This window comes from Limanda limanda, chromosome 22 (assembly GCF_963576545.1).
Source record: "Limanda limanda chromosome 22, fLimLim1.1, whole genome shotgun sequence".
NCBI classification, from domain to species: Eukaryota; Metazoa; Chordata; class Actinopteri; order Pleuronectiformes; family Pleuronectidae; genus Limanda; species Limanda limanda.
Genome location: NC_083657.1, coordinates 13,728,279 through 13,870,058, shown reverse-complemented (window position 1 = coordinate 13,870,058; position 141,780 = coordinate 13,728,279). Strand labels below are relative to the sequence as shown.

Here is a 141,780-nt window from a genome sequence, read left to right as displayed (position 1 = left end):
AAGACTTGTGATGAATAGCTTAGCCAATAAGCCTTGGCAAAGCAGCCACCAGGCCGTTCGGGCCGGAGCAGAAATCAGGCTGTATATCAGCCTCTGTGCCACATCAGTGAGCCGCTGCCACCGGGTCAGCAGGCAGTAAACGCACATGTACGAGGAGAGACTCTGACTGCGCCCTACGGCTGGGAAAATATGAGAGAGTGATTTTCTTCTCCGTGCTCCGTCAACTTTCCATTGAACTGTCGAGCAGCTGAGATCCAGAGCTGCCTTTTCCAGCTGAGGGAAATAGTCAGCAGTAAAGTTATGCAGCAGTCTGGCTTTCTTTTCTTTTTACTGCTTGTTGGTCTCCACTGCTTTCTACTGCCTTCAATCTAAAACCACCACTGGGTATGTTTACAGTGTGCATTGTTATTCTGGGTACAGGAAGCGTTTCTGAGATATATAGTCATTTAGCAAGCTGGATAGTTAAAAACATCTTCCTAAGTAGCCCAGTCAATTGATATCGATTCCAAGAATTATGAAAACATATTTTATTCTTACTAAATGTAACAAGGTCCAACATGAACACCCAATTTTTTTGCCAATAGACTAGGCTCTAAATGACGTCAAAAGCACAAGATGGCAGCACCTGTAACTGGGATGTTCTGCCTTCATTTCTGTACAACGGGTGGAAACACGTCATCAATCTTTTTAATGGTCTTGTGAAATAATAAGAAAATATGTTGTTGTTTTTTCTCCACAAACATTATCTTTATATTTGCTTATTATGTTGGGATATTAATGTTATAGAGGCTGTTTTTTTTTTAATTGTATTTCACACTGTTACATAAGATGTTAATACTAATTCTAACATTCACACCCAAGAAAGGCAAGTTCTTTCTCAAATTTGAGAGTGACCTGTTTCATATCATGGAACCATTCTGTCTCGTAACTTAAGAATACAATTTTGTGGATTTGCAATCTTTGGCAGAACAAGATGAATTCAGGGATATTTAAGGGGTTAACAAATCCTTCTTGAATAAAAGACTGTAGGGGAAAAAAGTGTTCCCTTTCCATGTTCTCTGACCAGGAATTTGGTGCTGTCATTTAAGCCAGTTACTCGAGTGTTCTCTGCAAATCTTTCCGCCAGACACTGACTATTTTGGCTGTCCACATAAACCACCAAAAATCCACACGTGTCTCCCATTTTTTTTAACCACTAATCACATTAAAAACTACCTAAACAACCCCTACAAAACTTGTGATATTTGTGTATATGTCGATTCTTCTGCATTATCAATCGCTTTACACACATACCCCCCTACACAACAACCAGCAGCCTGAGCAGCAGCAATACACAACACCTACAAGTCTGTTGAAAGGATTACATGTGGCCGAGCCGCGGCTGCACCCGAAGCAGCAGCTCTGCTTCCTGTCATGTGCAACACGGCTCAACCGCGGCTCTACATGTCGGAGGCGCCCGCTCAGCAGCACACAGTGGCTCGGCGACAACACTGATCATATTACAGAGAGAGGGAGGGCGAGAGAGGAAGCGAGTTCAGAGAGAAGGAAAGACAGATGAGAAAAAGTTCTGCTTTTTACAGAAGAGGAGAGAAGCTTGAGAATTACGAACAGGCAGCTGTGAGGCCACATGTCTCACTGATTGAGAAATGCAAAGAAGCTGAAACCCCGAGGACATGGCCTAACACTTGGGCAAAACAGTTGTGATGCATGCAATCAAGGCACTTTGCCATCTTGCGTATGTCATAATCTCCTAATATGCTTTGCGCGCTCTCCTCTCAGCTATCAACCTGACTGAGGAGAACACTCAAACAATCACAGACCAAAGCACGAGTTCCAGTCGGCCTTCGGGGGAACCATGATGACTACTATGATGTTAGTGAAGGTGCATTGCCAGATGTCTGTGACCCATTACGGTTCTGCAGATGTAAGGCTTTTAAGGCTCCAAAACAACCAGGTGGATTTTATCATGTTGGCTACAGAGGCTTACGCTTATACACAATGGATGAGTTCACACACACACACACATACGCACACACACACACACTGACATGCAAGCTACATACAGTATGAAGGAATTGTCCCACGGCTGACCCCAGTAAGTGCTCCAGTCTGTGTGTGTGTGTGTGTATGAGAAGCGCAGACACACAGCTGCTCCTTCAAGGGACGAAGATGCCTAGTAAGTTTTTTTCTTCTATTACTCCTTGTCTATAAGAAATTTCGTATACACAAAAAGAGCTTATTGTTAATGCAAAAAACAAAATCTACAAATAATCCCCAAAATGTTATAACATATGCTATAACGATTTTGTTTTAAATATTATGGTTAATAATCCCAATTTCAAGAATATTAATGGGATTTTTACTTCTGGAACCATACTGTTGAGTGCTGAGCTATATTTATATTGTATACCATACTTGCCTATATACTTATAATAGTCTATAAATGTATATGTATGCATTTATTTCAATATCTTTTTATCCATAAGGCACAAATACATCCTCGTGCAATCATCCTGTGTCACTGCACTTTACCAAGGATGTCTCTCTACAGATAATATTTCTGTCTGTAGTGTAAAGGTGTGTTATGTACATATTCTCTGTATTTTCTTTAAATTTTTATACTTTCACGTGTTCTCTCATCAACCTCATTATATCTGCTGCTGTAACAAGAGAAGTTCCCCAGGTTGGGATCAATAAAGTTTATTTTATCTTATATTTTCGTATCTTATCTTTTAGAGAGCTAATCTACTGATTAGTTTCTTGATTAACTGATTCATGCTTTGGTCGATCAAATTAATCCAGATGTTCGGTTTACAATCATATAAGGTCAAATAAAATCATCTTATTCTACAAGCTTGAAAAGCTGTATTTAATAAGTTTGTATGTTTTGCTGAAAGTAGCATGATGTGATATCATAAAATGAGTTGCCCATTAATTCCCTGTTGGTTGACAAACTGATTATTTACCGTTTTCATTTTGTGTACCTGTGTCATCAGAACTTGTCACCCTAACAACATCTTTCCAATGTGCTGTACAAAGAGGCTTTCTTGTGTAACACCACCAGGGAAACTATGTAATAATCAACATAGTTGTATTACTAAGGTAAATAACCACCAAGGAGGTCATGTTTTCATTTCATTTGTTTGTAAGCAAGATTACTCGAAAACTACTGGAAAGATTATCACTAAATTTGTGGAAGGATGTAGTATGGGTCAGGGGAAAAGAGATAGATTTTTGGTGCGGAACTGGGTCAGATTCAGCTCTTTTTTTATCTCTTAACATTGCGAGATAGGGCATGTTTTTAGTTTTTACTGACTTTCCAAGGACTAATTCTTGATGACAAAATAGGGACTATTAGGCCCTTGCGGTGGTATGACCTCTACTAAGTGCCATGGTTGTTTGTTACATCAGGCCTTTCACAGATTGGATCTTTTTCCTCAATGAGATGAGGGCTTTACGTTTCTCTCCCATGCCCAACATCCAGTTTGAAATCTAAATTGACCATTAACCACAGACATGGCAGCGGACTTGAAAACAAGTATTCAACAAGTCCAGTGACATCAGCTGATGGAAACTCCAATAAGGCCACTGAACACTAAACAGCCGAGGGGATGCCTTACATCATACAAACCCTATCTGTTTGGAAACATGAAGATTCACGGAGAAATCTAAAAACATAGGGTTTAGAAAGATTTAGAAAGAGGAGTGACTTTACAGGGATGAGGAACACACAAACACACATTGAGGGAAGCATGGTCACAGCCTGCCTGAGGGAATCCCATGTGAGAGGAACGCAGGCCGTGCAACCCTCCACAAAACAGCGTTTGTTCTCAGTTACCAAGCCAACCGCTGCCTCCTTTGAAGTGAGCTGCCAAAACCTGCTAAAAAACACAACAACACGCATGGCTACAAACACAAAAAACACAAAACACACACACTCTCACCTCTGTTGCAGTGATCAGAACCGTATCACAAGATTACTACGGTGGGAAACTCTTTGCGTCACAGTCGTCAAGATGCTCATCATAAGACTGCAGACTGAAAACCCCAGGGAACAATAGTTTGTCTCTTATAAAAAAAGGCATCCGGCTGCACTCTCTGAGGGGCCCAGGATGTGTTGCTGTTGTGTGTGTGTGTGTGTGTGTGTGTGTGTGTGTGTGTGTGTGTGTGTGTGTGTGTGTGTGTGTGTGTGTGTGTGTGTGTGTGTGTGTGTGTGTGTGTGTGTGTGTGTGTGTGTGTGTGTGTGTGTGTGTGTGTGTGTGTTTATGGGGGGTGGGGGGCTTGAGTATGCAGTTTTGTCATTGACACATTAATAGTATTTGTGTTTGAGCTGTCAGATGGTTTGAGTTAAACCAGGAAGAAGACAAGGCATCAGGAGCATGCGTGCACTTTGCAATGACATCCAAACAAATGTCATGCCTTTGACTTACTGACAGGAAAATGATTTCACACACACACACACACACACTCAAACATGCTGTATCAGCAGGATCCTAAATGCTACTCATCTCAAGCCACTGCGCCTCATCCCCTTCTCATTATTGCAGTCTGCCTCGAGCCTCTGGCAGCGAGCAGCACTGCTATTCAATCCAAGTGAAGGAAGAACACAACTGTATTTTTTTTTGTTTTGCAACATCAACCCACATCAGTTACGGAGCCTTCCTCTGCTCACTGTGGCCACTCGGCTCCGGTAATAAGGCCACATGACGGGGGGAAGCCACGCTGCAGCTCTCTGTCCAGCTGGCACTCATGCTCCTCATCCGGCAAGCACACAAAAGAAAGACACAAGCATGTGTCCCTGAACGGCAATGTCACACACAATCTTCTCTAATGCTGACAAATTCTGACAAAAACGAGCGCTTCTTTAGCATCACACACGGGACAGCGGCTGTTCCACGCTGCGGCTGTTGCTGCTGCGGGGCTACCGCTGCTGGAGGTGCCGGGAGACAACCAGTCCCAGTGAATGAAAACTGGTGAGGGGGGGCAGGAGGGAAAGAGAAGAGCGGAGTATGCGCGTGCTTCCCCTTGAGAGATAGAGAGAGGAGAGGAGAGGAGAGGAGAGGGGAGGGAGGGAGGGGTGGAGGGGAGTTAGCGGGCTACGCTCGGTTAGCATGGGGGGGGGGGGGGGGGAAGACTCACCACCGGGTCCACGGAGCTCCTCACCGCCTCCGAGACGCTCTGCCGGACCTCCGCGGCCGTCCCGGGTTTGCTCAGCCTCTTCGTGAATTTACGCACCTCCGACATAGCGTCTTTCTCCGGTTAAGAGTCCCCTGTGTGCGTGTGAGAGACCCGGTGTGGATAGGAGCATGCCGCGACACCGGGCGGGCGGAGCGGCGGCTGCTGTGACAGCCAGATGCGGGCTGATGTGGAGCAGCCAGCGGTTCGCGCGTCGCCAGGCGGGGCTGCTGCTGCTGCTGCTGATGAGAGGGGAGCAGAGAGGGTCGAAAGCACAGCGAGATGCTTCACTCCCACCCCCTTCCGTTTCCCCCTCAACCAGGCGGAGTTAACAAAGATCGTCTCCGAATAGAAGGCCACGCTTCTTCTTTTTCCCACAGTATTGTCATGTTCTTATTTGTAGCAACAGCTGTAGTCTTTTTGATCTCTGTTTTCTTTTTCACCTTTAAATGAGCTGAACATTTTAATGGGGGGATCTTTTGTAGGTATGCAGGAGTTGTTGGCGACCGAATAAAATTCACGCCTATATTGAAGAAATATTTTTTATCAAAAATCTGGTTTTCTTTGACTTTAAACTGATAGCATTGATTATCCGAGTCTCTGTCCTGATGGATTCTGAATCTAGTTTCTCAGATTTGAATCTGAGGACGATGAAACACTGGCAAATAAAACTGTTTCACGAGAGAAGACACTGATTGATCACAACGTGGTCTGATGCCTTCTCACATGCCACAAACACTCATCAATACCTTATCAATTCCTTTAGATCAGTTGCTGAACTGTCTTTTATTGTACATTTGACAAATAAAACTTAAGTTTCAACTAAATAGTGAACTGAATGTGAGCAATTGTGCTTCTTTTGGTGTCAGCGAATAACCTTGTTTCTGAGTACCATAGCTTTTACGAGACAATTGTATTGCTGGTTTGAAGCTAAATACAGCATGATTCAAGTCAGAAACAAACTGTTGTATTAGTGAGTATTATTTATATGATTACAGAAGAGGAAAGTGAAACAAGGAGACCTAGGTTAATGCTCTATGTACTGTAAATCTGCAGATGTCAGTGAAAATGTATAGTATACTGCAGACTAGTGGAAGAAATTGCAAACTGCAGCTTAATAACTGTGGCGAACAGTCAAACATTTGAAGTAGCTGGTGTTTGTACCGGCAAATAATTTTATATTTCCATAACCTTGATATTGCAGGCCTACATATGCAGCATATACTACGTAGACAAAGCTGCTATAAAGGCAGATATAGAATATATATATAAGCTCATATAGAAAACCAAAGTTACAAAGTGGCCACGTGCAAGAAGTTTAGAGTTGTAATAGGTTCTGACGAAGTTTGAACTCTAAACAGGTTTGGGTGGAAACAAAACAAGGTGGAATACTGAGTACCATGCTGATGCAGTGATATTGGAGTATTTTAGGAAACTTAATTTATTAACACAAAGTAAACAACAGTTAACAGAGAGATCGTTTCTATGACAGTCATTTTTTTATCAACAAGTTAAAACATTATGTCATCTCTAATGGCAAAGGTTCTTGTAGGTTTCTTCTGGGAGATTGGATGACATCCTCAGCGTTGACTTTATTTGAACAACATGCTACACAGTTGATGTGTCAAGTGTTCAAAAGCCAGCATGTCACTGTGAGGGTTGTAACACTGTGAAAAGGGAAAGCTCTGGCTGTTGTCCCAGCATCAGACGCTTCATTTCACTTCTCATTGTACTGGGCGAACTCCTTCAGAGCCCAGTTTTTCGCTTCGATCTCCTGCAGTAATCTGCAATACTCCTCAGCCAGGGCCTCAAACTCTTTGCCCAAGATCTCAAAAGAGGCGAGTTTCATCTGCACAGACTGCTTCTCCACCCGACAGGTCTTCAGCTCGGATTCCAACTTTTCTCTGAAATGGAGAGGGAACAGAATGATTCAGTTTGATTTGTAGACAAACTGCATCCACGTGGTTCTGCAGGCTTGGATAAGGTTAAATTCAAAGAACATGACAAATACAAGTGAGAAAAAGTATGAATTTCTTTAACAAATATTAGTTGCTTTTCGGAAAATAGAACAGACTCAAAAAAACATGAATGCTATCGGGACTATTTGATCAAATTGATCTGTAAAAGATATAGAAAAAAAATGTCTTGCCTTATCTTTCTATGAGCAGATATTGCATCGGCTGTGTAGGTGTCCATCTGGATTTCTACCATCTCGGCCCTTTAAAAAGGAAGAGAAGAGGAAATATGAGAAACAGAAATACATGTTTACACAGTGTATATAACTTCTTTTCAGTACGAGTTGCAGTACTACTGCAGTAATAACTTGGGACTATGTGCTATATTGACTGCTGATGCCAGGTTAAAAAAGATGTTGTTCCTACCAGCAAAATCATATCACTGATGTGTGTTCTTCTCAATAAACAACAAAATAGGCAGGTGAGGCATTGAAATCTGCTTACTTTATCTTCTGTAAGACTAATTCACATTTGCCTTCAAAGTATTCCAACTTCTTTCTGTCCAAGTCTGTCTGGGTCTTCAGCCTGTGGTCCAGGATGAGAGACTGGAGAAGCTGAATACACTTGATCAGCTCCTGGTTATGAGGAAAGAGCAGGATATGACATATTCTGACACGCATGGAAATTATATTTGGCAACCCTCAGATTAAAGGCAGATGAATTTAGATAAGGTTAATTAACTGAACTAAACACATTCTTTGAAGTACTTACAGAGAGGTAGAGTTGAGTCTGTCTCTGCAGGAGAACAGTGTTTTCCCTACACGTCTCCTTCACACTCTTCGCTCTTTTCTGCTCCTTGTCCAGCTGGACTGACAGGTGAGACAACTTGCTGTTCTTCAGACCCTCGCTCTCGTTCTCTAGAAGAGATTAAAAAACATGCATCACTATGACAAAGACATATAAAGGTTCTGACAGTGAATGAGAAGTAAAATTTGTGCCCCTAACCGAAGATAAATCAGAGTTTAGTTAATGTACCCCATTCAGGTTGGTAGTAAGCGAGGAGGTTCAGACACTTTTTCTTGAGATGCTTCTCCAGCTCTTTTGGTAGACTCTGTTTCATTCTTTGTACATTCTGGAAAACACAAATATAAGTTGGGCAAAGGCAAACACACAGGCAATACACCCAAACTGATAAGTGAGATTAAATTGGTTTAAAATTGTTGCCCTAAACAATATGTCTACTGCATCATCTGCAGTGCAAACATAGTTTATATTTAATGAAATAAATTAAAATTGGTAGATAGATGCAATTTTATGATTCACCTTCTCTGGTGGCATGAGCTCCATCACATGTTGCGTATTAAGGCCCAGAATGGAGGGCATGTCCTGGTTGGTGGTGGTGCTGGGATCCAGCTGTCTGACACACTGAGCAACCAGCAGACACTTCTCCATTGTCTCATGGAACTACAAACACAAATTCAAAGCAAGTGATGCATTAGATTATGTGCTATTGTCATCTTATTCAATAAAAACACTGCAGTCTCTTCCCGTCACTTTGGTAAACAGGAACATACAATGTACTGTTTACCAATAATAATATATAGTACCTTCGTTTAGCAGCTTTATTGACCAACAATAAAAATGTTGTCATTAAATCCATGCAACTGCTTGTGCACTTTTGGACTGTACCAATGTGTATGAGAAAAGTACCATGGTCTGGTCCGGGGGGACGGTGGTGTGGTGCTTCCTGACAGAGCAGTCCTGGATCATCTCCTGCAGCCCTCTGTGGAGGCTCTCCGAGCGCAGCCAGTGACGCCTCTGGCTCTGCAGCTTCTGCTCGGCCTGGAATAAAAGAAGAGAATAATTCATATACAAAACAAACTCATTATGAAAAAAAAAAAACTAAGTTTCTTTTATCCGTGTCCACAAGTTATAACTCTGTTCAGAGGAGTCGTGTCCATATTTTTTACGAATATCCTGTGTAAAAGGGCACAAAAATATGTGTCCTTCATTCTGTATGCCAGTCTTACAGAAGCACACATGCCGATCGGCCGAGGTAAGACAACCTGAACCGTGTAAAAGTCCTTCTCAAATGGTTATCAATGTGCTGGTATAAAGTGGGTGGACAGATATATCTGGGTTGATGGCCTGGTAGGTCCTATACACACATAAAACCTAACAACCTCGAGGCTCCGACGAAAGAGGTCCCATCTGAGTGACTGTACGTCTTACTGGTTACCAGTAGATGTCAGTAAGTTATAAACATCTACTGTGTCTTAAAATAGGAATAACTGATCATACTGTGGCAAATCCAGCTCATGGCTGTTTGCTCTAATTTAAGAAAGGGACATCTTTTCCTGGCTGAAAGCTGCAGTCATGAGAATATGACTGTAGAAGTCGTATCTGATAGGGAGTCTCTCTATAACAAGTCTGTACCGATCATTTGGTAAGTAGGAAATCTTAAATCCCTTACAGGAGTCATTTCTACCACGACCTGAAGATTATTAAAGGCATTGATCCGTATAACCCTAAATCGTGATCTTGACTATAGGATAAACCCTGGCCCTTGATCAATCTCAGCGGGTTCTTCCTCAGGTGAGGGTGTATAGTGATGGTGGTGGAAACATCCTATGATCCTGAGTTCCACTACTACAAAGCATCCTTAAATCTTAAGGAAGAGATCTGTCTGGCCGAAAGCTGCAGTCACAAGAATATGACTCATACGGAGTTGTGTGTGTGATGTAGGTTAAACAACGCAGAAGGTTTTAGTGAACACGGTGCTGCTGGTACCTTGTCCAGCTCTGACCTCAGCGACGCGGTGAGTCCAGTCTGGTCCACATGTTGAGCCAGGGTGGCGAGGAGCTTACAGAACAAGGGGTTCCGGATCAGGTCCTCCTCGGCCATGTCACACAGAGGGAAGGAGGCGAGAACTGGAGGGAGGGGAGCAGTCAATACAGTCAAATCCTCATACTGACACCAAGTGGACTAGCAACACAACCTTTAATAGGTGTTACAGCTTCTTCAGCCTTTCCCCCCATTTATAACACGATAATTTGTGAGTATAAGATATATCTAATCAATATGGAAACTTTTTTCATCTCTTAATGTCCCCTTAATTCGAAAATAAATCAGGTTTTAATCCCTGATAAGCCTCTTTTTCCAAAGTTAGTGTCAGAAGCAGTAAACACCTTCCATTTGTTGTCTTACCTTGTTGATGTAAACCGTCACCTTTCCCCAGCGATGACAGGGGAGTGGACTCGGTCATTTTCACCTGAGTTTGTCTCTTTTAACCAAGTTTCTTGTGTATTTTAGGGATTTCTTGTCGGTTTTCCTGGCAGCGCGAGCCCGGAACGAAAACAAAATGTGTACTTCCTGAATCAAGTTGCGCGCCTCTGCAAGGAGCGCCTCCATTGGCTAACAGCCTCCACGTGACCACTAGAATCAGTGTTACGCCAAATTCTGCCCCCGAGAATCGTATGGACCTCGCGGGAGCGCGCACAGCTACAACGGAACGATGCTCCAAGACGTAAACATCTCTATGGCAACGGTTTAAAAAGTATATAATCTGGTTTGCTGCTGCTTATGAATGATTTATACAATTTATACATTTATACAATAGAGTCGAACAACATGAAAAAACTATTCGGTTTATAGATCTCTAGAAATCAAGTTGCGGTGTCAATGCATTATTTCGAAGTTGTGATTTATTGCTGAGATTTGAATTCCCTTTCTTTTCTCAGCCTAGATAAGTGTTGTATGTACACGTCCCAAAATATCAGATGTCTGAAAAGAGACCTGCAAGGGGAATGCATTATTTGGCAAAGCAGATATTGGACCTGTAGAGATTTGAAAAACCGAGATTTGGGCTGCTTAGACTCAACATTGAGAATTTAATACATGTCAGTGTCTTCCTGGCTAAAAAAACAGGGGGAGGCGAATCTCTGCAGGTCCAAATTCTGCTTTGCCAAATATTGTTGCCCCTTCCTTGGTCTCTGTTCAGACACTTTGTGGTCAAACATTGTTACCAACTGATATTTTGGGCTGTATCGACTTTACATTGGGAATTTCGTACATCTACCACTCATCTGTGTGTGTGTGTGTGTGTTTCATGAGTATGTTTTTATTAGGTGTAGTGTTTTTTCCTACACCTTATTTTCTTCATGGAAAAGTGAACTGTGTTGATATGTCCAATCTTTACTAAAACGTACAAACGAATAATTCACAGCTGCAATTCCAAGTAACTGTCAATTAAGTAAACGAAGTAAACATGGTATGAATGAGTACTGGGCTTAATTTAGAACAGACAGAGCCACATTCTATATCCGCGCACCGAGCAAGTGTCTCATGTTGTTATCGAGGGGTTGTAGATATATGTGTGTGCCCATAAATGCTCCACCACTTACAATGAAAAGTTTGAAGGAGGTGTGCGTGCCTGTGTGTGTGTGTGTATAGGGGTTGATTTGACATGTAAAAAACATGAAGTGAGCAGGCCTACCACCTCCCATCCACACTGAATATGGGGTCTTCACAGCTGTGAGTATATTCCTGTACTTGTGTGCCTTTCCACTGTGACCTCTGACCTCTCATGTGAGCTCCTCACACATGTCTCCCCTCAGCAGCCCTCTAGCCCATATCTGGTCTTCTCCTTGCTGCAATCTTGGTGTTTTGTAACCTTGCGCTTTCTCTCTTTGTCCACACACTTTTACACATCTGCACTTATCATTCCACCACCACAATGTGCGACCACTGTGTTGTGGATTTGGAAAGAAATCCCAACTTTTCTGTATGCTCTCCTTGCTTTTCCTTGTTTCCAGCATGTGATGTACAACATGTGTAGTAACTTCCCCATAGTGCTGTTTACACAATGGCTGCTGCTGCTCATTCATCAATGAGTGGGCAAAATGAGTGGCGAGCCAGTCAATTTCAGCAGGCATTGTAACTGACACGGGATGAGACCAATGGATTGGGTTGGGATGCGATTCCCTGCTTTTTATTGGTCCATCGCAGGGACCAGCCCTTATTTACTAAACCAATTAACGAAGGCTACAGGTGATTGTCGAGGTGCTTTGCCAATCGCGGGCCTGGTTTTCCTAGTGGGCGGGTGTTTTGTGCGGAGGGGTGGGGTGTTGGAGGTCATTCAGCCCCTCTCTGCTTCACTCTGTCGGCGTGTGTTCCAGGGGACGGGTAGTTGGAGGAAGGAGTCGCCGGGCGGCAGTGCATCGCAAACGCTCTTTTTCGGGACAGAACCGCCACCGCACGCCGCACCACCGACGGAAGTGGCACCGACCCCCGGTGACGACTCCCGTGACACACTTCAACGCAGCGACTGCGCCACTCACGAGCCACCAGCACGCAAGCCAGGCTACCCGATGCTATCCAGCTAGCATACCAGCGAAAACGGACGGGACCGAGGTGTTGATAGCTAGCCTCCCAGCTAATTATCCGTCAGCTAGCATCCTCCTGCCGTAGCATCATTAGCTCGCTCTTCCCGTCCGCGCACGTCGAGCCTGCGCCGCTTCCCGTGGCGGTGCCGCACAGCTCGCCCCGCGCCGACCCCCGCGTCCCGACGACCCCCGACGCCGGAGCTTCCCACCCGGCTGCCGCTGCTGGAAGAGAGAGCGGTCCGCTTCTGCGCTGCCGCTGACACCATCACACCCATCTCCCCCCAACCCCTTCACCTCTGCCCCGCTCCCTCCACCCGGAACACTGGAAATCCACAAGCGGCCGGAGGGCGGCGAAGGGCCGGCCAAGCTGGGGGTGGTGCCGCTGCCCGACTCGCCGGGAGTCGTGACGCCTGTGGACAAGCTCAGCTGTGGGGAGCTACCGACCAGTATGGACGGACTGGCTGTGGAAGTTCGCGGCTCGAATGGGGCCTTCTACAAGGTAACCTGCTCGCAGTCGCAGTTTTTAAAGCTGTCGCAGATAAAAGTTTGGTTCCATGTGAAGCCGTGAGGTCTGGTTCTCTGGAACCCAGTCCTCGCTGTCCTCCAGCCGGCTAACGTTAGCTCAGGTCCGGTGCTGACAAACGAGGATGGTTCTCCGTTCTAATGGGGATGGCCATTGTGGGGTGGGTAGCTAGCGTCAGCTAGCAGTTAAGCTAAGAACACTTGCCATCACCAAGTATGGCCTGTATTTGGTCGCTTTTAGTTAATATCAACATTATGACAGGCTACACTATAAGAAATACATTCCCGTAGGTTTAAAATAGCATTACCCATAGCATATTGTTTTGAATTATGGGAAGCAAACGTTCAAAAACATGCGAGTGGCTCATTAGGCAGCTGTTGTGCAGTTTCCTACGTATAAACATGAGATAATACATCAAACCTGACATACTTCACATTTGTTTCGCAGCCCATCCCACGTCCTCGCTTTCTGTTTCAATTCTCCCTCATCGTCAAACGAAATTACACTTTCGTATCCTCCAAACAGACACATGATTGGACGTCTTTGTTGCTGCTGTGTTTCAGCCTCTGTGCTTGATTTCATCACATGCTTTGCCACATAGAGTTTGATCTTGGTGAACATTGTAGGTTGTGGTTTAGTTTTTGATTTCATGGGATCTGACCTAAACGTCTGACACAATCTGAGTGACACAATTATGGGTGTAGTGTGGATAGGTAAATAACCCTATTCCTTATCTCCCAGATGTCAAGCCTCAAGTTTTTGACATCTCCTTTTTTTTAGTTTTCTCTCACTTTAACAACATTGTTTTCTCCACGTTGCCCTCTTCTCCATTCTGTCCTCCACTGTTCAGCGGGTCCACCGGCCACATGGTGGGTTAGGGATGAGCCTATATTTACTCTCAAGCTGCTTCACCTGTCGTTCTGTTTTACAGGGTGACATTTCAGCTCTGGCATGAATGGACACTTTCCACTCATCTCTATTACGTCCATTATCTCACGACTTTCATTTTGAGGATGAAATGGACTCTTAACTGTGTCTGAGACGTTTCAAATGTCATATTCTTGTAGGTATGTTGTCCTCGATAGGAGAAACTGGGGCAAAAGCTTTACTGCTTTCCCCCCCTTCATGTTGTGATTGACACACAGGGTGAAAGACTTTTGCATTTTAAAGGCACCTCATTAATTTTGGTGTCACATTGAGTCTGTTTTTATTTTAACTCTGAATCAGGATTTTATTTATTAGCCCGTCAATGCATCACAGCACCTGTTGTGAAAGTGGCACTATGCTCTGGTAAAGGCCTGGACGTTTTGTAGCTTAGCACACACCAGCAAAGTGATAAAAGACCAAATAAGTGAGGTCACGTTACATTGACAAAATCACTCCCTCTTTATTTATGTATTTGTAGGCTGATTTTAGATGAATTCACCTGAACACACAGGCTACCTATGTGGGGAGGATGCAGCTACCCCATCTCATCGGCCTAAAGCTCCCTGGTCACCACATGGACCAGCATGTGACTGCTGGCATGAGGTTGAAATGACGTTGTTACGAAGCTGGCAGTGACCCCCTGCTGCCCCCACTTTTTCTCTAGTCATGTAATGCGTGAGAGAGGGGTTGCCTGCCCTTTGACCTGGTAGTACTTGCAGAATGCAGCTGTCACCTAAAGTGACCCGTCGACACTGCTGGCTAATTTTCAGAAGTTGTCCGGTTCTTGTGCCACTGACTCGAATAGATGTAGATACCATCTAGAGGACCATGGCCCAGCATCAGGCAGTGATGGTGATCGATATTCAGAGTTGTAGTGAGAGTGGGCTTCTTAAAGGGTGTGGAAACCCTAATGTGTCTACATACCCATTACCCCCCCGATCCAGGCTGAAACCATAGCCAGCTCCTCCAGTGCAAAGGCAGCACCTTCCCAGCAGGTGAATGCCTCGTCCCCTTCTCCCGACCCCAAATGCGTGATTGTAATTGGATGATGCCGCCTGACCATTCTGTCCCATATATAGTAGTGTCACACAGAGAGACGCGCCACACCCACCACTCTCCCCCTCTGTCTCGTTATTGCTGAGGGGGGTGATGGTCCAAGTTTTATGGTGTCCCGTGACAGATTTGTTGATGGTCATGATGGCTAAGCAACACATTTTAGGGGAGAGTCTGTTGTAAGAGCCGTCTCTGGGCTGTCGCATGATCTGTCCATGAGTGCCCACCTCCCCCAACCATGTGCCCTCATGTTAAAGACTACTGTCCTCCAACATGCACCCAAAGAGAAAGCTCACACATTTCAAATTTGTTTGTGTATGAATTAATGCAAGTGTGTGTCTGTGTGAGGGAGATTTACAGGCTGCCGGTGCTGTCTGGAGGAGTCAGTGTTCCTTGTCACTTCATCCAACGCAGAATTCACAGCCAGAGAATTGTGTCAGTGATGTCTTGGCTTGCAAGGAGCCTTGGATGATCTTTTTTTTTTCTCAGCAGCAGTCGGTGTTGTCTATCGTGGCTCACAAGCCAGCCGTCTGTGTTGTTTACATGCTGAATCCAGTGCTTGCAGCCCCACACCTCGCACCACTTTCTCTTCATATTGAGATTAAAAAAAATCTTTCTCTCTGCTTTTCTTTCAGGGTTTCATCAAAGATGTCCACGAAGACTCACTCACAATTGTATTTGAAAATAAGTAAGTTTTCCATCTCTCTCAGAGAGTATGTCTGCTTTACGATGAATGGCCCTTACATGGGGAAATGAGGCCTGAACTGCGGTAATTGAGAGTGAGAACGACTAACCCTATCTGGTGATTCACCCAGGCATTCAAAATTGTCCCCTTCAGCACCTGTGCTTGGCATGCAGCTGTCCATACACATCTCTTAACAGTTTTTTTACCTCCTGCTCTGACCCCTCCTGCCCCTGCCATCCCAATAGCATGCTTTCCTATACTCCTGGCCCCACCACCAGTCCCTCTTGTCCCTCTTTATCTCCTTGGCTCACAGTGTAGATTAGGGTGCCCCTAAAAATAGTAGCCCAAGGTATGCAGGGTGGGAGGAGTGGCAATATGGGGGCATGTGTCATCCCCCCCCCCCCCCCACCACCACCACCAGTCTCCATTTACTTTCCCTGAGCACATGGAGGTCTTGGAGTAGTTGGTTGTATAAGATAGTGAATGAATGAAACACATTTCTGGTCTATAATGAAAGTTATACACCTCTTAAATGAAAGTTGTGTTTGAATCCAGATTTCAGAAAGAAAAGAACACTAGAAATGAGCCCGTTTTAATGTTGTCTGGAGTGATAATATCAAGTCATTTGCTGAACTTTATTGCACTCCACATTTATATTTCTTGGTTAACATCATACAATGAACATAGTCCCGCACTGCTCAGACACATCTCCGTCCACTTACTCATTAAAAAGAATGGGGCCTTTTTTATTTTTTATTATTTATTATTTTTGCCTCCAATATGCTATAGAGCAGTGAGCAGTAGATGCACTCATGCCTGCACAATTCTGACATGACAGAAGAGCCAAAGATCTTGAGTATAAAAGCTTTAAACTGTTTCTGAATTTATTGACAAATGTTTGTGCTCCATCCCTGATGTTTTGCAACAGCTGGCAGCCAGAGAGACAGTTGCCCTTCAGTGACGTGCGGTTGCCTCCTCCGACCGACTACAACAAGGACATTGGGGAAGGGGAGGAAGTGGAGGTGAGTCGTCTATCTATATAAAATGCTATTGTGAAAGTTAAATATATTTCTTGACATGTGACCAAAATAAAAAAATTCACTACAAAGGCTGTACACTCAAGTCTCCTATTGTCATTATCAATAATAACAATTCTACCGTACATATCATAAATCTAGAAATTAGTACATAAAGCTTTAAGTACTCAAAAGGCAATTCTTAGTTATACTATGGGAAATATATTTAAGTGTGCAACAATTACTATATATTATATCACCTCAATATTAACAGCTATGTACCACTTCAGATTGTCCAAAACATTTCCTTGTTCTTTCATTCTCTCTCAGCGAGATGGTTGTGCACTATGTATCCTTCCTGCTTTAGTAATCACCAGACAGTGGATTTGTGGGATTTCAGTCATGTGCCATTTGCTTCCTTAATATATAGCTGAGACCATGTTCCTGGCTTCATGTGTTCCACTGCAAACATGATTAATGAGTGCAACAGCTGTGTAGTAGTGTTTATTTGTCTCTAACTCAGCTGTCGTTCCCCGCGTGTGTCTCCTCACAGGTTTACTCCCGGGCCAACGAGCAGGAGCCATGTGGCTGGTGGCTGGCGCGAGTCAGAATGATGAAGGGGGAGGTAAGAGGAATATCATCTTAAAGAAAACATGATGAAAACCCAGTTAAAGATAGAAAACAATGAGAACTTAATTTACAGATGGTTGAAAGCAGAGTTTATAGTGACTGTTGAAACACGCGTCATGCCTTCATAGTGGTACAAAATCGTCTTCCCACATGTTCATGTCCCCATTAATTCAAACACCAAAGTGCCACAGTGGAGAAGCACAAAGAACAACAGAATGCTGTTTACTTGTCCTGTTGTTTAAATACACATCAAACCTCTCTTTTCTTTTTGTTATCGTGCCTAATTTATCCTAATCTTCACAGTGCCTTGGATGCTGTGGCATGCTTAAGTTACTCTTAGTTCCCTGAGTTTTAGTGTATTTCATTGAAATGGATTCATATTGAGAAGATGATACCTTATGCGAGGGATGAAATCCAGCCAGGCTAGCTTCCTCTCAGTCTTAGTATTTAATAATCGGTAATCGGTAAGCGAAGAAATTATCTTTTGCGTTGCCTCAGCGTTCTGTTGTATTCCAAGTAACTTGTATTGAGCTCTGAGTACTGCTGTATACTTTATGTAGCATGAACATAGACCTGTTCTAAGATTCTAGGTAATGACTTTAAGGGTTTATGTCCTGATGTGGTCTGACACTACCTTTTAAATTACCCTTTTTTTTGTGCTTCTTCTTTGCACACTGACTTGTGTCAGAATGGATGTGCACCAGTCTCAACAGGCACACTTTGCTTATTTTTAAGTGTTTTCAGATCATTTCAACAAGTGCTGGTGTTTTTTGTACCCATATTCCCCCAAAGCAGTCCAAGGCCACTGTTAAGAGTCAGTGTCTAATCTGACAGCCAGGAAAACTGCTTCAGAGCAGCCCCAACACTTTCCCGTTCTAGAAACCAGAACTGCTTAGATCAGGGGCTGGGGGAGAGATCATTGACACCAACAAGACAAACTAAACCTTTGTGACAGCAATTTTTAAAATTTGGACATGTTCAAAAAATCAACATCGAAATGTTTCGGAGGCTAGCTTAGGACCACACAGCCAGGAGCCTCACGGTTAATTTATGTCCCCTTTATGTGTCTGAAAAGAGATGCATCTGTTTCAAACGATGTATCCGTCGCTACCCACATACTTCCATGCGTCCTTTAAGTTAGCAGGGTTGGAGAACATAAGTGTCTTTGGCAAGGTGAAATAACACAATAACAATGCCTGGAGTTTCTTAGCACATTGTTAAAATGTCTTCTTCGTCTCCTATTTGGGGGAAAAGCCAACTTGTTTTTAGAAGGTTTGTAATTTGAATCGAATGCGATCCTGGGACAGGAACCATCCCATAGAAGTAGCACTTAAGTCGGCGTTGGTGGTACAGTGAGTCACTCTGGTTGAATAGTGGGTCAGTGGGATATGGAAAGGACATGCTTCACAGTGCTCCTGTGCCACGGGAATCGCTGCTGGTGTAGTGCTGTTATTTGGAGCAGTCTGATAAGAGCCTGCAGGAATGTCTAGCATTGACTGATGGCTCTAATACCATCCTCTGAGCATGTAGTGTGCAGCGTTCATCTCCCGGCCTCACTCTTTCATGCTCCCACTTTGACTTGGTCCACCTTTTTTAATTCCACTGTATCTTACTGCTTTGTTTCATCTCACATTTTCTCCGAAACATAAGAAAAGGGCAAACAATAATACCTCTGTGAAGTCAATTAACAAAGCTATAGATTATATTAATTTTGATGTCAGGCACTTTCTTTCAACCTGAGAGGTGACGGAAATGAATTTTCACCTTGACAGCGAATTCAAAATTTTTGTTTAGATTAAATACAGCAGTTCTGCCTCGTACAAGCACATGCTGGTTATATAAGCTGTCTGACTGTCTTGTGCTCTATATTTCTGCCTGTTTTATTTTACAAAAACAATCTCTTGTGCTGTTTTTCAGTTCTACGTGATCGAATACGCAGCATGTGAGGCCACATACAACGAGATTGTCACAGCGGAGCGCATCAGACCACTCAACCCAAACAGCCCTTCCTCTCGGACCTCCTTTCATAAAGTCCCCGTCCCTGTCCCAGAAGACCTGAGGGACATGTAAGTGTCTTTACATGTCAGGTTATATATACTGTAGATATCTCTATAAATTGGCACAGAAATTAGGATTGCACACATTTATTTTGAATGTCGAAGTCTCAAGTTTTTGCCGGTGAAGAGTTTTGTTGTAATGTCCCGCTGCTGCCAACGGAATAATGAGGCAGACTCTCCTGTGGATTGTTCTTATCGACAGCTGTGCAAATGACAACATTCACAAAGAGTTCAGGAAAGCTATCGGAGCCAACTGCATCTTCTACAGTGCCCAAACACATGAACTCATTGTGCTGGTAAGTACTTTGAATAAACACTCAAGCTGGGTCTCACTTCACAAACAAGATAAAGGTCTTATTTGATAGCCAGAGATGAAGGAAATGTGCTCATCAAGTGAACTGCATGTGAAGCATTTTCTAAAATGTGGCTAGGTTTGTAGATCTTAATCAAGATCATGCCACATACATTCAAACAGCCCTTTATTCAGAACACATTACTGTAACTGGGTAGTTCCTTACATTCCTCTCAAACCATTCTCTCCTTTTTGTGCCATTGATGCCACAATCCTTTTAGATTCTGCTCCATGTTGACATGAGTGCGTCACATAGTTTCTGTGAAATTATGCTGCCAGTCAGTCATTCGACCACATCCCAAAGGATGGATTCAGATATGCTGGTTTTGTTGAAGGCCACTGAAGTTCACAGAACTCAGTCACATTTCTGAAACCAGTATGAGACGACGTTTGCTTTATGCTCACGAGATGACTTTCAGAAATCCTCAAACCAACCTGTTTGGCACCAACAGTGACTACGTTGACATGGACAGCAATATGCCAATATTAAGACATGATGACAGAATTCTTAATATGAATGTAATAACTAAGTTTTTGAAATGTAACCTAATTCCTTTCTCACACTCTCTCCCAGTCCACAAACGAAACCACAGTAAAGCGTGCAACTCTCCTGAGTGACATGCATTTTCGCAGCATCCGCACCAAGCTCATGCTAATGTCCCGCAACGAAGAGGCCACCAAACACTTGGAGGTACATACTCTCTTCACATGCATGCACAAACTCTTGCCGAATGCACTTCAATTTGATGCGAGACCACCAAGTTTTTGCCCCCTCCTTTACAGACGAGTAAGCAGTTAGCGTCCGCATACCAGGAGGAGGTGCGGGTCAGGGAGGACCTGATGGGCCTCGCCATTGGCTCCCACGGTGCCAACATACAGCAGGCGAGGAAGGTGCCTGGTGTCACAGCTATCGAGCTGGAGGAGGAAAGCTGCACATTCAGGATCTACGGAGAGGTACACCGCCTATGAGTTCGGGCACGTTTGTGCTTGTCCCAGTGCATGGAAAGATATGCTTTGGTGTAATATGGTTGAATGAATGAATGTGTTGTGTTGCAGACCCCAGAGGCAGTGAGGCAGGCTAGAGAATTTCTTGAGTTCAAAGAAGACTACTTTCAGGTACCCAGGAACCTTGTAGGTGAGTGAGCGACACAGACGTTCCTGAGGGAGCTCATTTTAGACAGTGACAACTGTGACCACTTCATCCCCATAACATACTCCTGTTTACCACGCATATGAGTCTTTTACCATTCCTTTTTTCTTTTGGTGTTTCCTTTCCTTACTCGCGCAGGCAAAGTCATCGGCAAGAACGGAAAAGTCATCCAGGAGATCGTGGACAAGTCGGGCGTCGTGCGCGTCAGGATCGAGGGGGACAACGACAAAAAGCTTCCCCGGGACGAGGCAAGCAGGCAGGCGGCTGTCAGGGAGGAAACTGCCAGCAGCAAAGAGGTGAATGGACCGTTCGACTGATCTCCAAGTCCGCCAAAATCTCTCCACCCCCCTTTCCCTCTCCCACCCACCTCTCTCCGGAAAGCAGGGTGTCGTGCCCAATGTGCTGTCTGCTGTGACGCTGTACCATCCTGCTGCTTCCTCTTGTTTTGTCACAGTGCTTATGTTTTCATTGCCTCCAGTATACACAGCCCACTGCCACACTGTAATGTTGGGCGTGTGTGGGCACTCTGATGGGACAGATACAGTATGTTCCTGTTGTAATGTGATCTACGTGTGTTTAGTTTCTGAAGCACACCTATCATTCTGGAAAGCTGAGGTCTGAAATTGACCACTTAAAATGTTCCTAGTGGTATATCGCCCAGAGGACGGCAATCATTATTCAAAATCATGTTTAAACTGCCCGAAAAATCTCAGGTCTTCATTTCTCTCCCGCTTTGTGTTTTCTCAGGGCATGGTCCCCTTTGTGTTTGTTGGAACGAAAGAGAACATCAGCAATGCTCAGGCCCTGTTGGAATACCACGTGTCTTATCTCCAGGTAAGTGATTTGCCAGTAGATGGCAGCATGAGCTTTTTCACTGTCACTCTGTATGTTTACAGCATTCTTTCCTCTGAACAATGCAGCCATTTTTGGGCCATTTGATAGTGGAAAAGTTTTTTTAGAAGTCACATTCAAAATAGTCACATTCAGATTGGTCGACTGCCCCCTAGTGGTAGAATGAAAGGCTCAAATGGAAGCCCAGGCCTCCAGTACACAAGTTTTAATATCATTGCTCAGAAAACGACACACAGTCATTCTACTAAATCAAATGTCCGAAACAAAATCTGTGCAGGTGACATTTGGCCGTATCTTTCCTTTCCTCTGAACAATGCAGCCATTTTTTTGGGCATTTGATAGCGGAAAAGTGTTTCTTAGAAGTAACTTTCCTTTATGTGACACTGTGGGGTCAGGGGCTACTGGGAACCGTGGAAAGCTGCTGATGAGAGCACCTCATGTTGCCCTTACCTCATGTGCTTTTATAAATAGCCCCTCTTCTCTGAGATGGGTGAAGGGTACACTGGAGTTTAGATTACCAACTCTCTGGACCCTGAGCTTCCAAAAATAACACCGGACCCCTCCCCACCACGGCTCTGCTACCCAGCCTCACTTCCCTCACACCTCCCTCGAGGTTCAGCTGTCGTTGGTGGAGGCAGCTGTCACGCTGTGAAGTGAGACCCCCCCCCCTTCCTCCTCTAAAGCACCCACCTCTGAAACGGCACGAAAACTGCTGTCAGTGCACTGCTGCCATTAGACCCTCATACCCACCCACCCCTTCACCCATAAAGATGGCTCATGGGGCATGGCTGGAAAGTGAGAAACTCCCAAAACATAGCCCCTTAAAAAAGATGTCTTGAAGTGTCGTTTAACATAACTCTGGCCTGTTTTTTTCAATTGCATTATATGAGGCCATTGGTTGTACACATGGTTTCCATACATTAGACAAAATACACATGAAGATGTATACAGAATCATACGATCTATGATAATACCTTGTGATACCTGTGATTTTTCAATTGCTTATCTTTCTACCAACCCACAGTCCCTCCAACATGACTGAGGCATATTAGTATATTTTGTGGTGATGGACGTGCTATTAAAAAATGTTAGCTGCTAATCAGTTTGTGTCCTTCATTGAATTTTTCCTCCCATCTCCTATTCTAATATTTCTTTCCAGTTCCATTTTTTCTTTGCAATTCATATTATGAATAGCTGCATGTTTGTCAATTTTCAAGCTACATCTGTTTACTAATTCCAGAAATGTGTTTGTCTGTATGTGGAAGACATATCTCAAGAACGGTTCATCTTATTATCTTTGCACTTGGAATTTGTAATGTTAAGGACCCAAGGAAGAGTAGGATAGCAGTTACAGACGTTATTGCTTTTCTTAAACTTGATAACTGTAAAATAGGGTTGGCTGCTATTGTTCAGTGCTTCAACAGAAAAGAGTGTTTCCTCAAAATACTCACATTCAGATTGGACGACTGCCCCCTAGTGGTAGAATGACAGGCTCAAATTGAAGCACAGGCCTCCAGTACACGAGTTTTAATATTGTGGCTCAACATAGAATTCTTCATGGATATGACAGGATTTTCATGTGCCATGTTATAAACTGAACAAATAGAAATATATCAGGATGATTCTCTCTATCACTCCGCGTGTAGATCGTCTCATTTAAATAGTAGGTTGCATGCCTAGTTTCCCTGATGTTCACTGTAAGTAAGCTGAAGAAACTCAGGGATCTTTTCTTGCATTTCAGCAAATGCGGGTGAGGATAAAGTCTATTTAACATGTTTATAGCTAAAAAATATCTGGCATAGCTGTCATTCTTTCCTCATGCATTTTTATAATTTATTAGAAGTGCTAATCTGTACTTCTGTTGTATTGGACAACAGGCTGACATGGAGGTGTAAGAAACTTTTTATAAAACATCTCAATAAACCATGCGCAGAACATGCTTTAAAATACACACTGCTCATTCTATTTCCCTGTCCTTGTCTTGTAGGAGGTAGAGCAGCTGCGCATGGAACGTCTCCAGATCGACGAGCAGCTCCGTCAAATCGGGGTGGGGTACCGCGCTCCTGCCAGTCGAAGCGGCGGCCCAGGCGGAGAACGGGAGAAAGGCTACCTGACGGACGAGAGCAGCAACTCACTCCACACGTCTCGCACCTATGGCGGCCGCGGCAGAGGACGCAGGGCCTCCAACAGCCAGTACTCTGGATACGGTAAGAGATGTAATTGTATAGAAATGTATTGTCGTTGTACATATGATTATCGCCTTTAACATGAACTGCCTCTGCTTGATGCAGGCACCAACTCTGAGCTGTCCAACGCCTCTGAGTCTGAGGAAGTCAACGACCGAGACCAGCGGCCTCGTGGCATTGGCGGAGATGAGAGAGGCGCCCGACGGGGGGGCAGGGGCAGAGGCACCAACTCAGGACGAGGCCGCGGGGGGCCAGGGTCCAAGCCCTCCAACTCCATCAGCTCAGGTAATCAGAGCCAAACCTCGGATTACAAACTGACACTCAAGATTACTGGTTATATGTTGTGTGTCAAAATGTCACTCTGTTAGTGAGTTTTGAGAACTTATCCCAAGTAGTCCTTGCAGCAGTGGAGTGGAAGAATGGGTTCAGAATTAGAGTCACTAAGTAATTTTAACAATAATATGGTCCAAAAGTTTTAGAAATTAGTCAATTGTGTTATGTGTTTATAGAAGTCGGTCTTAAAACCTTTAAAATAGAAATGCACTCTAAAACCTAAGCATTTACAACCACCTAAACCTAAGGGTTTGACATGATTGGCAATGTTTATAAAAACTAAAATATCCCGTTATGCATTTCACATGTACCGTAAGGATCTTTGTAAATTAGGATGCATTTCATCGGTCACATGTCTTGAAAACAATGACGTCAATTGAAAAGTGCACACATCCAATTTGGCTCTAAAGAGGGAAGCACCCAATGTTCTCACCAGGTCTTAACGATAAATACGCACATGTTTCGTCAAGTCTTAATAGGTTAAGCCACCAAACTGTAGAGTTGTCTGTATAATCACCTGTAGAATGATATTACCAGCATGAGTTTTTAACAAGACAATCTTATCTCCATCTTCAGTGCTGAGGGACCCAGACAGTAACCCATACTCCCTGCTGGAAGGTGAAGGAGAGCTAGCTGAGGCAGACCTCATTGAAGGAGACCGCCGCAGACGCTCCCGCCGCCGCCGCAACGACCAGGAGCCCAGCGTAATGGATGCTGCTGCAGAGTCTGACAGCCAGGCCGCCCCCAGCGAGAACGGACTGGGTGAGAACTACAGGGTCTTATTATTTCCCCCTCGGGCTACAACAAATGCCACATAACACTCCCAATATCCACAGTATGAAGTTTCCTGTCTCCCTCCTCACATGTATCTATCCAACAAAAAAGAAAAGAATAAATTATGGGCCCTGACATTATCAGAGAAAGTAATCCATATTTTCCTCATTTGGATTTTAGATGATGAGGCGCGACCACAGCGCCGCAACAGGAGCCGTCGCCGCCGTAACCGTGGCAGCCGTACAGAGGGAGGTTCAGCCAGCCGTGACAGACAGCCTGGTGAGAGTGGTGAGTCACCAACTTGTTTACATTTACCTCTTAGGAATCAGCAGAATATTGTGTATCAATATAAGCTTTGATTCTTTCCATTTAAACTAATACCAAGTAAGCAGCCAGTGATGTTAATTGCTACACTGGTGCAGGTACTCTACCTTAAAGACTGGACATTTTGAATCTCTATCTACAGTGAATGCAAAATGTAACCCCTACCCTCATTCTAGCTGACGCATTTCTATGTTTTTCAGTGACTGTTGCCGACTACATATCTCGTCCTGAGTCCCAGAGCAGACAGAACCTGCCCCAGAAGGAAAACCACACTGGCCCAGAGCCCAAGGTACAGACAAACACACACTAAGGCCACATCCACACTACTCCGTTTTCATTTGAAAAAGCATCCTCGTTGCTATGGATACCCCAGCTGTAGCCATAGTTGTATTGACATATCAGTTTATAAGACGTTTTTTCCCTCTGTTTGTACGTGCAGGAAAACGGCACCAGTGCCAAGAAGGATGAGACACCACCCGCCAAGCGTTCCCCCAGCAATGGCATGACCTCGGCCAGCGAGACACTGACCCTGGTCAACGGGGTCTCGTAAAGAGACGGGCCCCACCCCTGGGCGAACCCAAGTCTAGAGCAAGACTCCATGGCAAACTCTGTCCCTGCTTGCATTAACTTAAACCTTTAAACAGATGAGTGAAAAGTACCTGACAAAATACCTGAATTCATACATGAGAGTGAAAAAGTACAAAAAAACGACAAACGCATCTACTTAAAAACACACGTTAACGGTGTATGCTATCCTATCTATCAGTACGTAGTGCTTATTTAAAAAAAACAACAACTAGCTTGCCAAAAAAGGGCTGGTGGATATGACTTGATTTTTAAAAATACCGAAACACGAGAAACAGGACGAGACTTTTTTCCTTTTTTTTTTGTTCTTGTTTTTGGACAGTTGTCTTTATTTGTGTCTTTTTTTTTTGTTCTGTTAATTTTGTTCATTGTTTATCACTGGTTTGGACTAGGCGGTCGCTCTCTCAACCAAAACAGACACGTCTCTAAACAGTGTTAAAGTACAGACAAGAGAGATGTAAGCTGTAGGGAGTGGCGTACGAGAAGACAGTCCAATAGCTTATGTGACGCGATGTTCGCACACTGAACCTGGGAGTCGAGACAGACGGATTGGAATATTGATAGACATTGTGCCTTGAATTTGAAAAAAAAACAATAAAATAAAAAAAAAAAACACTTGCGTTTTTCCATTTTAGTTTGTTTTTGTTTCCCAAGTGGAAGGAAAAAAAATAGAGGTGTATTTCCAGGTTTTCTTTTCTTTTTGGTACCAATGAGAGAACAAACCTGTGAGGGAGAAAAAAATAAAATAAAAAAGAGGATGAGAGAGAGAGGAAGTGGCCGGCCATCGTGAGGGAGAGAGAAGTCTGGTGCCAAACACGAAATTCAAGGCGCTTGTCCTGCGTGGAAGGGACAGCGCTGGGGAGGGAGGATGCGTGCGTGCAAAGTGGAGATTTGGCAACAACGAACCCAAACTGGGAAGGGGGCGAGGCCACTAACGGAAACGTATCCCTGGTCAAGTCGCATTGGTGAGGCGTGTCTATGTATCAGCGGGCCTGAGAGAGAGCGAGGGGGAGTCAGGTGATGTCACTTCCTCCTCTCACCTGTTTGAGTCTTTTCGAGGGTGGCACCCGCGTGTAGCCTAGTTAACAGGACGGGCTGAGACCAGACGGACGGCAGACTCGAACTCTAGATTTAGACTCCAAGAGAACAATACCGTGCCACTTTTCTCTGGGAGGAGGAGGGGGGGGGGGCGGCGGTGCTTCCAGCCACACTAGTGTCTTGACGAACCTCCGCAGCCAGTGCGGCTCCGGATGCACACGAGGGCGACCACCTTTTCTAGGATGGGGGGTGTTGCTAGGGACGATAGGGGAGACGACTGGAGACTGGGATGGGGGACAGCTTCAAATGACGCGAGAGCCACACGACACACAGGCCCACAATCACAGGTACACAAACACACATATACGCACGAGGCGCACACACTAGGTGCGTCGGCGTGGTCGCCCGCATGGCACAAAGTCGAGGACTGGAAAAGGAAATAAACGAGCGAGGTGTCTGTCTTGTACCTGGCAGTTTGGGTCGGCAAATGGGAGTAAGAGAGGGACTCGAGACCTGGGTGGCTCTCCACTCGTGTTGTTACTGTTGTCTTGGTTACCGCTCTCAAGTTTTTTTGTTGCTATTTCCACATCTTTAGGAAAAAAAAAACCCTGACATGAAATAAAAAAAGTGAAATCATCTTCCTCACTGGAGACGAACTTTGATTTCTCTGTCTTGTGAGTTTGCAGTCTATTTTTCTAACTTGCATGGCCTTTAGTTGAAGTAGTAGGTGGTGCCTGTCCTGTGCATGAGGAAAGGGTGTTATTAATCTGACTTACAAAGCCATTGTTTCATTCACTAGAATTGCTGCTAATGTACACATTGAATGTCCAACTAAAGTAGAAATTCTACCTTGACGAGAGAGAAAGATTAAAAAAAAACACAAAATAAAAAAAAATCCCCCCCCCCCTCTTTACCACACGCTCATCTGCCCAGATCATCCCAGTTTCTATCGGTGGACACACGAGTCGGGAAGGGACCCATTCCTTTTGAATCTCATCAAGTATTAAACTAAAAAGGGCAAACATTGTGCATGACAAGCGAGCGTCCACATGACCAAAGGTTTTGAGAGACACATGAATGGGAGTGTGGCTGAATGGAGATGACCCAGATGCTGCTGTTACACATTTCTGCTCACCTGTACGTTGTGTTTTTAGAGGATGAACGAGCACTTGAGTATTTGTACCTTGGTTTCGGTCGCATGGGTTTGCGTGGAGAAAAAAACCCTTGTATGTTTGCGTTTGCCTTTATACCTCATTGTGTGAGTACTGTATTCCCTTATGTATCTGTATCCCTCACGTCCTGTTGAAAGGCTGCTGTGCGTGCGTGTGTGTGTGCGCGTGTTTTGTGTGTGTCTGTGGATGCTGGTTGTACAGTCGACTCCTCACTCTGTCAGATTTTGTCTCTGGTTTTCTCACTCATGTTCTGATGGCAATAAAGGACTTTTCATTGTTTGGTATACACTTTTTCAAATCGGTTTGTTCTTTTCTTCAAAGATTTGCCCAGATTCTTGTCCGCAGGATCAATATAATTACATCACTAAACATACAAACATTTTACCATTTAGCTTTGTCTTGACCACACAACCTTTGTGTAATGTCACATGTGGTAGGCCGTAGCTAAGTGTTGCTTCTTCATGCTGTGTATTGTTGAACACGCACACACTTAAACGCAGAACCTTGCACAACAACAGTCTGCCTATGAGCTGCTCTGATCTTCTTTCTTGATGCAGCACTAATTTTAGACTCACGTCAGGGGTTCAGCTGGGTGTTTACAGGGTTGCTGTTGGAGCGTTTGTGGAGCCCCTGAAGACGGTGCATCATTTCCTCTTTAGTGACGGTATCATCCTGTAAGAGGCGGACTTGGACCCACCATTGGATTTTGATTAACCAGAAAACAAACCCCTACGACAACTAGACTGGCACACAATTCCACAAAGGCCTCACAGTTCCTTAAAATTCAGTCAAGCTGCTCCAAATTGCACACTCACAGATATGAGTCCTCTAAATATTACTGATTTTGTTTTGCGTACACATACTTATTCACATCGATTTCCTTCCTACAGAACTGTTAATGTAGAAATCCCATAATCCCTAGAGTTGTCTCAGTGATTTCACTTCTACCAGCTTGTGTCTACTTCTGCTGGAGCTTTCCTGCCACAGTCAGATCCACTGGTTCACTGCTGCAAAAATATTAAAGGTAATTTATAGAATAGTTTACAGTAATAAAGTTTAAGCATCACATTAAGGGAAATTACACATATATTCAGTATCAGCCGTGAGACATCGTGCACATATACCGCAGTACACCACCAGAGGTCCGACTCCTCCTCTATTCCAGCCATTCAAGTGTCTAGGGAGAAAATACTTCTAAAGGAGGATTCAATCTCAACACTGTTTTTAAGTTCTTTTTAAGTTTTCTTTTTAAAGTTATTCTAATAATAACTTTATTTCTTATAGCACTTATCTAAACAAGGTTACAAGGCGCTAAAATAAAAGTTATTCAATTAAGTTAAATTTTAATCGCCAAATCATAACGTACTAAGGTCCGGACCTTTTATAGAGAAACTCAAAAGCTGCCTTTATTATTATTATTATTATTATTATTATTATATTAAAACAAATCAATAAGGACTGATGGAAATCTGAAAATAATTTTGAATAGAATAAATGTTAATAAGTAACGCTAGAGCAGACATTTTACGTCACTTGCAGCCTTTGATCTTAAGTGTCATTGTATTACTTAGCTGGTTGCCTTCGAAGTTACTATGAAGTTATTATGTGTGCACTAATGTAATAGAATGCACTTATATTAATATTATTGTTCTTATTGTTGTGGTTTTCTAGATATAAATGTGTTGATAAACTTCACTGTCAGAACAAGCTGAACTATTTTATTTAGTTTTCTACTGCTGACGAACTTTTGACGAAACAGGTTGGTCAAGACACGCCCTCTCTCTTCGCCCAATCACAATCCTTACATTTTCGAACCGACGCGTCCATCCACCAATCAGGTCCCTGGCTGCGCGCATTTCGTCAGCCGGTATTTCCTGTTTGTCGCACTGGGGTTTCGTCTTGGCGGTGTCTCCTCTTCCACGACCAGTGAGTATTCTCCTGTTTTACGGTTCGATTCGCTCATATCAACGCTGTGTTTCTACGCGTCTGCTAGTGAGACACCCGGTGTCCGACCGGAACTTTGTTTAGCTCGGTCACCGGCGAGAACATGGCTGTGTAGCTAACGTTAGCTCGCTAGCATATGACGTTGAACTGATAGGAGCCCGGCGAGCGGCTGCGCTAATGGTCCAGGAAGTACCAACACAGAGAAGTTTCTCGACTCCACGTCGTGTCTGTGTCAGCTGGTTTTGACCGGAATACGAACAAGGCAAACATGGCGTGTAGTGACACTGATGAGTAATGTTTCGTTGTGGTGGCCCTTCAGCCTTCGGTTTCTATTTCCTGATCATGACGTTATCAACTCACCCTCTGCTCTCTGTGGTTTCTCTCTGACACTACACGGTGGCCTGTGTTGAACAATGTTTTTTTATTAATTTCCAATAAGAACCCACATTGACACATATCACACAAGCTGCACAATGAAATGCAGGCGAACTTCACTGCATACACATACATATAAAAAATAAAATAAATAAATAAAGATAAACACGCACACAAACCGACATACCTACGTAAAATAATAACAATAATAAATAAAATAAAAATGTCACACTCGATATCCCTACAGATAGATATAATCTACCGTTGCCTGAGAAAGTCCATTAAGGGTGCCCACACCTCTTCAAATTCCTCTGCTTTACCCCTGATTACATAGGTTAGCTTTTCTAATGTAACATACATTGCCATCTCTCTAATCCAAGATTGTGTAGACGATACTTCAGTCTCTCTCCAAGATAAAGCAACACTCCTGGCCTCTGTTAACGCCCCGCCCCCTTCTGTCTTCACCCCCTGTTGCGAAGGTCCACTGGAGCAGTCATGGTGAAGATCTTCATCGGGAACCTGTCCCAGCACGCCGGGAAGGACGAGGTGGAGGCTCTGTTCGCCCAGTACGGCACAGTGACCGAGTGTGCCAAGTACAAGAACTATGCCTTCGTCCACATGGAGGACCGCAAGTCTGCCACCAAGGCCATCCGTGAGCTGCAGCTCCACAAGCTGAACGGCAGGCCCATCAACGTGGAGCTCAGCCGGGGGAAGAACCAGGGGCCGGTGAAACTCCACGTCGCCAACGTCGAGAAGGGCTTCGACGAGGAGCTCCGCACCCTCTTCGAGGAGTACGGCACCGTCACCGAGTCGGCCATCATCAAGGACTTCGCCTTCGTGCACATGTCCGATTCGGATGAGGCCATGGACGCCATCAAAGGTCTGGATAACGTCGAATTTCAAGGTAAGTGGGTGTGATGTGCTGCTGGTCCGTGTGGTTTGTTTTTTTGCCGTTAAGCTGTGAGGCGTACTCTGTTTCTCTCTCTCTCTCTCTCAGGAAAGCGCATTCATGTTCAGATCTCGAGGAGCAGACCAAGGGGCCCACCTGAGGAGGAGGCCTATCCACCTCCGCCAGGCCGAGGAGACTATTATCCTCCACGCTACCCGGACATGGGGCCCGAGCCGCCCTACAGGGGGCGCATGTCCGCGTACCTTCCTCCGCCTCCGCCGCCCCCTCCCCCGAGACGAGCGCCGTACCCCGACCGCGGCTACGGCGAGCGAGACGACTACGGGGTGGTCGACTACTACGAGAAGTACAGAGCCCGTCCTATGGGAATGGATGACAGGCGTGCCATCCCCCCTCCTCCGCCTCCTCCCTCGGCGCTGGTCCGGGAACGTCTCGGAATGGGGTCGTTCGATCCATACGAGCGGCGCCCGCCCCCGTATGCTCCTCCCTCCTACATGGCCAGAGACCGAAGCCCCATCAGGAGAGCACCCCCGCCCCCTGCTCCATCCGCAGGTAACGGGTTCTCCTATGAGCGGTCCCGGCTCTCTCCGATGCCCAGAGCGCCGATGTATGCAGCTCCCCGTCCCAGGGACTCCTTCATGGAGAGGCCGCCTCCCCCGCCGCCACCACAACAACAACAACACCAACAACAACAACAACACCAACAACAACAACAACCTCGCTATATGGGCTATTAGGCACCAGAGAGTACAACACAAGGTGAGAGGAGAGGGAGGGTGTTTTATTCACATATATGACATACTTTGGGGGAAAATTGTTCAGATGACAGCATGTAGAAATCCGCACATTAAGGTAGAATCACGTCTAAAACCATCACCATCGGACAGAGCTCTTGAGTCGTGCGGATCTGGCGCAGTCACTCAGTAAACAACCATCTAACATTGCTGGTAGAATCGTCAAATATGTTCTGCTTTAGCATCAAACTTCAGTCTTGCGCGATCGCTGAGTAAAGCGCGCTCCTTGACATGTGGTGTGTGCTCTCTTTTCAGGTTTAGAATATGACAAGATCGTCGTTCTCTGCTGATGCACGTGGCGCTATGCATCCCCCTCGTCTACGGCGGATTGCGTTGCGTTCACCTGCGACTAACTGGAAGATACTGTATTGCGGACAGCCCCGTATTTAAAAACATACGATTCCATGTCCACAGTTCACGTGTTCTTCAGAGCTGTTCATGCTTTTTTTTTTTGCTTTTTTTTTCTGTTTTTCTGGTTGTTTCACTGTTCAAATCCTTAAAGTGTTTTTCAGAATAGCAAGGTGCTTAGTCTACTCCAGTGTGACGCAGTACTGCAAACACTGTTGCCTTTCAATTTCTCTAAATGGATAAGGCCGCTGGGAAACTGTGACAATTTCTTAATAAGGGAAGATTATTGTAATCAGACTAACGTAGGTGGTTGATCACAAAATTAGTTAAAAAGAATTTAGCGAAGAAGTGCTTTAATATAATACTTGGTGTGGCAGGCTGTTCAATAATCTAAAACATTTGCGGCACATGTTAGCATGACAAATCAAAAGATTCAGTGTGTTTTTGTTATTTTTTTACACTTTGTGTTCATCTTTTCTGGCGAAAAATAGAATCATAGCACCGTTTTGTATGATTTTATTTACTTTACAAGTTGCTTTTCGTTGGAAGGCTTTTTAATAAACAACTGAAACCAAAAATGCCGTTTTAACTGTCAAATTCTTCCACCTTGGGGCAGGCCGATAGCAGAGCAGATGCATCGAGTGATACCCACGCGCTGTAACTCCGAACACGCTTTCAGTTTCATTCTGCACACCTTTGAGTCATCAGCTTGTCACACGATTCTCTCTGTCCAATCAGTGAAAAAGATGGAAAGTTAGTGCGACATGAATTCCACTGAAACCCTGTGATGATGCGAGTGTTCTCCTCAGCGACTAGTGTTGTAATGCCCAATGAAGGAAAACGTGAAGTTGTTGACGGAGGCACAAAAAGCAGACGTTGATTCTGAATTCCCTTAATACAGCTGATGAAATCTGTCCGCTGCTCAAACCTATGAGCAACTTCAACTTCAACATCATATTTCCTTCATTCTCCTGGCGCTACACAGAAAATGTTTATGCTTCATCCATCGGCTCCTGTTTAAAGTCCCAGCAAGTAGAAGTCGAGACAATGACAATTGTAACACCGGTAGAAGTACAACAACTAACAGAGCTTTGCGCCGGGCCCATGTTTTCTGTCATCTTCCATTTCTCTGAGTCCACACAACACACATCTTTCACCACCGTCTTCCACTCACAACATTCATGACTTCCATGTATCACAAATTGCATGCAGTCTTGGTATCTTAGTATCTGTGCTCTTTGTAGGTTGTTAGTCTCTATGCAGGAGATCCTGGCTCAGGGTAAGTCATCCTCGGAAGATGACCTGCACCCTGACGAAGAGGAAGATATTGTTCAAACGGTACTATTTAAAATGTATTACTCAATGTATTGTGCATTAAATAATGTGAAATTGCACATTTTAAATCTGGAAAATGTGATTGATTTATTAATGATTCCCCCCCAAAGGAAAAATTAGATTTTGATCTTGCCAAAATACTAAAACACAAAGTCCTCATTTAAAAATGTGACATTTGATAATTTGTTATACACTAACAATATATTACTTTTTTGGGGTTTTAGTTGAACAAAGGCTTGAGCTTCAGCTTTAAAACAAAATAAAAGTGCAGTTTCGAATTATTGAAGCTGGTACTTGAATTGGTTATTAAATTATGATAAATGTCTTGTTTTGTCTGTGCGAGCTGATGTGTCTCTGTTTACACGGATTTTCTCTGCTAGGTGGGGCGACTATAATGTGTCCTGAAGTGATTTCACTGAACTTTATGGGTTTTGCAGAGTACGGGAGGAGACGATCCTGTGGTCAAAGGTAAGGCAATAAACTTTTACCTTGAAGTCTGTGTTTTACAAACCTCCATTAAATGATCTCCTGTTTTTTCAGGAAGCCGACTTGGTGCGGTGTGATCCAGTGCTTGTTGACCTGGAGTGAAGAAGAAGAGAACCTAATCCAGAATAAAGGGCTTGGTGACCAGATGGAAACGTTTGGTTGTCAAAATTTAATATAAAAGTAAAACAAGCACCCAAAATAATCACGATTATATTAAATATCAATCACACAAAACAAATGGTCAAAACAACCTTTTTTTTTTCTAATTCTTTTTTTTTTTTTTGCACTTTGTTGCAGTGTCGGCATCCAAAGCTGAAGCCACACAGCAGGCCAAGAAGCTTCATGTGACGGCGGTGCAGACGACGGTGATGGAGTCATCCACAGTGGACAGTCCGGGAGAAGCTGCCTCACATGGACATTTCTTGGCTGTGCGCCACAACTGTCACCTGCCACGGGTGAATGAGCTGGACTTGTTCTGTCCAGTGTCGGGGGTCCACGGCAGGCCTCATCCTGGTCGCACCGTAAAATCTCCACCAGCTCGGTCAGCATCGGAGAACGCGGAGAGAAAACGGCGCTGCTGAGAATGAGGGACCCCCCCCACACACACAGTGCAAAACCTGCACTGTGTTCCTCTCCCCTGACTCATTGACTTACAAGTCAGGCCAAATAATGTAATACCTCTTGAAAAAGTATTTTATATGAACTTTGATAAGCACTGAACTCTGACTCATCTCCTTGACATTCTTCCCGGAGGGGTGGGACTGTGACTGGAAGGAGGACAACGACTATCTCTTTTAGAGCCTTAATCTCATTTACAGATTGATGGAGGGCATCACTGCGCCTACTGAAAATGTCCCGAAAATGGTGAAAACGTAACACAGTTGAATTGACTTGAGCAGGACTCCAGAACAGAGGGCAACATGTAACCACAGCCAACAACTCCTAGTCATACACCAATAAACCACAATGAAATAAAAGAGTTGGGCTCCACGTTTATTATCAGTTTGATTTTGTTTGGGTTTCAGTCTTGTTAACTGTAAATTTGTCATGTTACAAACTCATCAGCTAGAGACACTGACAGAAGTGATCTGTTTATTTCCCTGTGTGCTGGCTTAGCAGCAAAAACAGGTTTTCATCCGTGTGTGTGTGTGCCTGCATTTATATCTGTGTATGAACTATTTTGAGTATAAACCTTGAGTCAGGACATTTTGCAAAGGCTTGGGGGTTAAGAATTGTTTTTGGGGTTGAAATTAGGTATATGTTGGGGTAAGGAGATTTGAATGGTGTGTGTGGGACGGGTTAGGGATATTACTATGGAGGGTAAATCCAGATAAAGTTTTGGATCTTCAGGTCAGAGGTCAAGATCCATAGAAATATCATCTGAAAACCCCAGTTTAGTAGAAATCTCTTCAAATAATAATGCAAGAGAGACAATGTATTGATCAGAAATTTAAATTATTTTACTCATTTTATATTGCAGTACATGAACAAATACTTGAAAACTTCTTCCACTCAGTGAAACTCATTAAAGAAAAGTGCAGTGCTTGAATTTTCTTCGCAAAGTAGAAGAGCAGATTTGCACTGCAACCCGATCTCAGAGTAAGATAGACTTACTTGATGAGGCATATCTTGAAAAACCAGTTCATCAGGGCCGTTCTGGATTTTGGAGCGATGGAAAATCCTCAAATGCCTCATGATTGTGAGACTGGGACTTTCCCTGAAATTTCCAAAACCTCTGGCTGCTTTTAGATATTTTGAGACAACATACCCACAAAAAGTATTTTACTGAAAAACAAATGTACTCTGCTCAAGTTAAATATGTAGGAAAAAAGGTCACAGCTTATATTTATAAACAACATACACAAAAAGTATATTACTGAAAAACAAATGTATAGCGACCAAGTTGAAATTGTAGGAAAAAAGGCTTCTTTGCATTTACTTTTAAAAAGTAGCGGTTATTAAGGTCACAGCTTAATTGTTAATATGTAGACATGGACTAAAGGGTGCAAAGTCATACAGTTTCACATAAACAGGAATTATATACAAGCATGCATGTTTTCTAATGTAACAACTACACAACGACACAGCAATCTGCATTGCTTTCAAATGTAAGTCAATAATAAAGTAAAAGCAGGTTATAATATCTCATGAATTATACATGAGAGTCTCATCAGTCTCCAGGGGGCCCAGTGCTGTGAGCTCAGCAGTGCAACCATTCGTCACACATGAGCCTGTGTCCATGACAGGTGTCATACTAGGTGCACACATGCACGTCTCCCTGGATGGAGGCACGGCCAGCACCTCAAACTCCACCTCAAAGCTGCCCTTGGCCTCGCCGGACTCACGGAGGATCTCGACTTCATACTCTCCGAAGCGGATCAGGGCCTTGTCTGGGAGATCCGCCCTCTCCAGGTAGCCCAGACTAGAGCTGTTCACTGACAGCCTCCCCTTCTGGCTCAGGTTCTGGATGGTGAACAGCATGTCTGGGCTCTGGGGTGTGCGGTAGGCGTAGAGGCCCAGCTGTTTCCGGGACACCCGAGGGTCGAGCAGGGCGTAGGTGCAGGCCTGGGCGTCCCGGCCCAGCCTGAGAGGGTCATCGGCCGAGTGTCTGCTCCTCTTCCCCAGAGGCAGTGCCCCATAAAGGCCCCTGCAACTCTGCTGTGGGTGGTAAAACTTTATGTGGAGACAAGTCAGGAGATCCTCCTCTGTCTCCATTGTCTGGGACACATTCATGGTGGAAAATGAGGCTTCTGGGGAAATCAGTTGAGGATTGACCTTTTGATGATTGAAGGCAACTGGAATGGAAAACAGAAAACAAATTAGAACACAGTGACATTTGATGTTTTGTGTTACAAATACATAAATCCCTGCTGTTAGAAGCCTTACCTGTATGTTGATGGATGCTTTCCCTCCCAGCTTACGCTCAGCTCTCAGGAGAACAAACAAATGGTGTTGCTGCTCTGAGTGAAAACAGGAACACTCATGCAGCCTCCTCTCACAAGACCCACCAATAAGGAAGTTGCATTCAAGTGCATATTCTCACTGTGGTTAACTTCTTGTGGAAGAAGTAACGTAGTGGTAAATCGAAAGGAAAAGGGAATTTTCATGTCAATTTTAGCCTTTGCTGTCTTATATATCAATGTAAACGTAAATAATAATAATAATAATAGCAGTACCTTTATTAACTTCTCACTTTTCGAAAGAGTTACAAAGCCATTCTTAAAAAAGAAACAGGTATAAATACATCAATTTAAAATAAAAACAATATGAAACATACAAACAAATCCAATCTCCGTTATAAAAGAATAAATAGGGGAATAAAAACCCACTCAAAAAACGAATTCAAATTAAAATCAGGGAATGCAGACGTTTAATATGTATTAGTTCTTGTTTAGATTTGATAAGAGTTAGTTAGACGATAAAATCAAGCAGAAGACGCAAGCACACACGAGTAACTGTTTACTAAAGTAATTGCTTATTGTAAAAAATAATCCACTGATTATCTGATATCCCTCAAAATAATTGTTGCACATGCAACTGCCACTACCCTCATAATTGAAGATACCTCACTGGACTGAGTTTTACCTATGTTACTATTGTTTTTGTTTTTTTCTGGTTACATTTTCATGAATGGATCTTAGTTGTCAAACATACAACTTTAAGATAAGTACGTGAACGCAACACAACAGCACCAAAAATTCCGATATGATGCAACAGGAAGCAGCACCACAGAAAGTCACCACAGGGTGTCATGTTTCTTAATTGTCTATATTATTGACCATGCAATTTGTATCCCCTTTGTGGGGAACTAAACCTGTAAAACGAAACCGTTACACATCAATCCAGGAAGTAGGCTGAGTCATATTATTGTATTTCTTTTCTTAATTTTCTTAATAATTTCTACTATGTGTCACAAAATACTGAGTGTGAAAAGGAATTATTTTCAGTCATTTATTTATATTTATTCACATTAGATTTATATATTCAATAAGCCTTACAGTTCCTAATATGTTTGTGCTGTTATCCTTTCCAGTGGTGGCAGGGGTTAAAAGGAATTATTATTAATAATAGACAGATAGATAGATAGATAGATAGATAGATAGATAGATAGATAGATAGATAGATAGATAGATAGATAGATAGATAGATAGATAGATAGATAGATAGATAGATAGATAGATAGATAGATAGATAGATAGATAGATAGATAGATAGATAGATAGATAGATAGATAGATAGATAGATAGATAGATAGACAGATAGAAAGACAGACAGACAGACAGACAGACAGACAGACAGACAGACAGACAGACAGACAGACAGACAGACAGACAGACAGACAGACAGACAGACAGACAGACAGACAGACAGACAGACAGACAGACAGACAGACAGACAGACAGACAGACAGACAGACAGACAGACAGACAGACAGACAGACAGACAGACAGACAGACAGACAGACAGACAGACAGACAGATAGACAGATAGATAGATAGATAGATAGATAGATAGATAGATAGATAGATAGATAGATAGATAGATAGATAGATAGATAGATAGATAGATAGATAGATAGATAGATAGAAAAATAGATAGATAGATGAAAATGTAACTTTAAACTAAAAGCAAACATATTGTGCATATGTAAGAATGTGTTTATCACTTATTATTTATAGTAGTGAGCGAGAAGGGGTTATGGGTACACCGTGGGGCCAGTTAATTTATTTGTCAGCCACATGGACAATCGGCACATGGTATAAATATGTAAACTGGTTTGGTTTTATAGACAGAAACTAAAACAGAAAACGATGATTACCTCTGAACCAACGCTGATTACTGTGCCCTCCTAGACGGCAGAGGGCGATGTGGTTGCAAAGCGGGGAGACGCAGGCGAAGATGAATAAGAACCGGACACGGCCCCTAGTCGGAAGAAGAAGCTCAGCGGAAGTCGGTCTGAGGAAATCTCTGGAAAGGAGGTCGAGCTCTTTGTTGAGGCTTCCCGGCGAAAAGGTAAAAGAAGTAAACGACGCAGTGTTGATATCTTCAATGAAACTTGTTGTATTTTAAAACTTCCTGCTGATGGACACTGTGTGGGGGGTGCTCGCCGACCCGTTGCTTCGCTTCGGGTCGGCGGCGCTTTGTGTCCCAGCGTGGCTGGTCCAGCGAGCTAATCGAAGCTAACAGCTAGCTCCAGCTAATGTGCCTTAACTAGAACCAGGGGCTGCGTTGAGTTGGCGAATTATGAGCATCGCGGCGCTTTGAGAGCATCAACCTGGATATAAATGTTGTAATGTAAAAATGAATATGACTAATTAGGGATCGAGTGCGGTGGCGCTGTGCTAACGCTAACGCCGTCAGCCATTTTGCAGTAGACAGGCCTGTTCATTCAACGACGCGTCTTTTAATACTGTAAGACTGGATTCAACTGTAATCACCGTACCATTTAATTAGGTCATACTTTTCCCTTCACCCATAGATATATACCGTTTTTTTCTATATGTCTTTGTCACATGTCTACAATAAAGGTCAACATATTTGTGGGGAATCTGCCCCAGGAAAACTATGCAGACATGCGTCCTTTAATAATGTTGAACGCAATCAAAGATTAATGTGTTGAATTTTAATTTGTTTTTTGTTATGTTTTTACTCAATATATATGGTTTCCTCTGAATTTCCTTGGTCCAGGTATAAAAATGGTGAAAATCTTTGTGGGGAATCTGCCCCGAGAGGCAGACCAGGAGGAAATCAAGGCGCTCTTCACCCAGTACGGCACGGTCACAGAATGTGCCATCATCAAGAACTACGCCTTCATCCACATGGACGACCGCAAGGAGGCCACCAAGGCCATCAAGAACCTGCACCTCTACAAGCTTCACGGCACGCCAATCAACGTGGAGGCCAGCCACGGGAAGAACCACGCGGCGATCAAGCTGCATGTGGCGAACGTGGAGAAGGGCGCTGACGACGAGCTCCGCGGCCTCTTCGAAGAGTACGGCACGGTCACAGAGTGTGCCGTGGTCAAGAATTTTGCTTTTGTACACATGTCCAACTCCGACGAGGCCATGGATGCCATCAAGGGCCTGGACAACACTGAATTTCAAGGTTCGTAAATAACATCGTGTAATACAATGTAAGTCAATTCAGTTGTGGTCATTTTACTTCTGATTATTTATTTTCCACATGCATTTTTTTTTTATATTTTAGGCAAGCGCATCCATGTCCAGATTTCCAAGAGCCGCCCCAGACACGATGAAAGGGATGACTACCCCCCTCCTCCCCCAGACAGAGGTGGCTACTGGCCCCAACGCTATCCAGGCGAGAGGCATGAGCCTCCCCCACCTGGCTACATGAGAGGTCGCCTCGGCCACATGCCCCCAGGTTACCCAGCCCCTCCTCTGCCGCCCCCTCCCCCTAGACGAGCTGTTTATCCCGACCGCCCGTACGAGGGCGAGAGGGAAAGATATGGCGTGGTAGATTACTATGAGAAGTACCGAGCCCGCCCGTATGGCATGGCCTCCTACGAGGATCAGCGCGGCGGCGCCCCTCCTCCTCCCCCTCCCCCCTCAGCCGTCGTCCGAGACCGTCTTATGACCCCGTCGCTTGACCCGTACGAACGTCGGCCCCTCCCGCCTCCTCCATCCTCGTACTACGCCCGAGAACGCAGTCCCCTGAGGAGGGCACCTATCGCGCCAATGCCCCCTGCCAATAATGGCTACCCCTACGAGCGCTCCCGGCTCTCTCCGTCCCGCGTCCCGGCATACGGAGTTCCACGTGCCAGGGACCCCTACGCGGAGCGGCTGCCCCCTCCACCGCCTGCACGCTACGCTTATTAAGCAAGGCCCGACAAGTGAAGGTGAGAATAGGTCTGAGGTAGATTGGTGGTCATTTCTATCCTGAAAATGCACTTCGTCTCTGTACAGGGCGGCCTGTAACCTGTCCGACATGCTCAAGATCTTGTGGAAAAAGCAAGCGTACGAAGTGGTAAATTAGTTGATAATGCACATCTGTGTGCCAACTTTTAGCTAATACCTGTTTTAATGTGTGGCTTAGTCTGAAAAAGGCCGACGGCCCAGTCTGCCATCTGGGTGGCAGAAGAAAGGGTCACGAGACAGATCTTGAGAAAAGACAGCACGCAGGTTATTACGATGGAACAGCCTTCACATCCACATTTGCAGACAGTTCATCTGTGTCATTTGCTCTTTTTCCAGGATCGTCGTTCGCCTGCGTCGCCACTCGCCGCCTCCTGATGCACGTGACTCTATCCACTTCCTGTCTGCGGCTGAGCGCGTTACATTCCCCTGAGATGCTCACAGGAGGAACCAAATTGTCGACGCTCACGTCTGTTTTTGTTTTAATTAATTTGGGACAACTTTTACATTCGTATTTCCCCCCTGATTGTTTTAGTTTGTCATTGTGCTGTAGTATTTTTAATGCTTGACGTCTAAGTTAGGCGTAATTTTTTTTTTATTGTATTTTTACGTTTGAATAATTAGTGTTCTGATGTGGTTTGTAACCCTAGACAGCTGAACCATTTCAGCAGCAGTTTCTAGGCGATACATGTGACTGTAAACTCAACTGAATCATATTTGATATTTAATCTAGTCTGCACGTTGGTTCCATCATTTTAAATCTTTCCATCGAAAACTAAATCTCATTATGGCGATCCTGTGAAAACCTAAACTGCTAAGACTCATGTGGAAAGTGACGGCTAACGGTGTAGATAACAAAAAAAGCGTTCATATGTACCTGTCCACTGTCGACCTTTTTTCAAATAAAACGGATTTGTGCAGTAATGTTGTTCACCGATGTAATCATGCTCTGCGCTAAAACACATCAGTGTGACCGCTTGAAATGATTCGAATCTCACCAAGGCTCTTTCGAAAAATACAAATGCCATGATCATCCGTAAATTTCTGAAGAAATCACGTTTAATAAAATCGTCACATAGGTGAAGGAATATCTCTTTTCTGGTCATCTGATCATTCAGCGTACCTTTTTACCTTTGCTGCCGTCCCCACCACCACCTCAGCGCCCAAAACTGAAACATTTTAGCTTGAGTGCATAAAAGTGGTAACCCTCCAGCCACTGGTGAGACTAGTGCCCTCTGAATGTGGGGGAGATGTCCTCAAAGGCTGCTGGAGACCTTCACAGTCAACAGGTAAGTTCAGGGTTTTAAGGACTACTTGGCAGTCGGCACATGTAACTGTTTTCTAGGGAGATATGGATAGTTGTGTTTACAACAGAGCATTGTAACAGTAGGAAGAAGGATTATTTACAGGCTCTATAGTGTCACCTGGTGTTTTTACCCAATGCCTGCACCCAAACATCCATTCAGCTGCAAGTCTGCTCTGCATTGCCAGTGTTTGCTAGGATATCATTCCGAGCAACATTTGTAGTTCATTGACAGCCCTTCTTCCAGATTTGAGGATCAGTTATTTTTGGGGCAAATGTTAACACTGGTGATAATTGGAGGAGCTTTAGGGACAGCTAGGTTTGGATAAACGGGACTAGAGATGAGATTTGGACTTGACAGCATCAATATTTCTACATTTTGTTGTAAAGACATAAGCAGATTGATGGATGGAACTTTTGTAAATCAGGAAAGAAATCAAATGCAATGGAATGACTTATTAATTATTATCTTAACTGATTTCACAGTCTGGATAAAGGTGAGAAGTTGATATTACTGCATTGTATTGCCTTTTTAGACTGATCTGCAAGAATAAAACATTTACAACAAAAACCTGTTCTCCTTCTTAAATAATCAGCCATTGTATACAGTATAACTGTATACAGTTATTTTCTCAAATGCACTGCATGATGTACAGTAAATGGTTTCTCAAATCTCAGGTTTTCAACTCCAGTTCAACAGATAAATTATTTCTATCCCACGGCTAGGATTATGGTGTGTGTATGTACTTCAATCCAATAGTAATCCAATTTAGGCTGGATTCTTCTTGTGACTGCTAAAATTATACCAGACAAACTTGTTTTTCAAAAATAATTGTTCAACAACAGCAGATACTCAAGAACGTGCCTAAATACACATTTTACAAACGTTTGTTTAGAAAAGTGTAGTTTTCTACTTTGTTCTATAGTATATGATGCTAAATAAAAGGGACAAATCTAGTTTTCTTGCAAATTAAAAAAATTCTTAGAACCAAAGATCCTGCTGATGGCCAGCAGGGAGTGCAGACACCAAAAAGGTTACCAATTCCCCAGCAGTTTGGCCTGGCCCAGTAAAAGTTGTAGTTAAGGTGGGCTCTTCTGGTGTAATTCTACAGAAGAAGGCTGCATTAACATGAGGAAATGGTTACAGAATTTTTTTTGCTTGCAAATGCTACTAGCTTCTGCATAATGCCAGACTTCAGACTTGAGGTGTACTCTGGACCTTACGTAAATACACAATTAGACAAAGCATGAGGAAATGCATGGGGAAGATTAGATCTCCATTAAAAACTATTTCTTGTGAAATACATTTCTGATAAAGTAGAGGAATTTTATGCACATGCGATGTCTGTTGTGTGGTTATGAGCTGCAGGCCCATCTTCCTGTGGTTGAAACTTGTTTACTGGTAGCTGTCGTCTACAGGTCTGGTTAAGAATAACAAGCAGGGCTTTGGTGCTTGTGCATGCCCACACATCTGAGCTGAGACCACATAGTGCTTGTCTCTTCCTGTCAAACAGGTGAAGAAACTCGGACTCACTCTAAGATCTCCACTGTTGCAGCCCTCCATCGAACTCACTATGAGAGACTCTGGACAGTCTTCAGTGTCTTTGCTTGCTCCACTTCTACCAAACACCAGTTATAAACCAAATTTAGTCTGTCAGACAGATGAAGATGGAGAAACATGAGAATTAACTGCACACATTCAATTATTGAAATGTTGCAGTAATAAGATAAAGGCAAGAAGTTAAGTTAAGAAGTTGAGTTAAGTTTTGTCAAGATAATTTAAGTTATAAGAAGACAAGATACTTTAACTTTAAGCTATGATAAGAAAAGTCAAGATAATTTAAGTGAAGTCAAGAAGAGTTAAATTAAGCCAATTTGATATCAGAAGTTAAGTTAAGGTCACTGAACTAGAACGCTGCTGTGGTGGGGCCATTGATGTCACTGAATGGAAACACCAAGGCATTGTTTGTGGTTATGGTGCATCAAGTCGAAGGCCAGTCTTCCTGTAGTTGTGGCAGATGAGTAATGTCTTAGACACGCAGGGGATTAAATGAAGTTCTGTCAGACAAATCGCTTTCAAATGTTTATTGCAGCAGTAGAACAGGTCATTGTTTGAGGTCTATAGGCTCCGACTTTATCACTCCCCCAGATATGATTACATAGATATGATGGAAGCGATGAACAAACACTCATAATCCCCATGGGAGCCTACAGGTGGATGCTGGGGTGGTGGATGGGCTGAAGCAAATGGCAGCAATATTGACGGAGAAGTGACCATAATCCCACGGCTAGGATTATGGTGTGTGTATGTACTTCAATCCAATAGTAATCCAATTTAGGCTGGATTCTTCTTGTGACTGCTAAAATTATACCAGACAAACTTGTTTTTCAAAAATAATTGTTCAACAACAGCAGATACTCAAGAACGTGCCTAAATACACATTTTACAAACGTTTGTTTAGAAAAGTGTAGTTTTCTACTTTGTTCTATAGTATATGATGCTAAATAAAAGGGACAAATCTTGTTTTCTTGCAAATTAAAAAAATTCTTAGAACCAAAGATCCTGCTGATGGCCAGCAGGGAGTGCAGACACCAAAAAGGTTACTAATTCCCCAGCAGTTTGGCCTGGCCCAGTAAAAGTTGTAGTTAAGGTGGGCTCTTCTGGTGTAATTCTACAGAAGAAGGCTGCATTAACATGAGGAAATGGTTACAGAATTTTTTTTGCTTGCAAATGCTACTAGCTTCTGCATAATGCCAGACTTCAGACTTGAGGTGTACTCTGGACCTTACGTAAATACACAATTAGACAAAGCATGAGGAAATGCATGGGGAAGATTAGATCTCCATTAAAAACTATTTCTTGTGAAATACATTTCTGATAAAGTAGAGGAATTTTATGCACATGCGATGTCTGTTGTGTGGTTATGAGCTGCAGGCCCATCTTCCTGTGGTTGAAACTTGTTCACTGGTAGCTGTCGTCTACAGGTCTGGTTAAGAATAACAAGCAGGGCTTTGGTGCTTGTGCAGGCCCACACATCTGAGCTGAGACCACATAGTGCTTGTCTCTTCCTGTCAAACAGGTGAAGAAACTCGGACTCACTCTAAGATCTCCACTGTTGCAGCCCTCCATCGAACTCACTATGAGAGACTCTGGACAGTCTTCAGTGTCTTTGCTTGCTCCACTTCTACCAAACACCAGTTATAAACCAAATTTAGTCTGTCAGACAGATGAAGATGGAGAAACATGAGAATTAACTGCACACATTCAATTATTGAAATGTTGCAGTAATAAGATAAAGGCAAGAAGTTAAGTTAAGAAGTTGAGTTAAGTTTTGTCAAGATAATTTAAGTTATAAGAAGACAAGATACTTTAACTTTAAGCTATGATAAGAAAAGTCAAGATAATTTAAGTGAAGTCAAGAAGAGTTAAATTAAGCCAATTTGATATCAGAAGTTAAGTTAAGGTCACTGAACTAGAACGCTGCTGTGGTGGGGCCATTGATGTCACTGAATGGAAACACCAAGGCATTGTTTGTGGTTATGGTGCATCAAGTCGAAGGCCAGTCTTCCTGTAGCTGTGGCAGATGAGTAATGTCTTAGACACGCAGGGGATTAAATGAAGTTCTGTCAGACAAATCGCTTTCAAATGTTTATTGCAGCAGTAGAACAGGTCATTGTTTGAGGTCTATAGGCTCCGACTTTATCACTCCCCCAGATATGATTACATAGATATGATGGAAGCGATGAACAAACACTCATAATCCCCATGGGAGCCTACAGGTGGATGCTGGGGTGGTGGATGGGCTGAAGCAAATGGCAGCAATATTGACGGAGAAGTGAACTAGTCAGAGTCAGACAAACCTTTGACCCTAACCCTTGACCTCTCTGTCGCTTCCTGTCAAACAATTGATGTTCCACCAGACTGCAGACTTCCACCTGGATCTCACTATAAGTTGACCTGTGGATTGGGATGGTGTATCCTGACAGTGGTGGAGGATCAGGACGATGGATTGACCTTTTATGTAAAGCACCAAATCATAATATATGTTATGATTTGGTGCTATCAAAATAGCATGATGGCAACTGCTCCCATCCACAAACAGCACAAAAGCCCAAAAGCAGACTGACGACAACGTCTCAGTTCCTCTCTGAGCTTCACTTCCGGTGGTTTCTTGAGTGCTTGGTGGTGGCGTAGACAACATTAGGCTCCGGCTCTCTCTCTCTAGCAGGCCTTCTGCTCCGCTCTGCCCTTGGAAGGAAACTCAGTCCTGCGTAGTTCAGGTCATCAGAGCCCACATTCTGTAAATGGAAGTATTCAATGACTTATATCACCCTGAGCTCTCTGTGTGGCATTACATGAAACCACTACTTGATGACTGAAAGACTTGGATCAATGTTAATCTATGGTTTAAGTTTGATTACCTTACTGTCTTGTGGATCCTGTGCCTCTTTATGTGCTAAATGACAGAAACAACACATCTGGTCAGGAGTCACGGAGCTTTGTATTGGCAAAGTTGGAATAAAAACACATAAATACCTGTATGAAGTTTCCAGAATTTAAGAACCAGAGCGATGATGACTATAATGAGGACGATTATCAGACCGCCCATGAGGATCTCGATGATCAGATTTGCTTGATCATCAGCCTTTTCTACAAGAAAGATACATTACTTTTCACCTCGTCTTTAAAGCATCAGACAACAAATAACAAAACACTTGAGCATACATCAGTGTGATAACAACTACCTGAAATGACAGAAACCATCTATCCTATTTTGGTCCATGTCTAATTTGTTATCATGGAGGGGGCTTTGGCCTAACTTTCATGGTGCTGTCACGTTGTGCATCTTTTTATACAGTTTATGGTGCAGACAAATGCCATCACCATCACAAAGTCTTCAGCAGTGATTACATTTCTTTAGATCTAAACATGTAATAATTTTCTTATCAACTACTAACGTTGTATAAAACAAACAGGAAAATATAATTTGATATGTATACTATCTTTTCAACGTTTACCAATTTTTTTGCCCTGTCTCTTTCTAGGTGACTGTCACTATTCATTAAATGAGTCTCTGGTAGCGACTCACCATCAAACTCCAGCTTGGTCCCGTCTCCAAACACAATGTGTCCACATGCAGTGACAGCACAGTAGTAGGTCCCAGCATGAGAACGGTTCAGTCTCTCCATTGACAAGTTGTAGACACAGGTGTGTGTCTGATTGTCGGGTTTCTTCTCACACTGATCGTTCCTGTCTCCGTGGGTGTAGATGAGTCCTGGCTGAGGATCTTCAGAGCTCTTGAACCAGTAAACACTGTGTTCTCCATCACAGGTCCCAGTGTGAACTGTACAGCTGAGAGTCACAGAACCTCCTGGCTGGATGCTCTCAGACTGATGCACCAGAGCCTGGATGTTAGACCCTGAACCTTTCACACTGACAGTGACGCCCTCAGTAAACTCAAGCACACTTAAAGGACCCTTTAAACAGTAGTAAGTGGCTGAGTCTGAAAGCTGCAGATCTGAGATTTTTAGGTGACTCACAACACCAATAGTTTCCACAGTGAAGCGTTGATTGTCCTTGAATTCATTCAATAACGCATCTCTTTTAGTGGATTTGTACGTCACTGAGATGATTCGAGGTTTCTGTCCTGGTGTTTGTTTGTACCAATACATCTTATCGTTTCTCTCTTCATAGAAACACTGCAAAGTCAAGTTGTATCCAACATCAGCTGATATGAATCCACTGTCTTGATGAGACAAGATAAAATGATGCATCTGAACTGAAGAGAAAAAGGAGAAAAGCAAAATATCTGTTAATGCTATGTGACAGAAATGAAATCGTAATCAGCCTCAGGACTGACTGAATATTTAAAAAACACACAACTCACCCATTTTCCCCAAGAAGAAACATGTCAGGTAGAGAACGAACTTCGGAGATGTCTTCATGTTGAAATCGTCGTGTTGAATGACAAACAGCCCGACACTTTCTCCTCTCTACAGAGTAAAGACTTGTGTTGATTGGCCAGCAGGGCAACATGATCACATGATCACTGCCCCCTCTGTGACTCTTTTCAAAGAAAAAAGATTCATATCAGTGTTGCAGTCTTCTGAAGCAGTTAGAGTACATAATAATACTACAATTGTATTCAATTTTTCATACAGCACCTATAGGAACAGTTACAAGGTCATTTACTAGTTAAAAGTGAAGCATTGAGGGCAAACAATAGAAAATAATTAAAAGAAAACAGAAGAGCACAAATATACAAATGTTACAGATTAGAAAAAATCGTGAAAAAAAAATATAATCTAACATGAATAAATAACAAACAGTAGGTAAAATCTAGAGAGATTAAAATATATTCATGAAAGTCAGAGGTGAATTCAGACCCTAAGGACTAAGACAGCACATTTATAAAATGTATCTCTAAAGAGGATAAGGAGTTTGGAACAATCTTCCGATGGACATACGTCTGACAAAGGGGGGGCCCTAACAGAAAGGACAATTGTTCAAGCCGGGAATGTGGAATGGTTATTAGGGCCTTTGCCATAGACCGCAGGTTACAACAGGGACCACCTGGTATCAAAAAGTCTGAAGTCAACAGTAAAATCATAGAATAAAATAAAAAATGTTTGACTACTCTACAATTTAGGCAATAAAGAGAATTGATGAAAACATCCTGGATCAGCCCCTTTTGTCCAGATCTGCACCTCAATTAAATGGGTTGTTTCTTGGCCCATGTCCTGTCCTTCTCCCAAGCAGCCAACCAGCCAAGACAGGGGTGAAAACATAACCTCCTTAGCGGAGGTTACAATTCTAACATAAGAGTAACATCAACACTGCTTGATGAGAGCATTGCTGATTCTGTTTTCTGTCAACTTCTGTTGATTTCCTTGCTGTTCACTTGAAGTAGCTGGGGTGTAGTGAGGACACTGTAGAGACTTCCTGTTTGAAAGGGCTCAGTCAAAGAGAGCAGACGGTCTTTTGACCACACGGAGGCTAAATAAAGATCCTCTCATATCAGGTACCAAATTGTTAAACAACTTGGGGTTAAGTTCAAAAAGTATATTATATATTTAGTGGGAGGGGTTAAATATGGCAACTGACAACATCAAATCAATTCGTCTGATTTAAAATCTTAAATTAGTTTTGCAAAAAGAAAAATTACATTCAGCATGTATGGAAGTGTAAGATGTTCAGCTCTACTCCTTTACACTGGTGTACACACATTCACTCCTGTCCCCGTCTGTTTGTCTTCTTGCTCTGCTGAACCTATTCTCTATTAAAATTTAGTGTATTAAAATCTGAATGTATGATGCTGCCATTACAATATGTTTTAGAGAATAACTAGAATGGCACTTTGAAGAGCGCACACTGGCACCAAGGCCCAACAGTATGAAAGTATAAAATCTTTGTGCAGATAAGCCAGGTAGGATGGTGTTTGAGGAGAACTCACTAATTACAAGGAATACATCTGAAGTAGCATTGGGGTGTTAACACAAGACAAGAAAACAGTCCATTCCAAACAGGCAGGTTTACTATGGACACGACAGTATTAGTATAAAAAGCCAACAGGTGCGACAACATCATTTCTGGTTTCCTGCACTGCACACTTTCACTGCTTTATGCTGAGTGCACACATTCAGACTTTCTGTTGTCCCTCTGTTGACCTGTTGGGGAATTTAGTATTCAAAGCAACATAATGGAGGTTGTCTGCATCTCGGTAACCCTGGGTCCAAAACACACAAAGAGACGAATTAGGATATTGGTCTGAACAGTAAAAGGAAGTTTGAATGGCCATTAATGGATCATTGAGATAAGTGTCACCTCTGGAATTGTTGTGGGGAAGCTGATGACTCTCTATATAAATCCCACCAAAGGTTCTGTTATTCAGAAGTTATATTTAGTGAATGTATATACATATATGTATGTTTCTGACCAGACTTTATATACAGTCTAATGTCATAATGTGTATAGGCCAGTAACAAATGACCCCGCCCCTTTAGCACATAACATTTTGGTTGGTACACACGATGATAGTAAGTCACACAAACCTGACTAAAGCAATGTGAGGTTGTGTTAACATTTCTGGTCACAAGTAAATTATAAAAAAACTGCTTGATAAGGTGAGAGCACTGTGACTGAGAGCAGGTTTCTGCTGGTGGAAAATTAAGTCCTGTCGCTCAAACACAGGAAGACTGAAGTGATAAACAAACAGAGGTCATCTTTACAACAAATGCTGTGTGGAACAAAGGGAAAGACAAAGCCCTAACAGAGCAAATTGAAAGAGTTTGCAATGAAATGTAATAATCAGAAGTGGGAAGTATGGACAACAACACAGAAAAGATGATTCCTTTGTTGTGTTGCTATCAGTGCATATCGAGCACATCATACATATCACGAAGTAAAAAGATGAAACTGACAAGAGGGGGAGAACAACTTGACTGTATTTGTTCTATAAGTTTGCAAATAACCCAATTTATGTTACTGCTAATACTGTTATTTTATCTTTATAAGACGGATTTCTATGATATAGTATGACCCACAACAGAATTTTTTTGTGTCATTGCAACAACATTCATATAATCACTTCCTGTTTGGTTATTTGTCCTTTTTTTTTTTTTTTTTTTAAGTACAGCTTTTATTTCGGTTGCTGTAATGCTTCAAACTGAGCTGAATAACAAAGCTTTTATTTTGAAAAGTTGACTGAAGCTTGTGAAATAGCCGACATGTACAGTGTGACAAAATAACCAGGAAAGTAAATAATTCAAACTTATGAATCAATCACACATGTGACAGTAATACAGCAAATTCACATTACTATTGACTGTAAAATTGGTGCAAAAGACTGAATCTGCTTGATCATGGATGCACAACAGCTTCATTGCATCACAAGCGAACAGCTCACTCCAAACATGCATGTTTAGAACAGGCCCTGCACTAGTGTACGATATGTGCACATGAAAGGCCAAAGAGAATTCTACGTAGGTGGATAATTCAACTTTCTGTCACAAGGTGTAAGAGGCAACAAGAGAAACGTTCTCAGACCCTCTCGTTTGTTTGTGTCTCTGCGGTTTGAAACAGGATGTCCCCAGATCAGTAGCTTGAGGTTGGTTTGTTCACTGCACCGCGAGGGAGGGTTAACAATCTGTAATCCATTTAAAGGCAAATTCCACCAACTTTACAAACTAATCAAACGTCAGTTTTTCTGCGTCATGTGCATGCAGAATGTCTTCTCCACCCTGATGATGTCACCTGGGTCTTCTCATGTTTGGTTTCTCGAGTGGGGTTTGAAGAAGTGATCAGCTCACATTGGTTGCTGTGAAGCAGCGTGGCGTCACGTGGCTGAAACAGAGAACAGGGACGACCAACTGAGGAGCCTCATGCACGATGCTGCTTGAAGCATCTACTTGTGATGTGACTTCATGTGAGGAAGAAATATGTTTATGAAGTCAGAATTAAACAGTTTATTTTCTCTTCTCAAGGAGATGATGCCTTCACCAATCAGTTGTTGTCACAGATGGAAATAAATAAATGAAAAATGTCAAACTTCTGTGGGGGGTTTTCTTGCTCAACCACTTTGACAGATTGTAATAAATCTGAAAATTTTACCCCTCACCTCACCCTCCCCTTCCAAACATGAATGAGAACCTGTGGATGCTTCTGTTCTAAAAACTCAAACAGTGTTTAGTTTGTCCAGTCTGGGCTACCGTAAAAACATGGTAGCCTCCGTAGAGAGGACCTAATTCTGATAGTATTCAAAGTATTTGAATATAAAGGACCCATTCTAGGACAAATAAATTAACTAATAGAACAATTTAGATGAAACACACGAGTGAAAACAAAACGTAAAAATTAGGTTGCAGCTGATTGGCTGTTAAGAGGGTCAGTCTGCGTGACACTTTAAACATTTGTCAGGACCTTGGCAGGAAGTGAATCATTCCACTCCACCAAGTTGTGATTTACTTTAATTTGCGCCAATCCAATAAATGTGAAATATCTCCAGATGATGACTGGACAAAGGCCAACGGTCATGTATAGAATCATATGTGTAGTGTTCATATATAAATAGTTTATGATGTCATATGATGAGTGACATCATCAAGAAGTCTTAGATGGAAAAATCATTTATGACCATATGGTAGGAATGTTGTCATCATGATGTCACAATGAAGCCAGAAAATGACGTCATATTTTGTGCTGTAATGTTTTAACTTTTGCAACCAGTATCAGTTGAGTCACATATATATATATTCTGAATCTTTTTTTTCATTACGGACTATTTGACTGATTCTCATAAAAAAAAGAAGTTTTTCTCACAATATAACAACTTTATTTTCATAAAGTTAAGACTTTTTACTCTGCACAATTTAAATGAAAGTTACTCTTTAACTGACATCACCATGAAAACTGTTTGGCAAACCTTCTTAAAAAGTGCAGGGATGAGGAAAGCAGATAATATATAATAAAATCCTGTGTAACATGCGTGTGTGAAGGATGCCGTGGCGAGACCCGCGTCTGAACCAGTAAACGTTGTGTTCTCCATCACAAGGTAGACAGGTGCATCGTCTCAAAGGTCTTGGGAAATGAATGTGATGGGAAAATGTATCATATGATGTCAAATGATAAGTGACATCATCAAGAAGTTGTGGTAACGTTTTTACATTTTTGCAACCAGTAACAGTTAAGTCATATATATATATATATTCTGAATCCTATTTTTCATTACGGTATATTTGACTGATTCTCGTAAAATAAAGATGTTTTTCTAACAATATAACAACTTTATTTTCATTAAGTTAAGACTTTTTCTCTCCTAAAATCTCACCTTGACTCTCGACCATTTAAATGCAAGTAACTCTTAAACTGACATCACCATAAAAAAACTGTTTGGCAAATGGAAACCTTCTTAAAAAGTGCAGGCATAAGGAAAGCGGATAATAAATAATAAAATCCTGTGTAACATGCATCAAATACATGATGACAGTCCTGTGTATTGTCAGCCTCTTCCCCGCCTCTTTACACTGAGACCACTTGTCTTTGAAACACAGATCAGTGACGAACATTACAGCAGTGCTGTCGCACCATGCGCACGACAATGAACTTCACCCTCCTGTCAGCTATACTCTGTATACTCGGTAAGTGCATCTATTTGTTCTCAATATATCAACTGCCAACCCTAATGATTTTTAATGGTTTAGATCTATTTTGTTGACTTAGATTAATTCGCCTTCATCCACTTTGTTATTAGGCCTTTTTTTTTACTCTTTTGCAGTATCTGTCGGACCTAGTGTTTAAACAAAACAGCGGTTAGCCTAAGACTGATAGACACTCCACAAACTAAATAATGCTATGAAGCCATCTTGACTTTTAAGGCGTATCATACTCCTTTCTCCCCCGATGCATAAGGTGACAATTAATACTTCTGACATCATCCGTCTAGAGAAAATACTTAAAACAAATGGAAAAATTTCAGAATCTTGTTTGTTTCAGGTTGGATCTCTGTCTCACGTTGTGAATTTCACATTATGGAGGTCCAGACCGGTGAAGAGGTCACGCTGCTGTGTACCAACTACGCCAGTTCCCCCTCTCACATATCATGGTTCAGACTGGAGAACGGATCCAACACCAGCCTCATCTCCTCCATGCTCTCCCATGACGCAGTTGCATTGTACTTCGATGGGTTTGAAAGAGAAAAGTTCAACATGACGTCCAACGTCAGTAACGTCTTTCTCCAAATCAAACAAGTGGATTTATCTGACTCTGGACTCTATATATGTGGCTATAGGGTGGGCACCAACAGAAAATTCCCAGCAGTTTACAGTGCAACGTATTTAAAGGTTAAAGGTAAGATCGCTGCAGAGTTTTGTCTGTGTTTTGTTATAGGGGAAATGGATTTTATGCCGTCTTGAAATAAGAGCTGGTCTGAACTAAACTACTACTAAGTTCTTGCAAAAGAAGCCAAAGAATCTCGATCGCCACCCAGTGGCTGGCTGCCATATAGGTCGTAAACTTTGATTCCTCCGTGTTAGTGGATGGACATGGAGCAAATTGAAAAGTTAAAATACACATCAAATTATATTTTCCTGTTTGTTTTATACAACATTAGTAGTTGATAAGAAAATCATTACATGTTTAGATCTAAAAAAACTTAATCACTGCTGAAGACTTTGTGATGGTGATAACATTTGTCTGCACAATCGGTTTTGGAGACGGGACCAAGCTGGAGTTTGATGGTGAGTCATACGTGATGAATAGTGATCATTACTCCTCAGGTTCAAGTGTTTTGTTATTTGTTATCTGATGCTATAAAAACGAGGTGAAACGTAGAAGTGGAGCCGCGTCATCCATCTTTATAAAGTCTTTGGTCTCAACGCTCAAAAATGTATCTTTCTTGTAGAAAAGTCTGATGAACAAGCAAATCTCACCATAGAGATCCTCATGGATGGTCTGATTATCGTCCTCATTATAATCATCATCGCTCTGGTTCTTAAAATCTGGAAACTTCATACAGGTATTTATGTGTTTTTATTCCAACTTTGCCAAAACAAAGCTCCCTGACTCCTGACCAGATGTGTTGTTTCTGTCATTTAGCACATAAAGACGCACAGGATCCACAAGACAGTAAGGTAATCAAACTTGAACCATAGATTAACATTGATCCAAGTCTTTCAGTCATCAAGTAATGGTTTCATGTAATGCCACACAGAGAGCTCAGGGTGATATAAGTCATTGAATACTTCCATTTACAGAATGTGGGCTCTGATGACCTGAACTATGCAGGACTGAGTTTCCTTCCAAGAGCGGAGCGGAGCAGAAGGCCGGCTAGAGAGAGAGAGCCGGAGCCTAATGTTGTCTACGCCACCACCATGCACTCAAGAAACCACCGGAACTGAAGCTCAGAGAGGAACTGAGGCGTTGTCGTCAGTCTGCTTTTGGGCTTTTGTGCTGTTTGTGGATGGGAGCAGTTGCCATCACTGTGACAAGATGTTGTGAAAAATAATTGTGATATCTGTGCCACAATTTTAAATCTTACTTAAACTCAAGTCTTTCTCTTCTCATTGTACATGTGTATCTTTGTGCAAAAGTAAAACGATAAAAGGTTGAAAAAAGTATTGATGACTATCAAGAGTTTTGTTTTAGTCACGACCTCCGGGGGGATGTCTGGAGAAGGGGGACCGGTCTTTGTGCAGTGTTTGCCTTTCATACATGAACAAAACAGCAGGAGATTTTCCGCTCATATTGTAAATCAAGCAGTATTGTTGTAATCATAATCCACCACCACTATCTAATATCAGGGTCCTCCTTTACGATCATGATCCATCACCAAGATCAGATGCCACCATGATACACATTTTAAATTAAATTAAATGAAATTTTGATAGCACCAAATCATAATATATATTATCTCAAGGCGCTTTACATAAAAGGTCAATCCATCGTCCTGATCCTCCACCACTGTCAGGATACACCATCCCAATCCACAGGTCAACTTATACTGAGATCCAGGTGGAAGTCTGCAGTCTGGAGGAACATCACTTGTTTGACAGGAAGCCACAGAGAGGTCAAGGGTTAGGGTCAAAGGTTTGTCTGACTGACTAGTTCACTGCTCCGTCAATATTGCTGCAATTTGCTTCAGCCCCTCCACCACCCCAGCATCCACCTGTAGGCTCCCATGGTGATTATAAGTGTTTGTTCATCACTTCCATCATATCTATGTCATCATATCTGGGGGAGTGATTAACTCGGAGCCTATAGACCTCAAACAATGACCTGTTCTACTGCTGCAATAAACATTTGAACGCAAGTTGTGTGACAGAACTTCATTTAATCCCCTGCGTGTCTAAGACATTACTCATCTGCCACAACTACAGGAAGACTGGCCTTCGACTCGATGCACCATAACCACAAACAACAATGCCTTGGTGTTTCCATGCAGTGACATCAATGGCCCCACCACAGCAGCGTTCTTATTCAGTGACCATAGGTTAGTAGCTTGGTACACATGATGATAGTAAGTCACACAAACCTTACTAAAACAATATGAGGTTGTGTTAACATTTCTGCCCATGAGTAAATTACAAAAAACTGCTTGTATGTGACATGTGGTCACCATGTTTCCAACAGATAGCTGTGGTCTGTGAATAATGAAAGCTCTGCTTCATGAGAAAGCTCACGCTTCAGCAGGATGCACGTCGTCCACTGTTACCTGCACTACTTTGAATGCACATACACAGTAGAAATGAGTCATGCACACACAAATAAATTAAACTTGTTTTATTTAGAAGATATCAAGCTGAAGCTTCACATGTTGCACCGGACGTAAAAATCTACTTTGCAGGACTGTTCTGATGTCAGTAAAGACATAATGTGGTGATTAAACACAGAGACCATCACAGAAGGTGTCCAGCTCTACTGCCTCACACTCAAGTACACACATTCACTCCAGGTATCATCCCTTCGTCCTCTGGATCTGTTCATCTGTATCTCCCTGCGAGCAATGTAGCAGGGGTCGTCTTCATTCTGCTCATCCTGTGCGTGAGAAACAGTCAGTCATGTTGTTGGCCATGACAGACAATGTGCACAAGTGTTTGAACAGTAACACAACAGCTCATCTTTACCTTTGCATTTATTTTGGAGGATGGAGCATGGGGTTCTGAAAAGACAGAAAGAGTTTTTAATGTCATATAATGATCACTGGGACCATGAGGTACAGATAGTAGCATTTACCTGTAACCCTCATCATGCATATTGAGAAAGCCAGTAAAACACTCAGCAGGGTGGTGAATGCTGAAGTCACACTCAAGGAAACCACAAGCCAGTCCACCTCATCTGCAGAGAGCCAGAGGACAGGAGACGTCACACACTTTCAACCTAAGGAGTAATGATCACTATTCATCACGTGAGACTCACCATCAAACTCAAGCTTGGTCCCGTCTCCAAACACAATGTGTCCACATGCAGCGACAGCACAGTAGTAGGTCCCAGCATGAGAACGGTTCAGTCTCTCCATTGACAAGTTGTAGACACAGGTGTGTGATTTTGTGTCGGGTTTCCTCTCACACTGATGGTTCCTGTCTCCGTGGGTGTAAATGAGTCCTGGCTGAGGTTCTTCAGAGTTCTTGAACCAGTAAACACTGTGTTCTCCATCACAGGTCCCAGTGTGAACTGTACAGCTGAGAGTCACAGAGCCTCCTGGCTGGATGCTCTCAGACTGATGCACCAGAGCCTGGATGTTAGACACTGAACCTTTCACACTGACAGTGACGCCCTCCGTAAACTCAAACACATATCTTGTATCTTTTAAACAGTAGTAAGTTGCTGAGTCTGACAGGTGCAGATCTGAGATATTTAGTTGACTCGCATTACCAATAGTTTTCACAGTGAAGCATGGATTGTCCATGAATTCATTCGGTAACCAAAGATTTTTTAAAATTCTGTACGTCTTTGAGATAATTCGAGGTTTCTGTCCTAGTGTGTGTTTGTACCAATAAATTCTATTGTCACCCCCCTCATAGAAACACTGCAAATTCAAGTTGTCTCCAACATCAGCTGATATAAATCCACTGACTTGAGGAGACAAGATAAAATGATGCATCTGAACTGAAGAGAAAAAGGAGAAAAGTAAAGTAACAGTTAATGTTATGTGACAGAAATGAAATCGTAATCATCATCAGGACTGAGTGAATATTTAAAAAACACACAACTCACCCATTTTCCCCCAGAAGAAACATGTCAGGTAGAGAACGAACTTCGGAGATGTCTTCATGTTGAAATCGTCGTGTTGAATGACAAACAGTCCGACACTTTCTCCTCTCTACAGAGTTAAGACTTGTGTTGATTGGCCAGCAGTGCAAACACTGATCACATGATCACTGTCACCTCTGATATGAATCTTTTTTCTTTGAGTAGTTAGATTACATAATACTACTACTACTACTACTACAATTGTATTACAATTTTTCATACAGTACCTTTCGAAGCACAGTTTCAAGGTGATTTACCAGTTAAAAGTGAAGCATTGAGGGGAAACAATAGAAAATATATAAAATAAAGCATAAGAGCACAAAAATAAGGACACAAATGTTACAGATTAGAAAGAATTGTGAAAAAAATATATAGTCTTCCATGAATAAATAACAAACAGCAGGTAAGATCGGACAGAGATTAATATATATTAATGAAAGTTAGAGGTGAATTCAGACCCAATGTGGAATGGTTATTAGTGCCGTGGACCTCAGGTTTCAACAGGGACCACATGGTATCAAAAAGTCTGAAGTCATCTATAAAATCACAAAATAATTTCTAAAATCTACTACTACTCTACAATTTAGGCAATGAAGAGAAGTGATGAAAACATCCTGGATCAGCCCCTTTTGTCCAGATCTGCACCTCAATTGAATGAGTTGTTTCTTGGCCCATGTCCTGTCCTTCTCCCAAGCAGCCAACCAGCCAAGACAGGGGTGAAAACATAACCTCCTTAGCGGAGGTAACAATTCTAACATAAGAGTAACAGCAACACTGCTTGATCAGAGCATTGGTGATTTAGTTTTCTGTCAACTTCTGTTCATTTCATTGCTGTTCACTTGAAGTAGTCTGCTGGGGTGTAGTGAGGACACTGCAGAGACTTCCTGTTTGAAAGTGCTCAGTCAAAGAGAGCAGACGGTCTTTTGACCACACGGAGGCTTAATACAGATCCTCAAATATCAGGTAGGAAATTGTCAAACAACTTGGGGTTAAGTTCAAGAAGTATATTCTATATTTAGTGGGAGGGGTTAAATATGGCAACTGACAACATCAAATCAATTCGTCTGATTTAAAATCTTAAATTAGTTTTGCAAAGAGAAAATTTACATTCAGCATGTATGGAAGTGTAAGATATTCAGCTCTACTCCTTTAAACTGGTGTAGACGCATTCACTCCCGTCACCGTCTGTTTGTCTTCTTGCTCTGCTGAACCTGTGCTCCATTAAAATTAAGTTTATTAAAATCTGAATGTATGATGCTGCCATTCCAAAAAGTTTTAGAGAACAAATAGAATGGCACTTTAAAGAGCGCACACTGGCACCAAGGCCCAACTGTAAGAAAGTATAAAATCTTTGTGCAGATAAACCAGGTAGGATGGTTTTGAGGAGGACTCACTAATTACAAGGAATACATCTGAAGTATCATTTGGGCATTAACACAGGACAATAAAACATTCCATTGCAAACAGGCAGGTTTACTATGGACACGACAGTATTAGTATAAAAAGCCCACAGGTGCAACAACATCATTTCTGGTTTCCTGCTCTGCACACTTTCACTGCTTTATGCCTGAGTACACACATTCAGACTTTCTGTTGTCCCTCTGTTGACCTGTTGGGGAAGTTAATATTCAAAGCAACATAATGGAGGTCGTCTGCATCTTGGTAACCCTGGGTCCAAAACACACATAGAGACGAATTAGGATATTGGTCTGAACAGTAAAAGGAAGTTTGAATGTCCATTAATGGATCATTGAGATAAGTGTCACCTCTGGATTTGTATGTTTATACATATATGTATGCTCATGACCAGACTTTATATACAGTCTAATGTCATAATGTGTATAAGCCTGTAACAAATTACCCCGCCCCTTTAGCACATAACATATTGGTTGGTACACACGATGATAGTACGTCACACAAACCTGACTAAAGCAATGTGAGGTCGTTTTACAGTTCTGGCCACAAGTAAATTATAAAAAAAACTGCTTGTATGTGACATGTGGTCAGCATGTTTCCAACAGATAGCTGTGGTCTGTGAATAATGAAAGCTCGGCTAAAATGAGAAAGCTCAGGCTTCAGCAGGATGCACGTCGTCCACTTTTACCTGCATTACTTTGAATGCACAGACACAGTAGAAATGAGTCATGCACACACAAATAAAATTGAACTTGTTTTATTTAGATATTAACTAAGATAAAAATCTACTTTGCAGGACTGTTCTGATGTCAGTAAAGACATAATGTGGTGATTTAACACAGAGACAAAAAACAGAAGGTGTCCAGCTCTACTGCCTCACACTCAAGTACACACATTCACTCCAGGTATCATCCCTCTGTCCTCTGGATCTGTTCATCTGTATCTCCCTCTGAGCAATGTAGCAGGGGTCGTCTTCATTCTGCTCATCCTGTGCATGAGAAACAGTCAGTCATGTTGTTGGCCATGACAGACAATGTGCACAAGTGTTTGCCCAGTAACACAACAGCTCACCTTTACCTTTGCATTCATTCTGAAGGATGGAGCATGGGGATCTGTAAAGACAGAATGACTTTTTAATATCATATAATGATCACTGGGATCATGAAGAACAGATAGTAGCATTTACCTGTAACCCTCATCATGCATATTGAGAAAGCCAGTAGAACAATCAGCAGGGTGGTGATTGCTGAGGTCGCAGTCAAGAAAACCACCAGCCAGTCCACCTCATCTGCAGAGAGCCAGAGGACAGGAGACGTCACACACTTTTGACCTGAGGAGTAATGATCACTATTCATCATGTGAGACTCACCATCAAACTCCAGCTTGGTCCTGTCTCCAAAAACTATGGTGCAGACAAATGCTATCACCATCACAAAGTCTTCAGCAGAGATTGCATTTCTTTAGATGTAAACATGTTATACTTTTCTTATCAAGTACTAGTTTGCGTTGCAGTATTTTCAATGCTTGGCATCTAAGTAAGGTGTGAACATTTTTTATTGTATTTTTACGTTGAATAATTAGTGTTCTGATGTGGTTAGTAACCTGAGACAGCTGAACCATTTCAGCAGCAGTTTCTATGCGATACATGTGACTGTAAACTCAACTGAATCATATTTGGTATTTAATCTAGTCTGCACGTTGGCTCCATCATTTTAAACCTTTCCATTGAAAACTAAATCCCTATGTGGTGATCCTGTGAAAACCTAAACTGCTAAGACTCATGTGGAAGGTAAATTAAGCCAATTTAAGAACATAAGTTAAGCTAAGGTCACTGAATTAGAATGCTGCTGTGGTGGGGCCATTGATGTCACTGCGTGGAAACACCAAGGCATTGTTGTTTGTGGTTCTGGTGCATCGAGTCGAAGGCCAGTCTTCCTGTAGTTGTGGCAGATGTGCAATGTCTTAGACACGCAGGGGATTAAATGAAGTTCTGTCACACAACTTGCGTTCAAATGTTTATTGCAGCAGTAGAACAGGTAATGTTTGAGGTCTATAGGCTCCGACTTAATCACTCCCCCAGATATGATTACATAGATATGATGGAAGTGATGAACAAACACTCATAATCCCTGTGGGAGCCTACAGGTGGATGCTGGGGTAGACGAGGGGCTGAAGCAAATTGCAGCAATATTGACGGAGCAATGAACTAGTCAGAGTCAGAAAAACCTTTGACCCTAACCCTTGACCTCTCTGTCGCTTCCTGTCAAACAAGTGATGTTCCACCAGACTGCAGACTTCCACCTGGATCTCACTATAAGTTTACCTGTGGATTGGGATGGTGTATCCTGACAGTGGTGGAGGATCAAGACGATGGATTGACTAAAACACTGGATCATCAACATCTTTTCCAGCCTTTTGCCGTTTTACTTTTGCATCAAGATACACATGTACAATGAGAAGATAAAGACTTCACTTTAAGTAAGATTTAAAATTGTGGCACAGATATCACAATCATTTTTCACAACATCTTGTCATGGTGATGGCAACTGCTCCATCCACAAGCAGCACAAAAGCCCAAAAGCAGACTGATGACAACGCCTCAAAACCTCCTGGTTTCTTGAGTGCATGGTGGTGGCGTAGACAACATTAGGCTCCGGCTCTCTCTCTCTAGCCGGCCTTCTGCTCCGCTCTGCTCTTGGAAGGAAACTCAGTCCTGCGTAGTTCAGGTCATCAGAGCCCACATTCTGTAAATGGAAGTATTCAATGACTTATATAACCCTGAGCTCTCTGTGTGGCATTACATGAAACCACTACTTGATGACTGAAAGACTTGGATCAATGTTAATCTATGGTTCAAGTTTGATTACCTTACTATCTTGTGGATCCTGTGCCTCTTTATGTGCTAAATGACAGAGACAACACATCTGGTCAGGAGTCAGGGAGCTTTGTATTGGCAAAGTCGGAATAAAAACACATAAATACCTGTATGAAGTTTCCAGATTTTAAGAACCAGAGCGATGATGATTATAATGAGGATGATAATCAGACCGCCCATGAGGATCTTGATGGTCAGATATGCTTGATCATCAGACTTTTCTACAGGAAAGAAAATGACAAAAAACATCTATCTTATTTTGGTCCATGTCCAATTTGCTATCATGGAGGGGGCTTTGGCCTTACTTTCATGGTGCTGTCACGTCGTGCATCTTTTTATACAGTCTTTGGTGCAGACAAATGCCATCACCATCACAAAGTCTTCAGCAGAGATTACATTTCTTTAGATCTAAACATGTAATAATTTTCTTATCAACCACTAACGTTGTATAAAAACAGGAAAATATTTTGATGTGTATTTTAACTTTTCAGTTTGCTCCCAGTCCAATCCACTAACACGGAGGAATCAAAGTTTACGACTTATATGGCAGCCAGCCACTAGGTGGCGATCAAGATGCTTTGGCATCTTTTTGCAAGAACTTAGTAGTAGTTTAGTTCAGACCAGCTCTTATTTCAAGACGGCATAAAATACATTTCCCCTATAAAAAAACACAGACAAAACTCTGCAGCGATCTTACCTTTAACCTTTAAATATGTTGCACTGTAAACTGCTGGGAATTTTCTGGAGTTGGTTCCCGGGTTATAGCCACATATACAGAGTCCAGAGTCAGATAAATCCACTTGTTTGATTTGGAGAAAGACGTTACTGACGTTGGACGTCATGATGAACTTTTCTCTTTAAAACCCATCGAAGTACAATGCAACTGTGTCATGGGAGAGCATGGAGGAGATGAGGCTGGTGTTGGATCCGTTCTCCAGTCTGAACCATGATATGTGAGAGGGGGAGCTGGCGTAGTTGGTACACAGCAGCGTGACCTCTTCACCGGTCTGGACCTCCATAATGTGAAATTCACAACGTGAGACAGAGATCCAACCTGAAACAAACAAGATTCTGACATTTTTCCATTTGTTTTAAGTATTTTCTGTAGACGGATGATGTCAGAAGTATTAGTTGTCACCTTATGCATCGGGGGAGAAAGAAGTATGATACGCCTTAAAAGTCAAGATGGCTACATAGCATTATTTAGTTTGTGGAGTGTCTCTCTATCAGTCTTAGGCTAACCGCTGTTTTGTTTAAATACTAGGTATGACCAGTGTTGGGAGTAACGGCGTTTAAGTATAACGGCGTTACTAACGGAGTTCTTTTTCAGTAACGGAGTAATCTAATTAATTACTTTTGTCATCGTTACAACGCCGTTATCGTTATTGATAATGTAAAGTGGCGAGTTACTACAATTTGGTTGAATGAAGCGGTCAGTCGGCGATCTCAACCGGCAGCGACTCTGCAGTCACCGACCGGCCAGGGCTTACTCAGTCTCTCTCAGAGGTCCGCTCCTTAGTTTCGAGGGTTTCCACTGCCTCTCTTTCACTTCCTCCGCTATAGTGGTCACGCTGTTTTGCCGGCTTCCTCCGCACTTCCGCTTTCTCCTGTCCCTTGCGACTCCTTCTCCACCAATAAATAGGCTTGACGTCGCTCGCTACGTCATCATCCGGCTACGGCTGTCAAACAACACTCTGGTGGGGGGGGGGGGGGGGGTCTCTCGATCCGTTACAATATTACACCCCAGCTGCGTGGAGAGAGCTGTCTCACTGCACGCTCTGACTACAGCTCAAGACAGCGACAATGGCGACGAGCCAGGGAAATTCAAAAGTAGCGTTCAATAACTGGAAGTACCGGCACTACTTCTCACACTACTTAATGGCCAGATTTTCCTTTGTTTCTTTTTACCCATGTTTACATTTGCACTTGAATTTTATTTTCAATATTTATTTTTATATGTTTTAATTCTATGCATCATATGGCAGGCTGCAATCTATTGAGTTCAAATAAATACCAAATGTTCTAAAATACTGTATATAGTGTTTTTATTCTTCAATCAGTTAATATAAACATCTTTGACGTTAAAGATGTTACAGAACGTAACAGCGTTATAAAACATGAAAAATAACGCCACAGTTACTTTGCTGAGTAACTAATTACTCTAACAATGTGGTAACTGAGTTACTAACTCAATTACTTTTTGGGAGAAGTAATTTGTAACTGTAACTAATTACTTTTTAGAAGTAACTTGACCAACACTGGGTATGACAGATACTGCAAAAGAGTAAAAAAGGCCTAATAACAAAGTGGATGAAGGCGAATTAATCTAAGTCAACAAAATAGATCTAAACCATTAAAAATCATAAAAGTTGGCAGTTGAGACATTGTTAAAAAATAGATGTACTTACTGAGGATCCAGAGTATAGCTGACAGGAGGGTGAAGTTCATTGTCGTGCGCATGGTGCGACAGCACTGCTGTAATGTTCGTCACTGATCTGTGTTTCAAAGACAAGTGGTCTCAGTGTAAAGAGGCGGGGAACAGGCTGACAATACACAGGACTGTCATCATGTATTTGATGCATGTTACACAGGATTTGATTATATATCATCCACTTTCCTCATCCCTGCACTTTTTAAGAAGGTTTCCATTTGCCAAAAAGTTTTCATGCTGATGTGTCAGTTTAAGAGTAACTTGCATTTAAATGGTTTATGAAAATATAATTGTTATATCATGAGTTATATTATGAGAATCAGTAAAAAAAAGTCTTAATATATATCTATATATATTAAATTAATATATGTGACTCAACAGTTACTGGTTGCAAAAGTTAAAACATTTACACAAAATATGACATCTTTGTCTGGCTTCACAGTGACATTGTGATGACAACATTCCTGCCATAATCAGCATTTTTTCACCATCTATATCAGTTTTAGGTCGTGCCTTAAGTCCAGGAAGCAGAGATGCCTCAAATGACAACGATATCAACTTAAGACCTCTTGATGATATCCCTATTTATATATAAACACTATACATACCATTCTATACATGACCTTTGGCCTTTGTCCAGTCATCATATGGAGATATTTTACATTTATTAAATTGATAAGAAAGTAAATCACAACATGGTGGAGTGGAATGATTCACTTCCTGCTGGGGTCCTGTCGGATGTTTAAAGTGTCACGCAGACCGACCTTCTTAACAGCCAATCAGCTGCAACCTCATTTTTATGCTGTTGTCTGCTCTTTTTGCACAAAATGTTCATTTCCCAAGAGCTTTGAGACGATGCACCTGCCTACCTTGGTCTGTGTTGTATGTAAGTGTCTGGATACGAGAACAATTGCGTCTGTGGTCCTGAGTGAGGCTGAAAACTGAATGCTATCTAGTGCTGTGGTAATGTTTTATCTTCTCTTCACCCAGTTCACCTGTCAGCCGTGATCCAGTCGGCTGCAGTCGAGCAGGACACTGGTGTTGTATCGGTCAGCGTTGGGGACAACGTGACTACGCTGCTCCTACGACAGTCAGGTGTTGATGCACTTCTCCTGGTACAGACAAACCTTAGGATTCAGACCGTAGCTCCTGTCTAGTGTTTACAAACATGATGAGCCGTCTAAAGTCTTCCACTGGTTGGAGAACAATCCTCGTTTCTCTGTGCGGAGGGAGGAAGGGAAGAATCATTTACACATCTCTGACGTCCAACTCTCAGATTCGGCATTGTACTTCTGCGGAGGCTCGCACTCCAACATGTTGGATTTTGGAGAGGGGATCTTTTTAAGTGTCAGAGGTTGGTGGGGGCTTTACAGCGGAAGCGAGCTGCTGGTCCCAGACGACCAAACGGCACAGATGAGAACCTTGGTTTGGCTCTTCATCATTAGAACTGGGATTCTCTTGCTGTGTCTCACAGTTTGTCTCTTGGTTTACTTCACAAACTGCTCAGTTCGTCCTTAAAACTCTGACTTCAACAGGTTATTTGAACTTAAGGTTCAGTGTGTAGAATTTGGGGGAAAGGGATCTATTGGCAGAAAGTGACTAAAAAATAATCCTACTGATGTTAACACTTGTGTGTTTCATCTAAATTGTACAAATTGTTATTTTCTTTATCCTAGAATTGGCCCTTACATTCAAATACTTTGAATCCTATCAGGAGTGGGTCCTCTCTACGGAGGCCGCCATGTTTTAACTGTAGCCCAGACTGGACAAACTAAACACTGTTTGAGTTTATAGAACAACTGAAGCTACCACAGGTTGTCTTTCATGTTTGGAAGGGGAGGGTAAGGTGAGGGATATCCATCTGCAATATGCAACTTCACCAGTAGATGTCACTAAATTCTACACACTGAACCTTTAATGCTTCCGTCACAGTTCAAAAATATCACAGGCAAAATCTGAAATGTTAGATTCATTATTTGTTTTTTTGCCATTTGACACTCTCCTTAATAAAACTGTGAAGTTATTTTCATGCTTGTTTTAAACATGCTTTTTGATTAAGCTTGTTATTGCTTTTTACACAAATATAAAAATATAGACATGTACATGTGTACATAGCAACGAAAAATAAATAAATTAGAAAAAGCTACAAAACAAACAAACAGGGTTTATCATTTATTGCGACACCTGATGTTAATTTACTGAGCGAACAAAATCATCTGATACATAAATCAGGGATGGGAGATGGGTGATGCTGTACCTATCAAATCCAATAATTCATGGCCCTTCAATAAGTCTGTGCAATTGCTGTGGCAATTCATAAGTACAACATTTAAGTGTAACATTTCAGATTGATTACAATAAGTCAAAGTGGTTCAGCAAGAATAAAAAACATAGAAGTTTCTGACATTTTTCAATTATTTATTTCCATCTGTGACAACAACTGATTGGTGAAGGCAACATCTCCTTGAGAAGAGAAAACAAACGGTTTAATTCAGACTTTATAAACATATTTCTTCCTCACATGAAGTCACATCAAAAGAAGAAGCTTCAAGCAGCATTGTGCATGAGGCTCCTCAGGTGGTCGTCCCTGTTCTCTGTTTCAGCCACGTGACGCCACGCTGCTTCACAGCGACCAATGTGAGCTGATCACTTCTTCAAACCCCACTGGAGAAACCAAACATGAGAAAACCCAGGTGACATCATCAGGGTGGAGAAGACATTCTGCAATGAACATGACGCAGAATGGATTTGTAAAGATTTCTAAAGTTGGTGAAATTTCCCTTTAAATGGATTACAGATTGTTAACCCTCCCTCGCGGTGCAGTTAACAAACCAACCTCAAGCTACTGATCTGGGGACATCCTGTTTCAAACCGCAGAGACACAAACAAACGAGAGGGTCTGAGAACTTTTCTCTTGTTGCCTCTTACACCTTGTGACAGAAAGTTGAATTATCCACCTACGTAAAATTCTCTTGAGCCTTTCATGTGCACATATCGTACACTAGTGCAGTGCCTGTTGTAAACATGCGTGTTTGGAGTGAGCTGTTCGCTTGTGATGCAATGTAGCTGTTGTGCATCCATGATCAAGCGGATTGTGTTTCCAATTTTACAGTCAGTGTGAATAGTAGTTTGAATTTGCTGTATTACTGTCACCTGTGTGATTGAGTCATAAGTTTGAATTATTTACTTTCCTGGTTATTTTGTCACACTGTACATGTGGGCTATTTCACAAGATTCAGTCAACTTTTCAAAATAAAAGCTTTGTTATTCAGCTCAGTATAAAGCATTACAGCAACCGAAATAAACGCTGTACTTAAAAAAAAAAAAAAAGGACAAATAACCAAACAGGAAGTGATTATATGAATGTTGTTGCAATGACACAAAAAAATCCTGTCATGGGTCACACTATATAATAGAAATCAGTCGTATAAAGATAAAATAACAGTATTAGCAGTAACATAAATTGGGTTAATTGCAAACTTCTAGAACAAATACAGTCTGGTTGTTCTCCCTCTCTTGTCGGTTTCATCTTTTTACGTCGTGATATGTATGATGTGCTCGAAATGCACTGATAGCTACACAACAGAGGAATCATCTTTTCTGTGCTGTTGTCCATACTTCCCACCTCTGATTATTACATTTCATTGCAAACTCTTTCAATTTGCTCTGTTAGGGCTTTGTCTTTCCCTTCGTTCCACACAGCATTTGTTGTAAAGATGACCTCTCTTTGTTTAACACTTCAGTCTTCCTGTGTTAGAGCGACAGGACTTCATTTTCCACCAGTGGAAACCTGCTCACGGTCACAGTGCTCTCACCTTATCCGCCACAGAGAGTCAGAGCAAAAGTCAAACACTGAAAAGTGGCCAGTTTGAAGGCTGCACCGTCCGTTTATGTTATAGATGAACGAGGAAGTTATAGATCAGAGGAGACTTTTGTGCATGATCTGTTTTTTTTGTTTTTTCGTGGTTGCTTAAGCACTGAACACCTATATTGATGTTTTGAGATATGCATCTCTGAGTTCCCTGAGGCCCCCAACGTCCTCACTTCAGAAAGGTGGAGTTAGTATCAAATGACCCCGCCTCATTACAGGTAACATTTTTGGTTGGTGCACAAGGTTGTGTGAACACTTCTGGCCACAAGTAAATTACAAAAAACTGCTTGTATCTGACATGTGGTCACCATGTTTCCAACAGTTAGCTGTGGTCTGTGAATAATGAAAGCTCGGCTTCATGAGAAAGCTCACGCTTCAGCAGGATGCACGTCGTCCACTGTTACCTGCACTACTTTGAATGCACATACACAGTAGAAATGATTCATGCACAAACAAAATAAAATTAAACTTGTTTTGTTTAGATGATAGCAAGCTGAAGCTTCACATGTTGCACACGGAGGTAAACATCTACTTTGCAGGACTGTTCTGATGTCAGTAAAGACATAATGTGGTGATTAAACACAGAGACCATCACAGAAGGTGTCCAGCTCTACTGCCTCACACTCAAGTACACACATTCACTCCAGGTATCATCCCTCTGTCCTCTGGATCTGTTCATCTGTATCTCCCTGTGAGCAATGTAGCAGGAGTCGTCTTCATTCTGCTCATCCTGTGCATGAGAAACAGTCACTCATGTTGTTGGCCATGACAGACAATGTGCACAAGTGTTTGAACAGTAACACAACAGCTCATCTTTACCTTTGCATTTATTTTGGAGGATGGAGCATGGGGATCTGAAAAGACAGAAGGACTTTTAAATGTCATATAATGATAACTGGGATCATGAGGAACAGATAGTAGCACTTACCTGTAACCCTCATCATGCATATTGAGAAAGCCAGTAGAACGCTCAGCAGGGTGGTGATTGCTGAAGTCACACTCAAGAAAACCACCAGCCAGTCCACCTCATCTGCAGAGAGCCAGAGGACAGGAGACGTCACACACTTTTAACCTAAGGAGTAATGATCACTACTCATCACGTGAGACTCACCATGAAACTCCAGCTTGGTCCCGTCTCCAAACACAATGTGTCCACATGCAGCGACAGCACAGTAGTAGGTCCCAGCATGAGAACGGTTCAGTCTCTCCATTGACAAGTTGTAGAAACAGGTGTGTGTCTGTGTGTCGGGTTTCCTCTCACACTGATCGTTCCTGTCTCCGTGGGTGTAAATGAGTCCTGGCTGAGGTTCTTCAGAGTTCTTGACCCAGTAAACACTGTGTTCTCCATCACAGGTCCCAGTGTGAACTGTACAGCTGAGAGTCACAGAGCCTCCTGGCTGGATGCTCTCAGACTGATGCACCACAGCCTGGATGTTAGACACTGAAGGTTTTTAATTAAAAGGCTTATGTGGAGCAGATACGTCGCGCAATAAAAACTGTTGGTTTTAATGTAAATGATGAATTGGATCAATAATCTGCTGCAGTTCACCACCTCACGTCTGTGTCGCCGTTTTCCCGTCTCCCCAAAACGCTCGTACGGGAGGGTCTAAGTTTGCGTAGAAATACGCACATTTTCCCGTCAAGTTTGTTTTTATAAATCCCAACGTTGGCGTGAGATGTGGCGTACGCACGTTTCAGGCCCGTTTTGTGCGTACGCAACGGTTATAAATGAGGCCCCTGGTCCCCTTTGGTGCTGCAACCGGGAATGTTGAATGGTTATTAGGGCCTTTGCCGTGGACCTGAGATTACAACAGGGACCACATGGTATCAAAAAGTCGGAATGTCCTGTCCTTCTTCCAAGCAGCCAACCAGCCAAGACAGGGGTGAAAACATAACCTCCTTAGTGGAGGTAACAATTTAACATGAGAGTAACAGCAACACTGCTTGATGGGAGCATTGGTGATTTAGTTTTTTGTTTTTTAACTTCAGTTCATTTCATTTCTGTTCACGTGAAGTAGTCTGCTGGGGTGTAGTGAGGACACTGCAGAGACTTCCTGTTTGAAAGAGCTCAGTCAAAGAGAGCAGACGGTCTTTTGACTACACAGAGGCTAAATACAGATCCTCACATGTCAGGTAGGAAATTGTTAAACAACTTGGGCTTAAGTTCAAGAAGTAATTTTTATATTTTGAGGGAGTGGAAAATATGGCAAATGACAACATCAAATCAATTAGTCTCTTTCAAACTTTTTAATTTGTTTTGCATAGAGAAGCTTTACATTCAGTATGGAAGTGTAAGATGTTCAGCTCTACTGCTTTACACTGGTGTACACACATTCACTCCGGTCCCCGCTGGGAGAGAGGACTTAAACACAAAGGAAAGTTATCTATATTGTCTATTGCTGACAACTCCCATAGCAGGACACACACTTTTGACACAGAAAAGTTGCGGTGCAAATATATATGGAAGGTCAGGACGTCCCAAATGGTTTACTGTACATAAGAAATGGTTCTACAGGTTCCAAGATGTTTGAATCAGTGTTAGATGATGTTATGAGCCATTATCAATCATCTAATGTAGATTTCAAAAACACAATAACTAATGTAATGCATGTGAAATTTAAACCAGCTTCTTAAGTAGTGCAACTCTAACACTTACCTCCATATTCAGAGCTGCTGCAGCTGCTTGAGATTCTAGTTTGTGACGAAAGACAAGAACAAAAGTCTTATTCAAGATGCAGTGAACTGGATAAGGTGTGGATTTATTTACTTAGTTGGATCAGAGGTAATGAAGTAAATTTGTACATCACTTCATTGAGATTGAGTCATGGTGCTGTAATGAGTAAACACGCCACAGCACTTTATCACCACTCTCAATCTGTGGCATGGACAATGTTTTCCTGAAGGTAATTTTCTGCAATGTACGATTAAGTAGTGCTGGGTTGTGTTTGTTAGAGCGAACGTGGATAAGCACAAATCCTGTAACATGCGAATGCACCATAAGAGATTTTCCTTACTGTCTTTCAATGAATCTAGATGTCCAAGAAATGTCTTGGAACGCTAACTCATGAAGATAGTTATTGTTCTTCAGTAACTGAATTCAAACTAACAAATATAAATAATGAGGATCACCCCACCTGAGGCCTGGCAGCGGTTTGTCTTGAACGCTCTTTGTGCTGTGTAAGCCAGAGAAACAACCAGGATTGTGGTGAACGCCAGAGCTACGCTCAGGAAATACACCTACAGACTCATGTGGAAGGTAAATTAAGCCAATTTAAGAACATAAGTTAAGCAAAGGTCACTGAATTAGAACGCTGCTGTGGTGGGGCCATTGATGTCACTGAATGGAAACACCAAGGCATTGTCTGTGGTTATGGTGCATCGAGTCGAAGGCCAGTCTTCCTGTAGTTGTGGCAGATGTGTAATGTCGTAGACACGCAGGGGATTAAAGGAAGTTCTGTCAGACAACTTGCGTTCAAATGTTTATTGAAGCAGTAGAACAGGGCATTGTTTGAGGACTAAAGGCTCTGACTTAATCACTCCCCCAGATATGATTACCTAGATATGATGGAAGTGATGAACAAACAATCATAACCTACAGGTGGGTGCTGGGGTGTCGGAGGGGCTGAAACAAATGGCACCAATAGTGACACAGTAGCTGTTGTATTTCTGAAACGACTCTGTAGCAGTGAATTAGTCACAGTCAACCTTTGGCCCAAACCCTTGACCACCCTGTCGCTTCCTGTCAAACAAGTGACGTTTCACCAGACTGCAGACTTCCACCTGGGTGATGGTGGTAACAGATTTCAATTTAATTGAAGATGTGTATCATGGTGGCATCTGATCTTGGTGATGGATAGTGATCGTAAAGGGGGACCCTGATATTAGATAGTGGTGGTGGATCATGATTACAACAATACTGCTTGATAAACAATATGGGCAGAAAATCTCCTGCTTTGTTCATGTATGAAAGGCAAACACTGCAAGAAGTCCGGCCCCCATTCTCCGGACATCCCCTGAAGGTCGTGACTAAAACAAAACTCTGGACAGTCATCAACACCTTTTCCAGCCTTTTGCCGTTTTACTTTTGCATCAAGATACACATGTACAATGAGAAGATAAAGAGTTGAGTTTAAGTATGATTTTAAATTGTGGCATAGATATCACAATTATTTTTCACAACATCTTGTCACAGTGATGGCAACTGCTCCCATCCACAAGCAGCACAAAAGCCCAAAAGCAGACTGACGACAACGCCTCAGTTCCTCTCTGAGCTTCAGTTCCGGTGGTTTCTTGAGTGCTTGGTGGTGGCGTAGACAACATTAGGCTCCGGCTCTCTCTCTCTAGCGGGCCTTCTGCTCCGCTCTGCCCTTGGAAGGAAACTCAGTCCTGCGTAGTTCAGGTCATCAGAGCCCACATTCTGTAAATGGAAGTATTCAATGACTTATATCACCCTGAGCTGTCTGTGTGGCATTACATGAAACCACTACTTGATGACTGAAAGACTTGGATCAATGTTAATCTTTGGTTCAAGTTTGATTACCTTACTGTCTTGTGGATCCTGTGCCTCTTTATGTGCTGAATGACAGAGACAACACATCTGGTCAGGAGTCAGGGAGCTTTGTATTGACCAAGTTGTAATAAAAACACATAAATACCTGTATGAAGTTTCCAGATTTTAAGAACCAGAGTGATGATGATTATAATGAGGATGATAATCAGACCGCCCATGAGGATCTCGATGATCAGATTTGCTTGTTCATCAGACTTTTCTACAAGAAAGATATATTTTTGAGCGTTGAAACCAAATACTGTATAAATATGGACGCAGCTCCACTTCTATGTTTCACCTTGTTTTGTTTTTTTTTAGCATCAGATAACAAATAACAAAACACTTGAACCTAAGGAGTAATGATCACTATTCATCACGTGAGACTCACCATCAAACTCCAGCTTGGTCCCGTCTCCAAAACCTATTGTGCAGACAAATGTTATCACCATCACAAAGTCTTCAGCAGTGATTACATTTTTTTAGATCTAAACATGTAATAATTTTCTTATCAACTACTAACGTTGTATAAAACAAACAGGAAAATATAATTTCATGTGTATTTTCAGTTTGCTCCATGTCCCATCCACTAACACGGAGGAATCAAAGTTTACGACCTATATGGCAGCCAGCCACTAGGTGGCGATCAAGATGCTTTAGCTTCTTTTGCAAGAACTTAGTAGTAGTTTAGCTCAGACCAGCTCTTATTTCAAGACGGCATAAAATCCATTTCCCCTATAACAAAACACAGACCAAACTCTGCAGCGATCTTACCTTAAACCTTTAAATACGTTGCACTGTAAACTGCTGGGAATTTTCTGTTGGTGCCCACCTTATAGCCACATATATAGAGTCCAAAGTCAGATAAATACACTTGTTTGATTTGGAGAAAGACGTTACTGACGTTGGACGTCATGTTGAACTTTTCTCTTTCAAAACCATCGAAGTACAATGCAACTGTGTCATGGGAGAGCATGGAGGAGATGAGGCTGGTGTTGGATCCGTTCTCCAGTCTGAACCATGATATGTGAGAGGGGGAACTGGTGTAGTTGGTACACAGCAGCGTGACCTCTTCACCGGTCTGGACCTCCACAACGTGAAATTCACAACGTGAGACAGAGATCCAACCTGAAACAAACAAGATTCTGACATTTTCCCGTTTGGGTAGAGAGGCTGTTTTAAGGGAAATCTTGCAGGGTGAAGTTTTTTCTGGAGACGGATGATGTCAGAAATATTAATTATCATTTTACCTGATGCATCGGGGGAGAAAGGAGTATTATAAGCTTTCAAAGTCAAGATGGCTACATAGCATGAGTCAATTTGTGGAGTCTCTCTCTATCAGTCTTAGACTAACTGCTGTTTTGTCTAAACACTAGGTCCGACAGATACTGCAAAAGAGGCCTAATAACAAAGTGGATGAAGGAGATTAAAACTAAGTCAACACAATAGATCGAAACCATTAAGAATCATTAAGGTTGGCAGTTGATATATTGAGAACAAATAGATGTACTTACTGAGGATCCAGAGTATAGCTGACAGGAGGGTGAAGTTCATTGTCGTGCGCATGGTGCGACAGCACTGCTGTAATGTTCGTCACTGATCTGTGTTTCAAAGACAAGTGGTCTCAGTGTAAAGAGGCGGGGAACAGGCTGACAATACACAGGCCTGTCATCATGTATTTGATGCATGTTACACAGGATTTTATATTATGCCAAACAGTTTTCATGGTGATGTCAGTTTAAGAGTAACTTTCATTTAAATGGTCGACAGTAAAAAAGTCTTAACCTTATGAAAATAAAGTTGTTATATTGTGAGAAAAACGTCCTCATTTTACGAGAATCAGTCAAATAGTCCGTACTGAAAAAAAGAATCAGAATATATATATACATGTTACTCAACTGTTACTGGTTGCAAAAGTTAAAACATTACAGCACAAAATATGACGTCATTTTCTGGCTTCATAGTGACATCATGATGACAACATTCCTACAAAATAATCATCCATCTAAGACTTCTTTATGATGTCACTCATCATATGACATCATAAACTATTTATATATGAACACTACACATATGATTCTATACATGACCTTTGGCCTTTGTCCAGTCATCATCTGGAGATATTACACATTTATTAGATTGGAGCAAATTAAAGTAAATCACAACTTGGTGGAGTGGAATGATTCACTTACTGCCGAGCTCCTGATGGATATTTAAAGTGTCACGTAGACTGACCCTCTTAACAGCCAATCAGTTTTACTTAATTACGTAATTTTTACGTTTTGTTTTCACTCGCGTGTTTCATCTAAATTGTTCTAATACTTAATTTATTTATCCTAGAATGGGTCCTTTATATTCAAATACTTTGAATACTATTACGATTGGGTCCTCTCTACGGAGGCTACCATGTTTTTACTGTAGCCCAGACTGGACAAACTAAACACTGTTTGAGTTTTTAGAACAGAAGCATCCACAGGTTCTCATTCATCTTTGGAAGGGGAGGGTGAGGTGAGGGGTAACATTTTCAGATTTATTACAATCTGTCAAAGTGGTTGAGCAAGAAAACCCCCCACAGAAGTTTGACATTTTTCAATTATTTATTTCCATCTCTGACAACAACTGATTGGTGAAGGCAACATCTCCTTGAGAAGAGAAAACAAACGGTTTAATTCAGACTTTTTAAACATATTTCTTCCCCACATGAAGTCACATCACAAGTAGAAGCTTCAGGCAGCATCGTGCATGAGGCTCCTCAGGTGGTCGTCCCTGTTCTCTGTTTCAGCCACGTGACGCCACGCTGCTTCACAGCGACCAATGTGAGCTGATCACTTCTTCAAACCCCACTGGAGAAACCAAACATGAGAAGACCCAGGTGACATCATCAGGATGGAGAAGACATTCTGCATGCACACGACGCAGAAAAACTGACGTTTGATTAGATTTGTAAAGGTTAATTGTGGTGGAATTTGCCTTTAAATGGATTACAGATTGTTAACCCTCCCTCGCGGTGCAGTGAACAAACCAACCTCAAGCTACTGATCTGGGGACATCCTGTTTCAAACCGCAGAGACACAAACAAACAAGAGGGTCTGAGAACGTTTCTCTTGTTGCCTCTTACACCTTTTACATGCGTGTTTGGAGTGAGCTGTTCGTTTGTGATGCAATGAGGCTGTTGTACATCCATGATCAAGCAGAATCAGTTTTTTTCGCCAAATTTACAGTCAGTGTGATTTGTAGTGTGAATTTGCTGTATTACTGTCACCTGTGTGATTGATTCATTACTTAGAATTATTTACTGGTTATTTATTCAGACTCCACATGTCGGCTTCAAGAGTTCAAGTTCAAGAGCTTCAGACAACTTTTCAAAATAAAGGCTGAGTAATTCAGCTCAGCATAAGACATGACGGCAACCTAAATAAACGCTGTACTTAAAAAATAAATAAATACCATATTTAAGTAATCAGTTGTATAAAAAACAGTATTAGCAGGAACGTAAATTGGGTTATTTACAATCTTATAGAACAAATACATTCCGGTTTTTCTCCCTCTCTTGTTGGTTTCATCTTTTTACGTCGTGTTACATATGATGTGCTCGATATTCACTGATAGCTACACAACAAAGGAATCATCTTTTTTGTGCTGTTGTCCATACTTCCCACCTCTGATTATTACATTTACAAGGCTTTGTCTTTCCCTTCGTTGCACACAGCATTTGTTGTAAAGATGATCTCTCTTTGTTTCACACTTCAGTCTTCCTGTGTTCAAGCGACAGGACTTCATTTTCCACCAGCGGAAACCTGCTCACAGTCACAGTTCTCTCACCTTATCCACCACAGAGAGTCAGAGCAAAAGCCAGACACTGAGAAGTGGCTAGTTTAAAGTCTGCACCGTCCGCTTGTATTTTCGGTTCGAGGAAGTTATAGATCAGAGGAGCCTTTTGAGCAAGATCTGTTTTTTTGTTTTTCGTGGTTGCTTTAGCACTGAACACCTATATTGATGTTTTGAGATATGCATCTCTGAGTTCCCTGAGGCCCCAAACTTCCTCACTTCAGAAAGGTGGAGTTAGTATCAAATGACCCCGCCTCATTACAGATAACATTTTTGGTTGGTGCACAAGGTTGTGTTAACACTTCTGGCCACAAGTAAATTACAAAAAACTGCTTGTATGTGACTTGTGTTCACCATGTTTCCAACAGATAACTGTGGTCAGTGAATAATGAAAGCTCGGCTTCATGAGAAAGCTCACGCTTCAGCAGGATGCACGTCGTCCACTGTTACCTGCACTACTTTGAATGCACATACACAGTAGAAATGATTCATGCACACACAAATAAAATTGAACTTGTTTTATTTAGATATTAACAAGCTGAAGATTTACATGTTTCACACAGAGGTAAAAATCTACTTTGCAGGACTGTTCTGATGTCAGTAAAGACATAATGTGTTGATTAAACACAGAGACAAATACAGAAGGTGTCCAGCTCTACTGCCTCACACTCAAGTACACACATTCAGTCCAGGTATCATCCCTCTGTCCTCTGGATCTGTTCATCTGTATCTCCCTGTGAGCAATGTAGCAGGGGTCGTCTTCATTCTGCTCATCCTGTGCATGAGAAACAGTCAGTCATGTTGTTGGCCATGACAGACAATGTGCACACGTGTTTGAACAGTAACACAACAGCTCATCCTTACCTTTGCATTCATTCTGGAGGATGGAGCATGGGGATCTGAAAAGACAGACAGACTTTTTAATGTCATATAATGATCACTGGGATCATGAGGAACAGATAGTAGCATTTACCTGTAACCCTCATCATGCATATTGAGAAAGCCAGTAACACACTCAGCAGGGTGGTGATTGCTGAGGTCGCACTCAAGCAAACCACCAGCCAGTCCACCTCATCTGCAGAGAGCCAGAGGACAGGAGACGTCACACACTTTTAACCTAAGGAGTAGTGATCACTATTCATCACGTGAGACTCACCATCAAACTCCAGCTTGGTCCTGTCTCCAAAAACTATGGTGCAGACAAATGCTATCACCATCACAAAGTCTTCAGCAGAGATTACATTTCTTAAGATCTAAATATGTAATAATTGTCTTATCAACTACTAACGTTGTATAAAACAAACAGGAAAATATAATTTGATGTGTATTTTAACTTTTCAGTTTGCTCCCAGTTCCATCCACTAACACGGAGGAATCAAAGATTACGACCTATATGGCAGCCAGCCACTAGGTGGCGATCAAGACGCTTTGGCTTCTTTTTGCAGGAACTAAGTAGTAGTTTAGTTCAGACCAGCTCTTTAAAGTCTATTTAAAGCATAAAATCCATTTCCCCTATAACAAAACAAAGACAAAACTCTGCAGCGATCTTACCTTTAACCTTTAAATACGTTGCACTGTAAACTGCTGGGGATTTTCTGGAGTCGGTTCCCGAGTTATAGCCACATATATAGAGTCCAGAGCCAGATAAATCCACTTGTTTGATTTGGAGAAAGACGTTACTGATGTTGGACGTCATGATGAACTTTTATTCTTGAAACCCATCGAAGTACGATGCAACTTTGTCATGGGAGAGCATGGAGGAGATGAGGCTGGTGTTGGATCCGTTATCCAGTCTGAACCATGATATGTGAGAGGGGGAACTGGCGTAGTTGGTACACAGCAGCGTGACCTCTTCACCGGTCTGGACCTCCATAATGTGAAATTCACAACGTGAGACAGAGATCCAACCTGAAACAAACAAGATTCTGACATTTTCCCGTTTGGGTAGAGATGTTGTTTCAATGGAAATCTTGCAGGGTGAAGTTTTTTTTGGAGACGGATGATATCAGAAATATTAATTATCATTTTACCTGATGCATCGGGGGAGAAAGGAGTATTATAAGCCTTCAATGTCAAGATGGCTACATAGCATGAGTCAATTTGTGGAGTGTCTCTCTATCAGTCTTAGGCTAACCGCTGTTTTGTCTAAAGACTAGGTCCCACAGATACTGCAAAAGAGGCCTAATAACAAAGTGGATGAAGGAGATTAAAACTAAGTCAACACAATAGATAGAAACCATTAAAAATCCTTAAGGTTGGCAGTTGATATATTGAGAAGAAATAGATGTACTTACTGAGGATACAGAGTATAGCTGACAGGAGGGTGAAGTTCATTGTCGTGCGCATGGTGCGACAGCACTGCTGTAATGTTCGTCACTGATCTGTGTTTCAAAGACAAGTGGTCTCAGTGTAAAGAGGCGGGGAACAGGCTGACAATACACAGGACTGTCATCATGTATTTGATGAATGTTACACAGGATTTGATTATTTATTATCCGCTTTCCTCATCCCTGCACTTTTTAAGAAGGTTTCCATTTGCCAAACAGTTTTCATGGTGATGTCAGTTTAAGAGTAACTTTCATTTAAATTGTCGACAGTAAAAAAGTCTTAACTTTATGAAAATAAAGTTGTTATATTGTGAGAAAAACGTCTTTTTTTTATGAGAATCAGTCAAATAGTCCTTAATGAAAAAAAAGATTCAGAATATATACATGTGACTCAACTGTTACTGGTTGCAAAAGTTAAAACATTACAGCACAAAATATGACGTCATTTTCTGGCTTCATATTGACATCATGATGATAAGATACCTATCATATGATCATAAATGATTTTTCCATCTAAGACTTCTTGATGATGTCACTCATCATATGACATCATAAACTACTTATATATGAACACTACACATACGATTCTATACATGACCTTTGGCCTTTGTCCAGTCATCATCTGGAGATATTTCACATTTATTAGATTGGAGCAAATTAAAGTAAATCACAACATGGTGGAGTGGAATGATTCACTTCCTGCCAAGGTCCTGACAGATGTTTAAAGTGTCACGTAGACTGACCCTCTTAACAGCCAATCAGCTGAAACCTAATTTTTACGTTTTGTTTCCACTCGTGTGTTTCATCTAAATTGTTCTAATAGTTAATTTATTTATCCTAGAATGGGTCCTTTATATTCAAATACTTTGAATACTATCAGGATTGGGTCCTCTCTACGGAGGCTACCATGTTTTTACTGTAGCCCAGACTGGACAAACTAAACACTGTTTGAGTTTTTAGAACAGAAGCATCCACAGGTTCTCTTTCATGTTCGGAAGGGGAGGGTGAGGTGAGGGGTAAAATTTTCAGATTTATTACAATCTGTCAAAGTGGTTGAGCAAGAAAACCCCACACAGAAGTTTGACATTTTTCATTTATTTATTTCCATCTGTGACAACAACTCCTTGAGAAGAGAAGACCAACGGTTTAATTCAGACTTTATAAACATATTTCTTCCCCACATGAAGTCACATCACAAGTAGAAGCTTCAAGCAGCATCGTGCATGAGGCTCCTCAGGTGGTCGTCCCTGTTCTCTGTTTCAGCCACGTGACGCCACGCTGCTTCACAGCGACCAATGTGAGTTGATCACTTCTTCAAACCCCACTGGAGAAACAAACATGAGAAGACCCAGGTGACATCATCATGGTGGAGAAGACATTCTGCATGCACATGACGCAGAAAAATTGACGTTTGATTAGATTTGTAAAGTTGGTGGAATTTGCCTTTAAATGGATTACAGATTGTTAACCCTCCCTCGCGGTGCAGTGAACAAACCAACCTCAAGCTACTGATCTGGGGACATCCTGTTTCAAACCGCAGAGAAACAAACAAACGAGAGGGTCTGAGAACTTTTCTCTTGCTGTCTCTTACACCTCTTACATGCTTGTTTAGAGTGAGCTGTTCGCTTGTGATGCAATGAAGCTGTTGTGCATCCATGATCAAGCAGATTCAATTTTTTGCGCCAAATTTACAGTCAGTGTGATTTGTAGTGTGAATTTGCTGTATTACTGTCACCTGTGTGATTGATTTATAAGTTTGAATTATTTACTGGTTATTTATTCAGACTGTACATGTCGGCTATTTCAAGAGCTTCAGACAACTTTTCAAAATAAAGGCTGAGTAATTCAGCTCAGCATAAGACATGACGGCAACCTAAATAAACGCTGTACTTAAAAAATAAATAAATAAATACCATATATAAGTAATCAGTTGTATAAAAAACAATAATAGCAGTAACATAAATTGGGTTATTTACAAACTTATAGAACAAATACAGTCTAGTTGTTCTCCCTCTCTTGTTGGTTTCATGTTTTTACTCCGTGTTACGTATGATGTGCTCGATATTCACTGATAGCTAAACAACAGAGGAATCATCTTTTCTGTGTTGTTGTCCATACTTCCCATCTCTGATTATTACATTTCATTGCAAACTCTTTCAGTTTGCTCTGTTAGGGCTTTGTCTTTCCCTTCGTTGCACACAGCATTTGTTGTAAAAATGATCTCTCTTTGTTTAGCACTTCAGTCTTCCTGTGTTTGAGCGACAGGACTTCATTTTCCACCAGCGGAAACCTGCTCACAGTCACAGTGCTCTCCCCTTTTCCACCACAAAGAGTCAGAGCAAAAGCCAAACACTGAGAAGTGGCCAGTTTAAAGGCTTCACCCTCCGTTTATTTGATTTGAGGAAGTTATAGATCTGTTTTTTTTTTCCGTTCTTGCTTTAGCACTGCGTTCTTGCTTTAGCACTGCACACCTATATTGAGGTTTTGAGATATGCATCTCTGAGATCCCTGCGGCCCCCAACGTCCGCACTTCAGAAAGGTGAAGATAGCATCAAATTACTGCGCCCCCTTTAGGAGATAACATGTTTGGTAGGTACACTGGGTTGTGTTAACACTAGTAAACAACAAAAAACTGCTTGTATGTGACATGTGGTCAGCATGTTTCCAACAGATAGCTGTGGTCTGTGAATAATGAAAGCTTTGCTTCATGAGAAAGCTCACGCTTCAGCAGGATGCACGTCGTCCCCTGTTACCTGCACTACTTTGAATGCACAGACACAGAAGAAATGAGTCATGCCCAAGTACAATCAAACTTGTTTTATTTAGATGATAGCAAACTGAAGCTTTACATGTTTCACAAAGAGGTATAAATCAAATTTACAAGACTGTTCTGATGTCAGTAAAAACATAATGTGGTGATTAAACACAGAGACAAACACAGAAGGTGTCCAGCTCTACTGCCTCACACTCAAGTACACACATTCACTCCAGGTATCCTCCCTCTGTCCTCTGGATCTGTTCATCTGTGTCTCCCTGTGAGCAATGTAGCAGGGGTCGTCTGCATTCTGCTCATCCTGTGCATGAGAAACAGTCAGTCATGTTGTTGGCCATGACAGATAATGTGCACAAGTGTTTGAACAGTAACACAACAGCTCATCTTTACCTTTGCATTTATTTTGGAGGATGGAGCACGTGGATCTGAAAAGACAGAATGATTTTTAAATGTCGTATTATGATCACTGGGATCATGAGGAACAGATAGTAGCATTTACCTGTAACCCTCATCATGCATATTGAGAAAGCCAATAGAACACTCAGCAGGGTGGTGATTGCAGAGGTCGCACTCAAGAAAACCACCAGCCATCCACCTCATCTGCAGAGAGCCAGAGGACAGGAGACGTCACACACTTTTAACCTAAGGAGTAGTGATCACTATTCATCACGTGAGACTCACCATCAAACTCCAGTTTGGCCCCGTCTCCAAACACAATGTGTCCACATGCAGCGACAGCACAGTAGTAGGTCCCAGCTTGAGAACGGTTCCGTCTCTCCAGTGACAAGTTGTAGACACAGGTGTGTGTCTTTGTGTCTGGTTTCCTCTCACACTGATCGTTCCTGTCTCCGTGGGTGTAAATGAGTCCTGGCTGATGTTCTTCAGAGTTCTTGAACCAGTAAACACTGTGTTCTCCATCACAGGTCCCAGTGTGAACTGTACAGCTGAGAGTCACAGAGCCTCCTGTCTGGATGCTCTCAGACTGATGCACCACAGCCTGGATGTTAGACCCTGAACCTTTCACACTGACAGTGACGCCCTCAGTAAAATCATTCACATATCTTGTATCTTTTAAACAGTAGTAAGTAGCTGAGTCTGACAGATTCAGATCTGAGATATTTAGTTGACTCGTTATACCAATAGATTTCACAATGAAGCGTGGATTGTCCATGAATTCATCCGGTAACCAAATAATTTTTAAAATTCTATACGTCTTTGAGATAATTCGAGGTTTCTGTCCTAGTGTCTGTTTGTACCAATAAATGTTTTTGTCATCCCCCTCATAGAAACACTTCAAAGTCAAGTTGTCTCCAACATCAGCTGATATGAATCCACTGACTTGAGGAGACAAGATAAAATGATGCATCTGAACTGAAGAGAAAAAGGAGAAAAGCAAAGTAACAGTTAATGTTATGTGACAGAAATGAAATCGTAATCAGCCTCAGGACTGACTGAATATTTAAAAAACACACAACTCACCCATTTTCCCCAAGAAGAAACATGTCAGGTAGAGAATGAACTTCGGAGATGTCTTCATGTTGAAATCGTCGTGTTGAATGACAAACAGCCCGACACTTTCTCCTCTCTTCAGAGAAAAGACTTGTGTTGATTGGCCAGCAGGGCAACACTGATCACATGATCACTGCCACCTCTGATATGAATCTTTTTTCTTTGAGCAGTTAGATTACATAATACCACTACTACTACAATTGTATTCAATTTTTCATACAGTACCTTTCGAAGCACAGTTACAAGGTGATTTACCAGTTAAAAGTGAAGTATTGAGGGAAAACAATAGAAAATATTTAAAAGAAAGCATAAGAGCACAAATATAAGGATACAAATGTTACAGATTAGAAAGAATTGTGAAAAAAATATATAGTTTACCATGAATAAATAACAAACAGCAGGTAAGATCGGACAGAGATTAAAATATTATTAATGAAAGTTAGAGGTGAATTCAGACCCAATGTGGAATGATTATTAGTGCCGTGGACCTCACGTTACAACAGGGACCACATGGTATCAAAAAGTCTGAAGTCATCTATAAAATCACAAAATAATTTCTAAAATGTACTACTACTCTGCAATTTAGGCAATGAAGAGAAGTGATGAAAACATCCTGGATCAGCCCCTTTTGTCCAGATCTGCACCTCAATTGAATGAGTTGTTTCTTGGCCCATGTCCTGTCCTTCTCCCAAGCAGCCAACCAGCCAAGACAGGGGTGAAAACATAACCTCCTTCGTGAAGGTAACAATTCTAACATAAAAGTAACAGCAACACTGCTTGATGAGAGCATTGGTGATTTAGTTTTCTGTTAACTTCTGTTTATTCCATTGCTGTTCACTTGAAGTAGTCTGCTGGGGTGTAGAGAGGACACTGCAGCGACTTCCTGTTTGAAAGCGCTCAGTCAAAGAGAGCAGTCTTTTGACCACACGGAGGCTAAATACAGATCCTCACATGTCACGTACGAACAACTTAGGGTTAAGTTCAAGAAGTATTTTCTATATTAAGTGGGAGGGGAAAATATGGCAACTGACAACATCAAATCAATTCGTCTGATTTCAAATCTTTAATCAGTTTTTTTTTTGTATTTATATAGCGCTCTTTCTAGTCTTGATGACCACTCAAAGCGCCTAACAGTACAGTTTTACATTCACCCATACATTCATACAGTAAATCTAATCGCAGCACTTTGTTATTCTATGGGGGGCCATTCAGGGTTCAGCATCTTGCCAAAGGACACTTCAGCATGCAGATGGGTCAGAATTGGGATTGAACCGCCGACCTTCAGGTTGGAGGACGACCACTCAACCCCTCAGCCACAGCCGCCCCATGTATGGAGATGTTCAGCTCTACTTCTTTACACTGGTGTACACCGTTCACTCCTGTCACTGTCTGTTTGTCTTCTTGCTCTGCTGAAGCTGTGCTCCATTAAAATTAATTTTATTAAAAATCTGAATGTATGATGCTGCCATTACAATATGTTTTAGAGAATAAAATAGAATGGCACTTTGAAGAGTGCACACTGGCACCAAGGCCCAACAGTATGAAAGCATAAAATCTTTGTGCAGATAAACCAGGTAGGATGGTGTTTGAGGAGGACTCACTAATTACAAGGAATACATCTGAAGTAGCATTGGGGCGTTAACACAGGACAATAAAACAGTCCATTCCAAACAGGCAGGTTTACTATAGACACGACAGTATTAGTATAAAAAGCCCACAGGTGCAACAACATAATTTCTGGTTTCCTGCACTGCACACTTTCACTGCTTTATGCCTGAGTACACACATTCAGACCTTCTGTTGTCCCTCTATCGTCTTGACCTGTTGGGGAAGTTAATAGTCAAAGCAACATAATGGAGGTCGTCTGCATCTTGGTCACCCTGGGTCCAAAACACACATAGAGACGATTTAGGATATTGGTCTGAACAGTAAAAGGAAGTTTGAATGTCCATTAATGGATCATTGAGATAAGTGTCACCTCTGGATTTGTTGTGGGGGAGCTGATGACTCTCTATATAAATCCCACCAAAGGTTCTGTTATTCAGAAGTTATATTTAGTGAATGTATATACATATATATGTTCCTGACCAGACTTTATATACAGTCTAATGTCATAATGTGTGTAAGCCTGTACCAGATGACCCCGCCCCTTTAGCACATAACATATTGGTTGGTACACACAGTGATAGTAAGTCACACAAACCTTACTAAAGCAATGTGAGGTTGTGTTAACATTTCTGGCCACAAGTAAATTATACAAAAACTGCTTGTATATGACATGTGGTCACCATGTTTCCAACAGATAGCTGTTGTCTGTGAATAATGTGTGATGGAAATCTGGAGATACAAGAGGCTGGAAACAACAAAGTTATCTACGTGTATTTAATAAGGGGCTTTCTGCAGAAAGGATCAACACAGGGAGTCCCAAAGAACTCAGAGTGAAGATGCAGAACAGTCAGATACACAGATCTTATATACCAGGGGATAGGGCTGTCTCTCTGAGCCAATCCAGACAGGTTCCCATAGGTGGGGGAAGGACAGGAAACTAAACATAACAGCTGATTCACATGTGTTCCTGAGGTGATAAGAAGATATACACTCCTTCCTTTGATGGGTAATTAAGTCGCACAAGGTCTTACTATATTGACGTCATAAACAGTTCCGACCATAAAACAGCTCAAGTCATCAACCATTTGTTGTATGTAAATACAAGTCATAAAAATCTCTTGAGAAGGCTTCAAACACTTATACAAAATACTTTTTCAACCTTGCTGAGTTAATTTTCTACTACAAATGAAAGCTCAGGCTTCATGAGAAAGCTCAGGCTTCAGCAGGATGCACGTCGTCCACTGTTACCTGCACTACTTTGAATGCAGAGACACATTAGAAATGAGTCATGCACACACAAATAAAATCAAACTTGTTTTATTTATAGATAATAGCAAACTGAAGCTCTACATGTTTCACAAAGAGGTAAATATCAAATTTACAAGACTGATGTCAGTAAAGACATAATGTGGTGATTAAACTCAGAGACAAACACAGAAGGTGTCCAGCTCTACTGCCTCACACTCAAGTACACACATTCACTCCAGGTTTCATCCCTCTGTCCTCTGGATCTGTTCATCTGTATCTCCCTGCGAGCAATGTAGCAGGGGTCGTCTTCATTCTGCTCATCCTGTGCATGAGAAACAGTCAGTCATGTTGTTGGCCATGACAGATAATGTGCACAAGTGTTTGAACAGTAACACAACAGCTCATCTTTACCTTTCATTTATTTTGGAGGATGGACATGGGGATCTGAAAAGACAGACAGACTTTTTAATGTCATATAATGATCACTGGGATCATGAGGAACAGATAGTCGCATTTACCTGTAACCCTCATCATGCATATTGATAAAAGCCAGTAAAACACTTAGCAGGGTGGTGATTGCTGAGGTCGCACTCAAGCAAACCACCAGCCAGTCCACCTCATCTGCAGAGAGCCAGAGGACAGGAGACGTCACACACTTTTAACCTAAGGAGTAATGATCACTATTCATCACGTGAGACTCACCATCAAACTCCAGCTTGGTCCCGTCTCCAAAAACTATGGTGAAGACAAATGCTATCACCATCACAAAGACTTCAGCAGAGATTACATTTCTTTAGATGTCAACATATAATACTTTTCTTATCAAGTACTAGTTTGCGCTGTAGTATTTTCAATGCTTGACATTTAAGTAAGGCGTAAACCTTTTTTATTGTATTTTTACGTTGAATAATTTAGTGTTCTGATGTGGTTAGTGAACTTAGACAGCTGAACCATTTCAGCAGCAGTTTCTAGGCGACACATGTAACTGAAACTTAACTGAATCATATTTGGTATTTAATCTAGTCTGCATGTTGGTTCCATCATTTGAAATCTTTCCATCGAAAACTAAATCCCTATGTGGCGATCCTGTGAAAACCTACACTGCTAAGACTCATGTGGAAGGTAAATTAAGCCAATTTAAGAACATAAGTTAAGCTAAGGTCACTGAATTAGAACGCTGCTGTGGTGGAGCCATTGATGTCACTGAATGGAAACACCAAGGCATTGTTTGTGGTTATGGTGCATCGAGTCGAAGGCCAGTCTTCCTGTAGTTGTGGCAGATGTGTAATGTCGTAGACACGCAGGGGATTAAATGAAGTTCTGTCAGACAACTTGCGTTCAAATGTTTATTGAAGCAGTAGAACAGGGCATTGTTTGAGGACTAAAGGCTCCGACTTAATCACTCCCCCAGATATGATTACCTAGATATGATGGAAGTGATGAACAAACAATCATAACCTACAGGTGGGTGCTGGGGTGTCGGAGGGGCTGAAGCAAATGGCAGCAATAGTGACACAGCAGCTGTTGTATTTCTGAAACGACTCTGTAGCAGTGAATTAGTCAGAGTCAACCTTTGGCCCAAACCCTTGACCACCCTGTCGCTTCCTGTCAAACAAGTGATGTTCCACCAGACTGCAGACTTCCACCTGGGTGATGGTGGTAACAGATTTCAATTTAATTGAAGATGTGTATCATGGTGGCATCTGATCTTGGTGATGGATAGTGATCGTAAAGGGGGACCCTGATATTAGATAGTGGTGGTGGATCATGATTACAACAATACTGCTTGATAAACAATATGAGCAGAAAATCTCCTGCTTTGTTCATGTATGAAAGGCAAACACTGCAGGAAGTCCGGCCCCCATTCTCCGGACATCCCCCTGAGGTTGTGACTAAAACAAAACTCTGGACAGTCATCAACACCTTTTCCAGCCTTTTGCTGTTTTACTTTTGCATCAAGATACACATGTACAATGAGAAGATAAAGAGTTGAGTTAAAGTATGATTTTAAATTGTGGCATAGATATCACAATTATTTTTCACAACATCTTGTCACAGTGATGGCAACTGCTCCCATCCACAAACAGCACAAAAGCCCAAAAGCAGACTGACGACAACGCCTCAGTTCCTCTCTGAGCTTCAGTTCCGGTGGTTTCTTGAGTGCATGGTGGTGGCGTAGACAACATTAGGCTCCGGCTCTCTCTCTCTAGCCGGCCTTCTGCTCCGCTCTGCTCTTGGAAGGAAACTCAGTCCTGCGTAGTTCAGGTCGTCAGAGCCCACATTCTGTAAATGGAAGTATTCAATGACTTATATGACCCTGAGCTGTCTGTGTGTCATTACATGAAACCACTACTTGATGACTGAAAGACTTGGATCAATGTTAATTTATGGTTCAAGTTTGATTACCTTACTGTCTTGTGGATCCTGTGCCTCTTTATGTGCTAAGTGACAGAAACAATACATCTTGTCAGGAGTCAGGGAGCTTTGTATTGGCCAAGTTGGAATAAAAACACATAAATACCTGTATGAAGTTTCCAGATTTTAAGAACCAGAGCGAAGATGATTATAATGAGGATGATAATCAGACCACCCATGAGGATCTCGATGATCAGATTTGCTTGTTCATCAGACTGTTTCACGTTACTTTTCACCTCATCTTTAAAGCATCAGAAAATAAATAACAAAACACTTGAGCATACATCAGTGTGATTACAACTACCTCAAATGACAGAAACCATCTATCCTATTTTGGTCCATATCCAATTTGCTATCATGGAGGGGGCTTTTGCCTAACTTTCATGGTGCTGTCATGTTGTTCATCTTTTTATACAGTCTATGGTGCAGACAAATGCTATCACCATCACAAAGTCTTCAGCAGTGATTACATTTCTTTAGATCTAAACATGCAATCATTTTCTTATCAACTACTAACGTTGTATAAAACAAACAGGAAAATATAATTTCATGTGTATTTTAACTTTTCAGTTTGATCCATGTCCCATCCACTAACACAGAGGAATCAAAGTTTACGACCTATATGGGGCGATCAAGACGCTTCGGCTTCTTTTTGCAGGATCTTAGTAGTAGTTTAGTTCAGACCAGGTCTTTAATGTCTATTTAAAGCATAAAATCTATTTCCCCTATAACAAAACAAAGGCAAAACACTGCAGCGATCTTACCTTTAACCTTTAAATACGTTGCACTGTAAACTGCTGGAAATTTTCTGGAGTCGGTTTCCGAGTTATAGCCACATATATAGAGTCCGGAGTCAGATAAATCCACTTGTTTGATTTGGAGAAAGACGTTACTGATGTTGGACGTCATGATAAACTTTTCTTCTTCAAACCCATCGAAGTACGATGCACCTGTGTCATGGGAGAGCATGGAGGAGATGAGACTGGTGTTGGATCCGTTTTCCAGTCTGAACCATATTATGTGAGAGGGGGAACTGGTGTAGTTGGTACACAGCAGCGTGACCTCTTCACCGGTCTGGACCTCCACAACGAGAAATTCACAACGTGAGATAGAGATCCAACCTGAAACAAACAAGATTCTGACATTTTCCCGTTTGGGTAGAGAGGCTGTTTTAAGGGAAATCTTGCAGGGTGAAGTTTTTCCTGGAGACGGATGATGTCAAAAATATTAATTATCATTTTACCTGATGTATCGGGGGAGAAAGGAGTATTATAAGCCTTCAAAGTCAAGATGGCTAAATAGCTTGAGTCAATTTGTGGAGTGTCTCTCTATCAGTCTTAGGCTAACCGCTGTTTTGTCTAAACACTAGGTCCAACAGATACTGCAAAAGAGGCCTAATAACAAAGTGGATGAAGGAGACTAAAACTAAGTCAACACAATAGATTGAAACCATTAAAAATCATAAAAGTTGGCTGTTGATATATTGAGAAGAAATAGATGTACTTACTGAGGATCCAGAGTATAGCTGACAGGAGGGTGAAGTTCATTGTCGTGCGCATGGTGCGACAGCACTGCTGTAATGTTCGTCACTGATCTGTGTTTCAAGGACAAGTGGTCTCAGTGTAAAGAGGCGGGGAACAGGCTGACAATACACAGGACTGTCATCATGTATTTGATGCATGTTACACAGGATTTGGTTATATATTATCCACTTTCCTCATCCCTGCACTTTTTAAGAAGGTTTCCATTTTCCAAACAGTTTTTATTGTGATTGGTCAGTTTAAGAGTAACTTGCATTGAAATGGTTGATGAAAATATAGTTGTAGTATCAACAGAGTAAAGTTGAGATTTTATGAGAGAAAAAGTCTTAACTTTATGAAAAGAAAGTTGTTATATCACAAGTTATATTATGAGAATCAGTCAAATAGTCCGTAATAAAAAAAAAGAGTCAGAATATATATCTATATATATATAGATATGTATGTGACTCAACTGTTACTGGTTGCAAAAGTTAAAACGTTATTACAAAATATGACGTCATTGTCTGGCTTCATAGTGACATTGTGATGACAACATTCCTGCCATATGATCATCATTTTTTTTTCCATCTATATAAGTTTTAGGTCGTGCCTTTAGTCCAGGAAGCGGAGATGCCTCAAATGACAAGGATATAAACTTAAGACTTCTTGATGATGTCACTATTTATATATAAACACTATACATACCATTCTAAACATGACCTTTGGGGTTTGTCCAGTCATCAAATGGAGATATTTCACATTTATTAAATTGAAATGGAGCAAATGAAAGTAAATCACAACTTGGTGGAGTGGAATGACTCACTTCCTGCCGGGGTCCTGTCGGATGTTTAAAGTGTCACGCAGACTGACCTTCTTAACAGCCAATCAGCTGCAACCTAATTTTTACGCTGTTGTCTGCTCTTTTTGCACAAAATGTTCATTTCCCAAGAGCTTTGAGACGATGCACCTGCCTACCTTGGTCTGTGTTGTATGTAAGTGTCTGGATACAAGATCAATTGCGTCTGTGGTCCTGAGTGAGGCTGAAAACTGAATGCTCTCTACTGCTGTGGTAACGTTTTATCTTTTCTTCACCCAGTTCACCTGTCAGCCGTGATCCAGTCGGCTGCAGTCGAGCAGGACACTGGTGTTGTATCGGTCAGCGTTGGGGACAACGTGACTCTACGCTGCTCCTACGACAGTCAGGTGTTGATGCACTTCTCCTGGTACAGACAAACATTAGGATTCAGACCGGAGCTCCTGTCTAGTGTTTACAAACATGATGAGCCGTCTAAAGTCTTCCACTGGTTGGAGGAGAATCCTCGTTTCTCTGTGCGGAGGGAGGAAGGGAAGAATCATTTACACATCTCTGACGTCCAACTCTCAGATTCGGCTTCGTACTTCTGCGGAGGCTCGCACTCCAACATGTTGGATTTTGGAGAGGGGGTCTTTTTAAGTGTCAGAGGTTGGTGGGGGCTTTTACATTCCTTCGCATGTCATTGGTCATTAGATATTATAATTAATGATTTATCACTGGAAGTATCATCTGGATTGCTAGTGTTCAAATCTTAGTTGTTTTCCTGTCATTATTCAAGAGCGTGGTTTTACACTTTGAGAGCAGTGCTTCTGTACACACATGACTGACCTGCTCTCAGATTTCTCCTCTTCACTCTGATTTTTTGGTGCAACAAGTCGGTCCAAATTGCAGATTGTTGGAAAAGTTTTAGGCAATTCGAATTATTATGTGTATGTACTGTTCATAGTGCTTATTGTCAGCATTCATTCTTATTAAATTGTCTCAGAAAAAGTAGTTTACTAATATAAAATACTCAATTGTCACAAATACATGTAATTTAGGAACCAGACTCCAGGAACATGAGGATATTGTCCAGGGGCCTGTATCTGAGACCGTTCCCCAAGGAGGCTCTGTGACTCTCAACTGTACAGTTCTCACTGGGACCTGTGATGGAGAACACAACGTTTACTGGTTCAGACGCGGGTCTCGCCACGGCATCCTTCACACACATGGTGATCAGTGTGAACGCATCTCTGTACCGGGGTCTCCATCACACAGCTGTTCATACCACCTGCAGAGGACCGACCTCAGGGCCTCTGACGCCGGGACCTACTACCTACTACTGTGGCCTCCTGTGGCGAGATACTGTTCGGCAGCGGAAGCGAGCTGCTGGTCCCAGACGACCAAACGGCACAGATGAGAACCTTGGTTTGGCTCTCCATCATTAGAACTGGGATTCTCTTGCTGTGTCTCACTGTTTGTCTCTTGGTTTACTTCACAAACGGCTCAGTTCGTCTTTAAAGCTCTGACTTTAGCAAGTGATTTCAACTACAAGGTTGAGCGTGTAAGATTTCGGGGAAAGGGGTCTATTGGCAGAGAGTGAATATAAAATAATCCCACTGATATTTTCACTTGTGTGTTTCATCTGAATTGTACAAATTGTTCTTTTCTTTATCCTAGAATTGGCCCTTACAATCAAATACTTTGAATCCTATCAGGAGTGGGTCCTCTCTCCGGAGGCCGCCATGTTTTAACTGTAGCCCTGAGTTGACAAACTAAACACTGTTTGAGTTTTTAGAACAATTGAAGCTACCACAGGTTCTCTTTCATGTTTGGAAGGGGAGGGTGAGGTGAGGGATATCCATCTGCAATATGCGACTTCACCAGTAGATGTCACTAAATTCTACACACTGAACCTTTAATGCTTCCATCACAGTTCAAAAATATCACAGGCAAAATGTGAAATGTTAGATTCATTATTTGTTTTTTTGCCATTTGACACTCTCCTTAATAAAACTGTGAAGTTATTTTCATGCTTGTTTTAAACATGCTTTTTGATTAAGCTTGTTATTGCTTTTTACAAAAATATAAAAATATAGACATGTACATGTGTACATAGCAACGAAAAATAAATAAATTAGAAAAAGCTACAAAACAAACAAACAGGGGTTATCATTTATTGCGACACCTGATGTTGATTTACTGAGCGAACAAAATCATCTGATACATAAATCAGGGACGGGAGATGGGTGATGCTGTACCTATCAAATCCAATAATTCATGGCCCTTCAATAAGTCTGTGCAATTGCTGTGGCAATTCATAAGTACAACATTTAAGTGTAACATTTCAGATTGATTACAATAAGTCAAAGTGGTTCAGCAAGAATAAAAAACACAGAAGTTTAAGACATTTTTCAATTATTTATTTCCATCTGTGACAACAACTGATTGGTGAAGGCAACATCTCCTTGAGAAGAGAAAACAAACGGTTTAATTCAGACTTAATAAACATATTTCTTCCCTCATGAAGTCACATCACAAGTAGAAGCCTCAAGCAGCATCGTGCATGAGGCTCCTCAGGTGGTCGTCCCTGTTCTCTGTTTCAGCCACGTGACACCACGCTGCTTCACAGCGACCAATGTGAGCTGATCACTTCTTCAAACCCCACTGGAGAAACCAAACATGAGAAAACCCAGGTGACATCATCAGGGTGGAGAAGACATTCTGCATGCACGTGACGCAGAATGGATTTGTAAAGATTTCTAAAGTTGGTGAAATTTCCCTTTAAATGGATTACAGATTGTTAACCCTCCCTCGCGGTGCAGTGAACAAACCAACCTCAAGCTACTGATCTGGGGACATCCTGTTTCAAACCGCAGAGACACAAACAAACGAGAGGGTCTGAGAACTTTTCTCTTGTTGCCTCTTACACAGTGGCGGTTCGTCATACAGGGCGCTGGGGCGCCGCCCACCCTACAATTTTGAGATGAAAAAAAAAAAAAAAAAAAAAAAAAATGACATGTCAAAAAACATTATATATCAAATAATTTAATAAGAAATGTACTGTTTTAAAGCGTTAAATGTGTGCCGGAGACCGTAAGCCCCTGTCAAAAACCCACTTCACTTCACTTGCGCCTACAGCCAATGAAAGGGTTTCTTATACATCATGCTGACAGGACTGTCCAATCAGAGACCTTATCACTGATCTACAGGAGCTGCATAGTTAGCAGATACTTTTAATCTGCACGGAGGTGCAGCTCCGATCCCGGAGCACTGAGTGAGACAGGTAGAGGACAGACAGTGGACAGATAGAATCATTGTTGTTTACTGTGTCGTGTGTGTAGTTTTATCGATCAGTAATAATCAGCTGAAATTTTTAACCACATGTTAACGTGCATGGGGACGTGCTCCTCCGGGACCGGGACCGGAGCACCTCCCGGAGCACCGGAGCACCTCCCCGGGGACCGTGACCGTCCCCGGGGACGTCCCGGCGACCGGAGCACCTCCCGGAGCACCGGAGCACCTCCCCAAGTGCACCTCCGTCCGGTGCTCCGGAGACCGGGACGTCCCCGGGGACGACCCGGTCTCCGACCCGGTCTCCGACCCGGTCTCCGACCCGGTCTCGGTCCGGGGACCGGGACCGGAGCACCTCCCGGAGCACCGGAGCACCTCCCCGGGGACCGGGACGTCCCCGGGGACGGTCCCGGAGGAGCACGTCCCCGGGGACGGTCCCGGAGGAGCACGTCCCCGGGGACGTCCGGACCGGAGCACAGGACCGGAGCACCCCGGAGTTTTTTTTCTCTCATTGCGGTGGGCTATTTAAACCGCGCCGCCCAAGTGCGCCCCCCCCAAAAAAAATTTCACCAGCCGCCACTGCTCTTACACCTTGTGACAGAAAGTTGAATTATCCACCTACGTAAATTTCTCTTGAGCCTTTCATGTGCACATATCGTACACTAGTGCAGTGCCTGTTGTAAACATGCGTGTTTTGAGTGAGCTGTTCGCTTGTGATGCAATGAAGATGATGTGCATCCATGATCAAGCAGATTGTGTTTCCAATTTTACAGTCAGTGTGAATAGTAGTTTGAATTTGCTGTATTACTGTCACCTGTATGATTGAGTCATAAGTTTGAATTATTTACTTTCCTGGTTATTTTGTCACACTGTACATGTCGGCTATTTCACAAGATTCAGTCAACTTTTCAAAATAAAAGCTTTGTTATTCAGCTCAGTATAAAGCATTACAGCAACCGAAATAAACGCTGTACTTAAAAAAAAAAAAAAAAAAGGGACAAATAACCAAACAGGAAGTGATTATATGAATGTTGTTGCAATGACACAAAAAAATCCTGTCATGGGTCACACTATATAATAGAAATCAGTCGTATAAAGATCCCTTCGTTGCACACAGCATTTGTTGTAAAGATGACCTCTCTTTGTTTAACACTTCAGTCTTCCTGTGTTAGAGCGACAGGACTTCATTTTCCACCAGCGGAAACCTGCTCACAGTCACAGTGCTCTCACCTTATCCACCACAGAGAGTCAGAGCAAGTCAAACACTGACAAGTGGCCATTTTGAAGGCTGCACCGTCCGTTTATGTTTTCGGTTCGAGGAAGTTATAGATCAGAGGACACTTTTGAGCATGATCTGTTTTTTTGTTTTTTCGTGGTTGCTTTAGCACTGGGCACCTATATTGTTTTTTTGAGATATGCATCTCTGAGTTCCCTGAGGCCTCCAACGTCCTCACTTCAGAAAGGTGGAGTTAGTATCAAATGACCCCGCCTCATTACAGGTAACATTTTTGGTTGGTGCACAAGGTTGTGTTAACACTTCTGGCCACAAGTAAATTACAAAAACCTGCTTGTATCTGACATTTGGTCACCATGTTTCCAACAGATAGCTGTGTAGTGTGAATAATGATAGCTCGGCTTCATGAGAAAGCTCACGCTTCAGCAGGATGCACGTCTTCCCCTGTTACCTGCACTACTTTGAATGCAGAGACACAGTAGAAATGATTCATGCACACACAAAATAAAATTAAACTTGTTTTATTTAGATGATAGCAAGCTGAAGCTTCACATGTTGCACACGGAGGTAAACATCTACTTTGCAGGACAGTTCTGATGTCAGTAAAGACATAATGTGGTGATTAAACACAGAGACAAATACAGAAGGTGTCCAGCTCTACTGCCTCACACTCAAGTACACACATTCACTCCAGGTATCATCCCTCTGTCCTCTGGATCTGTTCATCTGTATCTCCCTGTGAGCAATGTAGCAGGGGTCGTTTTCATTCTGCTCATCCTGTGCATGAGAAACAGTCAGTCATGTTGTTGGCCATGACAGACAATGTGTGTTTGAACAGTAACACAACAGCTCATCTTTACCTTTGCATTTATTTTGGAGGATGGAGCATGGGGATCTGAAAAGACAGAGTGACTTTTTAATGTCATATCATGATCACTGGGATCATGAGGAACAGATAGTAGCATTTACCTGTAACCCTCATCATGCATATTGAGAAAGCCAGTAGAACACTCAGCAGGGTGGTGAATGCTGAAGTCACACTCAAGGAAACCACAAGCCAGTCCACCTCATCTGCAGAGAGCCAGAGGACAGGAGACGTCACACACGTTTAACTTAAGGAGTAATGATCACTATTCATCACGTGAGACTCACCATCAAACTCCAGCTTGGTCCTGTCTCCAAACACAATGTGTCCACATGCAGCAACAGCACAGTAGTAGGTCCCAGCACGAGAACGGTCCAGTCTCTCCATTGACAAGTTGTAGAAACAGGTGTGTGTCTGTGTGTCGGGTTTCCTCTCACACTGATGGTTCCTGTTCTCGTGGGTGTAGATGAGTCCTGGCTGAGGTTCTTCAGAGTTCTTGAACCAGTAAACACTGTGTTCTCCATCACAGGTCCCAGTGTGAACTGTACAGCTGAGAGTCACAGAGCCTCCTGGCTGGATGCTCTCAGACTGATGCACCACAGCCTGGATGTTAGACCCTGAACCTTTCACACTGACAGTGACGCCCTCCATAAACTCAAACACATATCTTTTATCCATTAAACAGTAGTAAGTTGCTGAGTCTGAAAGCTGCAGATCGAAGATATTAAGGTGACTCGCATTACCAATAGTTTCCAGAGTGAAGCGTTGATTGTACTTGAATTCATGCAATAAAGTAAAATCTCTAGAGAATTTGTACGTCATTGAGATAATTTGAGGTTTCTGTCCTGGTGTGTGTTTGTACCAATAAATTATGTTGTCACCCCCCTCATAGAAGCACTTCAAAGTCAAGTTGTCTCCAACATCAGCTGATATAAATCCACTATCTTGATCAGTCAAGATAAAATGATGCATCTGAACTGAAGAGAAAAAGGAGAAATGCCAAATAACTCTTAATGTTATGTGACAGAAATTAAAACGTAATCAGCATCAGGACTGACTGAAGATTTAAAAAACACACAACTCACCCATTTTCCCCAAGAAGAAACATGTCAGGTAGAGAACGAACTTCGGAGATGTCATCATGTTGAAATCGTTGTGTTGAATGACAAACAGCCGGACACTTTCTCCTCTCTTCAGAGTAAAGACTTGTGTGGATTGGCCAGAAGGGCAACACTGATCACATGATCACTGCTACCTCTGATATGAATCTTTGTTCTTCAACTGCTTCAGATGCCTCTCACCATATGATTCTTTTTAGAGTACATAATACTACTAATCCTACATTGTATTCAGTCATTCATATAGCACGTTTCGAAGGACAGTTACAGGGTTACAAGTTAAAGGTGAAGAATTAAGGGCAAACAATTAAAAGAGTGAAATAATATTTCGTCAAACATAAATAAATAAAAATAGTAGGTAAGATAGGAGTCAGATTGAAATATATTAATAAAAGTTAGAGGTGAAGTCAGACCCCAAGGACTTAGACAGCACATCTATAAAAGGTATCTTTAAAGAGGATAAGGAGTTTGGAACAATCTTTCGACGGAGATCCGTCTGACAAAGAAGGGGGGGGGGCTTGAACAGAAAAGACCTGGTCCCCTTTGGTGCTGCAGGATCTCAGGTTTCAACAGGGACCACCTGGTATCAAAAAGTCTGAAGTCAACAATAAAATCATGTAATAAATTAAAAAATGTTCTAATACTAAAAAATGTAGGCACTAAAGAGAAGTGATGAAAACATCCTGGATCAGCCCCTTTTGTTCAGATCTGCACCTCAATTGAATGGGTTGTTTCTTGGCCCATGTCCTGTCCTTCTCCCAAGCAGCCAACCAGCCAAGACAGGGGTGAAAACATAACCTCTTTAGTGGAGTTAACAATTCTAACATTAGAGTAACATCAACCCTGCTTGATGAGAGCATTGGTGATTTAGTTTTCTGTCAACTTCCGTTCTTTTCATTGCTGTTCACGTGAAGTAGTCTGCTGGGGTGTAGTGAGGACACTGCAGAGACTTCCTGTTTGAAAGCGCTCAGACAAAGAGAGCAGACGGTCTTTTGACCACACGGAGGCTAAATACAGATCCTCACATGTCAGGTAGGAAATTGTTAAACAACTTGGGCTTAAGTTCAAGGAGTATATTATATATTTAGTAGGAAGAGTAAATATGGCAACTGACAACATCAAATAAATTCGTCTGATTTAAAATCTTTAATTAGTTTTGCAAAGAGAAAATTTACATTCAGCATAGATGGAAGTGTAAGATATTCAGCTTTACTGCTTTACACTGGTGTAGACGGATTCACTCCCGTCACCGTCTGTTTGTCTTCTTGCTCTGCTGAACCTGTGCTCCATTAAAATTAAGTTTATTAAAATCTGAATGTATGATGCTGCCATTACAATATATTTTAGAAAACAACTAGAATGGCACTTTGAAGAGCGCACACTGGAACCAAGGCCCAACAGTATGAAAGTATAAAGTCTTTGTGTAGATGAACCAGGTAGGATGGTGATTGAGGAGGACTCACTTATTACAAGGAATACATCTGAAGAAGCATTGGGGCGTTAACACAGGACAAGAAAACAATCCATTCCAAACAGGCAGGTTTACTATGGACACAACAGTATTAGTATAAAAAGCCCATAGGTGCGACAACATCATATCTGGTTTCCTGCACTGCACACTTTTACTGCTTTATGCCTGAGTACACACATTCAGACTTTCTGTTGTCCCTCTGTTGTCTTGACCTGTTGGGGAATTAATATTCAAAGCAACATAATGGAGGTCGTCTGCATCTCGGTAACCCTGGGTCCACAACACACATAGAGATGAATTAGTATATTGGTCTGAACAGTAAAAGGAAGCTTGAATGGCCATTAATGGATCATTGAGATAAGTGTCACCTCTGGAATTGTTGTGGAGGAGCTGATGACTCTCTATATAAATCCCACCAAAGGGCTGTTATTCAGAAGTTATATTAAGTGAATGTATATACATACATGTATGTTCCTGACCAGACTTTATATACAGTCTAATGTCATAATATGTATAAGCCTGTAACAAATGACCCCGCCCCTTTAGCACATAACATATTATTTGGTACACACGATGATAGTAAGTCACACAAACCTTACTAAAGCAATGTGAGGTTGTGTTAACACTTCTGGCCACAAGTAAATTTTAAAAAAATGCTTGTACGTGACATGTGGTCACCATGTTTCCAACAGATAGCTGTGGTCTGTGAATAATGAAAGCTCGGCTTCATGAGAAAGGTCACGCTTCAGCAGGATGCACGTCGTCCCCTGTTACCTGCACTACTTTGAATGCACAGACACAGTAGAAATGAGTCAAGCACACACAAATAAAATTAAACTTGCTTTATTTAGATGATAATGAGCTGAAGATTTTCATGTTTCACATGGAGGTAAAAATCTAATTTACAGAACTGTTCTGACTCAAGTACACACATTCACTCCAGGTATCATCCCTCTGTCCTCTGGATCTGTTCATCTGTATCTCCCTGTGAGCAATGTAGCAGGGGTCATCTTCATTCTGCTCATCCTGTGCATGAGAAACAGTCAGTCATGTTGTTGGCCATGACAGACAATGTGCACAAGTGTTTGAACAGTAACACAACAGCTCATCTTTACCTTTGCATTTATTTTGGAGGATGGAGCATGGGGATCTAAAAAGACAGAGTGGCTTTTTAATGTCATATAATGATCACTGGGATCATGAGAAACAGATAGTCGCACTTACCTGTAACCCTCATCATGCATATTGAGAAAGCCAGTAGAACACTCAGCAGGGTGGTGAATGCCGAAGTCGCACTCAGGATATACACCAAGGGAAGTTACTCCACCACCTCTGCAGAGAGCCAGATATCAGGAGACATTTCAGAGGTTTCCACCACTATTTAACAAATGTCACAATCTTGGCTAAAATTCTAGTTACCTTCAAAGTCCACTTTGCTGCCGTCTCCAAACACAATGTGTCCACATGCAGCGACAGCACAGTAGTAGGTCCCAGCATGAGAACGGTTCAGTCTCTCCATTGACAAGTTGTAGACACATGTGTTTGTCTGTGTGTCTGGTTTCCTCTCACACTGATCGTTCCTGTCTCCGTGGGTGTAAATGAGTCCTGGCTGAGGTTCTTCAGAGTTCTGGAACCAGTAAACACTGTGTTCTCCATCACAGGTCCCAGTGTGAACTGTACAGCTGAGAGTCACAGAGCCTCCTGGCTGGATGCTCTCAGACTGATGCTCCAGAGCCTGGATGTTAGACCCTGAACCTTTCACACTGACAGTGACGCCCTCCATAAACTCATACGTGTATAAAAAGCCTGTTATGCAGAAGTAAGTTACTGAGTCTGAAATTTCCACGTCTGAGATCTTCAAATGATTTTTACCTGTGGTAATTTCTGGTTTAAAGCGCATATCATTCTTAAATTCATCACTCAGTTTGCACCCATTTTTATCAGAGCTGTCATGCTTGTAGAACTTACACATGAGCTTTGGATTCTGTCCCAGAATCTGTTTGTACCAGTATAGCATCACTGTAGACTCATCTTTATAGAAACAGTCCAAGGTCACGTTTTCACCAACTTCAGCTGATTTAAAGCGTGAAGATGGTGTCACATCAGCTGAGGAGAAAATGGACAGTGAGCATATTGTAACACATGGCAGATAATGAAAGTTTAAATGGTAAATGGATTTGTATTTATATAGCGCTTTTCTAGTCTGATGAAGACCACTCAAAGCGCTTTACAATACAGTTTCACATTCACCCATTCACACACACATTCATACAGTGCATCTACTTGCAGCACTTCGTTATTCTATGGGGGGCTATTGAGGGTTCAGCATCTTGCCCAAGGACACTTCGGCATGCAGAAGGTTCAGACTGGGGATCGAACCGCCGACCTTCAGGTCGGAGGACGACCACTCTACCCCTCAGCCACAGCCGTCGTGACCTCACTGACCCCTAAAAAAGAAACAAATTACCCATTCTCCCCAAGAGCAGACATGCCACACACACAAAGCAAAAGTGAGGTTGTTCATTTTGTTGGAGTTGCCGTGCTTAATGGAGAAGATCTCTACACCTTCTCTGCTTTTCAGACACAAGACTGCTGTGTTGGCCAATCAGAGAGGAGCCTGCATGATCACGTCACCAGTGCCCCCCCCCCCCCTTCCCCACCCCACATTTCTGGTCCACGAGAAGATTTGTACAGAGATAAGTGAGGCCGAATTGGAAATACTACCATATATGCTTTCAGGAAGGACTTTGATTAAGACTTATTGAGGAAAATGGAGACATTATTTTCAAAAATCTAAATCCCTGCAATCAAAACATTCACTTTCACTTCTTTCTTTTCAAATGATCAACATTTTGGGCTGGATTTGGCTCCATATGTTTACACAGTAAGTCTCATTCTGGTTTTGATTCACACATATACCTGCTTTGCCCATTTGCTATTTTTTCTGCATCCTACAAACACGGAGCTTATTGAAAAGTTGGTATGATCAATACAAGGGAAACTTCACAGTTTTAGTTTCTATTTCAAGAGTTTGCAAAACAATGTAAATTGTTCCCATTAAAAAAACTAAATTATACACAATATAAGCACAAATGTAAATATAATACAGAGGCAAAAGGAGACTGGCAGTGAAACAAAAAGGAAGCAAAGAAGGGAATTTTTTTAATATCATCACCTGCTGACACCTCTGACCACTGTTGTACCTGCATGGCCTCCACTGGAGCCAGTTCACATGTAGCAGTGAATTCACACGGCCAATCAGATCTTTAAAAACATCATTCTCTTAAAGGACAAAGGGTTAGTAATTTCTGGCGTTCGTTTTATGTAGGTTATGGATATGTGGTGGAGGCTATAACCTGGAACGCTAACTGCTAGACCATATGGGATCATAGACGAAGCTTCCAGGAAACAGCGAAACTGATGTCAATGAATTCATTTAATATTTTGCTGTCCCAGCACTTATTAAAGGGACGAGTCATGAAAGTAAAGAAGAATGTATCCTCTACCAATGAAGCCAATGATAGTTGACTATGACAAACACAAGACAACAATCGCGTACGATTCATGACAACGGAGAGGGAGTGAGAAGCCGTGTGTGTGTGTGTGTGTGTGTGACTTAAGAGCATTAAGCAGGAGACCTAAGTATCCAATTACGGCGACAACAACATAAATTAAAGTTTGGTTCAGTCCAGTTGCCTACAACATATTAAAGAGGACGACACGCCAGATTTAACGAAGAATTTATTCACAAAACCAAAGTCTTAACAAATGTTATATTAATATGAGAGAGTGTAGAGGCCCGACAAAAACAGAAGACATGGGAAGATCTGGACCAACAAGTCAAAGGGGCGTCAAAACCAGATAGTTCCCCTTCGTTCTATAGAATCAGTATCTAAATAAAATAAAACAAAATAAAAGAGAGGACTACAACTACTACTAAAAATATAAAATGCAATGTTGAAGTGTTGGATGTGTTCTGCAACATGTCTCCATGACTTCAGAGGATGTTACAGTGACTTGTCTATAACTCCAACCTTTACCCTGACCTCAACCGAACTTAAAACATACGAGTTTTAATGATTTACATCATCAGGACTCATGTTTTGTTCCCATAATGTGAGGGTGTAAACATATTTAGGTCCCTGCTATATGAGTAATACCTTTCATTCGACTTTCATTACAAGAAGTTTAATCATTGTTTTCCATGTCATCGTCAAAGTGTCATTCCATCAAAGACCAACAGCAACTGTCCAAACATTGCCCCTCCACAAACATTGTCTAACCATAACTGTGTAATTACATCATGAGTTGTTTTTCATCATTAATCAAAAAAAATGCCACTTTTATAATAAGAAAAAGGATAAAAAAGCATAACAGATAAGAATCATGCTCCACCTCTAAAGAAGGACTGAGAAATCCCTCATCTCAACATACACCGTTCTAAAAAACACAATTCTACAGTTTAACACTTGAGTACACACAGTCATCGTTAGTGTTGTCCCTCTGTCGTCTTGATCTGCTGGCCACGTTCACATTTACTGCAGCGTAATGGAGGTCCTCTGCATGTTGGTTGCCCTAGAAACAACATATAAGTACATCAAGATGGCTCCTGATAAAAAAAAACGTATTTATTGTCAAATGTAAATTTTATACTTAAAAAGATTGTATTTACCTCTGCATTTGTTGTTGAGGGAGATGATGGTTGTGTACGAGACTCTGGTTATGAAACACAGACAAAGACAAAGTCACTCTTGTGTTCACATATGTCCTGTTAGGTGCCTTTACCTCTTAACCTGGGTTTACTTCTTAACTAGTCTTGTGTTGTATGTGTTGAATTGAGGTGTTTGTGTCTCCTAATCCACTTTTAACACTTGGTTTAACTTTAATTCATGATTCATCAATTTATTTATCCTTTATGTTAAGGTGTCCTTATCTAGAAAGGTGCCGTGAAACAAAATGTTATTTTATAATTTAAGTTAAAAGCCAAATTGAGTGAACACAAGCTAGAGATGAATGGTTACCTGAACATCTCCAGCATCTTCTCTTGTTTATCTTGTACAGTAACACAGCCAACAAAAGGCTGATGGTGAATCCCAAAGCTCCACTCAGGAAATACACCAGCCAGTTCACGTCATCTGCAACAGGAGAAGTTCTACTAATTCTGTCTCTTCTTTTTTGAAATTTTCAATTAACTTTGCGAGACAAGAGACAAGACATTGACAGAACAAAACAAAGAGGACAAGAACAGTGAATACAGGACAGTTAACAGAACGGAATGACAAAGCAGTGTGTGCGTTTTCTATATTTATAGAAAAAATATATATAATTATAATAACAATACTCATGATCTTATAATTATAATCATTGTACCACTTTTAAAATAATCGTATTATTAAAAATAATCTCACCATAGCAATAAAAATTATAGTTTTAATAATATAATTTGGGAGAAAAAAGAAAAAAAAGAACTTGAACTAATATTTAATAAATTATTATTTATAATAACATAAATTATAATCATTACTATGATCATCGTTATCATAACTAATAATAATAAAATAATAATCATCAATAAAAAAAATGTATTTAGTCGTGGAGCACACCTCCAGCGTCCACTGGTGGTGAAGCAATATTGGGTCACCGTCAGTGGGGACATTCAGACAGGACCAACTGGGTTACTGTTTCATTATGTTGTTATAAGGTTTTTTACCAATTGTTTTGTCCTGTCTCTTTCTACGTAACTTTCACTATTCATTAATTGAGAAAGTCTCTGGTAGTGACTCACCGTTAAATTCCAGCTTGGTCCCGTCTCCGAACACGATGTGTCCACATGCAGCAACAGCACAGTAGTAGGTCTCAGCATGAGAACGGTTCCGTCTCTCAATGGAAAAGTTGTAGACACAGGTGTGTGTCTGATTGTCGGGTTTCCTCTCACACTGATGGTTCCTGTCTCTGTGGGTGTAGATGAGTCCTGGATGAGGTTCTTCAGAGTTCTTGAACAAGTAAACACTGTGTTCTCCATCACAGGTCCCAGTGTGAACTGTACAGTTGAGAGTCACAGAGCCTCCTGGCTGGATGCTCTCAGACTGATACACCACAGCCTGGATGTTAGACCCTGAACCTTTCACATTGACAGTGACGCCCTCCATAAACTCAAACACATATCTTTTATCCATTAAACAGTAGTAAGTTGCTGAGTCTGAAAGCTGCAGATCGAACATATTAAGGTGACTCGCATTACCAATAGTTTCCAGAGTGAAGCGTGAATTGTTCTTGAATTCATTCAATAACGTAAAATCTTTAGAGAATTTGTACGACATTGAGATAATTCGAGGTTTCTGTCCTGGTGTGCGTTTGTACCAATAAATTCTATTGTCACCCCCCTCATAGAAGCACTTCAAAGTCAAGTTGTCTCCAACATCAGCTGATATGAATCCACTATCTTGATCAGTCAAGATAAAATGATGCATCTGAACTGAAGAGAAAAAGGAGAAAAGCAAAATAACTCTTAATGTTATGTGACAGAAATTAAAACGTAATCAGCTTCAGGACTGACTGAATATTTAAAAACACACAACTCACCCATTTTCCGCAAGAGAAAACATGTCAGGTAGAGAACGAACTTCAGAGATGTCATCATGTTGAAATCGTTGACACTTTCTCCTCTCTTCAGAATAAAGACTTGTGTTGATTGGCCAGCAGGGCAACACTGATCACATGATCACTGCTCCCTTTGATGTGAATCTTTGTTTTTTAAAAAGAATCACAGGGTTAGAGACATCTGAAGCAGTTAGAGTACATTATACTACTACTACTACAATTGTATTCAATTATTCATTTAGCAAACAAATCAAACATAAATTAATAACAAACATTTGGAAAGATTGTCGAGAGATTAGAACATATTTATAAAAGTTACAGGTGAATTCAGACCCCAGGGACTAACACCGCACATCTATTAAATATATCTCTTAAGAGGATAAAAAGTTTGGAACAATCTTCCAATGGAGATCCGTCTGACAAAGAGGGGGGGCACGAACAAAAAAGACCTGGTCCGCTTTGAGGCTGCAGCTGGGAATGTGGAATGGTTTTTAGGGCCATTGTGTTGGACACAAGTCAACAGTTAAATTAATGGAGGTAATAATTTTAACATAGTAGTAACAGCAACCCTGCTTGATGAAAGTATTGGTGATTTTGTTTTCTGTCAACATCTGTTAATTTCATTGCTGTTTAGTCTGCTGGGGTGTAGTGAGGACACTGCAGAGACTTCCTGTTTGAAAGCGCTCAGACAAAGAGAGCAGACGGTCTTTTGACCACACAGGGGCTAAATACAGATCCTCACATATCAGGTACGAAATTATTAAACAATTTGGGGTTCAGTTCAAGACGTATTTTCTATATTTTGTGGGAGTAGAAAATATGGCAACTGACAACATCAAATCAATTCGTCTGATTTAAAATCTTTAATTAGCTTGCAAAGAGAAAATTTACATTCAGCATGTATGGAAGTGTAAGATGTTCAGCTCTACTGCTTTACACTGGTGTACACACATTCACTCCCGTCCCCGTCTGTTTGTCTTCTTGCTCTGCTGAAGCGGTGCTCCATTAAAATTAAGTTTATTAAAATCTGAATGTATGATGCTGCCATTACAATATGTTTTAGAGAACAACTAGAATTGGACTTTGAAGAGCGCACACTGGAACCAAGGCCCAACAGTATGAAAGTATAAAATCTTTGTGCAGATAAACCAGGTAGGATGGTGATTGAGGAGAACTCACTAATTACAAGGAATACATCTGAAGTAGCATTGGGGCGTTAACACAGGACAAGAAAACAGTCCATTCCAAACAGGCAGGTTTACTATGGACACGACAGTATTAGTATAAAAAGCCCACAGGTGTGACAACATCATTTCTGGTTTCCTGCACTGCACACTTTCACTGCTTTATGCTGAGTACACACATTCAGACCTTCTGTTGTCCCTCTGTTGACCTGTTGGGGAATTTAATATTCAAAGCAACATAATGGAGGTCGTCTGCATCTCGGTAACCCTGGGTCCAACACACACATAGAGACGAATTAGGATATTGGTCTGAACAGTAAAAGGAAGTTTGAATGGCCATTAATGGATCATTGAGTTAAGTGTCACCTCTGGATTTGTTGTGGGGGAGCTGATGACTCTCTATATAAATCCCACCAAAGGTTCTGTTATTCAGAAGTTATATTTAGTGAATGTATATACATATATGTATGTTCCTGACCAGACTTTATATACAGTCTAATGTCATAATGTGTATAAGCCTGTAGCAAATGGCCCCGCCCCTTTAGCACATAACATATTGGTTGGTACACACAATGATAGTAAGTCACACAAACCTTACTAAAGCAATGTGAGGTTGTGTTAACACTTCTGGCCACAAGTAAATTGTAAAAAAACTGCTTGTATTTGACTCTTGGTCACCATGTTTCCAACAGATAGCTGTGGTCTGTGAATAATGAAAGCTCTGCTTCATGAGAAAGCTCACGCTTCAGCAGGATGTACGTCGTCCACTGTTACCTGCAATACTTTGAATGCAGAGACACAGTAGAAATGAGTCATGCACACACAAATAAAATCAAACTTGTTTTATTTAGATGATAGCAAACGGAAGCTTTACATGTTTCACATGAAGGTAAAAATCTAATTTACAGGACTGTTCTGATGTCAGTAAAGACATAATGTGGGGATTAAACACAGAGACAAATACAGAAGGTGTCCAGCTCTACTGCCTCACACTCAAGTACACACATTCACTCCAGGTATCATCCCTCTGTCCTCTGGATCTGTTCATCTGTATCTCCCTGTGAGCAATGTAGCAGGGGTCGTCTTCATTCTGCTTGTCCTGTGCATGAGAAACAGTCAGTCATGTTGTTGGCCATGACAGACAATGTGCACAAGTGTGTGAACAGTAACACAACAGCTCATCTTTACCTTTGCATTTATTTTGGAGGATGGAGCATGGGGATCTGAAAAGACAGAATGACTTTAAATGTCATATAGTGATCACTGGGATCATGAGGAACAGATAGTAGCATTTACCTGTAACCCTCATCATGCATATTGAGAAAGCCAGTACAACGCTCAGCAGGGTGGTTAATGCCGAGGTCGCACTCAAGAAAACCACCAGCCAGTCCACCTCATCTGCAGAGAGCCAGAGGACAGGAGACGTCACACACTTTTAACCTGAGGAGTAATGATCACTATTCATCACGTGAGACTCACCATCAAACTCCAGCTTGGTCCCGTCTCCAAACACAATGTGTCCACATGCAGCGACATCACAGTAGTAGGTCCCAGCTTGAGAACGGTGAGCAGGACACTGGTGTTGTATCGGTCAGCGTTGGGGACAACGTGACTCTACGCTGCTCCTACGACAGTCAGGTGTTGATGCATTTCTCCTGGTACAGACAAACCTTAGGATTCAGACCGGAGCTCCTGTCTAGTGTTAACAAACATGATGAGCCGTCTAAAGTCTTCCACTGGTTGGAGGAGAATCCTCGTTTCTCTGTGCAGAGGGAGGAAGGGAAGAATCATTTACACATCTCTGACGTCCAACTCTCAGATTCGGCTTCGTACTTCTGCGGAGGCTCGCACTCCAACATGTTGGATTTTGGAGAGGGGGTCTTTTTAAGTGTCAGAGGTTGGTGGGGGCTTTTACATTCCTTCCCATGTCATTGGTCGTTAGATATTATAATTATTAATTTATCACTGGAAGTATCATCTTGATTGCTAGTGTTCAAATCGTAGTTGTTTTCCTGGCATTATTCAAGAGCATGGTCTTACAGTTTGAGAGCAGTGCTTCTGTACACACATGACTCACCTGCTCTCAGATTTCTCCTCTTCACTCTGATTTTTTGGTGCAACAAGTCGCTCACAATTGCAGATTGTTCGAAAAGTTTTAGGCAGTTCGAAATATGATGTGCATGTACTGTTCATACGGTTTATAGTCAGCATTTATTCTTATTAAATTTTCTCAATTACTAATATAAAATACTCAATTGTCACAAATACAGGTAATTTAGGAACCAGACTCCAGGAACACGAGGATATTGTCCAGGGGCCTGTATCTGAGACCGTTCCCCAAGGAGGCTCTGTGACTCTCAACTGTACAGTTCTCACCAGGACCTGCGATGGAGAACACAATGTTTACTGGTTCAGACACGGATCTCGCCAGGCCATCCTTCACACACACGGTGATCAGTGTGAACGCATCTCTGTACCGGGGTCTCCCTCACACAGCTGTTCATACCACCTGCAGAGGACCAACCTCAGGGCCTCTGACGCCGGGACCAACTACTGCGCTGTGGCCTCCTGTGGCGAGATACTGTTCGGCAGCGGAAGAGAGCTGCTGGTCCCAGACGACCAAACGGCACAGATGAGATCCTTGGTTTGGCTCTCCATCATTAGAACTGGGATTCTCTTGCTCTGTCTCACTGTTTGTCTCTTGGTTTACTTCACAAACGCCTCAGTTCGTCCTTAAAGCTCTGACTTCAACAGGTTATTTCAACTTAAAGGTTCAGTGTGTAAGATTGGGGGGAAAGGGATCTATTGGCAGAGAGTGAATATAAAATAATCCTACTGATATTTTCACTTGTGTGTTTCATCTGAATTGTACAAATTGTTATTTTCTTTATCCTAGAATTGGCCTTTACATTCAAATACTTTGAATCCTATCAGGAGTGGGTCCTCTCTACGGAGGCCGCCATGTTTTAACTGTAGCCCAGACAGGACAAACTAAACATTTTTTGAGTTTTTAGAACTGAAACTACCACAGGTTCTCTTTCATGTTTGGAAGGGGAGGGTGAGGTGAGGGGTATCCATCTGCAATATGCGACTTCACCAGTAGATATCACTAAATTCTACACACTGAACCTTTAATGCTTCTGTCACAGTTCAAAAAAATCACAGGCAAAATGTGAAATGTTAGATTCATTATTTGTTTTTTGCCATTTGACACTCTCCTTAATAAAACTGTGAAGTTATTTTCATGCTTGTTTTAAACATGCTTTTTGATTAAGCTTGTTATTGCTTTTTACACAAATATAAAAATATAGACATGTACATGTGTATATAGCAAAGAAAAATAAATAAATTGGAAAAAGCAACAAAAAAAACCACAACAGGGGTTATCATTTATTGCGACACCTGATGTTGATTTACTGAGCAAACAAAATCACCTGATACAGAAATCAGGGATGGGAGATGGGTGATGCTGTACCTATCAAATCCAATAATTCATGGCTCTTCAATAAGTCTTTGCAATCTCGTGGCACATTGAATAAAGTTGTAGTTTGCATTACTATAACAAAATTTCCGTGTAGTATGAAGTATAATATTTAATTGTAACATTTTCTGATACATCACAATATGTCAAAGTGGTTTAGCAAGAATAAAAAAACTGAAGTTTAAGACATTTTTCATTCATTTATTTCCATCTGTGACAACAACTGATTGGGTGAAGGCAACATCTCCTTGAAAAGAGAAAACAAACAGTTTAATCAGAATTTATAAACATATTTCTTCCCCACAGGGAGTCACATCACAAGTAGAAGCTTCAAGCAGCATCGTGCATGAGGCTCCTCAGGTGGTCGTCCCTGTTCTCTGTTTCAGCCACGTGACGCCACGCTGCATGAGGCTCCTCAGGTGGTCGTCCCTGTTCTCTGTTTCAGCCACGTGACGCCACGCTGCTTCACAGCGATCAATGTGAGCTGATCACTTCTTCAAACCCCACTGGAGAAACCAAACATGAGAAAACCCAGGTGACATCATCAGGGTGGAGAAGACATTCTGCATGCACATGACGCAGAAAAACTGACGTTTGATTAGAGTTATAAAGTTGTTGAAATTTGCCTTTAAATGGATTAAGGATTGTTAACCCTCCCTCGCGGTGCAGTGAACAAACCAACCTCAAGCTACTGATCTGGGGACATCCTGTTTCAAACCGCAGAGACACAAACAAACGAGAGGGTCTGAGAACTTTTCTCTTGTTACCTCTTACACCTTGTGACAGAAAGTTGAATTATCCACCTACGTAGAATTCTCTTTGGCCTTTCATGTGCACATATCGTACACTAGTGCAGTGCCCGTTCTAAACATGTGTGTTTAGAGTGAGCTGTTCGCTTGTGATGCAATGAAGCTGATGTGCATCCATGATCAAGCGGATTGTGTTTCCAATTTTACAGTCAGTGTGAATAGTAGTTTGAATTTGCTGTATTATTGTCACCTGTGTGATTGATTCATAAGTTTGAATTATTTACTTTCCTGGTTATTTCGTCAACTTTTCAAAATAAAAGCTTTGTAATTCAGCTCAGTATAAAACATTACAGCAACCGAAATAAACGCTGTACTTAAAAAAAAAAAAAAAGGACAAATTACCAAACAGGAACTGATTACATGAATGTTGTTGCAATGATGCAAAAAAGCTCCTGTCATGGGTCATACTACATAATAGTTATCAGTCGTATAAAAATAAAATAACAGTATTAGCAGTGACATAAATTGGGTTATTTGCAAACTTATAGAACAAATACAGTCTGGTTGTTCTCCCTCTCTTGTCGGTTTCATCTTTTTACGTTGTGTTACGTATGATGTGCTCGATATTCACTGATAGCTACACAACAGAGGAATCATCTTTTCTGTGCTGTTGTCCATACTTCCCTCTGTGCTGTTGTCCATACTTTCTCCTCTGATTATTACATTTCATTGCAAACTCTTTCAGTTTGCTCTGTTCGGGCTATGTCTTTCCCTTCGTTGCACAAAGCATTTGTTGTAAAGATATCTTTGTTTAACACTTAAGTCTTCCTGTGTTCGAAAGACAGGACGTCATTTTCCACCAGCGGAAACCTGCTCACAGTCACAGTGCTGTCACCTTATCCACCACAGAGAGTCAGAGCAAAAGCCAAACACTGAGAAGTGGCCAGTTTAAAGGCTGCACCGTCCGTTTATGTTTTCGGTTAGAGGAAGGTATAGATCAGAGGGGACTTTTGAGCATGATCTGTTTTTGTTTTTTTTAGCACTGCACACCTATATTGAGGCTTTGAGATATGCATCTCTGAGATTCCTGAGGCCCCCAACGTCCTCACTTCAGAAAGGTGGAGTTAGTATCAAATGACCCCGCCTCATTACAGATAACACTTTTGGTTGGTGCACAAGGTTGTGTTAACACTTCTGGCCACAAGTAAATTACAAAAAACTGCTTGTATGTGACATGTGGTAACCATGTTCCCAACAGATAGCTGTGGTCTGTGAATAATGAAAGCTCGGCTTCATGAGAAAGCTCAGGCTTCAGCAGGATGCACGTCGTCCACTGTTACCTGCACTACTTTGAATGCACAGACACAAAAGAAATGATTCATGCACACACAAAATAAAATTAAACTTGTTTTATTTAGATGATAGCAAGCTGAAGCTTCACATGTTGCACACGGAGGTAAAAATCTACTTTGCAGGACTGTTCTGATGTCAGTAAAGACATAATGTGGTGATTAAACACAGAAACAAACACAGAAGGTGTCCAGCTCTACTGCCTCACACTCAAGTACACACATTCACTCCAGGTATCATCCCTCTGTTCTTTGGATCTGTTCATCTGTATCTCCCTGTGAGCAATGTAGCAGGGGTCGTCTTCATTCTGCTCATCCTGTGCATGAGAAACAGTCAGTCATGTTGTTGGCCATGACAGACAATGTGCACAAGTGTTTGAACAGTAACACAACAGCTCATCTTTACCTTTGCATTCATTTTGGAGGATGGAGCATAGGGATCTGAAAAGACAGAGTGGCTTTATAATGTCATATAATGATCACTGGGATCATGAGGAACAGATAGTAGCATTTACCTGTAACCCTCATCATGCATATTGAGAAAGCCAGTACAACACTCAGCAGGGTGGTGAATGCTGAAGTCACACTCAAGAAAACCACCAGCCAGTCCACCTCATATGCAGAGAGCCAGAGGACAGGAGACATTACTGAGCTTACCACCACTATTTAACAAATGTCACAATCTTGGCTAAAATTCTTGTTACCTTCAAAGTCCACTTTGGTGCCGTCTCCAAACACAATGTGTCCACATGCAGCGACAGCACAGTAGTAGGTCCCAGCATGAGAACGGTTCAGTCTCTCCATTGACAAGTTGTAGACACAGGTGTGTGTCTGTGTGTCTGGTTTCCTCTCACACTGATCGTTCCTGTCTCCGTGGGTGTAAATGAGTCCTGGCTGAGGCTCTTCAGAGCTATTGAACCAGTAAACACTGTGTTCTCCATCACAGGTCCCAGTGTGAACTGTACAGCTGAGAGTCACAGAGCCTCCTGGCTGGATGCTCTCAGACTGATGCACCACAGCCTGGATGTTAGACCCTGAACCTTTGACACTGACAGTCACGCCCTCCGTAAACTCATACACATATCTATTATCCTTAAAACAGAAGTAAGTAGCTGAGTCTGAAAGCTGCAGATCTGAGATATTTAGGTGACTCGCATTACCAATAGTTTTCACAGTGAAGCGTGGATTGTCCATGAATTAATTCGGTAACCAAGTATTTTCTGAAATTCTGTACGTCTTTGAGATAATTCGAAGTTTCTGTCCTAGTGTGTGTTTGTACCAATAAATGGTTTTGTCATCCCCCTCATAGAAACACTTCAAAGTCAAGTTGTCTCCAACATCAGCTGATGTAAATCCACTTTCTTCATGAGACAAGGTAAATTGGTGCATCTGAACTGAAGAGAAAAACGCAAAAAGCAATAATTATTTTAATGTTATGTGACGGAAATGAAATCGTAATCAGCATCAGGACTGACTGAATATTTAAAAAACACACAACTCACCCATTTTCCCCAAGAAGAAACATGTCAGATAGAGAACAAACTTCGGAGATGTCTTCATGTTGAAATCGTCGTGTTGAATTACAAAAAGCCCGACACTTTCTCCTCTCTTCAGAGTAAAGACCTGTTTTGATTGGCCAGCAGGGCAACACTGATCACATGATCACTGCTCCCTTTGATGTGAATCTTTTTTCTTTAAAAAGAATCACATGGTGAGAGACATCTGAAGCAGTTAGAGTACATAATATTACTGCTACTACAATTGATTAATATAGCACCTTTCAAAGCACAGTTACAAGGTGCTTTACCAATTAAAAGTGAAGAAATAAGGTTAAACAATGGAAAACATTTAAAATAAAACATAGGAGCACAAATATAAGTATATAGAAGTTACAGATTAAGATAAATAGTGAAAATCAGAGAGAGATTAAAATATATTAATAGAAGTTAGAGGTGAAGTCATACCCCAAAAACTAAGTCAGCACATCTATAAAATGTATCATTAACAATCTTCCGATGGAGATCCATCTGACAAATTGCGGGGGGCTCTAACAGAAAAGACCTGATCCCCTTTGGTGCTCCAGCCGGGAATGTGGAATGGTTATGAGGGCCTTTGCCGTGAACCTCAGGTTACAACAGGGACCACATGGTATCAAAAAGTCTGAAGTCAACAATAAAATCATGGAATAAATTCCAAAATGTACTACTCTACAATTTAGGCAAAGAAGAGAAGTGATGAAAACATCCTGGATCAGCCCCTTTCGTCCAGATCTGCACCTCAATTGAATGGGTTGTGTCTTGGCCCATGTCCTGTCCTTCTTCCAAGCATTCAAGCAGCCAAGACAGGGGTGAAAACATAACCTCCTTTGTGGAGGTAACTATTCTATTATAAGAGTAACAGTACAAGTGTATCAAAGAAAAAATGTGGAATATGGCCAAAATGGCCACTAAATGCAAAATAGCAGGCTTCCTGTTGTGTTTTTCCAATTGCACCAAGAGACTTTTTTGTTTGTCTGGTCATGATACACCTGTATATCGATTTTTGTGAAGATAGGTCAATGGGAACACCTTCCGGGGGTCTCGGGCTGTCTCGGGGGGCACCGTTGAGTCATTTTGCGACGCCCATTGAAAATTCCTTCAGAATACGTAAATTTTCACCACTTTCTAACTTTCTGCAAATTTTGGTAAGAAGTTGAGCATGTTAAAGCCCTCAAAAAGCCAATTCATTTGCCTGAATAATAATAATAATAATAATAATAATAATCCTTACAATTTCAATAGGGTCTCACCAGACACCTTTGATGTCTGTGCTCGGGCCCTAATAATAATAATAATAATAATAATAATAATAATCCTTACAATTTCAATAGGGCCTCTCACCATTCGGTGCTCGGGCCCTAATAATAATAATAATAATAATTATAACTTTAATGAAATCTGAGATGGTGTAATAATATCATAACTTATAATAATAATTAAAGCCCTCAAAAAGCCAATTCATTTGCCTGAATAATAATAATAATAATAATAAATTTTCACCACTTTAATAAAATTTTTAGGGCTGCAAAGCAGCACTGGGTGGGCCCGAGCACATCCATTTTGAAGCGTTGCATGCTTTTTGTCTGAAAAAACAAAAATAACCAGTTCTGAGAGAGAGAGAGACGTAACCTTTGCAAGACATAAAGTTTCCTTTGATCTAGGAAGACTGAAATCAAAGGATTCATGGTCCATGTATGTCCGCGTTACAGAACATCATGTTTTAATGGCGTGTAATCAAACTTTGACGCCACGCCACGGTCACACTGTGTGATTAAAAAAAAATCCGTCAGTCAGTTTTTATCTCCATCTTGTCGTGATGACACTCATCTCAATTTGAAGTTGATCCGATGAAAACCCTGGTACAAGTGTATCAAAGAAAAAATGTGGAATATGGCAAAAATGGCCACTAAATGCAAAATAGCAGGCTTCCTGTTGTGTTTTTCCAATTGCACCAAGAGACTTTTTTGTTTGTCTGGTCATGATACACCTGTATATCGATTTTTGTGAAGATAGGTCAATGGGAACACCTTCCGGGGGTCTCGGGCTGTCTCGGGGGGCACCGTTGAGCCATTTTGCGACGCCCATTGAAAATTCCTTCAGAATATGTAAATTTTCACCACTTTCTAACTTTCTGCAAATTTTGGTAAGAAGTTGAGCATGTTAAAGCCCTCAAAAAGCCAATTCATTTGCCTGAATAATAATAATAATAATAATGAATAATAATAATAATAATCCTTACAATTTCAATAGGGTCTCACCAGACACCTTTGATGTCTGTGCTCGGGCCCTAATAAACACTGCTTGATGAGAGCATTGGTGATTCTGTTTTTTTTTGTCCACTTCTGTTCATTTCATTGCTTTTCACTTGAAGTAGTCTGCTGGGGTGTAGTGAAGACCCTGCAGAGACTTCCTGTTTGAAAGCGCTCAGACAAAGAGAGCAGACGGTCTTTTGACCACACGGAGGCTAAATACAGATCCTCACATGTCAGGTACCAAATTGTTAAACAAGTTGGGCTTAAGTTCAAGAAGTATCTTCTTTATTTAGTGGGAGTGGAAAATATAGCAACTGACAACATCAAATCAATTAGTCTTTTTCAAAATCTTTAATTTGTTTTGCATAGAGAAGTTTCTGTCCTGGTGTTTGTTTTTACCAATACATATTTTAGTAATCCCTCTGATAGAAACACTGGAAAGTCAAGTTGTCTCCAACATCAGCTGATATGAATCCACTGTCTTGATGAGACAAAATAACATGATGCATCTGAACCAAAGAGAAAAAGGAGAAAAGCAAAATAACTGGTATAAGGTTATGTAACAGAAATGAAATCGCTTTTGGCCTGGATTTGGCTCCATATGTTTACACAGTGCGTCTTCTTCTGTTTTTTTCCCCACACATATACCTGCTTTGCCCATTTGCTCTGTTTTCTGCATCCTGAAAACATGGAACCCTGACACAACTTAATCAGCATATGGAAAAGTTTGTATGACAATACGAGGGAAACATCAAACTGTTTAAGTTTTTTTATTTCAAGTTTTTGCAAATATAGCAAAACAATGTAACGTATTCCCATTAAAACAACTAAATTATACACAATATAAGCACATATGTAAATATAATACACAGGTAAAAGCAGACAAGCATTGAAACAAAAAGGAAACAAAGGAGGGGACATTTTTCATATCATGACCTACTGACGCCTCTGACCACTGTTGTACCTGCATGGCCTCCACTGGAGCCAGTTCACATGTAGCAGTGAATTCCCACGGGCAATCAGATCATTAGAAACTTAAGCTCTTAAAGGATATAGGGTTAGTTATTTAACGATGCTTCTAGGAAACAGTGAAACCGATATCAATGAATTAATTTCATACTTATTATAGGTACGAGTCATGAAAGTAAAGAAGAATGTATCATCTGTTCAAACCATCTACCATTGAAGCCATTGGTAGTTGACTATGACAAACACAAGACAACAATCGACTTTATATGTGTATGTGTGTGTCTGAACATGTGTTACAGAGAAGAAGTGAGAAGCTGTGTATGTGTGTGTGAAACTTAAGAGCATGAAGGGGGAGACCTAAGTATCCAAATGTTGCCGCAACATATTAAAGAGAACGACACGCCACATTTAACAAAGAATTTATTCACAAAACCAAAGCTTAAACAAATGTTATATTAATATGAGAGATTATGGAGGCCTGACAAAAACAGAAAACATGGGACCATAATTTGAGGGTGTTAACATATTTAGGTCCCTGCTATATGAGAAATACCCTTCATTTGACTTTCATTACAAGAAGTTTAATCATTGTTTTCCATGTGTCATCGTCAAAGTGTCCTTCCATCGAAGTACAACAGCAACTGAACAAACATTGCCCCCCCCACACACACACATTGTCTAAGCATAAAAGTGTTATTACATCATGAGTTGTTTTTAATTATTTATCACACCATAAAAGCCACATTTATAATTAGAAAAATGATTAAAAAGTATTACAAACAAGAATCATGCTCCACCTCTAAAGAAAGACTGAGAAATCCATCATCTCAAACATCGACTGTTCTAAAAAACACAATGCTACAGTTTAACACTTGAGTACACACATTCATCGTTTGTATTGTCCCTCTGTCGTCTTGATTTGCTGGCCAAGTTCACATTTACTGCAGCGTAATGGAGGTCATCTGCATGTTGGTTGCCCTGGAAACAACATATAAGTACCTCAAGATGGCTCCTGATTAAAACAACTTTATTATCATCAAATATAAATTTCAAACTTAAAAAGACTGTATTTACCTCTGCATTTGTTGTGGAGGGAGATGATGGTTGTGTACGAGACTCTGGTTATGAAACACAGACAAATACAAATACTTAGTCACTCTTGTGTTCACATATGTTCTGTTAGGTGCCTTTACCTCTTAACCTGGGTTTACTTCTTAATTAGTCTTGTGTTGTACATGTTGAATTGAGGTGTTTGCGTCTCCTAATACACTTTTAACACTTAGTTTTAACTTTAATTCATGATTCATGGATTTATTTCTCATATATTTTAAGGTGTCCTTATCTAGAAAGGGTCAGTGAAATAAAATCGTATTATTATTAGATGAGTGGTTACCTGAACATCTCCAGCATCTTCTCTTGTTTATCTTGTACAGTAACACAGCCAGCAAAAGGCTGATGGTGAATCCAAAAGCTCCACTCAGGAAATACCCCAGCCAGTTCACTTCATCTGCAACAGGAGAAGCTCTAATAATTATCTCTCTTCTTTTTTGAGATTCATTTAACTTTGCAAGACAAGAGACAAGAAATTGACAGAACAAAACAAATAGGACAAGAACAGTGAAAACAGGACAGTTAACAAAACGGAATGACAAGCAGTGTGTGTGAGTGTGTATATTCTATATGAAAAGAAAAAAATATTATTAATAATTATAATAAAAATACTAATAATCTTAGACAAATAATAATGAGAACCCTTTTAAAATATTCTCATTATAAAGAATTATCTCATCGATACAATAATAATTAGAGTAAGAATAATATAATCTTGGAGAAAAAATAAAGAAGAACTTAATACTACTAACTACTAATACTTAATACATTTTTATGTAGTCTTGGTGCACACCTCCACCGTCCACTGGTGGTTAAGCTCTATTGGGTCACCGTCAGTGGGGACATTCAGACAGGACCAACTGGGTTACTGTTTTAATTTAGTTTTGGATCAGTTTTTTACCTAAGTCCCGTCTCTTTCTATGTAACTGTCACTATTCATTAATTGAGACAGTCTCTGGTAGCGACTCACCATCAAACTCCAGATTGGTCCCGTCTCCAAACACAATGTGTCCACATGCAGCGACAGCACAGTAAAAGGTCCCAGCATGAGAATGGTTCAGTCTCTCCATTGACAAGTTGTAGACACAGGTGTGTGTCTGTGTGTCGGGTTTCCTCTCACACTGATCGTTCCTGTCTCCGTGGGTGTAAATGAGTCCTGTCTGAGTTTCTTCAGAGTTCATGAACCAGTAAACACTGTGTTTTCTATCACAGGTCCCAGTGTGAACTGTACAGCTGAGAGTCACAGAGCCTCCTGGCTGGATGGTCTCAGACTGATACACCAGAGCCTGGATGTTAGACCCTGAACCTTTCACACTTACAGTGACGCCCTCCATAAACTCAAAGACGGATGAATTCAGCTGTAAACAGTAGTAAGTAGCTGAGTCTGAAAGCTGCAGATCTGAGATATTTAGGTGACTCACAAAATAATTAGATTCCACAGTGAAGTGTCGATTGTCCATGACATCATTCCGTAACCAAATATCTTTTAAAAGTCTGTACGTCTTTGAGATAATTCGAGGTTTCTGCCCTAGTGTCTGTTTGTACCAATACATGTTTTTGTCATCCCCCTCATAGAAACACTTCAAAGTCAAGTTGTCTCCAACATCAGCTGATATGAATCCACTGTCTTGATGAGACAAGATAAAGTGATGCATCTGAACTGAAAAGAAAAAGGAGAAAAGCTAAATAACAGTTAATGTTATGTGACAGAAATGAAATTGTAATCAGCACCAGGACTGACTGAATGTTTAAAAAACACACAACTCACCCATTTTCCCCAAGAAGAAACATGTCAGGTAGAGAACGAACTTCGGAGATGTCTTCATGTTGAAATCGTCGTGTTGAATGACAAACAGCCCGACACTTTCTCCTCTCTTCAGAGTAAAGACTTGTGTTGATTGGCCAGCAGGGCAACTCTGAACACATGATCACTGCCCCCTCTGATATGAATCTTTTTTCTTTGAAAAGAGTCACAGTGTTGCAGTCTTCTGAAGCAATTAGAGTACATAATACTACTACAATTGTATTCAATTTTTCATACAGCACCTTTAGAAGCACAGTTACAAGGTGATTTACTAGTTAAAAGTGAAGAATTAAGGGCAAACAATAGAACATATTTAAAAAAAACAGACAAAAATATATCGTCTAACATGAATAAATAAGACACAGTAGGTAAAGTCGGAGAGAGATTAAAATATATTCATGAAAGTAAGAGGTGAATTCAGACCCGAAGGACTAAGACAGCCCATTTATAAAATGTATTTCTAAAGAGGATACGGAGTTTGGAACAATCTTCCGATGGAGATCCGTCTGACAAAGAGGGGGGGGGGCTCTAACAGAAAGGACAATTGTTCCAGCCGGGAAAGTGGAATGGTTATTAGGGCCTTTGCCAAAGACCGCAGGTTACAACAGGGACCACATGGTATCAAAAAGTCTGAAGTCAACAGTAAAATCATAGAATAAATTAAAAAATGTTCGACTACTCTACAATTTAGGCAATGAAGAGAAGTGATGAAAACATCCTGGATCAGCCCCTTTTGTCCAGATCTGCACCTCAATTGAATGGGTTGTTTCTTGGCCCATGTCCTGTCCTTCTCCCAAGCAGCCAACCAGCCAAAACAGGGGTGAAAACATGACCTCCTTAGTGGAGTTAATAATTCTATCATAAGAGTAACATCAACACTGCTTGATGAGAGGATTGGTGATTTAGTTTTCTGTCAACTTCTGTTTATTTTATCGCTGTTCATTTGAAGTAGTCTGCTGGGGTGTAGTGAGGACACTGCAGAGACTTCCTGTTTGAAAGCGCTCAGACAAAGAGAGCAGACGGTCTTTTGACCACACGGAGGCTAAATACAGATCCTCACATGTCAGGTACCAAATTGTTAAACAACTTGGGCTTAAGTTCAAGGAGTATATTTTATATTTAGTAGAGAGAGTAAATATGGCAACTGACAACATCAAATCAATTCGTATGATTTAAAATCTTTAATTAGTTTTGCAAAGAGAAAATTTACATTCAGCATGTATGGAAGTGTAAGATGTTCAGCTTTACTGCTTTACACTGGTGTACACACATTCACTCCCGTCCCCGTCTGTTTGTCTTCTTGCTCTGCTAAACTAGTGTTCCATTAAAATTAATGTTATTCAAATCTGAATGTATGATGCTGACATTACAAAATGTTTTAGAGAACAACTAGAATGACATTTTGAAGAGTGCACACTGGAACCAAGGCCCAACAGTATAAAAGTATAAAATCTTTGTGCAGATAAACCAGGTAGGATGGTGTTTGAGGAGGACTCACTAATTACCAGGAATACATCTTAAGTAGCATTGCGGCGTTAACACAGGAACTGTGTTAACGCCCCAATGCTTCTTACCTGAACCAGCAGGGTGGTGATTGCTGAGGTCGCACTCAAGAAAACCACCAGCCAGTCCACCTCATCTGCAGAGAGCCAGAGGAAAAGGAGACGTCACAAACTTTTAACCTGAGGAGTAATGATCACTATTCATCACGTGAGACTCACCATCAAACTCCAGCTTGGTCCCGTCTCCAAAAACGATGGTGCAGACAAATGCTATCACCATCACAAAGTTTTCAGCAGAGATTACATTTCTTTAGATTTCAACATGTAATACTTTTTCTTATCAAGGACCAGTTTGCACTGTAGTATTTTCAATGCTTGACATCTAAGTAAGGCGTAAACATTTTTTATTGTATCTTTACGTTGAATAATTAGTGTTCTGATGTGGTTTGTAACCTTAGACAGCTCAACCATTCCATTAGCAGTTTCTAGGCGACACATGTGACTGTAAACTCACCTGAATCATATTTGGTATTTAGTCTAGTCTGCACGTTGGTTCCATCATTTGAAATCTTTCCATCGAAAACTAAATCCCTATGTGGCGATCCTGTGAAAACCTAAACTGCTAAGACTCATGTGGAAGGTAAATTAAGCCAATTTAAGAACATAAGTTAAAGGGACTCTTACCTTTGTTGCATTTGAGAATTACAGCACATTCAAATCATCCCGCCTTCCTCCAATGCCCCACCCCCTCGTTCCCATCCGCGGTGTTTTTTTGAAGAAACTTTATTTACACTTACAACCTACTGCCTCCGCGCACGCACGTGAGTTTTTGTTTACCAAAGCAATGGATTCGGATTCAGAAGCACCGGTAAGTTATATACATTGCCTTGATGACGCGGGCCCGAATGCGCCACAAGAAGCAGATGGAAAACCTGCATGTCCATGCAGCAAACAGACAGGTCTGTCGGCCAATAAGGTCCTTCGGTCCGAAGAATTTTATTGGTTGAAGTTTTCACTAAATATTATGAGAGTGAAATAATTGTTTGTTTTTACTCCTGGTGGGTCTGTCTTGCATTTTAGAGTGTCATTACCTTATTAATACCAATTTAACCTTATCCAAAAAAAGTTTAAAAATGCAACAAAGGTAAGAGTCCCTTTAAGCTAAGGTCACTGAATTAGAACGCTGCTGTGGTGGGGCCATTGGTGTCACTGCATGGAAACACCAAGGCATTGTTGTTTGTGGTTATAGTGCATCAAGTCGAAGGCCAGTCTTCCTGTAGTTGTGGCAGATGTGCAATGTCTTAGACACGCAGGGGATTTAATGAAGTTCTGTCAGACAACTTGCGTTCAAATGTTTATTGCAGCAGTAGATCAGGTCATTGTTTGGCGTCTATAGGCTCCGACTTAATCACACTGCCAGATATGATTACATAGATATGATGGAAGTGATGAACAAACACTCATAATCCCCATGGGAGCCTATAGGTGGATGCTGGGGTGGTGGAGGGGCTGAAGCAAATGGCAGCAATATTGACGGAGCAGTGAACTTGTCAGAGTCAGACAAACCTTTGACCCAAACCCTTGACCTCTCTGTCGCTTCCTGTCAAACAAGTGATGTTCCACCAGACTTCCACCTGAATCTCACTTTAAATTTACATGTGGATTGGGATGGTGTATCCTGACAGTGGTGGAGGATCAGGACGATGGATTGACCTTTTATGTAAAGAGCCTTGAGATAATATATATTATGATTGGGTGCTATCAAAATTTCATTTAATTTAATTTAAAATGTGTATCATGGTGGCATCTGATCTTGGTGATGGATCATGATCTTGAAGGGGGTCCCTGATATTAGATAGTGGTGGTGGATCGCTCCCATCCACAAACAGCACAAAAGCCCAAAAGCAGACTGACGACAACACCTCAGTTTCTCTCTGAGCTTCAGCTCCGGTGGTTTCTTGAGTGCATGGTGGTGGCGTAGACAACATTAGGCTCCGGCTCTCTCTCTCTAGCAGGCCTTCTGCTCCACTCTGCTCTTGGAAGGAAACTCAGTCCTGCGTAGTTCAGGTCGTCAGAGCCCACATTCTGTAAATGGAAGTATTCAATGACTTATATCACCCTGAGCTGTCTGCGTGGCATTATATGAAACCACTACTTGATGACTGAAAGACTTGGATCAATGTTAATCTATGGTTCAAGTTTGATTACCTTACTGTCTTGTGGATCCTGTCCCTCTTTATGTGCTAAATGACAGAAACAATACATCTGGTCAGGAGTCAGGGAGCTTTGTATTGACCAAGTTGGAATAAAAACACATAAATACCTGTATGAAGTTTCCAGATTTTAAGAACCAGAGCGATGATGATTATAATGAGGATGTTAATCAGACCGCCCATGAGGATCTCGATGGTCAGATATGCTTGTTCATCAGACTTTTCTACAAGAAAGATACATTTTTGAGCGTTGAGACCAAAGACTGTATAAATATGGACGTGGCTCCACTTCTACGTTTCACCTCGTTTTCATAGCATCAGATAACAAATAACAAAACACTTGAAGCTAAGGAGTAATGATCACTATTCATCACGTGAGACTCACCATCAAACTCCAGCTTGGTCCCGTTTCCAAAACCTATTGTGCAGACAAATGCCATCACCAGTGTTGGGAAGGATACTTTCAAAACGTATTCCGTTACAGAATACAGAATACATGCACAAAAATGTATTCTGTAACGTATTCCATTACATTAACTAATCTGAGTAACGTATTCTGAATACTTGGAATACTTCCGGTTCGTATTGCATTTTTTAAGTGTATGATTGCGGCGTTGTTATAGTCAGTGGAGCAGCAGCAGTTTAAACTCTCTCTCCGCCGATGCTGCGGGCCCGCTGGATGTCCGGCTCCCATCCACTCCCACCTCTGTGCCGGTCCCACCGGAGGCTGAACCCCCCCCTGCGCCAAGGCTGCCTCGCGCCGTGCAGCGATCGTTTCGGCGTCGGGTCTATTTTTTGCGCTTGACGCGAGCATATCGCTCCAGGAAACACACTGAAAAAGGATTTTAAACGATATTGATGACATATTTTATATGATATAAATGATAAAGCATGCATCCCATAGTTTGTATTCCCCTTCTGTTGTCCTGGAGTTTTAAATAAAGAGAGGGGGGGGGGGGGCGGAGAATACGTAATTTACCCTCGACACCCGACATTGAACGGAGCAAACAGCGGAGAAGTTCTTGAAGATGGATGACATTAAATTGGGACGCTGTTGCAGTTAATGTTGGAGCAACAAGTGACCATATGCTTTTATACTACTGGGTCAACGGGTGATATTATTTTAGCGTCGCTTCAGCGTCCGGTGTGAACCCTGCATGCCTCGCTGGTCTCCTGCAGAGCCATGACAGCGGAGCTCTGGGAGCGCAGGTCGGTCTTCTCTCACCAGGCGCTGGAAGGGCAGCTTGCGGATCAGCAGCTCCGTAGATTTCTGGTAGCGACGGAACTCTCTCAGAGCCAAGGTCCCGGGGTCTGTAACGGTCCCGAGCGGGTAGCGGTGAGGCTTCTTCACGCCGCCGGGGTCCGGGCGCTCTTACGGCAGCCCTGGTCTCCAGCTGCTTCCTGGGGGCTTTGCCTCCGGTGGATTTACGAGACAGTGATTAAACTCGTGAAACAGAGAAGTACCGTCATGTAATCCACTGATTTCAACAATGTAACTGTATTCTGAATACCATCTATTTAATTTGTAACTGTAACGGAATACAGTTACTCATAATTTGTATTCTAAATACGTAACGCCGTTACATGTATTCCGTTACTCCCCAACACTGGCCATCACCCTCACAAAGTCTTCAGCAGTGATTCAATTTTTTTAGATCTAAACATGTAATAATTTTCTTATCAACTACTAACGTATAAAACAAACAGGAAAATATAATTTGATGTGTATTTTAACTTTTCAGTTTGCTCCATGTCCCATCCACTTACACGGAGGAATCAAAGTTTACGACCTATATGGCAGCCAGCCACTAGGTGGCAGTCAAGATGCTTTGGCTTCCTTTTGCAAGAACTTAGTAGTAGTTTAGTTCAGACCAGCTCTTATTTCAAGACGGCATAAAATCTATTTCCCCTATAACATAACAAAGACAAAACTCTGCAGCAATCTTACCTTTAACCTTTAAATACGTTGCACTGCAAACTGCTGGGGATTTTCTTGAGTTCCCAGCAGTTCTCGAGTTATAGCCACATATATAGAGTCCAGAGTCAGATAAATCCACTTGTTTGATTTGGAGAAAGACGTTACTGACGTTGGACGTCATGATGAACTTTTCTTCTTCAAACCCATCGAAGTACGATGCAACTGTGTCATGTGAGAGCATGGAGGAGATGAGGCTGGTGTTGGATCCGTTCTCCAGTCTGAACCATGATATGTGAAAGGGGGAACTGGTTTAGTTGGTACACAGCAGCGTGACCTCTTCACCGGTCTGGACCTCCACAACGAGAAATTCACAACGTGAGACAGAGATCCAACCTGAAACAAACAAGATTCTGAAATGTTTCCATTTGTTTTAAGTTTTTTCTGGAGACGGATGATGTCAGAAGTATTAATTGTCACGTTATGCATCGGGGGAGAAAGGAGTATGATACGCCTTCAAAGTCAAGATGGCTACATAGCATTATTTAGTTTGTGGAGTGTCTATAGAGTCTTAGGCAAACCGCTGTTTTGTTTAAATACTAGGTATGACAAATACTGCAAAAGAATAAAAGAGGCCTAATAACAAAGTGGATGAAGGCGAATTAATCTGAGTCAACAAAATAGATCTAAACCATTAAAAATCATAAAAGTTGGCAGTTGAGATATTGTTAAAAAATAGATGTACTTACTGAGTATACAGAGTATAGCTGACAGGAGGGTGAAGTTCATTGTCGTGCGCATGGTGCGACAGCACTGCTGTAATGTTCGTCACTGATCTGTGTTTCAAAGACAAGTGGTCTCAGTGTAAAGAGGCGGGGAACAGGCTGACAATACACAGGCCTGTCATCATGTATTTGATGCATGTTACACAGGATTTGATTATATATTATCTGCTTCCCTCATCCCTGCACTTTTTAAGAAGGTTTCCATTTGCCAAACAGTTTTCATGGTGATGTCAGTTTAAGAGTAACTTTCATTTAAATGGTCGACAGTCAAAAGTCTTAACTTTATGAAAATAAAGTTGTTATATTGTGAGAAAAACGTCTTTATTTTACGAGAATCAGTCAAAAAGTCCGTAATGAAAAAAAGATTCAGAATATATATATATGTGACTCAACTGTTACTGGTTGCAAAAGTTAAAACATTACAGCACAAAATATGACGTCATTTTCTGGCTTCATAATGACATCATGATGACAACATTCCTACCATATGATCATAAATGATTTTCCATCTAAGACTTCTTGATGATGTCACTCATCCTATGACATCATAAACTATTTATATATGAACACTACACATACGATTCTATACATGACCTTTGGCCTTTGTCCAGTCATCTTCTGGAGATATTTCACATTTATTAGATTGGAGCAAATGAAAGTAAATCACAACTTGGTGGAGTGGAATGATTCACTTCCTGCCGAGCTCCTGACAAATGTTTAAAGTGTCACGTAGACTGACCCTCTTAACAGCCAATCAGCTGCAACCTCATTTTTACGTTTTGTTTTCACTCGTGTGTTTCATCTAAATTGTTCTAAAAGTTAATTTATTTATCCTAGAATGGGTCCTTTTATATTCAAATACTTTGAATACTATCAGGATTGGGTCCTCTCTACGGAGGCTACCATGTTTTTACTGAAGCCAAGACTGGACAAACTTAAACACTGTTTGAGTTTTTAGAACAGAAGCATCCACAGGTTCTCATTCATGTTTGGAAGGGGAGGGTGAGGTGAGGGGTAACATTTTCAGATTTATTACAATCTGTCAAAGTGGTTGGGCAAGAAAACCCCCCACAGAAGTTTGACATTTTTCATTTATCTATTTCCATCTGTGACAACAACTGATTGGTGAAGGCAACATCTCCTTGAGAAGAGAAAACAAACGGTTTAATTCAGACTTTATAAACATATTTCTTCCCCACATGAAGTCACATCACAAGTAGAAGTTTCAAGCAGCATCGTGCATGAGGCTCCTCAGGTGGTCGTCCCTGTTCTCTGTTTCAGCCACGTGACGCCACGCTGCTTCACAGCGACCAATGTGAGCTGATCACTTCTTCAAACCCCACTGGAGAAACCAAACATGAGAAAACCCAGGTGACATCATCAGGGTGGAGAAGACATTGTGCATGCACATGACGCAGAAAAAATGACGTTTGATTAGTTTGTAAAGTTGGTGGAATTTGCCTTTAAATGGATTAGATTGTTATCCCTCCCTCGCGGTGCAGTGAACAAACCAACCTCAAGCTACTGATCTGGGGACATCCTGTTTCAAACCGCAGAGACACAAACAAACGAGAGGGTCTGAGAACTTTTCTCTTGTTGCCTCTTACACCTTGAGACAGAAAGTTGAATTATCCACCTACGTAGAATTCTCTTTGGCCTTTCATGTGCACATATCGTACACTAGTGCAGTGCCTGTTCTAAACATGCGTGTTTGGAGTGAGCTGTTCGCTTGTGATGCAATGAAGCTGTTGTGCATCAATGATCAAGCAGATTCAGTCTTTTGCACCAATTTTACACTCAATAGTAATGTGAATTTGCTGCATTACTGTCACATGTGGGATTGATTCATACGTTTGAATGATTGACTTTACTGGTTATTTTGTCACACTGTACATGTCGGCTATTTCACAAGCTTCAGTCAACTTGTCAAAATAAAAGCTTTGTTATTCAGCTCAGTATAAAGCATTACAGCAACCGAAATAAACGCTGTACTTAAAAAAAAAAAAAAAGGACAAATAACCAAACAGGAAGTGATTATATGAATGTTGTTGCAATGACACAAAAAATCCTGTCATGGGTCACACTATATAATAGAAATCAGTCGTATAAAGATAAAATAACAGTATTAGCAGTAACATAAATTGGGTTATTTGCAAACTTATAGAACAAATACAGTCTGGTTGTTCTCCCTCTCTTGTCGGTTTCATCTTTTTACGTTGTGTTACGTATGATGTGCTCGAAATTCACTGATAGCTACACAACAAAGGAATCGGCTTTTCTGTGTTGTCGTCCATACTTCCCACCTCTGATTATTACATTTCATTGCAAACTCTTTCAATTTGCTCTGTTAGGGCTTTGTCTTTCCCTTCGTTCCACACAGCATTTGTTGTAAAGATGACCTCTCTCTGTTTTACACTTCAGTCTTCCTGTGTTAGAGCGACAGGACTTCATTTTCCACCTGCTCACGGTCACAGTGCTCTTACCTTATCCACCACAGAGTCAGAGCAAAAGTCAAACACTGACAAGTGGCCAGTTTAAAGGTTGCACCGTCCGTTTATGTTTTCGGTTCGAGGAAGTTATAGATCAGAGGAGACTTTTGTGCATGATCTGTTTTTATTTTAAATTTTTTGGTTGCTTAAGCACTGAACACCTATATTGATGTTTTGAGATATGCATCTCTGAGTTCCCTGAGGCCCCCATCGTCCTCACTTCAGAAAGGTGGAGTTAGTATCAAATGACCCCGCCTCATTACAGGTAACATTTTTGGTTGGTGCACAAGGTTCTGTTAACACTTCTGGCCACAAGTAAATTACAAAAAACTGCTTGTATCTGACATGTGGTCACCATGTTTCCAACAGTTAGCTGTGGTCTGTGAATAATGAAAGCTCGGCTTCATGAGAAAGCTCACGCTTCAGCAGGATGCACGTCGTCCACTGTAACCTGCACTACTTTGAATGCACAGACACAGTAGAAATGAGTCATGCACACACAAAATAAAATTAAACTTGTTTTATTTAGATGATAGCAAGCTGAAGCTTCACATGTTGCACACGGAGGTAAACATCTACTTTGCAGGACTGTTCTGATGTCAGTAAAGACATAATGTGGTGATTAAACACAGAGACAAATACAGAAGGTGTCCAGCTCTACTGCCTCACACTCAAGTACACACATTCACTCCAGGTATCATCCCTCTGTCCTCTGGATCTGTTCATCTGTATCTCCCTGTGAGCAATGTAGCAGGAGTCGTCTTCATTCTGCTCATCCTGTGCATGAGAAACAGTCAGTCATGTTGTTGGCCATGACAGACAATGTGCACAAGTGTTTGAACAGTAACACAACAGCTCATCTTTACCTTTGCATTTATTTTGGAGGATGGAGCATGGGGATCTGAAAAGACAGAGTGACTTTTTAATGTCATATAATGATCACTGGGATCATGAGGAACAGATAGTAGCATTTACCTGTAACCCTCATCATGCATATTGAGAAAGCCAGTAGAACACTCAGCAGGGTGGTGAATGCTGAAGTCACACTCAAGAAAACCACCAGCCAGTCCACCTCATCTGCAGAGAGCCAGAGGACAGGAGACGTCACACACTTTTAACTTAAGGAGTAATGATCACTATTCATCACGTGAGACTCACCATCAAACTCCAGCTTGGTCCCGTCTCCAAACACAATGTGTCCACATGCAGCGACAGCACAGTAGTAGGTCCCAGCACGAGAACGGTTCAGTCTCTCCATTGACAAGTTGTAGAAACAGGTGTGTGTCTGATTGTCTGGTTTCCTCTCACACTGATCGTTCCTGTCTCCGTGGGTGTAAATGAATCCTGGCTGAGGTTCTTCAGAATTCTTGAACCAGTAAACACTGTGTTCTCCATCACAGGTCCCAGTGTGAACTGTACAGCTGAGAGTCACAGAGCCTCCTGGCTGGATGGTCTCAGACTGATGCACCACAGCCTGGATGTTAGACCCTGAACCTTTCACACTGACAGTGACGCCCTCCATAAACTCAAACACATATGAACGACTCTGTAAACAGTAGTAAGTAGCTGAGTCTGAAAGCTGCAGATCTGAGATATTTAGGTGACTCACAACATCATTAGATTCCACAGTGAAGCGTGAATGGTCTTTGAATTCATTCAATAACGGCACACCTTTCGAGAATTTGTATGTCTTTGAGATAATCAGAGGTTTCTGTCCTGGTGTTTGTTTGTACCAATACATTTTATTGTCATCCCCCTCATAGAAACACTGCAAAGTCAAGTTGTCTCCAACATCAGCTGATATAAATCCACTGTCTTGATGAGACAAGTTAAATTGATGCATCTGAACTGAAGAGAAAAAGGAGAAAAGCAAAATAACTTTATGTTATGTGACAGAAATTAAATATTATTTAGCCTCAGGACTGAGTGAATATAAAAAAAACACAACTCACCCATTTTCCCCAAGAAGAAACATGTCAGGTAGAGAACGAACTTCGGAGATGTCTTCATGTTGAAATCGTCGTGTTGAATGACAAACAGCCCGACACTTTCTCCTCTCTTCAGAGTAAAGACTTGTGTTGATTGGCCAGCAGGGCAACTCTGAACACATGATCACTGCCCCCTCTGATATGAATCTTTTTTCTTTGAAAAAAGTCACAGTGTTGCAGTCTTCTGAAGCAATTAGAGTACATAATACTACTACAATTGTATTCAATTTTTCATACAGCACCTTTAGAAGCACAGTTACAAGGTGATTTACTAGTTAAAAGTGAAGAATTAAGGGCAAACAATAGAACATATTTAAAAAAAAACAGACAAAAATATATCGTCTAACATGAATAAATAAGACACAGTAGGTAAAGTCGGAGAGAGATTAAAATATATTCATGAAAGTAAGAGGTGAATTCAGACCCGAAGGACTAAGACAGCCCATTTATAAAATGTATTTCTAAAGAGGATACGGAGTTTGGAACAATCTTCCGATGGAGATCCGTCTGACAAAGAGGGGGGGGGGCTCTAACAGAAAGGACAATTGTTCCAGCCGGGAAAGTGGAATGGTTATTAGGGCCTTTGCCAAAGACCGCAGGTTACAACAGGGACCACATGGTATCAAAAAGTCTGAAGTCAACAGTAAAATCATAGAATAAATTAAAAAATGTTCGACTACTCTACAATTTAGGCAATGAAGAGAAGTGATGAAAACATCCTGGATCAGCCCCTTTTGTCCAGATCTGCACCTCAATTGAATGGGTTGTTTCTTGGCCCATGTCCTGTCCTTCTCCCAAGCAGCCAACCAGCCAAAACAGGGGTGAAAACATGACCTCCTTAGTGGAGTTAATAATTCTATCATAAGAGTAACATCAACACTGCTTGATGAGAGGATTGGTGATTTAGTTTTCTGTCAACTTCTGTTTATTTTATCGCTGTTCATTTGAAGTGGTCTGCTGGGGTGTAGTGAGGACACTGCAGAGACTTCCTGTTTGAAAGCGCTCAGACAAAGAGAGCAGACGGTCTTTTGACCACACGGAGGCTAAATACAGATCCTCACATGTCAGGTACCAAATTGTTAAACAACTTGGGCTTAAGTTCAAGGAGTATATTTTATATTTAGTAGAGAGAGTAAATATGGCAACTGACAACATCAAATCAATTCGTATGATTTAAAATCTTTAATTAGTTTTGCAAAGAGAAAATTTACATTCAGCATGTATGGAAGTGTAAGATGTTCAGCTTTACTGCTTTACACTGGTGTACACACATTCACTCCCGTCCCCGTCTGTTTGTCTTCTTGCTCTGCTAAACTAGTGTTCCATTAAAATTAATGTTATTCAAATCTGAATGTATGATGCTGACATTACAAAATGTTTTAGAGAACAACTAGAATGACATTTTGAAGAGTGCACACTGGAACCAAGGCCCAACAGTATAAAAGTATAAAATCTTTGTGCAGATAAACCAGGTAGGATGGTGTTTGAGGAGGACTCACTAATTACCAGGAATACATCTTAAGTAGCATTGCGGCGTTAACACAGGAACTGTGTTAACGCCCCAATGCTTCTTACCTGAACCAGCAGGGTGGTGATTGCTGAGGTCGCACTCAAGAAAACCACCAGCCAGTCCACCTCATCTGCAGAGAGCCAGAGGAAAAGGAGACGTCACAAACTTTTAACCTGAGGAGTAATGATCACTATTCATCACGTGAGACTCACCATCAAACTCCAGCTTGGTCCCGTCTCCAAAAACGATGGTGCAGACAAATGCTATCACCATCACAAAGTTTTCAGCAGAGATTACATTTCTTTAGATTTCAACATGTAATACTTTTTCTTATCAAGGACCAGTTTGCACTGTAGTATTTTCAATGCTTGACATCTAAGTAAGGCGTAAACATTTTTTATTGTATCTTTACGTTGAATAATTAGTGTTCTGATGTGGTTTGTAACCTTAGACAGCTCAACCATTCCATTAGCAGTTTCTAGGCGACACATGTGACTGTAAACTCACCTGAATCATATTTGGTATTTAGTCTAGTCTGCACGTTGGTTCCATCATTTGAAATCTTTCCATCGAAAACTAAATCCCTATGTGGCGATCCTGTGAAAACCTAAACTGCTAAGACTCATGTGGAAGGTAAATTAAGCCAATTTAAGAACATAAGTTAAAGGGACTCTTACCTTTGTTGCATTTGAGAATTACAGCACATTCAAATCATCCCGCCTTCCTCCAATGCCCCACCCCCTCGTTCCCATCCGCGGTGTTTTTTTGAAGAAACTTTATTTACACTTACAACCTACTGCCTCCGCGCACGCACGTGAGTTTTTGTTTACCAAAGCAATGGATTCGGATTCAGAAGCACCGGTAAGTTATATACATTGCCTTGATGACGCGGGCCCGAATGCGCCACAAGAAGCAGATGGAAAACCTGCATGTCCATGCAGCAAACAGACAGGTCTGTCGGCCAATAAGGTCCTTCGGTCCGAAGAATTTTATTGGTTGAAGTTTTCACTAAATATTATGAGAGTGAAATAATTGTTTGTTTTTACTCCTGGTGGGTCTGTCTTGCATTTTAGAGTGTCATTACCTTATTAATACCAATTTAACCTTATCCAAAAAAAGTTTAAAAATGCAACAAAGGTAAGAGTCCCTTTAAGCTAAGGTCACTGAATTAGAACGCTGCTGTGGTGGGGCCATTGGTGTCACTGCATGGAAACACCAAGGCATTGTTGTTTGTGGTTATAGTGCATCAAGTCGAAGGCCAGTCTTCCTGTAGTTGTGGCAGATGTGCAATGTCTTAGACACGCAGGGGATTTAATGAAGTTCTGTCAGACAACTTGCGTTCAAATGTTTATTGCAGCAGTAGATCAGGTCATTGTTTGGCGTCTATAGGCTCCGACTTAATCACACTGCCAGATATGATTACATAGATATGATGGAAGTGATGAACAAACACTCATAATCCCCATGGGAGCCTATAGGTGGATGCTGGGGTGGTGGAGGGGCTGAAGCAAATGGCAGCAATATTGACGGAGCAGTGAACTTGTCAGAGTCAGACAAACCTTTGACCCAAACCCTTGACCTCTCTGTCGCTTCCTGTCAAACAAGTGATGTTCCACCAGACTTCCACCTGAATCTCACTTTAAATTTACATGTGGATTGGGATGGTGTATCCTGACAGTGGTGGAGGATCAGGACGATGGATTGACCTTTTATGTAAAGAGCCTTGAGATAATATATATTATGATTGGGTGCTATCAAAATTTCATTTAATTTAATTTAAAATGTGTATCATGGTGGCATCTGATCTTGGTGATGGATCATGATCTTGAAGGGGGTCCCTGATATTAGATAGTGGTGGTGGATCGCTCCCATCCACAAACAGCACAAAAGCCCAAAAGCAGACTGACGACAACACCTCAGTTTCTCTCTGAGCTTCAGCTCCGGTGGTTTCTTGAGTGCATGGTGGTGGCGTAGACAACATTAGGCTCCGGCTCTCTCTCTCTAGCAGGCCTTCTGCTCCACTCTGCTCTTGGAAGGAAACTCAGTCCTGCGTAGTTCAGGTCGTCAGAGCCCACATTCTGTAAATGGAAGTATTCAATGACTTATATCACCCTGAGCTGTCTGCGTGGCATTATATGAAACCACTACTTGATGACTGAAAGACTTGGATCAATGTTAATCTATGGTTCAAGTTTGATTACCTTACTGTCTTGTGGATCCTGTCCCTCTTTATGTGCTAAATGACAGAAACAATACATCTGGTCAGGAGTCAGGGAGCTTTGTATTGACCAAGTTGGAATAAAAACACATAAATACCTGTATGAAGTTTCCAGATTTTAAGAACCAGAGCGATGATGATTATAATGAGGATGTTAATCAGACCGCCCATGAGGATCTCGATGGTCAGATATGCTTGTTCATCAGACTTTTCTACAAGAAAGATACATTTTTGAGCGTTGAGACCAAAGACTGTATAAATATGGACGTGGCTCCACTTCTACGTTTCACCTCGTTTTCATAGCATCAGATAACAAATAACAAAACACTTGAAGCTAAGGAGTAATGATCACTATTCATCACGTGAGACTCACCATCAAACTCCAGCTTGGTCCCGTTTCCAAAACCTATTGTGCAGACAAATGCCATCACCCTCACAAAGTCTTCAGCAGTGATTCAATTTTTTTAGATCTAAACATGTAATAATTTTCTTATCAACTACTAACGTATAAAACAAACAGGAAAATATAATTTGATGTGTATTTTAACTTTTCAGTTTGCTCCATGTCCCATCCACTTACACGGAGGAATCAAAGTTTACGACCTATATGGCAGCCAGCCACTAGGTGGCAGTCAAGATGCTTTGGCTTCCTTTTGCAAGAACTTAGTAGTAGTTTAGTTCAGACCAGCTCTTATTTCAAGACGGCATAAAATCTATTTCCCCTATAACAAAACAAAGACAAAACTCTGCAGCAATCTTACCTTTAACCTTTAAATACGTTGCACTGCAAACTGCTGGGGATTTTCTTGAGTTCCCAGCAGTTCTCGAGTTATAGCCACATATATAGAGTCCAGAGTCAGATAAATCCACTTGTTTGATTTGGAGAAAGACGTTACTGACGTTGGACGTCATGATGAACTTTTCTTCTTCAAACCCATCGAAGTACGATGCAACTGTGTCATGTGAGAGCATGGAGGAGATGAGGCTGGTGTTGGATCCGTTCTCCAGTCTGAACCATGATATGTGAAAGGGGGAACTGGTTTAGTTGGTACACAGCAGCGTGACCTCTTCACCGGTCTGGACCTCCACAACGAGAAATTCACAACGTGAGACAGAGATCCAACCTGAAACAAACAAGATTCTGAAATGTTTCCATTTGTTTTAAGTTTTTTCTGGAGACGGATGATGTCAGAAGTATTAATTGTCACGTTATGCATCGGGGGAGAAAGGAGTATGATACGCCTTCAAAGTCAAGATGGCTACATAGCATTATTTAGTTTGTGGAGTGTCTATAGAGTCTTAGGCAAACCGCTGTTTTGTTTAAATACTAGGTATGACAAATACTGCAAAAGAGTAAAAGAGGCCTAATAACAAAGTGGATGAAGGCGAATTAATCTGAGTCAACAAAATAGATCTAAACCATTAAAAATCATAAAAGTTGGCAGTTGAGATATTGTTAAAAAATAGATGTACTTACTGAGTATACAGAGTATAGCTGACAGGAGGGTGAAGTTCATTGTCGTGCGCATGGTGCGACAGCACTGCTGTAATGTTCGTCACTGATCTGTGTTTCAAAGACAAGTGGTCTCAGTGTAAAGAGGCGGGGAACAGGCTGACAATACACAGGCCTGTCATCATGTATTTGATGCATGTTACACAGGATTTGATTATATATTATCCGCTTCCCTCATCCCTGCACTTTTTAAGAAGGTTTCCATTTGCCAAACAGTTTTCATGGTGATGTCAGTTTAAGAGTAACTTTCATTTAAATGGTCGACAGTCAAAAGTCTTAACTTTATGAAAATAAAGTTGTTATATTGTGAGAAAAACGTCTTTATTTTACGAGAATCAGTCAAAAAGTCCGTAATGAAAAAAAGATTCAGAATATATATATATGTGACTTAACTGTTACTGGTTGCAAAAGTTAAAACATTACAGCACAAAATATGACGTCATTTTATGGCTTCATGTTGACATCATGATGACAACATTCCTACAATATGATCATAAATGATTTTCCATCTAAGACTTCTTGATGATGTCACTCATCCTATGACATCATAAACTATTTATATATGAACACTACACATACGATTCTATACATGACCTTTGGCCTTTGTCCAGTCATCTTCTGGAGATATTTCACATTTATTAGATTGGAGCAAATGAAAGTAAATCACAACTTGGTGGAGTGGAATGATTCACTTCCTGCCGAGCTCCTGACAAATGTTTAAAGTGTCACGTAGACTGACCCTCTTAACAGCCAATCAGCTGCAACCTCATTTTTACGTTTTGTTTTCACTCGTGTGTTTCATCTAAATTGTTCTAAAAGTTAATTTATTTATCCTAGAATGGGTCCTTTTATATTCAAATACTTTGAATACTATCAGGATTGGGTCCTCTCTACGGAGGCTACCATGTTTTTACTGAAGCCAAGACTGGACAAACTTAAACACTGTTTGAGTTTTTAGAACAGAAGCATCCACAGGTTCTCATTCATGTTTGGAAGGGGAGGGTGAGGTGAGGGGTAACATTTTCAGATTTATTACAATCTGTCAAAGTGGTTGGGCAAGAAAACCCCCCACAGAAGTTTGACATTTTTCATTTATCTATTTCCATCTGTGACAACAACTGATTGGTGAAGGCAACATCTCCTTGAGAAGAGAAAACAAACGGTTTAATTCAGACTTTATAAACATATTTCTTCCCCACATGAAGTCACATCACAAGTAGAAGTTTCAAGCAGCATCGTGCATGAGGCTCCTCAGGTGGTCGTCCCTGTTCTCTGTTTCAGCCACGTGACACCACGCTGCTTCACAGCGACCAATGTGAGCTGATCACTTCTTCAAACCCCACTGGAGAAACCAAACATGAGAAAACCCAGGTGACATCATCAGGGTGGAGAAGACATTGTGCATGCACATGACGCAGAAAAAATGACGTTTGATTAGTTTGTAAAGTTGGTGGAATTTGCCTTTAAATGGATTAGATTGTTAACCCTCCCTCGCGGTGCAGTGAACAAACCAACCTCAAGCTACTGATCTGGGGACATCCTGTTTCAAACCGCAGAGACACAAACAAACGAGAGGGTCTGAGAACTTTTCTCTTGTTGCCTCTTACACCTTGAGACAGAAAGTTGAATTATCCACCTACGTAGAATTCTCTTTGGCCTTTCATGTGCACATATCGTACACTAGTGCAGTGCCTGTTCTAAACATGCGTGTTTGGAGTGAGCTGTTCGCTTGTGATGCAATGAAGCTGTTGTGCATCAATGATCAAGCAGATTCAGTCTTTTGCACCAATTTTACACTCAATAGTAATGTGAATTTGCTGCATTACTGTCACATGTGGGATTGATTCATACGTTTGAATGATTGACTTTACTGGTTATTTTGTCACACTGTACATGTCGGCTATTTCACAAGCTTCAGTCAACTTGTCAAAATAAAAGCTTTGTTATTCAGCTCAGTATAAAGCATTACAGCAACCGAAATAAACGCTGTACTTAAAAAAAAAAAAAAAGGACAAATAACCAAACAGGAAGTGATTATATGAATGTTGTTGCAATGACACAAAAAATCCTGTCATGGGTCACACTATATAATAGAAATCAGTCGTATAAAGATAAAATAACAGTATTAGCAGTAACATAAATTGGGTTATTTGCAAACTTATAGAACAAATACAGTCTGGTTGTTCTCCCTCTCTTGTCGGTTTCATCTTTTTACGTTGTGTTACGTATGATGTGCTCGAAATTCACTGATAGCTACACAACAAAGGAATCGGCTTTTCTGTGTTGTCGTCCATACTTCCCACCTCTGATTATTACATTTCATTGCAAACTCTTTCAATTTGCTCTGTTAGGGCTTTGTCTTTCCCTTCGTTCCACACAGCATTTGTTGTAAAGATGACCTCTCTCTGTTTTACACTTCAGTCTTCCTGTGTTAGAGCGACAGGACTTCATTTTCCACCTGCTCACGGTCACAGTGCTCTTACCTTATCCACCACAGAGTCAGAGCAAAAGTCAAACACTGACAAGTGGCCAGTTTAAAGGTTGCACCGTCCGTTTATGTTTTCGGTTCGAGGAAGTTATAGATCAGAGGAGACTTTTGTGCATGATCTGTTTTTATTTTAAATTTTTTGGTTGCTTAAGCACTGAACACCTATATTGATGTTTTGAGATATGCATCTCTGAGTTCCCTGAGGCCCCCATCGTCCTCACTTCAGAAAGGTGGAGTTAGTATCAAATGACCCCGCCTCATTACAGGTAACATTTTTGGTTGGTGCACAAGGTTCTGTTAACACTTCTGGCCACAAGTAAATTACAAAAAACTGCTTGTATCTGACATGTGGTCACCATGTTTCCAACAGTTAGCTGTGGTCTGTGAATAATGAAAGCTCGGCTTCATGAGAAAGCTCACGCTTCAGCAGGATGCACGTCGTCCACTGTAACCTGCACTACTTTGAATGCACAGACACAGTAGAAATGAGTCATGCACACACAAAATAAAATTAAACTTGTTTTATTTAGATGATAGCAAGCTGAAGCTTCACATGTTGCACACGGAGGTAAACATCTACTTTGCAGGACTGTTCTGATGTCAGTAAAGACATAATGTGGTGATTAAACACAGAGACAAATACAGAAGGTGTCCAGCTCTACTGCCTCACACTCAAGTACACACATTCACTCCAGGTATCATCCCTCTGTCCTCTGGATCTGTTCATCTGTATCTCCCTGTGAGCAATGTAGCAGGAGTCGTCTTCATTCTGCTCATCCTGTGCATGAGAAACAGTCAGTCATGTTGTTGGCCATGACAGACAATGTGCACAAGTGTTTGAACAGTAACACAACAGCTCATCTTTACCTTTGCATTTATTTTGGAGGATGGAGCATGGGGATCTGAAAAGACAGAGTGACTTTTTAATGTCATATAATGATCACTGGGATCATGAGGAACAGATAGTAGCATTTACCTGTAACCCTCATCATGCATATTGAGAAAGCCAGTAGAACACTCAGCAGGGTGGTGAATGCTGAAGTCACACTCAAGAAAACCACCAGCCAGTCCACCTCATCTGCAGAGAGCCAGAGGACAGGAGACGTCACACACTTTTAACTTAAGGAGTAATGATCACTATTCATCACGTGAGACTCACCATCAAACTCCAGCTTGGTCCCGTCTCCAAACACAATGTGTCCACATGCAGCGACAGCACAGTAGTAGGTCCCAGCACGTCAAGTTGTCTCCAACATCAGCTGATATAAATCCACTGTCTTGATGAGACAAGTTAAATTGATGCATCTGAACTGAAGAGAAAAAGGAGAAAAGCAAAATAACTTTATGTTATGTGACAGAAATTAAATATTATTTAGCCTCAGGACTGAGTGAATATAAAAAAAACACAACTCACCCATTTTCCCCAAGAAGAAACATGTCAGGTAGAGAACGAACTTCGGAGATGTCTTCATGTTGAAATCGTCGTGTTGATTGACAAACAGCCCGACACTTTCTCCTCTCTACAGAGTTAAGACTTGTGTTGATTGGCCAGCAGGGCAACACTGATCACATGATCACTGCTTCCTTTGATGTGAATCTTTGTTCTTTAAAAAGAATCACATGATGAGAGACATCTGAAGCAGTTAGAGTACATAATACTACTACTACTGCAATTGTACCTTTTTGAAGCCCAGAAACAAGGTACTTAACTAGTTATAAGTGAAGAATTAAGGGCAAACAGTAGAAAACAATTAAAATAAAACCTAGGAGCAGAAACATAAGGAAACAAATGTTCCAGATGACAAAAAGAGTAAAATAATATATAGTCTAACATGTATAACAAAAAATAGTAGGTAAGATCAGAGCTAGATTAAAATATATTAATAAAAGTTAGATGTGAATTCAGACCCCAAGGACTAAGACAGCACATCTATAAAATGTATCTTTAAAGAGGATAAGGAGTTTGGAACCATCTTCCGATGGAGGTTCGTCTGACAAAGAGGGGGGGGGGGGGGGGGGCTCGAACAGAAATGACCTGGTTCCCATTGGTGCTGCAACCGGGAATGTTGAATGGTTATTAGGGCCTGTGCCGTGGACCTGAGTTTACAACAGGGACCACATGGTATCAAAAGTCGGAATGTCCTGTCCTTCTTCCAAGCAGCCAACCAGCCAAGACAGGGGTGAAAACATAACCTCCTTAGTGGAGGTAACAATTAAACATGAGAGTAACAGCAACACTGCTTGATGAGAGTATTGGTGATTCTGGTTTTTGTTGTCAGCTTCTGTTCATTTCATTGCTGTTCACGTGAAGTAGTCTGCTGGGGTGTAGTGAAGACCCTGCAGAGACTTCCTGTTTGAAAGCGCTCAGTCAAAGAGAGCAGACGGTCTTTTGACCACACAAAGGCTAAATACAGACCCTCACATGTCAGGTAGGAAATTGTTAAACAACTTGGGGTTAAGTTTAAGAAGTATCTTTTGTATTTAGTGGGAGTGGAAAATATGGCAACTGACAAGATCAAATCAATTAGTCTTTTTTTCAAACTCTTTATTTTGTTTTGCATAGAGAAGCTTTACATTCAGTATGGAAGTGTAAGAACACCGTTCACTCCCGTCACCGTCTGTTTGTCTTCTTGCTCTGCTGAAGCTGTGCTCCATTAAAATTAAGTTTATTAAAATCTGAATGTATGATGCTCCCATTACA

General features: G+C 41.5%; 13 protein-coding genes and 4 pseudogenes across 15 annotated transcripts in view; 5 read left to right on the top strand and 12 right to left on the bottom strand.

Annotated features, from left to right (window-relative positions):
- The window catches only part of dock11 (dedicator of cytokinesis 11), a 54,094-nt gene extending 48,774 nt beyond the window's left edge, over positions 1–5,320 (bottom strand). The window contains exon 1 of the mRNA XM_061066384.1: positions 5,140–5,320. Coding sequence (XP_060922367.1) covers positions 5,140–5,244 — 105 coding nt within the window. The 5' untranslated portion in view covers positions 5,245–5,320. The remainder of the gene's footprint in view (positions 1–5,139) is intronic.
- Positions 5,321–6,656: 1,336 nt separating this feature from the next.
- On the bottom strand, positions 6,657–10,450 carry haus4 (HAUS augmin-like complex, subunit 4). The gene is made up of 9 exons (XM_061066446.1): positions 10,338–10,450; positions 9,921–10,060; positions 8,841–8,972; positions 8,454–8,594; positions 8,166–8,262; positions 7,902–8,047; positions 7,635–7,765; positions 7,325–7,393; positions 6,657–7,079 (listed from the first exon to the last, which is right to left on the bottom strand). The coding sequence occupies exons 1-9, from the start codon at positions 10,393–10,395 to the stop codon at positions 6,893–6,895; spliced, it is 1,101 nt and encodes a 366-aa protein (XP_060922429.1). The 5' UTR covers positions 10,396–10,450; the 3' UTR covers positions 6,657–6,892.
- A 1,850-nt stretch (positions 10,451–12,300) lies between these two features.
- On the top strand, positions 12,301–27,140 carry fxr2 (FMR1 autosomal homolog 2). The gene is made up of 17 exons (XM_061066692.1): positions 12,301–13,013; positions 15,653–15,705; positions 16,631–16,724; positions 17,272–17,343; positions 19,266–19,414; positions 19,608–19,701; positions 20,332–20,448; positions 20,541–20,711; positions 20,814–20,892; positions 21,046–21,203; positions 21,655–21,741; positions 23,747–23,966; positions 24,051–24,230; positions 24,855–25,040; positions 25,233–25,340; positions 25,577–25,665; positions 25,816–27,140. Exons 1-17 carry the CDS (start codon positions 12,963–12,965, stop codon positions 25,924–25,926), a joined length of 2,019 nt encoding a protein of 672 aa, XP_060922675.1. The 5' UTR covers positions 12,301–12,962; the 3' UTR covers positions 25,927–27,140.
- A 2,903-nt stretch (positions 27,141–30,043) lies between these two features.
- LOC132996340 (RNA-binding protein 4B-like) lies at positions 30,044–35,340 on the top strand. 3 transcript variants are annotated; one of them, XR_009677076.1, is made up of 7 exons: positions 30,044–30,097; positions 30,970–31,394; positions 31,488–32,156; positions 33,784–33,877; positions 34,255–34,342; positions 34,415–34,540; positions 34,658–35,340. XR_009677076.1 is itself a non-coding variant. In XM_061066690.1 (4 exons), exons 2-3 carry the CDS (start codon positions 30,986–30,988, stop codon positions 32,132–32,134), a joined length of 1,056 nt encoding a protein of 351 aa, XP_060922673.1. In that variant the 5' UTR covers positions 30,044–30,097; positions 30,970–30,985; the 3' UTR covers positions 32,135–32,156; positions 32,447–33,777. The 3 variants fall into 3 exon arrangements, 1 of the variants encoding a protein (XP_060922673.1); XR_009677077.1 differs by lacking the exon at positions 33,784–33,877; XM_061066690.1 differs by lacking the exons at positions 33,784–33,877; positions 34,255–34,342; positions 34,415–34,540; positions 34,658–35,340 and adding an exon at positions 32,447–33,777.
- A 458-nt stretch (positions 35,341–35,798) lies between these two features.
- tifa (TRAF interacting protein with forkhead associated domain) lies at positions 35,799–37,326 on the bottom strand. Its single transcript, XM_061066691.1, has 2 exons — positions 37,247–37,326; positions 35,799–37,155 (listed from the first exon to the last, which is right to left on the bottom strand). The coding sequence occupies exon 2, from the start codon at positions 37,091–37,093 to the stop codon at positions 36,506–36,508; it is 588 nt and encodes a 195-aa protein (XP_060922674.1). The 5' UTR covers positions 37,094–37,155; positions 37,247–37,326; the 3' UTR covers positions 35,799–36,505.
- A 1,958-nt stretch (positions 37,327–39,284) lies between these two features.
- LOC133028874 (RNA-binding protein 4.1-like) lies at positions 39,285–42,322 on the top strand. The gene is made up of 4 exons (XM_061095910.1): positions 39,285–39,373; positions 40,049–40,465; positions 40,568–41,216; positions 41,572–42,322. Exons 2-3 carry the CDS (start codon positions 40,057–40,059, stop codon positions 41,194–41,196), a joined length of 1,038 nt encoding a protein of 345 aa, XP_060951893.1. The 5' UTR covers positions 39,285–39,373; positions 40,049–40,056; the 3' UTR covers positions 41,197–41,216; positions 41,572–42,322.
- A 4,368-nt stretch (positions 42,323–46,690) lies between these two features.
- On the bottom strand, positions 46,691–48,482 carry LOC133028851 (immunoglobulin kappa light chain-like). The gene is made up of 3 exons (XM_061095879.1): positions 48,415–48,482; positions 47,555–48,315; positions 46,691–46,834 (listed from the first exon to the last, which is right to left on the bottom strand). Exons 1-3 carry the CDS (start codon positions 48,479–48,481, stop codon positions 46,691–46,693), a joined length of 972 nt encoding a protein of 323 aa, XP_060951862.1. The 5' UTR covers position 48,482.
- Positions 48,483–53,619: 5,137 nt separating this feature from the next.
- LOC133028850 (uncharacterized) lies at positions 53,620–55,429 on the top strand. Its single transcript, XM_061095878.1, has 5 exons — positions 53,620–53,671; positions 54,027–54,380; positions 54,934–55,047; positions 55,128–55,162; positions 55,286–55,429. Exons 1-5 carry the CDS (start codon positions 53,620–53,622, stop codon positions 55,427–55,429), a joined length of 699 nt encoding a protein of 232 aa, XP_060951861.1.
- A 1,516-nt stretch (positions 55,430–56,945) lies between these two features.
- Positions 56,946–58,302, bottom strand: LOC133028849 (uncharacterized). The gene is made up of 5 exons (XM_061095877.1): positions 58,245–58,302; positions 57,447–58,136; positions 57,264–57,365; positions 57,155–57,189; positions 56,946–57,065 (listed from the first exon to the last, which is right to left on the bottom strand). Exons 1-5 carry the CDS (start codon positions 58,300–58,302, stop codon positions 56,946–56,948), a joined length of 1,005 nt encoding a protein of 334 aa, XP_060951860.1.
- Positions 58,303–69,475: 11,173 nt separating this feature from the next.
- Positions 69,476–83,884, bottom strand: LOC133028848 (uncharacterized). Its single transcript, XM_061095876.1, has 6 exons — positions 83,818–83,884; positions 83,303–83,718; positions 69,985–70,285; positions 69,802–69,903; positions 69,693–69,727; positions 69,476–69,603 (listed from the first exon to the last, which is right to left on the bottom strand). Exons 1-6 carry the CDS (start codon positions 83,882–83,884, stop codon positions 69,484–69,486), a joined length of 1,041 nt encoding a protein of 346 aa, XP_060951859.1. The 3' UTR covers positions 69,476–69,483.
- A 7,724-nt stretch (positions 83,885–91,608) lies between these two features.
- Positions 91,609–92,961, top strand: LOC133028847 (immunoglobulin kappa light chain-like; annotated as a pseudogene).
- Positions 92,962–96,890: 3,929 nt separating this feature from the next.
- Positions 96,891–97,976, bottom strand: LOC133028846 (uncharacterized). The gene is made up of 3 exons (XM_061095875.1): positions 97,919–97,976; positions 97,121–97,810; positions 96,891–97,039 (listed from the first exon to the last, which is right to left on the bottom strand). The coding sequence occupies exons 1-3, from the start codon at positions 97,974–97,976 to the stop codon at positions 96,891–96,893; spliced, it is 897 nt and encodes a 298-aa protein (XP_060951858.1).
- Positions 97,977–99,573: 1,597 nt separating this feature from the next.
- Positions 99,574–101,893, bottom strand: LOC133028845 (uncharacterized; annotated as a pseudogene).
- Positions 101,894–103,877: 1,984 nt separating this feature from the next.
- Positions 103,878–106,062, bottom strand: LOC133028844 (uncharacterized). The gene is made up of 5 exons (XM_061095873.1): positions 105,996–106,062; positions 105,208–105,897; positions 104,444–104,557; positions 104,095–104,138; positions 103,878–103,997 (listed from the first exon to the last, which is right to left on the bottom strand). Exons 1-5 carry the CDS (start codon positions 106,060–106,062, stop codon positions 103,878–103,880), a joined length of 1,035 nt encoding a protein of 344 aa, XP_060951856.1.
- A 2,393-nt stretch (positions 106,063–108,455) lies between these two features.
- Positions 108,456–114,345, bottom strand: LOC133028843 (uncharacterized; annotated as a pseudogene).
- Positions 114,346–118,402: 4,057 nt separating this feature from the next.
- Positions 118,403–120,481, bottom strand: LOC133028842 (uncharacterized). Its single transcript, XM_061095872.1, has 5 exons — positions 120,423–120,481; positions 119,625–120,314; positions 118,938–119,051; positions 118,619–118,662; positions 118,403–118,522 (listed from the first exon to the last, which is right to left on the bottom strand). Exons 1-5 carry the CDS (start codon positions 120,478–120,480, stop codon positions 118,403–118,405), a joined length of 1,026 nt encoding a protein of 341 aa, XP_060951855.1. The 5' UTR covers position 120,481.
- A 9,386-nt stretch (positions 120,482–129,867) lies between these two features.
- On the bottom strand, positions 129,868–131,378 carry LOC132995926 (immunoglobulin kappa light chain-like; annotated as a pseudogene).
- Between the last annotated feature and the right edge of the window lie 10,402 nt (positions 131,379–141,780).

Excerpts from the sequence above, each read along its gene's own strand:
- LOC133028874 (XM_061095910.1), top strand. The coding sequence starts at position 40,057 with ATGGTGAAAATCTTTGTGGGGAATCTGCCCCGAGAGGCAGACCAGGAG. Across the intron at positions 40,466-40,567 it reads GGACAACACTGAATTTCAAG|GCAAGCGCATCCATGTCCAG; the intron begins GTTCGTAAATAA and ends TTTATATTTTAG.
- LOC133028848 (XM_061095876.1), bottom strand. The coding sequence starts at position 83,884 with ATGAAGACATCTCCGAAGTTCATTCTCTACCTGACATGTTTCTTCTTG. Across the intron at positions 69,728-69,801 it reads ATGCATGATGAGGGTTACAG|ATCCCCATGCTCCATCCTCC; the intron begins GTAAGTGCTACT and ends CTGTCTTTTCAG. Across the intron at positions 69,604-69,692 it reads CCTCCAAAATAAATGCAAAG|GATGAGCAGAATGAAGACGA; the intron begins GTAAAGATGAGC and ends TCTCATGCACAG.
- LOC133028851 (XM_061095879.1), bottom strand. The coding sequence starts at position 48,481 with ATGAAGACATCTCCGAAGTTCGTTCTCTACCTGACATGTTTCTTCTTG. Across the intron at positions 48,316-48,414 it reads GGGGAAAATGGGTGAGTTGT|TTCAGATGCATCATTTTATC; the intron begins GTGTTTTTTAAA and ends TTTTCTCTTCAG. Across the intron at positions 46,835-47,554 it reads GAGACAGGGCAAAAAAATTG|AATGTGGGCTCTGATGACCT; the intron begins GTAAACGTTGAA and ends TTCCATTTACAG.
- tifa (XM_061066691.1), bottom strand. The coding sequence starts at position 37,093 with ATGAATGTGTCCCAGACAATGGAGACAGAGGAGGATCTCCTGACTTGT.
- LOC133028846 (XM_061095875.1), bottom strand. The coding sequence starts at position 97,976 with ATGATGACATCTCCGAAGTTCGTTCTCTACCTGACATGTTTCTTCTTG. Across the intron at positions 97,811-97,918 it reads TTTCTTCTTGGGGAAAATGG|TTCAGATGCATCATTTTATC; the intron begins GTGAGTTGTGTG and ends TTTTCTCTTCAG. Across the intron at positions 97,040-97,120 it reads GACCAAGCTGGAGTTTGATG|ATGAGGTGGACTGGCTTGTG; the intron begins GTGAGTCTCACG and ends GGCTCTCTGCAG.
- LOC133028844 (XM_061095873.1), bottom strand. The coding sequence starts at position 106,062 with ATGATGACATCTCTGAAGTTCGTTCTCTACCTGACATGTTTTCTCTTG. Across the intron at positions 105,898-105,995 it reads GCGGAAAATGGGTGAGTTGT|TTCAGATGCATCATTTTATC; the intron begins GTGTTTTTAAAT and ends TTTTCTCTTCAG. Across the intron at positions 104,139-104,443 it reads AAGATGCTGGAGATGTTCAG|AGTCTCGTACACAACCATCA; the intron begins GTAACCATTCAT and ends TTTCATAACCAG.
- LOC132996340 (XM_061066690.1), top strand. The coding sequence starts at position 30,986 with ATGGTGAAGATCTTCATCGGGAACCTGTCCCAGCACGCCGGGAAGGAC. Across the intron at positions 31,395-31,487 it reads GGATAACGTCGAATTTCAAG|GAAAGCGCATTCATGTTCAG; the intron begins GTAAGTGGGTGT and ends TCTCTCTCTCAG.
- fxr2 (XM_061066692.1), top strand. The coding sequence starts at position 12,963 with ATGGACGGACTGGCTGTGGAAGTTCGCGGCTCGAATGGGGCCTTCTAC. Across the intron at positions 15,706-16,630 it reads ACAATTGTATTTGAAAATAA|CTGGCAGCCAGAGAGACAGT; the intron begins GTAAGTTTTCCA and ends GTTTTGCAACAG. Across the intron at positions 20,893-21,045 it reads GGTACCCAGGAACCTTGTAG|GCAAAGTCATCGGCAAGAAC; the intron begins GTGAGTGAGCGA and ends TTACTCGCGCAG.
- LOC133028850 (XM_061095878.1), top strand. The coding sequence starts at position 53,620 with ATGCGCACGACAATGAACTTCACCCTCCTGTCAGCTATACTCTGTATA. Across the intron at positions 53,672-54,026 it reads AGCTATACTCTGTATACTCG|GTTGGATCTCTGTCTCACGT; the intron begins GTAAGTGCATCT and ends TGTTTGTTTCAG. Across the intron at positions 55,163-55,285 it reads AGGATCCACAAGACAGTAAG|AATGTGGGCTCTGATGACCT; the intron begins GTAATCAAACTT and ends TTCCATTTACAG.
- LOC133028849 (XM_061095877.1), bottom strand. The coding sequence starts at position 58,302 with ATGAAGACATCTCCGAAGTTCGTTCTCTACCTGACATGTTTCTTCTGG. Across the intron at positions 58,137-58,244 it reads TTTCTTCTGGGGGAAAATGG|TTCAGATGCATCATTTTATC; the intron begins GTGAGTTGTGTG and ends TTTTCTCTTCAG. Across the intron at positions 57,190-57,263 it reads ATGCATGATGAGGGTTACAG|AACCCCATGCTCCATCCTCC; the intron begins GTAAATGCTACT and ends CTGTCTTTTCAG.
- LOC133028842 (XM_061095872.1), bottom strand. The coding sequence starts at position 120,480 with ATGAAGACATCTCCGAAGTTCGTTCTCTACCTGACATGTTTCTTCTTG. Across the intron at positions 119,052-119,624 it reads GACCAATCTGGAGTTTGATG|ATGAAGTGAACTGGCTGGGG; the intron begins GTGAGTCGCTAC and ends CTCCTGTTGCAG. Across the intron at positions 118,663-118,937 it reads AAGATGCTGGAGATGTTCAG|AGTCTCGTACACAACCATCA; the intron begins GTAACCACTCAT and ends TTTCATAACCAG.
- haus4 (XM_061066446.1), bottom strand. The coding sequence starts at position 10,395 with ATGACCGAGTCCACTCCCCTGTCATCGCTGGGGAAAGGTGACGGTTTA. Across the intron at positions 8,973-9,920 it reads TGAGGTCAGAGCTGGACAAG|GCCGAGCAGAAGCTGCAGAG; the intron begins GTACCAGCAGCA and ends CTTTTATTCCAG. Across the intron at positions 7,766-7,901 it reads AGACTCAACTCTACCTCTCT|GAGCTGATCAAGTGTATTCA; the intron begins GTAAGTACTTCA and ends CCTCATAACCAG.